Source organism: Uloborus diversus, chromosome 6, assembly GCF_026930045.1.
Source record: "Uloborus diversus isolate 005 chromosome 6, Udiv.v.3.1, whole genome shotgun sequence".
Lineage (NCBI taxonomy): Eukaryota > Metazoa > Arthropoda > Arachnida > Araneae > Uloboridae > Uloborus > Uloborus diversus.
Window position 1 is genome coordinate 63,670,625 of NC_072736.1, and position 144,179 is coordinate 63,814,803.

Genomic DNA, 144,179 nt, shown 5'->3' on the forward strand with positions numbered 1-144,179 from the left:
CAACGAAAAAAAATCAATTTAAATTGAATGAGTTTATTTACATTTCATAGAAAAATGTCAATGCTGTTTCCTAACTTATCTACTTTGAAAAATTATAAAGATGTTTTTAAACTTACATCTTATCAACTAATAATAAAAAAGAAAACAAAATACACCTTTAAAAATATTACTTCATAAAACTTTTTACAAAACTTAAAAAAACAAAAGATATCTTGAATTTTGAAGCAATGTTTGGCAGATTTACGTGCTGACAATTTCGATTTTTGAACAGGTCGTATTGAAATGCACCGCGCCGAATAGTCCAATTCCGTTCAAAAACTTTTTATAAATGAAGGAGTATTGGAGGAGATTTGAAGGAGCGTACGAACCCTGTGTTCGGTCGCCATGTACCATTCAGTTGCTTTCAAAGGCGCCCATATGCAAAATTTTAAGGGGGGGGGGGGATCAGATATTTTCCTTATAGAAATTGAATTCAGTACAGATTAGAGTTGTTACAATTTTATTTTTTTAATAACTTATACATTAATGGCTGGAGAATAAATGTCTTTGCAAAGAAAAAAGTACTAAAAGCAATAAAATTCTAATTTATGAGGGGGGGGCTTGAGCCCCCTATATGGGCGCCCTTGGTTGCTTTGCATCGAAGAGTTTCAAGGGAGTTTTAGAATATTGCTAATTGTTTTTGGTGAGAAATATTGTTCAAATTGGCTGTTACAAAGTTAAAAAAAAAAAAATGGTGGGGCACCATATGACTATGTCGGTCTTTAATATTTTAAAACTCATTTTTGAATATAGTGAGGGTGGATTTAGCTTCTGGTTTATGAGGGAGTCATAAGATCTATAACCCTAAGTATTACAAGATAAACCAGTGGTGATAATATTCAGTCAAAAATAGTGAGTACGGGGAACAGGAGCGGATTTGCCTGCTGGCTCATCGGCTCGGTCATGCGACCTTCCACTTGTACTCTCTTGTCCCCTCGAACCTGTGTGTGTGTTTTTTTTTTTTTTTGCGTTCTTAAACTTGTGCTCCATTTTTTTTCTTCCCGCCTCAAACCTGCACGACTTCGTTTTTTTTTTTTTTTTTTTTTTTGCGCCCTCTAACTCAATTTTAGGAGTTAAGGTTGACTCCCTCAATCCACCCCTACTCCGGGGGTCAATTTTTTCAAGATTGTAGTTTAAGAAAGCGAAGTTTTAGCGATCTTTGGTTCTTTATCCCCGGGAAATATTTCGAAATTGAATATCCCCATTAAAAGTTGCCCCCGATTGTGGACTTTCGACGATCGGCAATTCAGAGTTGGTGCAGTTTTTTTTCTGGGTTTTGGGCACAGGCAAGCTCAATTTGGCAAAACAATGACTTTCGGAGGGATGGTACGAAAATTCCAATTTGGCGCAGTTGCGCACGGGGCCACCAAACGCATTAATAGGACTTGAAATCAAGATTGACTACTATTTTTGAAAGGGATTCACATACGAAGGCAGTCAGGAAAGTATCCATCCTTTAGCTAGAAAAAAACTGCAAACATGGAGCACACACACACACACACATTGGAAAACTAATCACCCTCAAAGTCGTCTCTTTAGGACTCCCCACACTTCTTCCAGCAGTGTCTCCATTGTTAGAAGCATTCACAGATGGAATATTTCAGAATATCATAGATCAGCTGTCAGTGCAGATGTCATTCTTTGCCTGAAATATTGCACCATTCAATTGCCTCTTCAGCTTGGGGGACAGCTAGAATTCGCAAAGGGCCATACTAGGGGAGTATAAGGAGTACAGTGAACCACGAGTCTGGGTTTTCGCCAAAAACTTTGAAATCAAGAGCAGGAAATGTGCTGGATCTTCACCTAAAGCCCTACGCACACACTAACTCAAACTCTGCTTATCAGCTACTGACAATATTAACATAGCAAAAGAACAAGGTTGGCTCATATGCATCAGGCTTTCACAAAAAAAAGAGAGGTTGGATACTTTCAAACAGCTCGTATATTTACTTCCATTGTTTTCGTGAATGGTCTTATATAATAGCTGAATTACAATTTTTATTTGGATACATTACTATTTAGAGGAACCAGTGACAAAACCAGAAAATAGTTTTAGGGGGGGTTACTTAGAAAATCCATTTCTCAGTGATAGGGAGGTTCAACACGGGGAAATTTTTAAAAATTGTAGCATTAAAAACACTGTGATGAACTTTGATGGTATTAAGGGGAAGAAAGGTTCGGGGACCTTCCACAGCAACTTAAATCTCATAATCACCAATATAGGCCATAATTGTAGATTTTCGGGTAAAGGCTGGAAATTGTCCCGTTTTTTTTTTTTTTTTTTTAAGATCAAAATATATCTCTCTCCCTTTAAATTTTTAAAAGTTCCAAAATCACAATTGCCAACATATTTCGATGATGTTACAAAAAGGAGGGGGTCCTGGGACTCTCCCCAGGAAATCTTTTCACTGAGCTGCACCGTTTGCGTATGAGTTTCGAACGCTGAAAATACAAGCGCTTATGTTTATTTTTATAATTGCATTTCATACTTATTATTATATATTCAGTTAAGTTCTGCCTATGTTCCAAAGCAAAGCAAATTATTTTTAACTTTGTAATTCAAGTAAAAAAAATAATATCAATGTTTTTCCCTTTTGGTTTGCAAAATTGAAAACACAGATGTGAATTCTAGGAGAAAGAGTTTCTAGAAATTAAAAAAAAAAGAGGGGGAAAACTACCCCCTCCCCTTTTCTTACCCCCACTTCGTGGACGGCCCCCAAACTCTCAGGGGGGTTCAAATTGGCTCGCCATGCAGCCAATATGAACACCCTGAGCTCTATGCAGTTCATATTGGCTCACCTCCCGTCTCTCAAAAGGCCTGATTGCACCAATTAGGGCAGCTGTCCCACCCCTGAACGAGTAATATATCATTGGAAAATGGACAGAATCTTGAAAGCAGCCAAATATGCCGCAAATTCACGAAAATAGCCTTACTGGCACAGCATAGTGCAACATGCAAGAAGCACCAGAAACATAACAAACCAAATTTCAATGAAGACATTTAAATTTTGAACAATTGCTGAAATGAATGAGCAAAAACATGATTTTTGAGAAATAAATATTTATTTCCTTCTTAAATACTAAGGTAGTTAAAATTCAACAACATAAAAAGGAAAATTTCGACATGATCAGTTTTTTAAAATGTTCCAAGTTCTGCTTTCAAACATTGCTCGGCAATATATCCAATTTGTAAATCACTTGATACGGTACAGCATTTTTCTTTGTAAACGATGTTGAAGCTCACCTCTTCTTATCATAGAATATATAACTTTATAAATTGTTCTTTCAGGATATTTCTAAGGGGAGAAAATGTTTAGAGATTAGAATAACACAAATACCAAGATCAAACAAAAAGATATTTTGATACCTCAATGCAAAGTTCCCAGTTTTTTGCCAAAATGTTTCCAGTGATTTATCAAACATTTTCAAGGACTAATAATATCTGTATCTCAGAGCCAGACTAACATAAGTCACATAACCAATGAGTTTTAGATTAGGGCGGAAAAATGGTTGCTTGGAGCATACAACTGGTTGGACTCTCACTCTATTAACAATGTTAAAATTATTACAAAGAAATTTTTTTTGTTTACAATTGCATTCATATGGTTCTACGCAAAATATAATTCTACATATAATGCACTAAAAAATGGAAAATCTTAATTTTTGGAATTACATTAGTCTGGCCCTGAGGTACAGATATTAGAAATGCACATTTCAATTGAAAACACAATGCAAAAAAGTATCTACATAATGTCTGCCCACAGTTGCTATGGAATTAGTAAAAGACCGGTTAAGATGAGTCTACCTGAATGAGGGAAAATGAAAAATTTGACGCACCTGTTTTGCTCATTTTATTGTGACTCAGCTTAATTTACAGACTACACGTCTGCAAAGGCTGGCATCCCTACAAACTAATAGAAATGAGTCAATTTCCACCACTAAACTATAGGTTTGCCTTTTCCTCTCACAGGGGATCAGACAGTACCTGAAAATTATTTAAATTGAAAACCAAGGTTTTCTTGTGAGATTTAAGTCTTGTTGTTGTTATGCCCCACTGGTGCCTTACAGGGAGTGTGAACGTCTAATAAGACAACACGCAGTATAATTTTTTATTCACATACAGTACAACACAAGATTTTCATTACAAGAGAGAAGAAATAACACCCACGGCAAAGATGGAAATCAAACCCATGATTTCCGGCACATGAAGTGTTTTCCCTGCTTTGCATCAGTTTAATTCTTGCCCATTAATGATGCAAAACATTACTTAAGTCCAATTATTGACGTAAAAATATTAAATTCATAATTTTGTTATAGTGTATAATTATGAATTATTTAACTATTTTCGTTCATACATTGCTTCGACTATGATGACACTTTGTAAACAGCTCCAAAGATGAAGTGATCATGAGGTTCGTCTTTAATATAAATATCTTCTGAATTTGTAGGCATGGTCAATCGATGTTGTTTGAACAATCTGGAAGGACCAAGGATTATAAGTGATAAATAGCTACATTATTGTTGTCCATCATAAAAGCTTTAATTTTTAAATTATCTTCTCTATATATCCTTTAGTATCTTAAACCTCACCAACCCCACCCTATTTTAGGTTTATAACTTATATATCTATATTTTATATCCAATAAATGTGCTACTTTAAATTAACTCATCTATAAATCATGATTTACAATATAAGTTAAAACTTTTTTTTGTCTGTCTGAACAAAGCCTAAAACTTTTCTTTCCTTAGAAAACAACTACATTGAACACAATAACAAAAAGTTAAAGATTATTATGGATACATCCAACAAAAGTAGCTTTGAAAAATATAAGACAAAAGTATAAAAAATAAACTGTGGCAATTACCTGTTTTAAAAAGTCTTGCACAATGCTAAATTCAGAGACTTGAGAGCCAATAGCAAACCTTTTCTTCAACTGCTTTTCAATTCTTAACAAGGTATGATGTTCTTCTTCAGTTGTGAAACCTTCTGCCCCAGCAAGATCTCCTGAATGTGCAGCATCAAGAGTAGACACTTGAAACAAACGCATAGCTTCATCAACATGTCTTTCAGTTGCAAATGGCTGAAGTTCCATCTTAGCAAGGGCTTCTGAAATCCTGCAAATGGCTTCTAATTGCCTAGATATAGAGAAACAAATGTTATTAGAAAATGAGTCCAAAGGAAGTTTGTAATTTATGAACTTCCCTCAATTTACTTATAAAATTTAAAAAAAAAACTTTTTTTTTTGAAACTTTACAACACAGATGGAACAAATAATTGAACACCTCATTAACAAATAAAATCTCCATTAAGAATATTAGACCTTATTTTTAAATTATGTATACACTGAACAAGTATTTTTTATTAGTAATAGAATAGCTTTTATAAATTAGAATAATAATGTAACCTAACTTAGTGTAACTTGACAAAATTCAACCAATATCTGTTTCAAATCTTTATTTTCTGAAGAGAGTGAAGTAGATACAGTAAAATTCTCAATATTACAAAATAAATAAACTTGTTTAATGCATTAAATAATCAATCATCTTATGTGTTCAATGGCATTAATGCATGCTGATCCAAGGGCCTAAATTATTAACTATACCTCAAACATACTGTGAATAATTTTAGTTCTCTTTGCCACCTTAAAAAATACCAATGTTCATTTTAATTTAAGGGGAAAAAAATAAAAAATATCAGTTAAAAAATTTCAAAAAAAAAAAAAAAAAAGGTTTACCGCCCTTTACAGAAAATTTTCTACTTTTATATTTAGATAGACAACGAAAATATTTCTTGTATTTTAGGTTTACTGTAATTAGTTATTCTTTTATGTAGAATTATTGGAAAAGAAAAAAGTAAGCTTTCCCTGAATAAAAGAAAATGCCATTAAATCAAATTCCTTCTATTTGATAAAACGGACATTGATTCTCCTATCAAAGCTCCTAAAAGTACAAAAAAAGTATATGTTATTACTACTGAAATGACACTATGTTAATGAAAGTAAACACACATTATTTATACATACATCATTACATGATTTAAACCCAATGTTTAGAATAGGCAGTTTTAATAAATACAAAAATTTAAATGACTTAGATTATAGTATACTTAACCCAGAAAATTTACTGTTTCTAATAAAACTTTGAATTGGAGTAACTATTAAGCACCAACATAACCAGTAAGTTATGCAGCACCATATGTTGTCAAAATACTGCAAAAAAAGCCAATTACCTTACAGTGATTGGAATAGTTGATTTTTTATCACTTTGATTTTCTCTGTTACCCCTCATGTAAAAGTAATAGTTTTTCAACTTTTCTGAGGCTTCATGTGAAAGGCGAGGACCACATCTCCTATGCATAGAGAAATAAGTCATTAAACTTGATGCTTAACGTTAGAACATAACCATAGAACATTTTCAAATGTAATGTTATTTTTGAAATAATAAATTAATACAAAGTGAACAAGATAGGTTCATTATCTACCTACTTTTAAGCCATATATAACAAGCATGGGTGCAAGTTTGGTGATGTGTTCAAGACGGTAAATATTTTGACGGAAAGGTGGAAGAAGGGTATGGACAATTAATGCATTATGAAACAAAAATTGTTCAAGAATGATACAGAAGAACTCTTAAAACAAAGACAAAGGGACAAACTAAAAATCTAATGATAACATATATGGTTTGTAATAGAAATAATACCACAACGCAAGTTGGTTTGATCAACATAAACATCCAATTTTTATCAGCAAACCACAAATTTTGCGCCTCTAAGAAAAGGAATATTCTTACCTTAGGTTTCATAAAATTGCTTTTTATTTACAATTATGTTTTCATGTACACAAAAAAATTAGTTTGGCAAGTTACAATTTAACAATTGCACTTTAGAGTTAAAAAAAAACTTTATATATTTTATTTAATTTATTATAAGTACACAGCAATACAGCATACAATACATAATACAGCATAGAAGCAACTTGAAGTAAGTTCTTTCCAAATGCATTACTAGTACATGTATGAATTTTGGAGACATTCTTTTGGGGATCTTTTTGAGTAATGTCATAATTTCAAAATTTCTTTTAGAAACTATTTCCAGTTTGGATTTTGAGTTTCTGGTATGTAATTATTTCATTCAAAATCAAATTACTTATAAAATTATATCTCAAGTTAAAAAAAAAAATCAGCTATGGTTAGAGATTTTCCAAAGCTTCAAATGTTTTTATGAAAGTAGGTAGCAAATTGTTAAAGTTACATTTTTTATAGGTAGGAGGAGGAGGGGGGGGATAACGTTTTTGGCACTAATTTGAGCTGAACATAAAAATGTTGCGAAGATGAAATTGCATAATAACTGCTAGACATAAGTCCAAACTTCCAACACTTTCTTCGTATCTAGTATACATAATTTTACTAAACATTTTAAATTATGCTGTAACTGGGAATCTTGCGAGATTGTCTACAAAACAATATATTGCAATGGGAGCGTAAGAGTGCAGACTCTGCAAAATTTTAATTTTTTCTTTTTGCATTTGTGTCATCTATTGCACTTTAGCTTTATTATAGAAGCTTGCTTATTTTGTTTCCGCTGAAAATCAAGCAAGAAAAAAACGTCAAAATCCAACGTTTCCCTATTGTTAGCATGTAATTCAAAAATCATTTAATGTCGCAAAAACTCATTTCTGCTGTTACTGCGATTTATCTTCCCCGGTAGCAGTATAGTTTTTGGTTTAATCTAAAAATGGAGGTATGCAAGTTATTTCTGGAAGATAAATTTTACGGTAGTTTGATGATTGCATAAAAAAATTAGTTAACAAAAAAGAATGATTTATTATTTAAGGTTCCAATACTAATGAAAAGCTATGATAAACTTGAGAGCAGGGGCAGCAAGAGGGGCTGGTCGCACCCCCAAAATTTTTTGAGCAGAAAGATAAAAAAATAGGTAAATTCAATTTTTGTAAATGGCAAATCAACGTTCATTAAAAAAAAAAAAAAACTTTTTCATTCTCAGTAATAGTTGATGAAACTCGACACATTTCCAGGCACAAGCAAGTGTTCTCTGTTGAATTCCTGGAGCACTTTCTGGCTTTTTCAGCAGAGAAAAAACTGATGTAGAACCATAGTGAGCTTTAACTAAAGAAGTAATTTTCCTGTATATAGGGTGAACTCTTCATTTTGTGTGTCCAGTGTAATGATCAGGCCCAGATTTATAAATTTTGGGCCCCCTGCCACAAAATCTGAAAGGCCCCTTCCCAAAAGCCAGCAGTGTATATTTGCAATGTTAAGCCTTAGTGCAAGTTTTTTTTCTTTTTCTCAATTTCTTGGACCATTGAGCCCCTTAAGGACGTTCCCCACCCCCTCACAACGGGGGAATGCAGATCCGAGCCTGGATCTAGAACGATGGTATATACAGTATGAAAGTCCTGTGCAAGCAAAGTGATGTGCATGATTTTCAAAAATTCCTTGGGACTTCACATGGATTGTTACGCTCATATTCCAAGTGTATGTTTATATATTGAGTGTGTATTGCTTTCTTCAAGTAGAAACATAACTCGTATTTTATTATAATTATATATATTTAAAACAAAGCATTTCTCAATAATTTCAAAGCAGTGATTTGATGCCTGGCAGAATTATTGCAAAACGATTCTTTCAATGGTTAGAAAGCTTGTGCCCTCTAACATGAATGGCTTCGTTTAAATTATTTAATTTGTTTATATTGTGGAAAGTGTTTGAACAATTCTTTACCCTATCAAAACATGCTAAATCTTGATGGATTGGTGCATGGTTTCCTGTTCTTCTGAATTCCGAAAAGCATGCATTAAAAATTCACTAAAATGTAAAAATTGTAGTATCAAGGTGTTTTATATAAAACAAATTAAAATTTTGTCATAAATTTTAATTCATTTTATAAGTTATGTTTTTAAACATTTTTTTTTATTAATATTAAACCTAATTTATGACCAACTGTTGTTAGTCAGTATATGATTTGAACAGGGGTAGAAGTGGCCAACTTGTCACATATAGGACATTTTCCACAAAAAATATAGGACAAATATAGGACACATTATATGAATAATTTTGCTATGAAAAAAGAAATAATACATATCATATATTATTTAGTTAGTCTTATCAATGTTTTTGTTTCAAAAAAAAAAAAAACCTCAAACAAAAAATATAACTTACATTTCAAATGACTTTCCTGTAGTTGAAAGAATAATTTTTGAAAAAAAAAAGTGTACTTTATAGACTAAATAACTATAAAGTACATAAAAATTTGAATAAAGGTGATTTTTATTTTTCTTCCTCACTCATGACTCAAGTACAAATTCCACTATTATTTGATTTTATATCTAAACTGAACCTTTTACCACTTCTATTAAGAACAAACAGAGCTTGAGGAGGATCCTCCTGACGTTTTTCAGAGTTTTCTTTACACTTGAATGTTTTAGCATGCTGCCTCAAATGGTTGCAAAATGACAAACAGTTGCAAAAATGGCAAAAAGCGGTAAATCCATCTTTTCCTTTAGTGTACGTGCACCAAAAGTTGTACAATTAATGTCCTCCTCGTTCAACCGCTCCACACGAAATTTTGTTAAGCAATGCGATTTCGCCATCATAATTCCACTTAATACAACAAACTACGTTTTAACGTCATAAGGAACTAACATTTGATGATCCCAAAATTTTACAAAAAGAATATTAGAAAATGCACTGAACACAAAAATATACCAACGATTTGATTTGATTTGATTTATGGTAACACACATTGGGGTATATAGCTATTCTCAGCGGAGAAGATTTTACCTCTAATAATCCACAACCTTTTTCCATATTTTATTTCCAGGACAATACACATGAGAGATGTACATTACATAGGAATAAAAGAACACTCATGGCTACAGACGGGAATCGAACCTGCGCCTCTCTGCTTACAAAGCAAGTTGGCGAAACCACATGGCCACCAAGGCCCCTATACCAACAAAAACGAAAATCACCCATGGAAAACAAAACAAACGGCTGTTGCCCCCCCAAACGCAAAATTCTAAAACCAACTTCAGACTTAGTTCTCGAAACTCCACCAACTATAGAGTGATGTCACATTGCTGTAGCCAATGAGAGAAGATGCCTGTTGCAGGATTTAGTCAGTTGCGTTTTTTAATTTGAAATTCGTTTGGGCACGTACTTTCAGCGAAAAATCCGATGTCAGAAGTTTATTTACTGTTCTTTTTAAAAGATATATAGGGTTAAAAAAAAGGGAATATTGAAAATATAGGACATTTTTGAAAAATATAGGAAATATAGGATATATAGGACTACTTCGACCCCTGTTTGAACCATAGTGAGGTAACTCATATTTAAGAAACTGGACTCCCCAAATGAAATGCTGAAATTCCGCCCCTGCTTGAGAGAGCTTTAATTTTTTTATAAATATTTTGCATTTATAAGAAAAAAAAGATTAATTATTATTGCTGTCAGTGGCATATTTATCATATTGCAAATGTCGCTATTGTGACAGATCCCCACGACCATAGGAGCTCTGAAATAGCCTCCGCATAAAAGAATGGGTGTTTTAACACATTTTATTCTGAAATTAATTGGCAACCTTCTCAACTTTGTAATTTAATCAGTATTGTTGCACATCGTTCATCACACAATTTAATTTTTGACTTAAATTACACTTCTTTATACAATCAGGGATCCTTATTAAGGATTGAAGGAAACAAGTTGTTCTGCATCAGAATTTCAGAACAAACTAAATTAAATTTCATTGAGATGAAAAAATGCATTTAAAAATAACTTACGATCGGCAGAAGGCAATATACTTCTTTAATGTTGCAAGGCTGAGTTCTCCTTCCACTTCTTCAGTACTTTGCAAAGCATTCATGTGAAGACCCATCACATGTTTCGCAAGTCTCTGACAATATGAAATGAATCAATAAGATAAACATTTGTATATTAAGATAGAGAGAGAAAGAGAGAAGAAATATGATTTTAACAATGTCTCTAAACATCAAAGTTTCCGCTATGGTCGCGTTTTCGCAATTTGGGAAAATTAAGCAGTGCATTTTTGTTTTTTTGCTCAAAGAAAAATAAATTAATTTAAAAAAAAAGAAAGAAAAAATGTATGATCCTAGAAAGGAAGCGTGCATGGCAATTATCAACTTAATATCTTTTGAATTTTAGCTAAGATGTTTTTAAACTACTATTAAGTTCAATTAACACTTAGTTTTATCTGGCAAATCAATCATTTGTTTCCTTTTTTTATTTTAAGTTAAAAAAAATAGCTGCTGCACTTATTTCTTCAAAGATATTACAAACTAAAAAAGGTAATTTATCTTCAACAAGAGAAGAAACACACTGAGGCATATATAAATGTATGAGAAATTTTTACCTCAATTTTAATGCTAAGGAACTTTTGAACCCAGTGTAAAACCTGCCACACCATATGGTAATGGCACCAATAACAGACATGCTTAAGACATTGCTCTCAAATTAACTCAATTTTCTAAAGCTTTGAAAATATTTAAATTTTTTAAACTATTTTTGTCTAATGCAAGTATATCTCATCTAACATTTGGCTGCTTCTGGATCCTTAGTGGATCAGCATCTGATCCTGTCTTTTCAAGAACAAGGTGCAAATGCTTGAAATAAAATCTTTGCAAAACATTTTGCCATGTTAATGACATGCGAAACTAAGATTAAAATTAGTTAAAAAATCAGGTAAGTCATAAAAATTATACATGTATGTAAGGTAAAAAAAATAAGGCTCACACTATCTTTACGTTCATCATGCTCATCTTTGACAATAAAAATCATATCGAATCTAGATAAAATAGTTGGCATAAAATCAATGTTTTCCTCAGCTCTGGTCTCATCCCATCTGCCAAAAACACTGTTAGCAGCAGCAAATACAGCACATCGAGAATTTAGAGTGGTTGTGATACCCGCCTGGAATTAGAAATATGGTTTGATAAGGACAAATTTTTTAATGTAAATATCAGTAATTTTAAATCAAACTTGAAATACTTCTTACTTTTGCAATAGAGATTGTTTGCTGTTCCATAGCTTCATGAATAGCGACTCTATCATCTTCCCGCATTTTATCAAACTCATCAATACATACCACACCACCATCAGCAAGAACCATAGCACCGCCTTCCATGATAAAATTTCTCTATACAAGAAAAAAAGTCAGTATCTTTTAGAATGCTTCAAAATTACATGCCTAAAACTCATAATATAATAAGACAGCTCATGGCAAATTAACCATTTTCAATAACAGATTAAAAAAACACAGACTGTGCAATAGTTAAACTTCACAAATAAGCAGAACTAATTGGTTTATGGCCTTTAACAATCCAGTACTATTCTGCTGCAAGAACTTAATAGAGCAATCTTATGCACAATAAAATGAATGGGTATGAAGATATACAATTATGCACAATTTAAGAAAGGCTTACAAAATAGAAAACTGGAATAACAAGAACAATTACAAAGCAAAATCTGCAGTAGGGGCTAGTCAGTAATGAAGAAAAAAACTCAAATCACATGTTTATATTTTTCAAAAACAGAAAATGATCTATTGATTCATATATCTTTAAAGCTAAATATATTCATTACTTTAATTATATAAGCATATTAAGCACTAAGAAATGAATAACATATAAGGACATACATATTCTTCACACAATAAAACAATCTAAAAATGCAAGCACTTATTTACTTTTCAAGTAAAGTTGCCTAACAACTTAAATTTTAAGTTGTATCATTATTTTCAAATTAGAAATAGGATTTCTGATTTAACACGAGTACTACAAGACTTTAAAAAAGAAAAAAAATGAATAAATAAATAAAATAAAAAATATTGTTAATAATAAATACTTGAATGTTGACATTTACATGTTTTGTAGTGTCTTAAATAGAAAATTCAGTTTGATATGCTTAAAGTTTTAAACAAGTTAAATAAAATTATGTAGCTAACGTAAGCAAATGACAAAGGAAATACTCACAGATACTGGATCTCTAATGACAGAGGCTGTTAAGCCAGCAGCACTGCTACCTTTTCCAGAAGTATAGACCTAGAATAACACCACTATTATAGTAACAGAAGAGTATATATTTAGAAAGCAAGGATGCAATTGCTCCAGATTCACTTCAGATCAGTTTGGGAACTGGTAAATTTACATTTTGGGGGAATTAAACGAAGGTTTTGATAAATAAAATTTGAAATCATGATTTGATCTAATGACTTTTATAGCTAAGAAATAAATAGTTTCTGAGCAAAATTTAAAAAAGGGGGGGTTGGGGGATAGCTGTTTAACAATGATTAAAAAAAAAGTTAGTTACAGGAACATACAAATTTGCCTCAACAAGGGACATATTGGCCTCATCAGGACATATTGTCCTGAATGACTTCACTTGATGTTAATATTAATCAGGCCTCAGTGGCACTGCGAAGGGGAGTTTTGGGGATGAAAACGCCTTCCAGATTCATTGGTTTTAACATAAATGTAAATTCTAATACAGTAGTTTATGCATATGAAAGGGCTGTTTTGATCAAAAAACAAAGCCCCTTCAGAAGGTATTTTTGATCAAAAAACCCCTTCAGAAGGTATTTTTCAACAAAAACCCCCTCCAGAAGATATTTCTGGCTGAGCTAGTGTAAGGACTTAATTCCTACTAAAAGAAGTATGGGAGCCCTATTGTTCCCCAAACTGATTTTTACATAAATAGCAAGATTTTTGTCTAGAACATTAAAATTTGAATAAAATCAAAAAGCATAGGAGATTAGCTTCCTTGAGCTCCCATGAAAATTAAGTCCTGCTGTTAATGCCTCAGTAATACAGACCTTTTGGCAAATCTTGTATATTATTTTGCACTAAGATTTGTTGCTTTAAGTAGCTTTATAGCTAATAAGCTTCATAGTATTAAAATGACTTGATTCATACAAGATCAAACTGCCTGCTACAAGTCAAGATTCTGATTCATCTTTATGTGTACGGCAAAAGCTTATATATCAAACAATGAAAATCCTAAATGGAAACATCTATAATACTTACTCCAACAGGGGCTACTTTTTCTACAAATTTCAACAACTGACTTTTAGCAGTTCCAGGATCTCCAAGCAAAAGAATATTTATGTCCCCTCTTCTTGTTAAGCCATCGGGTAATCTTGAAGAAAATAATTAAAAACTTTAACCAATAGATTTTACTCAAATTTGGATTGTAAAGAAACTCAAACTTATCAAATTATTAGCATGCACATGCATGAGTATAAACACACATACACACACACACAAAAGAAAATTAAACAGAAGGGTACAATTAAAAGAAAGACATTTGTTTTCACAATCAAAATTGAAATTTGAGTGATACAGCGATTACTTAAAATGTAATTCATAACAATTTTTGGCAAAAATGTTTTGGTACTGGTATTAAATTACTGGTATAAGTGGCCCTCAAGGGAGGGGCGATTGCCTCCCCCTTGTATCTGCCCCATATCTACAATAAGGTTAATTTGAAATTTGAACATTATTGTTCTACAATTTTCAATCATTAGGGTTTTTAATACTTGGCTCTGCTGCATGCCTCCTTGAAAATATTTAACACAGCTTATGTTAAGTTTCTGACCTGACCCTATTTCTACCCCATTTATTTTATGAAAAATATGGTTTCAACTTTGAACTCCTCAATTTCCACAAAAATCTAATTCATACATTTTATTTAGTGGGCTACAAAAGTATTAACATTTTGCAATCTTTGTATTAATTTTATACTTTAAAAAATAACTTATAATGCAACCCTGTATTATATGCACTAAAAATCATTAAATCATGCACTAAAACTTATAGAGTGATATGTAAAACAGGGGGTGGCGACAGGAATTGTGAAAAAATTCCCCGACTTTTGGTTTTCTTTCTTTGCTCTACTTGAAATCCATTGTATGTTTGTATAAAATGCAGTATTTTAAACGTTTTAAGTTGTGTAAAGTTGTTGAACTAAAGATATATTTTAAAAAGATGCTACTTTTTTAATAAAATGGTTAAAAAAACATATCAAGTCAATTTTTTTGGGAAAAACCCCTACAAAACAGTATATTAAGTTTTTCTATATGGAAAGATTAGAGAAGATTAAAAAAAAAAAAAAAAAACTTTACTTTCAGAAACCACTTAGCATAAGAATTTTAAGAAACTTTAAATTACTCTTAAAAACACCTCTGTATTTATGATAGAACTAAAAAGTAATTGAAATTATTTTGAACTAAGTTTTCAAACAGTATAATAATTGTTGCAAGAATAACAAGTAATAGTGAAAGAATAGAAATAATGTAGTTATTCTTATATACCTAATTGACATATTTATGCAAAACAGATGAAACCATTTGACATCCATTCATAGGGAGCTTTTCTCTAATCAAGAACATAGGTTTTAATGAATGAATACAGCATTTTAACAATAAAAAAATAAAGATATTTACTTAAGTACACAAGTTAACTCTATTTCAAATGATTTCAGGATGTAACGGAAAAAAAAAATCTTAAGATTGCTTTTGTAACAAACAACTTTGAAATGAAGGGGAAAAAAAAGAAAAAAAAAGCAATTAGTTAATTTCAAAATATATAAAAGAAGAATACAACTCGGTTATAAAATTAAAGAATCACTTAAGTCTGAAGAAAAGAAAACCTTTATAATCTGCGGTGACAACAAATAGTATAACGGCAAAAAAAAAGTTTTTTTTTAATTGTAAGTTCAATTTTAGCGATTAAATTAAAAACACGAAGAAGTAATAACTTTTAAGCTTTTATAGTATTAATTCCAAAACCAAAGATTTCTTCTTGAAATCATGATTACAGTACGCTAATTACTTCGAGAGAATGGAATAAAGGCAAAGGAGCTCAGGCATTAATGAAGGCTTCCTCTTTGCCTGTATGGTTGTTTATTTTACGTAGCATTGAAAGCGTAAATGGAAATTTCAAGCTAGGTAAAATAAACAACCTAACAGACACAGAAGCAATCTTAGGAAGTTCATCTTGTGGTTAATAAGTAAGATTCAATACTTTGACATTGAGGACTAAAGATGCACAAATATGCGGCAGTGTATAATCGCTCCTCATTAATTTTACTTTTTTTTTTTTTGAACAGATAATTGGCGGAAAATGCGCAGGGAATTAGAGTACTTAATTTTGTAAAGCAAAAAAAAAATTTTTTTTCCTTCATAAAATTAATTTTCCCTGATTTTTTGTAATTTTTTCAAAATTCCCTGATATTTCCCTCGTTAATAAAGTTCCCTGACTTTTCCCTGATCTGTCGCCACCCTGTAAAATAGTGTTTAGTGTTCCCGCTAGGCCGTTTTTGAAGGGCGCAGCACCCTGCCCTTTTCCATATCAGCAGAATGCGCCCTGCCCTTCTTTTAGATCGTGAAATGCGCCCCGCCCTTTTCAAAAATAAGAAATTGCACCCTGTGTTTTTAAAAACATGCCTCAACCATCGTTTCGACCTGCCGCGATATCGGACAATTTTATTTGTCCAGCGATCGTCTGCAAAAACGCAAATGTCTTATCCTAGTTCCCAGAATTTCACCCTGAAAACGGCCCCATAAACAAAAGGGGAAGCAAATACCTAGGCTAAGAGAGGATGAGATTCTCAGAATTCAAACAGGTTTATCAGTAGGAAACAAAGGCATGTTCTTTCTTCCCTTCTACTGAGGGTGGGTTTTTGAAAGGTTTTGGGAAGGAGTAGGGTCTTCTGGGAAGGGAGTGATCTTTGTTTCATTCCTTCCCATCCTTGATCTTCTGAGAATCAACAATGAGAGAGGGAATAGTACATTTCCTAACATTTTAGCCCTTTGTGTCCGTTTTTCGTCTGCACGTGGAAATTAGGCTTAGCTCATTTTAGCGCATTGCTAGTGATTGTGTAGTAATCTTTTCACATCTGTTTCTGGAAAGTTAACTTTCTGATTGTTTCCTAAGAAGAACATAGTACAAAGCTTACTAGGCTAAAATGCAAGAGTATTTTTTTAATATCTTGGATTTTTAATCCCCCCCCCCCCCAAAAAAAAACCGTTTGAAATGGAAACATCGCATTGAGAGAGCTTTCATCAATTCTTTCCTTTTTGCTAAATATTTTTATTATCTTTGTATATGTGTGTGATTCATATAGCAGATTATTTAAAACACTTATTGACATAATAAAAAGCATACTTTTGACATACTTGTGCTTTTTTCTAATTAAAATAATCTTGCACTGTTTCTTTTTCTTTTATAAATATTATACAATTGATTAAAAAAAAAATCACAAAATTAAAATGGCAAAATATTAAATTTTCACAAAAATTGTCTGAGATAAAAATCTTAGCTTGGCCCAAGCTGCTTATGCATTGCATTTAGGAGCGCATATATCTGCCAACACATTTGTGTTATGAATTTGAACTCCAAGACTAAGAAATAGAGCTCAAATAAAGTATTTTTAGTTTTGCAACTTACTACCACTGCATTCTTGAAGCACTGCACACAGCATTTTTAGTTAATTATTCTATTTGAAGTGTAATATATTTAAAGAAGGAGAATTTACACGCATCACAATTTTGATGTCTACTAAAATACTTAATGGCACAATGCACATTACTAAGCAGTTTCTTTGGTAGGAAGGGGAGATCAGTAATTAAATATTGTTCTTAAATTGAAATTCAAAGGGTTTTGAAATGCCTGAATTTTTTTTTTTTACTCTTATGGGTAGTTAAAATTATGGCTTGAAAAGTGTTGAAAAACACACAAAACCAAGTTTCAGCATTAACTAAATGTTCCTATGGAGTGTGGAAAACGTGCTTAGCTTAGTTGGCATTTGTGTGTGTGGGGGGGGGGGAGGGGGGGGGAGTTAACTCTATTCTGAAGACAAGTGCGTTTTCTGGATGAAATCATTTTTAATACTAAAGTTAGTGGTGATGGCGATCAAGGGGGGGGGTCATGGTGCAGACTAGACTGTTTGAATTTTTGCAAGTTGTTTTAGGTGTTATGTCTCCTCTTAATTTTTTTTTTGGGGGGGGGGAGGGGTGCTCAGTACTTTTTGAGTGGTGCATCATTGGCCTTGGGGGGGGGGGGGGGGGGGGGCTGACACCGCGTTAAAATAGTGCCCTTTTTTTAAAAAGTGCCCCTTTCAAAGGCTAGCACCCTGCCCTTTTTTTTCTAGAGTGAACACTAATAGTGTTAAATAAACTACAACATTCTGCAGGATATAGCTTTGTGTTAACATAACCACAACTTCAAAAAAAAAAAAAAAAAATCACACTATGAAAAGAAACAATTACTGCCAATAACCTTTTTCTTGATCCACCAAATAACATGCAGGCTATAGCTTTTTTAATATCAAGAGATCCATAGATTGATGGAGCAATGCTTTTTGTTATTCTTTCAAAAATGTTAGGGCTGCTAGCTAAGAAACGGAATGTTTCTTCTTCTTCTGGAGTAAACGAGATGCCTGTTGATCGGCCTGCTCCCTCGGTTACAACAGATAAACCAATAACTCGAACATAGGGATTACGTATACCTATGTTTGCTTTCTCAGATGGACCTCTCTGAAAAGAAAAATATATTTCAATGTCATGAAATGAGATTTCAAAGTCAGAACATAACCATTCATGAGTCGAAGTTTACCTTTGCTCTGGTAAATTTCTTAATACAATAAATTCCAAGAACAGTAACTCGATTGCCTGGTACTACTCTTTCACATAAATTTCTGAAAATACAAAATAAGAAAAATTGCATAAAAGATATACTAGATGACACATTTGTGTCACAGGTTATTCAACTTCATTTTAATTCACATAAAATATATCATCAAAAAGCTTTGGTTTCAAATTCACTATCTTTGTTGAATTTACACATTTTCAGACCTCTTAAAACACAAAATTAAAAGTTGTAAAGGAAGCAAATTTTTTTAACTTATAACATCATTCAAATTAAAATACTTTTTACACATTTTCTAAAGAAGTGACAATTGGTCAGCTAATTATTTTCAAAAAAAAAAAAAAAGAGAAAAACCCTCTTTCATGTTGAAGTAATCAATAGAATCACACAAGAAAATTACATGATTACAAAAAACATCTTGTCTTTTGCTGAGTAATGTAAAAATATTTTATCTTATGTTTTAATTGCTATTACTAATTTTCAAATAGCAGCCACCAATAGATCTACTGGATGCTCGCCATTATTTGAAATCTTCAAAATTTGACAATCAATAAAAACATGCAGTAACGAAAGATCACTTCTCTGCACAAATTTTAGCAATTACCCGAAATTAATTCAATTAGCAACAAATATCCTAAATTATAAGAAAGAAAACAGTAATAAGAAAGATATTAAAACATGTTTTTAATACTTGACATCCTTCTTTTAAAATAAACAGATATAAGAAAAGATTAGTATTGATAAATTTTAAAAAGATTAGTATTGATAAATTCTATGCAACAAGAAGCCTGTCAACATTTCTTTATTGCAAGAAAATAAATTACAATAATAAAGATGAACTTACCTGTCACAGTATAGTTGTATATGGCGAGGCATTTCTCCATGTGGAACATGATCTGGCAATTCTTGCATTTTCAAAACTTGAAAATCAACACATTCAGATTTATCTGGTATGATAAAATATGGGTCAACAGGACAACGAGGTTGACCAGTTGTTTGGTCACTAAACAAGTAAAGAGACACAATATGTTCAATCAACAACTTAGTAGATTGATGTCTCTTAAAAACGATCACTAACACAAAAAGCATTTTATAATAAGGAACACATTTGACAAACAAATATTTAAAAGATGAAAATGAGTTTTTAGATAGAAACTTAAATAATAACAGGGTCATTTCAAGGTATTTTTGACATTTGTGTAGAGTCCATAACATGACCTTTTTTTTGCTATAATTTTTTTATTTACATTATTATTACATTTGCAAATTATTTTAATATGACTTGTTGTATTGGTAGGAAAAGCTCAAAATAAAATAATTATTCTAATCAAACAGTAAATTAAAAAGTTATGGCAAAAAATGGTTATGTTACAGACTCTACAGAAATGTGAAAAACACCATGAAATGACCCAATAAATAAATAATGAATAAGTAAGCCAAAAAATAAATAAAATTATTTGTGCAAAAACTAAAACATACAGAAATGGAAGCATTTATTTGCATCTCCTTATGAAGTCAAGCATTTCTAGTGGGTATTGTACTATTAGATCATTTAGCTAGTGCAAAAACTTCTAATCATTAAATAAGTTTATAGATGACAGCTTGCTTACTTATTTTAACTTGAATGTAATTCATCTTATTCAAAATAAAATATTCACAGAATAACTTGAATTTTTCACGAAGTTTGTCCAGAACAAAGAAAATTGATTTTCATATATACTATGCATTTCAACATCCGATAAATATATCTCTCAGTTAACATGACAACAAACATTGTACTTGAAATATATTTACCTATTGCATCTTCTAGGCAAATTTAAACCATCAAAACCAGGATTAATTTTAATCTTGGGAACAATTTCCTTACAGGAACGGCACTGGATACTAATTGTTGTAGATTTAGCCTGGACACTTGAGGCAGCAGTAATTATACCAGGAATTTTCACAAGTTTTGAAATGTGATCTGACTGGTGAGAAAAGAAATCAAACAAAATATCAGTAAGTTACCCTGAAAACAGTTTGTGATAAAAAAAATAATGTTACTCAGCTAATGTTTTTGAAATTTACAATTATCTATCCCTTCATTAAGTTATGAAAATGGTACATTATGTACAACATGAAATGGAAGATTTACCATATTGCAAATTGGGAAAGAAATTGAACGGGATCCAAAAAGGCATGTGAAAAATATCTTTCTAATTGCGCTCATTTCTAAGGGCGCTTCCAAAAATGCATTGTGACATTTGCCATTGAATATGAGCAGAACAGGCTAAATACCTATCAATGCAAAAAATTATAATTTTAACAAGATTTTCCTTGGAGGGTGAATGCACCTTTCACTTCATATAGGTCTGCACAGGGCCGTAGAGAGCCAAGGCGGGCCCCTTGTCAGTTATGTCATTGGGCCCCTCCTGCCCCCCCCCCCTAAAAAAAGAAAAAAGGGGGGGAAAGAAATGAGGAAGAAAAAGTGGGGGTGGGGAGAAAAAACTCAAAACTGCTTACTAGAAAAAAAGTTAACTATTTTAAGTGCCATAAGAAGAGAATCTTACTTAAACGTAAGATCTTACTTGATCTTTATGTTTACTTAATCTTACGTCGGAGCCCCCCCCCACTTTTTCCCTTTCTTTTTTTTGCGTCAATGTCGCTGCCCCCCCCCCCCCAAGGGCTGGGCTCCTAGTTTCCGACTAGACTGACATGGCCTCTCGTCGGGCCTGGGTCTGCAACACAACCAGATACAGCTTTTGCAAGGATCAATTCGAATATGTAATGGCAGTTAGCTTTTCCATTGAGAATTTCCTGCAATGTACTTTTGCATTGATCGGAAAAATGCTTTAATAAACTGTTACAGGGAATCTCTCTTAAGAGCAGCTTATTGCAACATTGGCAACTGAAAAGGTTAGATGACATTCATCACTTGAAATTAGCCAAAAGAAGCCAACCTGTGTGATGGCTGCACCATTTTCCTTAAACTGCAACCAAACCTGAACATTTATAACATTTTTCCATATTATTCTATGCAAGATTTATCATGTCACTTAATAATATTAATAATGTTCAAATTTTTATTTCCAACTTCTTGAGTCAATGAAGTTTAAAATATTTGATATTATTCATGTGTATCATTTATGCTGCCCTATTTATCTTAAAACTTAAGTCATATGTTGTGAGAACAAGCTGCAAAACATATCTGGATTACAAGAACTTTTGTTTCTGAATAGAGGTAAATGTTTCCTTCTTACATCATATTCTATCTAATAGGTTATCCAACTCAATATTAAAGAGGACTAGGACTTGCCAATAAATTTATTTTATTAGTATTTCAAATAAATATTAAGCTGCTTGCAAAAAAAATTTTTTTTTTCTCTTTAATCTTAATATTTTTTCTATTAAATTTAAGTAAAAATACATGCATGATTTAAAATTACATAAAGTCGGATCCCGACTTACGCGAGGGATGCGTTCGAAGAATCTTCGCGTAAGTCGAAATTTCGTGTTGTGGAAAAGTGTTGTGTATATGATTTTTTTATTAACATGCCCAACCATTTTAGACATTTTAAAACTATTTTAAACCATTTTTTAACTATACATTAACGTTTCTTACGTAAGGAGCTGAATTTTTACCATATTTTTAAAAAACTGTATTTGACATAAAATACTGTTACGATGCACAAAATCAATGATCAGTGGGAGAGAGAGAGAGAGAGACATAAAAATAAAACTTTATGGTACATACAGTATGTAGTAATAACAAAGCTCTCCACTGTAAAAGTACTATACAGTAGATACAATAAGTTACATTTATAACTTAAAAATTGAAGATGATATTTTATGCGGCGCAATCTGATTGTCATACTGATATATTTTTTTAATACAGTAGCTTCGCATTTACTTTTATAACATCTACATCTATGATAACACCCTTCTTTCAGGGTCTCTATAACCTACAATATAAGAGCTGATTCCAGCGTCATTCTGTTTGCATTTTGCTTAAACACTACTCAGCGAGCTTCATAGTAAAAATAAGGTCTGTATGAAAGATTCCCTCATACCTGTTGTTCTACTTTGACCCTTGAAGCGTACCAAGAATCTTTACCTTTTCTTAAATTGTCAAACTTTCATTTTTTATTTCCATCTTCAAACTTTAGATGAAACAGCTTGCCTAGGGGCCACAATATTTCCTCACCTTTCATATTTAGAACAAATAAATGAAAAAATGAGGAGCGGTGACATATACATACTAACAAAGCTACGTTTATAGTGCGGTGTGTGGGGGACTTGCGCACTCAGTGATGTTAAAAGGATGAAAGCACATTCACGAAGTCAATGTTTAGTAGTCAATAACAAAACCGAAACCTGTCATCACAATTTCTTTCCAAATATTTTCGTGTTGAGAGCAAGAAATTCGCTTTAGCTCTAAAATTCGCTGCTCTTGAAAACCTCGCGTTATAGCCATTTCGCGTAAGTTGAATCGCGTTGTAGTGGGAGTTGACTGTAACCCAAAAAAAAGTAACAGTCCATAAGCAGTAGTTTGATAAAATAGAGATTCAGCTTAAAATGATTCTTGAAAAAACCCGAAAAAGCCCGGGTTTTTCATCAAACACTCAACAAAACTCGGGTATTTGATCAAAAAGTCGTGTGGGCTAGTCCCTTTTTAAGGAAAACTCAGTTTTTTTTCAAACCTTAGTTTGCTCCAACTATGGGTTTATGAAAGACATAGGCTCCCATATGGGGGAAGGGGGCAAGTGGGGGGGGGGGGCTCAAGCCCTCCCCCTTCCCTTAGAAATTAGAACTTCTTTGCTTTTAGTACTTTTTTCTTTGCAAAAATATAAAATCAATTCTTCACCAGCCAGTAATGAATAAGTGATTAAAAATGTCGAAAATAACTCTAATCTGTACTGAAATCTGTTCCAGTGCCGCAAATATCCTGCTAAACCTTGGGGAAAATATCTGACCCCCTCCCCCCTTAAAATTTTGCTTATGGGTGCCCATGACAGAGTTTCCTTATTCAGCTTTGCAAGAGTGCAAAGTACATAATAGCATCCTCAAACAATGTGGAATGTCATAATTCTTACTTAGGGCATTTAAGGCAGCTTGACTATCAAAGCATATGTGAAAATGAATTTTTGACATATTACCTTCAGATCTCTCATTAAACATGGATTGGCATTTGATCGCATCATAATTTGAATATCATGGATATTTTCTTCTCCTTCAGGACGAGGTTTTGTAATTTCATCGGCAACTTCTCGGGCAGCTTCTTCAAACTACAAACAACACATTATCATTAATAAAATATTACTTCTTAGAGCAGAGGACATTTAAAAATTAAGGTTTGAAATTATTTGCAAGCAGAAACAGCATATAAATTTCTTTTCAGCATAAACAGCAATCTTAAATGTATCAATTCTCATATTATATCATTTACAAAAATAGGGTTAGATTAACAATAGTACTAAAACTAACATACTCTGGCAGGGCAGGGTGCTGCAGCCGGCAGCCCCTTTGTGTTCTTTTTGAGCCAAAGCGGGGAAATTCAACATTGCCATATGTGCATATATTTTCCACAGGGTATTTGATTTTCAGTACCCGATTAAGTGGGGACAGCTGTACTTTAAAATTAAAAACCTTTTAAAGTACAAATTTGGAATTTTTTCAAAACCAATGGCTAACTAAAGCATTAACTTGAATTGAAATAAGTTACTTTTATAAATGATATAATCAACATCATTAAGCATAATACAAGAGTACATGGTCAAAAAAAAAAAAAAAGATTTTTTACTAACCAATGGTAGATATTCAGTTGGCTGTTTGTTTAGTTTCTCTCCAAGCAACTCATCAAAACTAGTCAAATCTTCTAGGGATACTTCAAGCCAATATTGCTGCAAATTATAGTGTTGCTTCAATTGATCCCTAAAATATACAGAAAAAATGTCTTAAGTGAATGTCAAGAAAAAAAATATTGCCAATAATAAATATAAACAAAACTATAAACTAGTGTGGAACTTAAAAAAAATCATTTTAATACATAAAAAAAGGGTTAACCTTTGTGCGGCATTAGCTAAAAAATAACAATAAAATTGTGTAAAGTAATAAAATTAGCAGATTATCTTTTTCATTTTTTGCTTTGAAAAGCAAATTCTTTGTAATGTCAAAACAAGTGTCTGGTTTGCAGGTTATTTTATACATAAAGAAAAGGAAAAAATCACATAGTACAGAGTACAGTTAAATTGAACAAAATTGAATCAGAAGCTTAATTTTAACAGTGCCAGAAAAATATATGATATCATTTTTTCAATCCAAGACCTGCGAAACTTTAGTCCATTTTAGAAACCATAAAAACAAAAAATTTTAGAAGAATTAGGAAAGGAGTCTACTAGTTATAGCAGCAGTGAAGTTGATAAAGAAACATATAGCACTGATCCTTGAGAAAATGTAAATGGCTCTGGCATAAATAGCACTAAAGCAGAAACTGATGTATTTAACATTTCATTTAATTTAATACGTTACACTGATTATTAAACTGTTTTTTTTTTCACTCTGAACGCAAAAGAGAATAAATTAGTTACAACATTAGATAATATTTATCACAATATAATAGTAACATAAGTTGATTTCGATGGTCAACTTCATAACGTTTTGTTAAAAAATCAATCAAAAAAGCTAATAAATTGAACATTTTCAAAAAATTTGCGATGATCAGAAATTTTACTTATAATAAAGCTAAAAGTCCTTCTGGATCTCTGTGACGCGCATAGCGCCTAGACCATTCGGCCGATTTTCATGAAATTTGGCAGAGTTGGTTTATAGCATGGGGGTACGCACATCAAAACGATTTTTCGAAAATTAGATTTTGTTCTTTTTCTATTCCAATTTTAACATGGGAAAGCATAGCAAATTGGCGAGAATTCATCATCCATTATTCGTAAATATACAGGCGAACCAAATGACCTTTTAATTTTCTACTACGGGCAAAGCCGAGCAGGTGCCACTAGTATTTAACCCATTTTCGGCCAAAAGTGCGTATATGCACTATTTCAGTAAATAATTTTTAATTAAAGCTGTTTCGTATATGTTTTACAAATTTAATTTTTATGCTATTTTAAAAGGTTTTGAAGGCATCTATAAAATAATAGTAATTCATTTGGAACAAGCACTTTCTTTGGAGAAAAGTTCAAAATATGCTTGTTTTTTACCTTGAAACGTCGACTGTCAAATTTGACTTTTTGAAATTGTATAATTAATCCACTTGAGATTAATCACACGTTCTTATAATGGGTTAAAGTTGTAAATTCTATAGATAAAATAAAAATGATGTCATAAAAAATCTTATAAATCGTTATTCAAAATTAATGGTGCGTAAATGCACCATTGGGCCGAATGCATTAACAATAAGTAAAAATTGAAAACCTAGTTTTTATGCAAGGAATCTTACGTTTTTTTTCTTTTTTTTTTTTTGCAGATTGTTGTTATTTCATTTAAATTTGTCTAATAGATGTGTCCTAATAGATTTCTCTATTTTTTTTTCAAAAAAATATGCTAATGCAAATAATAGTCACGCTTTCTAATTTTCCGCACCCGACTTGAAAACATTTTTAGGCATACTAATTCTTCCTGGATACCATTCTTGTGATGTATTTATTCTTTGAGATGGAGTGGGCATGTGTGTATTTACACATAGCAGAGGCGAGGTATAATTTAATACGGCACAATACTTTTATTACACATTTATTCACATCACGAACACACAATTATATACATCTCGAACAGAACCAGAACTGAAACTTCACGCACAAAGATAACAGTTACGGTTACCGCTAACTGGTTACATATCGATATATGACAATTCTCTTCCCCAAGTAGATATGTACTGGTCTTTAGATGAGGATAAAGGACTGCCAATAACTCGGAAAAGCACGAGTTGAATCAGATTTAAAAACATAAAACAAAATATCCATTTATCCGATAACTCTTGCCTTGATAAAACAGACAAGTTTACGAATTTACGCCTATTTTTTCCTGTATATAAAAAAAGGCAGTGGTTTCTGCACCGACCATCGGAGCGGGATTCGGCATCCGACCTAGAAACTTGCGCATGCGCAAATCTGACACTTTCAACGGATTGACTCCTTCTCTTTGTGCGGCGGTTCCAACCACTTCCGACCATTGTGCGTGCTTGGTTCTTGTAAAAATGGCTACCGTCATGGAACGCGGTGCGAGTTTCAAATCGTACATTGAATTCGAAAACTGTTTAAAGGAGTTCAAAATGAAAAGTTATTTAGATTTTTTCATCGCTGATTGCAGAACTTTGGAAGCAGCTAGAAAGCGCTATCCAAATCGTGTTGCTAATGCTTGTCCCGACCTAAAATACTACTTTGTCCTAAAATTCGCTATTACACTTCCGACCTCCCTAGAATTTTGCGCTCGAGGGCATGAGTCAGAGTTCGGAAAAGAATTCCTGCCGTATTATACGACCGGCAGGACATTGGTTAGTCGCCGTAAATCTACCTAAATTCTTATTAAATTATCGCTAAATATAGTATTTCACTGGAAATTCATATTAACTCTCATATTATACATCCTACCTCAATAGAATTTCATAAGGTCTATTTAAATCATGTCCAACCCAAAGCAGCGGCACCCGAGGGCATGGGTTGCAGATGGTCGATTTATTGGTATGATTAAAACATAATTACAGATCATGTATGCCGTTTTAATATCTATATTATTTCCAGAACTATCATTTCGCTCGGCGTATACATACCTGCCAACTCTACTGGTTTTTCTGGGAGATTCCTGGGTTTTGATCATTTCTCTTGATTGTGTATAAGATGTAAAGAACATTTGGTTGTACTAAGAAGGATAATAAAAAAATTTTCTATTTCCTAACTAAGAAAGAAAAATCCGTCGTAAACATTTACTGTATTTTTTAATGATCTACTGGATTTTTCCCCAGTAGATGTTGGCAGATATGCGTATACATCTTAATTTGCGTAGTCGGCCATATATTACCCGTGCGACCGCTTAGAATGTCATTGGGAAAGTCTTAACTTGTGTGGTCGGCCATACATAATTCGTCCGAACGCTTAGCATGATCATTGGTCGGCTATTGAAATTAGATCCCGCCCATCGTAACGCCCCCTTGATCGGGTTCATAAAACAGTAATTTCTACTCCGCGCATGCGCAGAAGGTGGTCGGTGCTTCATTACATTTCCGGCGGTCGGTGCAGCAGCCACTGCCTAAAAAAAAAGTATCTACAATTTGAAATCTTTCCTCAAAATTTGTCAATTGACGAAGAGATGGTGCCTTATTTTGGAAGGCATTCATCAAAAATGTTCATAAAGGGAAAGCCAGTAAGGTTTGGATTCAAACTTTGGTATTTGTGCTTATCAGACGGATCATTTGGTGAAAAAAGGTACAAATAACACATCTAAACAAGGGTCGTCCATCATCCACAGCTCTACCGAAAGAAATACGAACTAATAGAATCCCATATACCATAAATGTACACGAAAAAAGCCCGCAGACGATGTAAAGTGAGCAAAAACCACACGATTTATTTGTGTCTCAAATGCACAGTCCATTTACATCCAAAATGCTTCGAAATTTTTCATTTAAAAATGTAACAATTTGCCTAAGAATTATATTGTTCCACTGAAATATTTGTTCATTGATTTGGCCAATGGTGCGTTCACGCACCATTTTATTTTTTTAATTAAATATTATTTTTTATGCAAGAAACTTTTTTTGTGTCTTAATGGATGCATTTTAAACCCAATTTTAAGAAAATATTATCAAATTTTATAAAATTTCCATGCTCGGCCTGAAATGGGTTAACAGGGGTCTGTCCAGGATTTTTCACAGGGTCCGTTTTTTGTGAAAAATCAAATAATTTTGTGAAAAATCAAATACTTTTGTGAAAAATCAAATAATTTTGCAAAAAAAAAAATTTTTTTTTGCAAAAACGAAAGTTTAGACTCTTGAGATGGTGGAAACTGCATCATTGACACTTAAAGTTGAGTGTTTTCCCTCTTTTCTGTTGAGAATATCATTCTTTAGTGCTTTTCTAGTATTTGGGGGGGGGGGGGAGAGGCATCGCTCACTGGGAGATGGGCACCCCTCAAGTATCAATATTTATCTACCATTCTACATCATGTTAAATTATACTAGAAATGTTATTTGTATAGTATTTAAAACAACTGTAAGAAAAAAAAATTCAGTCGGGGGGGTTCAGCATTTAAATTTTTAACCCAAGACACTGTTTAAGAGCACAGAATTTCGTTTAAAACTTACAAATTCAGTGATTTTTAGAAAAAAAAAATATTTTATTTGTTTACTTCTTAACTAAGCGTACTAAACATCGAAAATGCGAAAAATCAGATTCCCATAGCAGATGCAAAGAAATTGCAATCCTCAAAGTGAAGGCATCAAAAGTATAAAAACGGCTTGTAGAATAAATATTTTGGATAAAATTATTTTAGAATTGCATTTTAGAGCCCTATGATAAACATATCATTAATATCTGGACACAGTTGAAGCAAAAATAATAATAATAATAAATAAATAAAATAAAAAATAAACGATCGATTCAGCATTTTAATTATTGACTCATAAAAGAAAATGGAATTCCGCTTTAAAAACCTGAAATAAGCTTTCTTACAAAAATAAAGAATCCTTTTCCTTTATTTGCATCCTAATAAAGCGAAGTTAGCTTGAAAAAAGAGTGAAATATGATTCTCATATCGGAACTAAAAAGATTTCGTTTTTCAAAATGTAGGCATCTATAGAAAAAAAACGGTAAATAAAAGAGTTTATTTTAAGTTAATTATCCTTTTTAGTATCGAAAAATCAAACCCATATAACTTTCTCCCAAACATCGCACCGCCAGAGGCTAAGTGGCGATAAACAGTTAAACATCGCACCGCTTTGAATTTGGTAACCCTATCTGAAGCGATCACATCCCCCCCCCCCTACTACCCTTTGCAGTTCTAAGTTCATTTTGCTGTATATTATTGATTATTAAATCATGAGTGGGGAGAAAAGTGCTTACTACGCCTATTCAGAGAATGTTGACGCTTTTTCAAAGAAGTTTACAACACCGCTGCATAAAACAAACAAGCAAAATTATAAACCAAACTGACTTTCAGCTGTTAATTTCTTTCAAAGAAACCAACAACAGGCATTATATTTATTTGGCCGTAGTAATTATTTATGGTTTGCCCCCAAGGAGCATCACAAGAGTGCCGATTTTTTTTTTCTTTTGCGAAATTAGCTGATTTTGTATAAGTTGATTCCTCTAATTTAACTTTAAAAAAGTTTCCAACCATTATCGTTTTTATACAGGAAATATGCTGTATTATTTTAATCTGAGATTTGCTCTTTCAATAAACAATTTTTGAAAGATCCGTTTTTGTTTATCAGAATTTTGTGAAGGGTCCGTTTTGGTTGATCGGGATTTTGTGAAAGGTCCGTTTTGGTTGATTGGATTTTTGTGAAAGGTCCGTTTTGGTTGATCGGATTTTTGTGAAGGGTCCGTTAACGGACCCAAATTTGCTCTGGTCAGACCCCTGGTTAATAAAACACATGGTAGAAAAATCAAACTGCTTATTTAATTTTTTGACGCAATAAAAACTGTAGTAGAAAAGCGGACCAAACAAGGACACATTTTGTTGCAAATAAAGGAACTGATCACATTACGAAAAAAAAAAAAAAAACAATTAAATCACTCAACACCATTTTAAAACACGAAAGAGAAAAACTATTTTTTTTTTTGTGTCGATTAAAGATATCGAAAAAGCATCAAGCTGAACAGACCAAAAGGATTCACCTGTAGTAATAAACAAAATTTCCTTCATGAAACTGACGAATAAATTCTTTTAACCGTCGTTTAGCAGCTTGAAAGTCCGTTCGTTGAGAATCTGTTTCTGACTGATCACCAAATGCAAAGTTGTCACTATAAAACACACCTAAATCATCAAATCCCGACATAATTAAAATTTAATCCTCAGGAAAACTCGAAGCAAAATGAACTACACGAGCGCGAAACTGTATTGCGCGGGAAAAATGACAATGACAATGAGTTAACTTTGGTTGCAGTTTAGGTTTACCTTTAAAAATATTTTAAAAAATTGCTTAAGAATCAGCATCATCAATACTTATCTGAGTAAACTTTATTTCTAATTATCACTCTAATTCGATCTTCATTTCAATCCAAATAATATTATGAATTTATTTTCCCTTTTCTGTTTTTTTTGCTATTAGTAGAACCATCAATGGTTGCGTTCGACGAACCTCACCGGGTGACCGTGGCGACCGGTAAGTAACCAGTTTGGGTAATTGGAGCACGTGATCACTAGTTGTCACGCGATTAACTAACCGGTCACTCTCGGTCGTGCTCGTCGAATGCAACCAATGAGTGACTCAGGGTTTGTCGATATAAGAGCTAATTGAATATGCCGGTTGACCTATTATTAGTGTATGGGTTGACCGGTTACTCCATTTGAAGATACCTTTAATAAAATATTTTTTGTAGATCTGGCAACAGTTACTTTATTCTGTCTGCTGCTTTGTAAACATTTGAGTAAATTCATTTGTCATTCTTCACTGATTTTCAATAAAATTTAACACCATGGTCAGTATAATTGTTTAATGTTTTATTCAAACAATCAAAATTATTGTATATTCTTTCATAGCTCAGAATCATTTCATATTTAGGTTTTTTTTTTTTTTTTTTTAAATCAGTGTTCGTTGTATAACTATCCCAATTCTTTTCTCTTGCAGTTTACATTTAATGCATTTCACGAACCTTTGAGGCCGTTCAACACTCAGTATCGCTGCTATTCTGTGTCGATGCTGCCCGGGAATGAACGTCGTGATGTTGAAAAAGGTGGAAAAAGTAAGTATTTGTTTTTAGTTTCTGTTAGTGCATTTGCAAATTTGAAAGTGTTCTGAAAGTTATTGTGACTTTAACTTTTTCTCATCATATATTTCAGTCATTATGCCACCTTCTGCTCTGGATCATTTAAGTAAGTTTTATTATTTCTTTTTTATAGATTTATTCTTATTCTATATTATTTAGTCTTTACACAAAGATTGAAGGAGGATGCTTTGATAATTTTTAGTTTGGCGAGATCCTCACATATTTAACTTGAATAATTTCACTTTTAGCTATCATCTCTTCATCGATTTTCAAGCTGCATATGACAGCATTTTGAGAGACAAACTACTCGAAGCCATGGGAGAATTATTATACCAAAAAAACTAATAAACCTTGCTACTAGAATGACTCTTAAAAGAGTAAAATGTAGAATTAAAATTATGTCATATCTCTCGAAACCTTTCTACACTGTGAGGGGTTTACGACAAGGTGATGCTCTCTTGTGCCTCCTGTTCAACTTGGCTCCATAAAAAGGAGTTTGAGACACTGAATTAAGTTCTAGCGGAACCATCCTACTAAGAACAGTCGAACTGTTTGCTTTTGCGGATAACATTGATATTATTGGGCGAACTAAGCAAGCTGTTGTTGAAGCTTTTATCTCGCTTCAGAATGCAACAAGTAAGATGAGTCGAACCATCAATGAAAATAAAACTAAATTTTTGATTGCATCAAGCAGAAATGTAGATACAGCCCCTTTGAAAGTAAACAACTGTACATTTGAGAATGTCAAGCAGTTTAAATACCTGGTCACAATGATCTCAAGCTGCAATGACCTATATACTGAGATTAAAAACAGGCTATCCTTGGCTAATAGGTGCTTCTATGGCCTTAAAAACCAATTAAATTCAAATTACATTAGCATTAAAACTAAAATAATTCTATATATAACATTGATAAGACCTGTTGTCCTGTATGGGAGTGAATGTTGGGCTCTCAACAGGACAGAAGAAGAGCTTTTATTGGTTTTTGAGAGAAATTTTAAGAAAGATTTTTGGATCAATAAAACAAGATAACTGTTGGAGAAGAGCTTATAACCATGAAATTTACAAAAAGTATGGTGAACCTAACATCTTAGGTTATAAAGGCAACTCGCATTAACTGGCTGGGCCACATATTTCGATATTCAGATGCATTCCCCACAAAAAGAGTCACCTTCTCCAACATTGAAGGAAAACGCCGAAGAGGGAGACCCCCTGTCAGATGGCTGGATGGGTTAAAAAAGGACTTAAAGGTAGTAGGAGTGAACCGATGGAGGGGTCATTGCAATGGATAGGATTAGGTGGGAAAGACTTTAAGAGACGGACTTGGCCTGCAACAGGCTGTAGCACCAGAAAAGAAGAATTTCACTTTGGTAATCCTGTTGCCTTATGGAGACCCTATGCAAATGGATATTCCTCCTGTTCTTTGTTTGTGTACGGAAGAAAAAAAATGTTCCTACCATTGACATTTATTTTGCCTATGGATAAAGATCATAAAACTCCCAATTATTGAAACACACTCCAGAGTTCAGATATCAATGGTTTCACTATTTTTATACATAGACAGGGATTGTTGCTGAATGAAAATAGCCCAATTATAACTATGCTTTATTTGGTGGTCATCATTTTTGTGCATATTAATGGGGAATATTTCTATACATAATGCTCTTGGTAAATTTTTTAGTTGTTGCCAAATTTTTTCACACCAAAGATTAGGTGCTAATGTTTTTCAGGGAAAATGATATGGTTACTGTTTAAAAATTTCTCAACTATGCCCAATTTTGAATTATTGAAATATTTCCTAGAAACGACCTGGTCACAGACTCATGTAATTTTTCTTCTCAGCACCAAATAATTTTATCTCTGGAACTTTAGCTCTTTCCTGAAATAACTAAATTTCAAATTCTAAATAACTGATTCAGTTGTCTTTAGTATAAATTCACAATAGTACTTTTAAGTTTCTACCAAATCAATGACTTCATAAAAATTTTTTTTGCTAAATGAAGTGGAGAAAATGATCCATTGGCACATGTAGAGATTTTTTGCTTTTGGCAGCTAGAGACTTGTGTGCAGGGCTTGATTACTGCTAAGGCAAATGTCCATGGCCTTCTAGAATGGAAGTAGTGTGGTTTCTTTTATGCTGTTTAAACTAGAGACATACCAAGTAGCACTTTGGCCGAGTACCAAGTTCCAATTATGTTTTAAGGAGAACCACCGACACACACGTGATGAATTTCGAACTTATTAGAATAGTAGTATAGACATTCATGCCCATATAATAAGTTTTAAAACAAAATTCCAGCCGAAATTTTAATTATGCATTATGTAAAAGATTTTTTTGTGTCAAGAATTTTATGAAAAGGTAATTTTCAAAATTAAAAATAAACAAATAAATAATAATTATGATTAAGTTGGAATTAAAACAAATTATATCAATCTGTTTTAGTTCTAGTCTGGGGTGTGCAGAGAAATTTTGGGGCCCGTCACAAATGAAGGGGCACCCTCCATATTGTTTACCTCTATATTTCAAGCTTAGTTTAAAAAAAAAAAAAATTGGGCCGCCTACAGGTGTCCCTTTTCCCCACCCTTCCTGTTTACACCCCTGGTTCTAGTCGGCCAAACATAATAATATAAAAATTTCATCTGCTCCATTTTTAATAAATAAGTTTTATTAACTCTACAGACATTGAAAAGATTTACTCCATTTAAGCACAACAAACTTCATTATTCTTTAAATTTGAATTGTAAATGATTGCAATATATTATATGGTTGCACTCCTTTATTAATTCTAAAATCTGCCTTAACAATATTCCATTTTTTACAACTACTCCATATTGGCCGAGTATCTGATCATAATTTGGTGGAGTACAGGGTACTCAGCAAATTGGCCGAGTACCGAGAGTTAACAAGTACTTGGTACGTCTCTAGTTTAAACTATTGAAAATGGCACAGCAAGCTTGTGGAATTGTAATTTTTTATATGTTTCATGCTTGTTATGAAAAATGCAGGACATTTGGGTAATTTTCCATTCATGGTATGCAGGTCCAGATCTATACATTTTGCCTCCCCCCCCCCCCCCCCCCCCCCCCCTCTCGCAGAGGACGATATTGTAATTTGCAACGTTAAAATAAGTCCTAGTGCTGGTTTTTTTGTTTTTTTTTTTTTCAATTTCTTGGGCCATTGGGATCTATGCACTGTGGGGGTCCATAGGCCTGATGGTGCATCACTTGACTTGGTGACTTTTTTATATTCTCCACCTTAGATCAAGTAGAAAATGATAGGTCCTCTCCATGTTTGCTCCTCTTTTTCTGATTTCATTCTCTTGGGACTTTTAGTGTAAATTAATAATTCATGACTCCATGTATAAATAAAGTGATTGAATTATTAAATTGAATTATTATTTAAAATTATGCTTTTTTAGTAACCAGATTTTAATTGAACTTTTAAAGTTATGAAATGCATCATTGGTTCCTTAGTGACTTATTTTATTTTGCTGGGTTTCTGTAGTTAATTAGTAGAATTTTTTTTATTTTAATAAAACTTTTAGTCTTGTTTAAAGGCTTGTTTTGTTTGAAAGTCCATTAAAAAGATAAAATGACACATCCATTAAAAGGGCAAAATAACAAGTAGTTTCGAAGTAACTTTGTTCAAACGTGGCAGCAACAGTCAAAATGAAAAATGATCACCGAAATTTAAAATGAGTCGAGCGAGAAATGTATAGTGGGAAAATATTGAAATTTGTTCATTGTATGGAAGAATCGTACAAGTTGGCAGTTTTGAAAAGACATCACATTTCTTTGAACTTGAAATAATTTTAATTTTATCCATTCGTTCTATAAATTGTATACTTTTTTAAAGATGGCGAAACTTTCTAAGAATTCATTAACAAATGAAGAAGCAAATAACAAATGAAGGAGAATGAATACTTGTCTTACCAATTTGAACAGAAGATCCATCCTTCTATTCATGGACTCAAACCTAAAGACCAGAAGGGTTGTGACTCAAAACCCTAGTTTAATCAATGCTGCAGATTTGGAAGGAAAATGTCCGACTTCAGGAATTTTAGACTCCAACTCCTTTACTCTAAATTCAGACCAACACCAACTCTGCAGCCCTGATTTTAAAAAGAAAAGCAATCCCTGTTTTCCCCCCCCCCCCCCCTCCCCTGTTCAGGTAGTTATTCTGGCAGTCTATCTGGTATGGAAAAGTTTTAGAACACTGATTATACTCTCATCTGAGAATATTTATTTAATTTTAGAATAATAAATGTTTTTCTTTCAGAAGTTCTTCTCAATAACCAAAAAAATAAAAATAAATTTTTACTAACTGGATTTTCTTTTTTAGCCCGATTGAGTATTGTTTATCCCATGCTGTTCAAGTTAACAAATAAAAAAACAAATCGAGTTACACATTGTGGAGTTTTGGAATTCGTTGCTGATGAAGGCAAAGTTTACTTACCATATTGGGTAATGTATTTGAAAATATAACTACAGTAGACCCTCGTTCTACATGGGGGTTACTTTCCACGGAAATGCTGCGTAAATTGAAACCAAATAGTAGTGTTAAAATAGGGGTTTAGTTCCATAGATAACAAAATACTTCATTCTAGTGACTTATATTGACTTTTATACACAACATGCATAAAGAAAACATAAACTAATTTTGTGCTCTGTTTATTAAGAAGAGCTGGCTGTGATAGTCTTTTGGCAGTCATTAAGAATTTTTCTCTGTAATTCTTTGCTGAGCATTAACACATCCATGATCACTTGCATCATTTCCATGATAGCATCTTCCTTCACTAACGAATCAGAAAGATCATTTCTATTGCCTAGGAATGGCTCAAATCTTTCAATGTTAACATTTTTGGTTGTGTGTCGTTGATGTCGGTATCCTCGTTGGTTTTGGCCTCCTTTGTCCCTCCTAAAAGCTCTTCTTCCAGTGAGTTCTGAACTGTGTGAGTTTAATAACTCTACATCTGGAAAGAGCTCTGGAACCAATCGCATAAAATGTCTCCAGTAGCCCAAAATCGATTATTAGCCCGCCCAACTGCAGTTTATTATGTGTAATCTGCAATCTTTAAGAGTTTGGATTTTGAAAGACGAGATAATTTTATCTGTTTGCATTGTCCCATCCACGTTAATACCGAAACTCATCCGCGTAAAATAAAATAAAGATGTCAGATCTTAAACTGCATATAATCAAAACCGCGTAAAATAAACCCACATAAAACGAGGGCCTATTGTAACCCATTTGGAAAATTGTAAGTTATGTTAATAAGTTAGAAAGTAGTATATCTATAGCTATAAAGAGGTACTTTGATTTTCTATACGTTAAAGAGAATTTTCAGGTGAAAATTATATTCTGTTGTTAAGTTGACATGAAAATTCAAATATTTACTTATTAGATCATGGTCTATTTTAGTAATGGCATTTTTATTATTAGTTGCCATTTAATACAGGCCTTTTATCTGACTTCATTATTATATGTTTATAAATTTTAGTAACATTAATTCTCTAGTATTCTTGCCTGTATCCTTTTCCCTTTAATTTTTTTTTTTTTTTAATTCTTTTATTTTTATTAGAATTTTGACATATTGCAAATCTTACTTTTTTTTTTTGCATCAAAATGATATGCACACTTGCATGTAAAAAGTATTGCTGAAGTCATATCCTACAAATCTCTTGTTATTTTGTTCTTATGATAATTTTTGTTTATTCGAATTGATCTAAAAATGTTAGTACCTATTATTTATATCTGCTAGCTGAAATCTTCTATTGAGTGTTGAGCGACCGCACCTAACTGGGATTGTATTATGACGTTCAGGGAGAAATAAATGAGGGGCCTTGCCTCCTATTAGTATACACATCTAACAACAGAGTTTTTGCATTTTTGAGCTTGTGCTCTAAATGATGACATTATTGGTTTTAAAGAGCTTCTTATATATTTATGTTGTTAATTTAAAAGCCTTTTCCCTTGGAAATAATAAACTTATGAACTTTCGAACCCTAAACAAAAAAAAAAAATTTTCTAAAGATCCTTTTTTTTAAAAAAATTATAGTTATATTTGTGTGCAAGTTGCTTTTATTCTTTAAATGTTACTAGTTACTTAGCTAAATATTAGTACAGGGTTGGGCAAAAGGTATAAGTCAGTTTTGAACGGCCAGGGCTCGGCCTGTGGTGGGAAGAGGAAAGGGGTCTTGTAGTGGTAGTGGAAGAATCTTTTTTTATTTGCAACCATGGTTTGGGTTAGAAGGCATTGTGGGTTTGCTGTTAGAATTTTTTGCGACAATGGCCGTTCTATTATCACCATGGCCTTCCAACAGATTTCCCAAGAAAGTAGCGCGGCTGACATCTTATTCATGTGAATTTTAAAACTTTATGTAAAAAAATAGATTGTCTACTATATCGGATAATAGTAGACCCTCGTTTTACACGGGGGTTACATTCCACAAAAATGCCGCGTAAATGGGAACTAATAGTAGTGTTAAAATAGGGGTAGGTTCGTAGATAAAAAAATACTTCATTCTAGTGATGACTAACTGTATAATAAGTTTAATGTGTACTTATATGGATTTTTATGCACAACATGTATAAAGAAAACATGAACTAGTTTTGTGTTCTGTTTATAAAGAAGAGCTGACTATGATAGTCTTTTGGCAGTCATTAAGAATTTTTCTCTTTAATTCTTTGCAGAGCATTAACGCATCCATGATCACTTGCGTCATTTCCATGATAGAATCTTTCTTCACTAATAAAATCAGAAAGATCATTTTTATTGTCTGAAAATGGCTCAAAGTTTTCAATGTGAACGGTTTTGGTTGTGTGTCACCAAAGTCGGTAACCTGGTTGGTTTTGGCCTCCTTTGTCACTTTTAAAAGCTCTTCTTCCGGTGAGTTCTGAACTGTGTGAGTTTAATAACTTTATTTCTGGAAAGAGCTCTGGAACCAATCGTATAAACTGTCTCCAGTGGCCCAAGTTCGGTTATTAGCTCGCCAAAATGCAGTTTATTACGTGTAATTTGCAATCTTTAGCAGTTTACCTTTTGAAAGAGAGGAAAATGTGATCTGTTGGAATTGCTGCATCCGCATAAAACCGAAACTCATTCGCGTAAAATAAAAGTGCTGAATCTTAAACCGCATAAAAATAACGGCGTAAAATGAGGGTCTACTGTATAAACATAATTTCTGTAAGTAGAATTGTTTTTGTTTTGCTTCCCTTTACAATTGATTCATATGTTTTTCCCCACTCTGTATTGCTTTGATTTTCTTTTCCAATTTCATGATTTGCATTTTAGATGATGAGGAATTTGCTTCTTGAAGAAGGTGGAATTTTACATGTTGAAAATGCAACTCTCCCTGTTGCTTCGTTTTCGAAATTCCAACCACAGAGTGAAGACTTCTTAGACATCACCAACCCAAAAGCAGTGTATCCTTTATTTTTATGGAAAGAAAGCGTATATGTTCCAAATTTATATATCTTATTTACAGTAAAACTTCTATAAGCAATCATCTTCATAGATGATGAATTCTCTCACAATATTTTTTAAACTTCAGTTGCAATTTTTATAGATTACAAAGGAAGTATTTTATAATATTTCTTTTGTAAACTTCATGTTCATACCTTGAATGGGAGTTGATTGGGTGAAATGGAAGGAGATGTGAGCATTTTTGAAATATAGTAACCCTCTCCATGAGCGTCGCAGCGGGGGGGGGGGGGGGAGTCCGGACCCCCCTCAATAATTGAGAGTTGACCCTCATAAATGTTGGAATTTGTTAAGATAAAATCCATTATTTTGGGGGAACTTGTTACTGTTTTAACTACAAAAAAAAAACAATAATGCAGCAGTTACACAACACATAATTTATTATGTGAAATGTTTAATTATTATTTAGTCAAATAAAAATGAACTTCGTTGGTACAATAGTAAAGAAACTGTCTGCAATGAAAGCTTAGAAGCAAAGAATTCTACTAATGTAATCAGAAGTCCAAACTACCTGACTACCTCACAAACCTCATTTTGAATTTTTGTGGAGGAGAGTAGGGGGCAAAGGGTAATATGTACTTAATGTAAATTATACCCAAAACAAATAGAAGAACCACACCCACTCCCATGTAAATACATTATTTTCTAAAAATTTGGGGGCCCTTAATGATGGGCCTGCTCGCACGACAAGGACAAGGATTAGCTGGCCACAAAGACATAGCAATGGTGAAGAAAACCTCATGCAGCTACTGAGGGTTTGCTGTGAAGGAATGAACATAACACAATCATTATGAACGTAAAGGCTACTTTGAAACTTCTGCATTAGAACAACCCTAAAACAGGAGTTTCAAAGATAGAGAAAATGTACTCAACCGGATAATTCAAAATGAGAGTGTATAAATGCTAAGGTTATATCTTATTGAGAAGATCATAGAAATCACTTTTTATTTTCTCGGTGATTTGCGATGGAAGAACAGAAATTTCAGGGTTATACATTATGTCAACGTTAGAAGACACTCAGATCTCTAAGGACCTTTTCTGAGTTTCTACAAAACTCCTGCAAAAGCAAGCCGCCTCTTATAACTGATATGTTGCCCACTCCCCCTTTTTTTCAAAAGTTGGGCCTCCACTTTCATTTTAATGATAAAAATAAAAGAAAAACCTGCAGCCTTAAAAATGAACAAGTAGATGTGATAAACGGACAAATACAATAAAAGTGAAACAAAAAAAGTATTTTTTTTAATTTTTATAAATGCAATCTTAAAATATGATAGGAACATTGTGATTCTGTATTATTCAGTTACCTTACCTGGGTGACCAAAATGCGTCTTAAATAAAAAAAGAAGTTGAATTACAGCGAACCGTTTGAATTTTTATTTAAGGACCCGAAAACGGCATCTTAATATAATATGAGGGCGATAAAATGCTTGCAAAAATTAGAACAAAAATAGAAACCCTCTGATTTTTCTGCATCCGATAAAATTTTTTCCAATGTTCCAAGAAAATTTGAGCGTGAATTATAACTCTTTCTAATTTCATGCTAAACTGTAGGAAAGCCCTCAATTAGAAATCCATTGTTGAACAATGCTTTTATTTAAATTTGTAGCATGAAGAAAACCATTGAGAAGAAAGATCTGTTGCCTTTTTTTTTCTGGCTTATGAACAAATAAAATTCTGGCTTTTGTTTTAAGGGTTTTCCTGTACTCGGGGCATTTAAAATTTCTCCTTTTTCGTTACTTTTTTGCAATCTGTCAGGAAATTTTAGATTTTTTGGTTCAAGCCAGATTGTTGACCATGCGTCACTTGACATAACTTTTATTTGCAAGGTATATCGTGCCAAACCAAGCAACGCTGCTAGTATTTAAAATAAATTGAAAAAATAGACGTAAAGTATCAGTGTAAAGTATTGCACTAGTCGAAAATATTAAAAGTGTTTTTACTGAAGCCGCAGACTTATTTCAAACAAATGAACTATCTGACTGAAAATTGAAAATTTCTGTATAGAAAACCAAAGCAGTCAAATGGTTTTACAGAAAGAAAAAGACTCTCCTCAAGCCTTATCCTTCCAGTTGACTTCTTCGGAGGTAGCCTTAAAATTGTGTTTCTGAATCTTAGATTTTGGAAGCAAGGGAGAACATCCAAATCCCATTCCTTCCCCAAACGTCAGCAACGATAGCCTTTAATTATGTATTTAGAAATTTAATGTCGAAAAACTTCCAGGAGAGCGCCCTCACCGTAATCCCAGAGAAACACCAACTCCCCGTTATCAAAAATCATCTTAACTTTCGTTTTTAGGGCTTCCACTGTGAAAATGATCCAGAGATCCCCTGAACCTTCCCTCCCACCCACTAATAGCACCAAAGGGGGCCTAAAACTTTGTATTTATACCTCCACTTTGGAAAAAAAATTGGGAATGAAGCCTTTAATTTCCTTTTCCCAACACCATCGACAGTCATCTAAGCTCAACTTTTTCGGAGCTTCAATTTCAAAAAATTGTTTGTTCCCAAACGTGGCCTAGAATTGTGTTTTTAAAACTTCGATTTTGAAAAAATTCCAGAAAGGGCCCTTGAATCTCTTCTCCCAACATTACCAAAAACTGCATGAAGCTGCGTTTATAGTGCAATAATTTCGAAAAATCTTTAGGGGAGAAAAGTTGGTCCCCCCCCCCCCAATACATTTCATCTGACGACGCCAATAACTCTCTCTATAATTATTTAGTGCTATTCGTTTGATAAACCTTTACTGAACTTTTGTATTTGTATCAACTATTACTTTTTTTGGGTCAATTATGTATTGCATTTTATAAGTAATTATTTTATATTGCAAGTATGTGTAAAAATTTGGATAATTTAGTGCATAGTCAAAATATATTTTGACTATGCACTAAATTATCCAAATAGTTCCTAATTTAAAATTCAAACTTTAGTCTTTTAAGTTTATATTTTTCTTCTTTTTGCCTTAATTTGTTGTTAGCTTGGAAAATGCCTTAAGAAACTTTGCTTGTCTCACAACTGGAGATATGATTGCCATTGAATATAATGATAAAGTAAAGTTATTTTTTGTTTTCCCGCACTGATTTTTAAAATTTTAAATTTCATATTTTCCTAACTTGGAAGTTGAAACTTTTTTTGTGAATGACATGTCTGTGAATTGCTGCACTGTGCATTTTTTGAATTAACTATGCCTTTGATATTTTGTTTGAAAGGAAGCCGCAATAAACATTTTGTACAATAAAAGTTATTAAAAGTTAAATTAGGAATTTATTAAGATAAATAAATACCTTTGTGCTGAATAGTAAAGTCAGACCAAACAACGTAAGTAGAAGCACAAATTTGTAAATTACAGCAGACACGTGTTTCGGCGTTACAGGGAACGCCTTTTTCAATGCAAAAATAATGAGCTTATGGATGAAATTTTATATTAAATTATTATTATTTTATATTAATATTTTGTCGGATGTCTTTTCATCCGTAAGCTCATTATTTTTGCATTGAAAAAGGCGTTCCCTGTAACGCCGAAACACGTGTCTGCTGTAATTTACAAATTTGTGCTTCTACTTACGTTGTTTGGTCTGACTTTACTAGGAATTTATTATTAAAATAAATTGCTTTCTGGAGTAAAACAGTGCTGTGGAGTTGGGGGAAAATGATCGACTTCAACTCCGCAGCCCCGTTAAAACATTTGTTTGATGTGTCCAGTTTTTTTTTTTTAATTTTTTTCAATTTTAAGACTCATTTTTTTCTCACTTTAATGTTTCAGATTTATGAATTCTGTGTTCTGGAAACAAGACCATATAAAGCTGTGTCAATTATTGAATGTGACATGAATGTAAGTTAATATTAATTTCTGCATGAAATATTGCCAGCAATTTATAAACATACACCAGTACTTCACAGTCAATGATCAGAAGCAAGATTCTTCCTTTGGATAGAAATAAATAAAATACTAATCTTGCACCTAAAAACTTTTCTTTCTATCCATTAAATACATATTTAATGTATTGTTAAAAAAGATTGTGTAGTTTAAAAAATACTGAAGATATAAAAATATTTGGATCTTGTTATATCAAAAGACTGAAGAAAAGACTTTATTGGCTAAGGCTAGATGGGTTAATAAAAATGAAAGATTTATAAGAAAACATTCAAATCACTCCATTTCAAGGGAAAAAAAGCTTTTTCCATTTGAAATTTCTCAAAAGATGCTTGAAAAAATTTTGTTTCATTGCCACATTCCATAATTTTGTACAAAAATTGTATTATTTATGAAAAAGTATTGTGAACAAATATAAAATGAAGGAACAATTGTCATAAGAAAAAATAGCAAAAAACATAGTGCATCTTTTGAATTGTCTGGAACTCATTTTAGTGCTCAACTTTCCTGCAGTTGAAAATATTCTTTCTGAATTCATGCAGGTCGATTGCACTGTTAACTGTGCGTGATATATCTAGAAGTCCATCTTCAAGTAATTTGGTCTCTTGCGTGCTAGTTTTAGATAAACCCTTTTTTGTGTATGTGTTTCTTTTGTATTGTGTGTATTATTATTATTTTTTTTAATATATAGCTAGTTGTAATTTCTTACAGAGAGACGATACTAAATATACTAAATGTTCCTTAATTAACATCATTTTCTCTTGAGCAGTAACTTTTATTAGCTCTTGTTTGCTTTATATTAGCTCTTTAGTTTGAAATCTATAGTTAACTTGACTAAATCTGATCTTGTTAGTTTCTCATATTCATGTTCCCATTCTTTTCAAAACTCTTTGCATTTATATTTATGTAAATATCTGAAAATATGTTTCAATTGATTATGCTTACCTCTATGCAAATTTTCAAGGCACTGTATAATTTCTAAATATCATATTGCTAAGTATAAAGCCAAATAGTGAGACAAGACAACAAACCAATGCTGGTGACAATGGACAATAAATTACTATTTGTTATGCTAATAAGAAAAAGTTATTCTCAAAATTTAGTACAGTTGAGACAAATAATTAAAAAAGAAATTATAAAGTGTCACTACAGTTGATGGTTTGAATAAATTGCTCATAAGACATTGAACAAATGCATTCAAAATTACACTGGAAATAAACTTTAGCAATAGGGAAAGTGAGTGATCAGGGAAATATAAAAAATAAAGACATGGTGTACAAAAGAGCACGAAAATGCAATTCATCTTACCATCTAGTAATGTCAGTATTGATTAGTTCTTGCTTTTGAAGCCAAATTTTTACATCATTAGATTGGGTTTGGATTGTAACATGGAAAAAGAAATGTACATTAAAAAATATAAGTAGATATTTCATGTTCCAGCTAATATCGGTATTCAGTATCCCGGTATACCATTATTGCAATCCCTAACTGTGATGAAATTTAACATGATCAGTGCAAAAAAGTTTGAAAACTTTATCCATATTTCAGTTTTAGGGGGGGGGGGTGACCTACTTACCTCAACATACCCTATAAAAAATTCTTTTTAAGTTTTATTCATACATTTCTAGGTTGATTTTGCTCCTCCTGTTGGATATAAAGAACCAGAACCAAAAGCTCCAGTTGAAGATGAACCAGCTGTAAGTAAATAAAAATTCTAGTATTAACTGCAGTTTTTTAACCTCGATTTAACAATACCAGATTGAAAAATTTCCTCAATTTAATGATACATTTCCCCGGGCCCGATCTGTCTACATTGAGTATCAATGTCCCTTGATTTAATGACAACTTTTTCCAGTCCCTGGACAATCCTTAAATCGGGGTTATACTGTATATAAAATCTCTTTCTTTTAAAAACCTTTCTTAAAAGGAATGCTTGTAAATTTAAAGCATATTTTTAAAACAAATTTGTGCATTTTTTAAAATAGACTAAAATAATTGTGTAATTTACACCTTTGAATAATATACTATTTTTTTAATCAATTTTATTTATTTATTTATTTTTCTTTCTTTTTTTTTCTTTTTTAAAGAGATGCACTGTCGCCTCAGATCTTAATAAAGTTAGTAGTGGCTCTGTTCTTGAGCTTCCTCATTATCCAGATTCTAGTATGAATCATCCAGATGAAAATTTTATCTAATGGTTTACATCTCTAAAGCCTTTTTGAATTAATGAAAGCAGTTCCTAGTGATCCTGAAACATATGGTCCAGTCTATTTCTCAAGTTTGTACATTGTAATGTTATTTTTCAACCATTCAATTTCCATGCATTCCCATTTCATTCTATTAATTATGCTACTTCTACTTTTATTTTGAGTTAATCCCTGTCTCAACCAATTTAAAAGCATTTTTTTAAATTATATTAATCAAACCCCGAAGAGTTCCTATTTTTCCTACTTTTTCCTACCTTTTAAAGCTCTCTAATTATTTTCCTACTTTTTCCTTTTTTTCCCTACTTTTTCTTTCTTTAGTATAGCACTTCTAATTGTGCATTGATTCTTATTTTTACAATGCCGCACCGATAATTTTCTGCATGTTTCAATTTAAAAAAGAAAAGCAAAAGAAACAAGTGGATCCTGAGCTTTTCATTGACTGGCTACAGTAATTTCTGAAAGGAACACCGCAGCGTTTGCGTGTTTAAAAGTTAAATTTTCATAAGTGACTTTTTTGCTGTTGCGGCGTTTATGATCGACTTTCCTTTTTATCGCCCCGACTTCAGTCCTACTGTTTTAACGAATCAATAAAGAAATAGAATCTGGAACATTCTGATGCAATTATATATTATTTACTCGTCAATTAGAAGCTTTAATTAAAGTAAAAGGCCGACTGTTCAAAAAAGTGCTAGAAAAGCCGAATTTCCGATTCGCCAATTTTTTGTATAGGTGATTACAAGTGAAATGGAGCTCTATTTAAACAGAAATGCAATGTAAAACTTTAAAAGGAACGTAAGGAAGCGAAAAATGAAAAACTTGTACACTGTACATATTTTATTGATGTTAGTACAAAAGAAAAAAAAACAGCAGATAACACAAATTCCCCAAAACAGACCACTTCAAAAATAATCGCAGAAACTGACTTTTTTCATCCATAAATACGATTATTGTTCATTCTAAATTGTAAACATGAATATAAAATTTATAAAATTTTATTTTCTTTCCTTACAAAGAGTGTATTTGCAAAAAAAAACATTAGATGGGCAAACGTTCCCGATTTTTGGAGAAAAATTGGAAATCAATTTAAATGCGAGATCTTGTTTTTATTTCTTCACATTTTTAAAAGTTGTTGGATAGAGCCTCAAGCAAATGTGTACTGTATTTTTTTTTCTCTTTTTATAATGGGTATTTTCTACTCTGATACATCATCATCATCAATATCAAAGAGTTCCTCATCATTTTTATGTGCTGCGTTAATGGCAGTGTGACATTTCTGAACATTTAAACTTTTTTGACCCACTCTTTCTCTTTTCGGGGTGCGGCAATTATACCGATGTGGTGTATCTACTGTAAGTTATTGTACTCAGGGCACCTAATCAAAGGGAGGGGAGAGAAAGAGATGTATGCAGGCATTTGATGCCAGGTGCTCCCCCCTCACTCTCAATTTCAGAATGAATATTTTTGTTGTCTGGTGAGTATTGAGAGAAACTACATGCCTTTCCTTTTATGCACAGAGAAACATAAGTAACTGATCTTTGTCTTTGATAAAAATGTTATGTTTACTATGCATGGATTTTTCCTTTTTTTTTCCCTGTGACAAAAATTTTGGAACAGGAAGGAGATAAAAAATCCTCAAACCAGTGAAACAATATTCATTTTTATTTCTCGATTAAAATTAAAACTGGCCCTTCGTTTTGATTTCCCCCCAAGGGTGGCTAGCAAAGGATGTAGACTGAATGCAACAAAAACCGCACAAACTTGTATAGTTAAGCATTAATTCTCCAAAGCCAGGGAGGGGAGAAATTGACCCCACTGGCTCCCATAAATGATGTGCCTGAAACAAAAATTTATTTTGAATGCTAAAAATACATAACATAATACAAACCCTTTAGTTTACTTATTTTGTTATTTATTTAATTTAATTATTTTATTATAAATTTTATGTCCTATATTTAAGAACAAATTTATTTTAGTTCTGCATTTTCAATCTTTTTCCTTTTTTTTTTTTTTTTTTCAAATTTAAGCATCTGCCTCTGTTTATGCAAGAAAGCATGTCAGCTGCTGATTATTTTTAACTAAAACTAATTTAATGTTTGCTTTGCTTTTTGTATCGTAGTTTATGACAAGAGGAACTCCCTCGTAGAGTTTCTGAAAGTGTAAGCATTTTCAAATGATAAATGAATGCTTTGGAAGGAATGTTTTCGTTTTTGACAGCAATAAAAATCTTTAATAAAAATGCTTTTATTGCTCTAAAATATGAGTTTTATTATTATTATTTTTTTTTTTTTTTGGCGATCGCTATACAGTGAAACCCCTCTATTACGGACACTAACGGGACAAACTTTTTTGTCCGTAAGAGAGGGGTGTCCGCTTTACAGAGGTTTTTTTTAATTTAATTAACTTTAGTTATTTGTTAATGTTTTTTGAAATCTTAAATGAAATATGTGTGAATTCTACTCTTTCATATGCATAGATTTTTTTTAATTTACTAGTTTTTACCAACATATACATAACAAACAATTATTTTATCAGGTTAAATTCAAATATTACAGTTTTGCATACTCAAAGAGATTTAAATAACAGGTTCGCATAAAAATTACATACCTAATTTGTACTTTTAAAAAATTGTTCGATTGATGTCTGTTGATATGTTTTGATCGATGAAAGTCTTTCATTTTCGAAATGTATCTTAAGTTCTTGTACCAAGTCTAGTCCTTTAGGATCGTTGTGTTTAATTGAAAATTCCCTGAGTCCATCTAATACGCTTAAAGCTTCGTTAACATTTTTAATTGTTTTAACGTCTTCTTTTACGGACAGTTCATCTTCATCGTCATCCTCAACTGTATGATCTTCGTTAATTTCGCGCACTATGCTTGCAATTTCTGTTTCGCTTTCTTCAGTGAAAACTTGGTCGTCGACGGGAGCATAGTCTTCAGCGGTCACATTTGTGAGCCCTGCTTGTTGCATTAACGACTGCAAATCGGATCCATCATTGTCACAATCAACTTCGTTGTCAATTTCCTCTGTGGCAGATCCTTTTTTGAATCCAACGCGATTAAAGCAACTTACTATTGTTTCTTTTTTAACTTCCTTCCATGCGTGCTTAACCCAGCTGATTGCATCTAACACATCAATTGTTTAGGACAATTCGCTACTTGTTTTAGTTTCTTCCATTTTATTGATTAAATGCTTCATAACTAGTTGTCTGTATTGAATTTTAAATGCTTGAATTATCCCAGCATCCATAGGTTGGCATTTCGATGTTGTGTTTGCTGGCAAGAAGACTATTTCTATATTTTTCAAGTGAAAGTCTTTGGGATGGGAGGGCGCGTTGTCCATAAAAATAACAATATGCCTTTTTTCTCTCCCCAACTTCTTATCAAAAGTTACAAGCCAATCAAATATGACACTGGTTGTCATCCACGCTCTTCTATTTGAATACCAGTCTACAGGTAATTTTTTTATATCCAGTCCTTTAAAACACCGAGGTCTGGCTGCTTTTCCGATGACAACTGGTTTTAATTTTGTACCATCCATGCTGGCACCCAACAAAACTGTTAAGCGTTCTTTGGAGATTTTGCCACCAGAGCAGTTTTCTTTCCGTAAAGTTAAGGTTTTATCTGGCAGAGCTCTATAAAACAAACCGGTCTCATTAATGTTATAAATGTCACATGGCTCGTAATTTTCAATCAAACTAGGCACTTTCTCAAACCATTTCTCGCAAACGTCAGCATCCACATCCATGGATTCACCACATATTTTTTTAAAAACGATATCATGTCTCGTTCGAAAACGATCTAACCATCCATTGGAAGCTTTGAAATTTTCTATACCCATTTCAGTAGCTGCTTCTTTCGCCTTTTCTTGTAAAATAGGGCCAGAAATCGGAATATTTTTGCTTCTTGCGGACACAAACCATTTAAACACAATTTCATCCACTGCAAGGGCATTACTTTTAGGAAAATCTTTTTTCTTCTCTTGGTTTCCATTTATGAACCATTCTCTCTTAAACTTCTCTTTTCCTTCTAATATACAGCAAATTTGTGTGCGTCTCACACCAAACTTTTCAGCAATGTTCCGTATTCCAATTTTATTTTTTTCTGCGAAATCTATAACTTCAATTTTTTCTTTAAGAGAAAGAGTACGACGCTGACGATGAGTATTCAGAGCCATTTCAATGAGAACGATGAAACAACTGAATGCTTTTACCCTTAAGTTTACTTTATGATATTGCATTGGCTTTACTTTTACTCTCTATAAAATATTTTTGTTAGATGGCGCGTCAACTCGGCTCCACTTAGACACAACACGCCTGCTTGTTAGTCATCTGAAAAGGAACAAGGCAACGGGGGAGGGTGGGGGTATACAGACAGAAACTTGCAGAATAATCATTTTCTCTTTTCTTTTCTTTTATTTTTGACGATTTGATGATGTTTTTTGGAATGAAAAATGCATTTCGGTGTCAAGCCGAAAATTTTTTGCTACGCAGTAGATGCAAAGTAAAATTGCAAAGAAATATTTTTTTTATCTCCGTATAAGCTGGTCGACTTTGCATTAAATGAAGCCTTTCAATGGAGTAGCTATTTAATTCTCAAGTTTTAAATACTGTCAACAAAAAAGGATATATCAATGTAAATGACTTCGAAAAGGGTGTCCGTGTCCGTATTTGAGGGTGTCCGTACGAGAGAGGTTCCTTATACATTAGGTTTAATGTCTCTCTGCCGGGGAATTAAAAACTGTCCGCATAAGAGGGGTGTCCGCATTAAAGGGGTGTCCGTTAGGAGGGGTTTCACTGTATTGCATTTTATTCTTTTACACTTAAAATTTTTATTACTGTATTTTTGAAAGGTGTTTCTTTGTTTAGATTTTGTTTTCATATTTTTGTAATTAATATCTTTGTTTCCACAACTGTTCATTTTTCATACTGATGATTGTCAGCTTGTTTCTTTCGTTTTGTTTTTGCAATTTGATCTTTCATTAAATCCCTTTAATGCTTCAAAAATACTGTTAATTTTTGGGACAGTTTTCAATCAAAAATACTGTTAGTTTATTTTACATTAGAAATAAAAATTACGCTAAATGTGTTTCATCTTGACATGTGTGTAGTCCTATCTCTTCCTGTTTTTTCCTACTTTTTAAGTGGTTTTTTTTCCTACTTTTTTAATTTTTGATTCCTTATTTCCTACTTTCCCCCCCAAAAAAACCACTTTGGGGTCTGATTAATTGTTATAAATCTCATTTTTATTTGCTATAAATATGTACTAGGGGGCTACCACTCCCCAGCTCTTGGAACTGCTTACATAGCTCTAAATTGGGTTATTTAAAAAAGTTTTTTTTTTCTGAAAGAGCATGGTTAAAAGCATAACCATTTTTTAAATATTGTGACAAGTTATTTAGTATTTTTAAATAATCATTTTAATCAGTGCGCATAATTTTTTTTTTTTTTTTTGCATGGTGCACAAGTGATGAAATGCCATTCACTGATGCCATCAGCGCAGTGTTCAATATTTTGGCATTAGATAAAAATAAAAATATTATAACATAATAATATTAATGAATTACATGTTCGCTTCAGAAAAGCCTTCATTCAAAATTCTCATTGTGATTACTATTAATGCTACTGTTTAATGGCAACCTTTTTTTTCAACATTGCCTAAACATTCACCATGCCAAAGTACATCACTTATGACCTCATTAAAACCACGCCTTGTTTCCAAATTCAGACATTAAAAAAAATAACTATTGCGGAAATAAAAGCTTTTTCCGTCTTTTTTTTTTTGCTTATTTTATCAATTTCAGTGACTAAATGTAGTATCGTTGACTGGAAGAAACAACTCCATTGCAAATTAAATGTCTATGTATTTCATATCAATTGACATGAAATTCTTTTAAAGGAGTAGAGGGCACTTTCTCTTCTAACGGATGGCCAAGATATGTTTATTTTCAAATCGAAATCGCTGACTTCTCTTAAGCTTATTTCCTATTAATTGGAAGCTGGCACTGATACAAGAAAAGGGTTATTGGGACATGACCCCTAAACCACCGTCAATATTATCCGTTCACATTGTGTTCTATTATTTTATGAATAAAATGTAAACAGTGTGCTTTTCAATTCATTAATTATTTTTTAAAGTAAGTACTTAAAATGCAACCTTCATGGCAAAATTTTATTTCTAACTTTTTTTGTATACATATCCTACAATTTGAGCAACATTCCGCAAAATTAGATAAAAAACGATTGCAAAAATTCCACAAGTTGCTTAACTTTCCTTAGCTTTCAGTAGATAAAACCATGTGACCTGCAGGGGTAGGAGTCATCCTGAAATTTCAAATTTTGTCCTAAAATTTCGAGTTTTGTCCTAAAATTCCTAAAATGTTCACTATTTATTCCTTATTTATGCAGAAAAATAAAATTCAACCTAAAAAGAAAACTTTTCATGATAATCTTAATATATAAAAAACATTTGTGCGAATGTTTGTCTCCATAAGGCTTTTAAACGGCTAGACCAATTTTGATCAAATTTTTTGTGCCTTATTAAGTTGTGGCAAGCATGATTTTGAAGTGCGATGGATCGAATCGGAAACGTTTTTGCAAATTAATTAATTAATTTAAACATTGGATGGTTATGTCTCCCAAATGATTAATATTTATTTTAATCTATTGTTGAGCAAGAACTGAAATAAATATTTAATACGTTGCCAAAGGACAATAAGAAAGCCAGCTCTGCTTTTTGTAATGAAATTTCTTACTGTGATATGTCAATTGAGAATAGATAAAACGTAGAGAGAGAGAGAGAGAGTGAAGCCTTCATTTCTTAAAAGCAACGATTTTAGTTCCCGTGATATATTTTAAAGTAATGTACTGTGGAAGGTTCACGAAAAACATGTGTTCTGTCATTATAGTTGAACCATATGACCCAATCAGTGCTTTAGGTTTTCCTAACCAAATGATCTGAAATTACCGTACCTAGCAACATTTGTTTCTCAGCTGAAATCCATCTGAGTTTTGGCATCAATGTCAAGAATACTTTAAGGATTATCTAACTAATCAGTACATTATTAAAAGAAAAGCTGATGGGATTTAAAGACGAAACAAATTTTATTTTCATCCAGATAAATTACAACAGGGTAGTTCTGTACACAAAAGATCAGTGCAGTGGAAGATCTTTATCTTTGGTGGAACGAACAAATTAGACAATGTATGAAGTTAAAAAAGTTTTCGTTCAAAAAGATCGGACCACTCATCGGTCGTTGTTGGCTTCGCTCACTGATCGGCTGGATTACAGTAACTTGGTGGCTTGGCGACTTTTGCTATAAACAATAGAGTTGCATGATCATTTGTTTACATTATAAAGCTACTGTTAATGTAATTTATTGAATTTTTGTTTATTTGGCAAAATATTTCAAATTGCAAGGAATGATTTTTCATTTTTAAAGAGTTTTTAGTCATTTTAGTTGAAGAATGTGTTTATTTTACATCAAGAGGGGGGAGGGATAGGGATGAGTGATTTTCACTTATTCAGAGACCTGTTTTCACCTTTATCATTTTTCTAAACGATATCCTTTCGATTGCTTAATTCTTTTTCATATGGGGGATGTTGCAGCGGGATTTCCCGTTTGTTCTAGATGGGTAGTTAGATTTTTGCATTTAATATCTGAGGATGCTTTTTATCCTTTGAGTATGGCTGAAGGAACAAAGCATCAAGTACGGGAGAAAAAATAATCAACAAAACAACTGCTCAGTGGGCATTAGATAAATCAAGTTGTAATAAATATGCGCATTCTGACACTATAGCAGCTTAAACCTTTTTTTTTTACTTATTTTTTTCAACAGAACGGTTCAAACACTTGATAGTTTATTGAAATTTTTTAACATTTCAATTTACAAAGTTAGAACAGAACAACGTCTGTCGGGTCTTCTAGTATGCCTACATTTTGCTATAAAATAAACTTTGTAGATCCGAAGAAATTTTCTCTAAAATTGTAGTTTTCAAGATTGAGTTTGAAACATTTTATCAACCACTATGAAAATCACGATCATGAATTACTTTTAAGATTTTTATAAAAAAACTTGATTTTTGTTGTCCTAAAAGTGTCTTAAAATTTTATCGAAATTGTGTTTTAAAATTTTTGAAATCCCCACTCCGACTCCTGGACCTATGACTTTTATAAGACATCTTAATTTCATTGGCTGCTGTGACACTATTGTTTGGTTTTTATATTATAGTAAGATATAGATGACATGTGTAATAATTTGTTTCTAATTAACAGAATCCAGTTCCTGCAGAAAGTGAACTTCTTCCATCTAATGGTTCCTTCATTGTAAGTATTATAATAATTTATGTTCCGTGTTTCTTCAAATTTTGCTGGTTTAGGGTGCGCAGTATTTTATATAATAAGTGTGTTTTGAATTATACTTATTTCTTTATTGCATTGTACCGTTCATTTACTTCATTTGGTTACTTAATCAATTTTAAGTTCTAGTTCACTTATATAAAAAAAGATGGACAAACTATTTTAAGCAATAGTTTCATTCTCTTGATGCAATGTTTTGGATATTTCTCCTACACTAAGCTGAACTCGTTAGCAATGCAGTTTTCTGTTTTAATCACTTCAGAAGCCCTTTTGTGTTTTAGGAGTTATTTTATGTTCAGTTACATCCATACTTTTTACAGCATTTACTATCCTTCTTTTAGTGCATAAAAACTATGCTAACCTTTATTCCTTCTGTGCTTAGTATACAATTTCATTAATAGGAATTATCTCTAAATTCCCCACCGCATAACAAAACTCTTTAAAGCAACTCCTGATCTTTTTTTTTTCTTTTCGTGCCCTTGAAGATAGGAATTATCTCTAAATGCTCCACTGCATAACAAGTACTCTTTGAAGCAACTCCTGATCTTTTTTTTTTCCCTTGCCCTTTAAGAATTGTTCACCCTTTTACATACCTTATGTTCTTCCCTCGTTAAAATTGTAAATAACATCAAGCAGATTGCTTTACAGTTACTCTTTGGGAAACTCACATTCCATGTAAGCAGTAACTCTCCTTTTCACATTCACTAAGTGTACTTGGCAGTGCCAGATATACAATTCTCCTGGGCTGAACCGGGGCAAAAACTCGAAACTGCCACTTTCACACATTTTCCTTCAAGTTTTTAAATCTATTATTTCAATGAAATAAACACAGAAATAAGGTAAATTTGTCACCCAGGGCAAGGCCGCCGGCTTCCCCTATATCCGGCACTAGTACTTCACCTAAGAATAATCACATCAAATGATTACAAAGGAGATTGAAACTTTGCTTTTAAATACAATTTGATGAACATATTTGAAACAGATTTGGTAGCAGTTACACCATATACACCTTCCTGTTTAGCATGTCATTATTGACATTTATATTGAAGTTTTATGCTAGCTAGTCTTCATAAGTCATCAGCTGTTTTCCTTTGTCTGAAAATGAAGTAGTCACTCTAGCATGAAGCATATTGTATTGAAATTGTAACCCTAACTCCAGTTGATTAACCCTTAACTCCAGTAGGTAGCATTCATTGTTGATCATTTTTTCATTTCTTCATTCCTCTGAAATGAGTCTTACCAGTAAACAGTTAAGTTACCGGATAGAGTTGAGCCCTGTCACAATAAAGCCCTTCCCTGCATGTTAAAAATTACCAAAACATATTGTCAAATTATCATGTCGTGGCACGAGTTTCATTGTTGAAGCCAGGGCTCGAAAATTATATTGCCCAGCATGCTCGGGGCATGTAAAAATTCCGATGGGCATAAATCTTTTACCCTTACATGCCCAGCTGGGTATGTAATTATTACAATTTTTAAATTAAGTATTTTTGATTTTAATGACTTATTATGTACTATTTATTTAAACTTTTTTTATGTTGTATATTGAAATAATTCTTGATTCAGATATAAAGCTGTGAAATTAATTTTTTGCGTGATTAATGCTAGACAACAAACTCAAATATTTTTATTATTATACTATTTCAAAAAAAAACCTGGGCATGTAAAAGTTTATTCAGGAATGTACCTTTTAGACAAACATGCCAGGTAGGACATGTAAAGTTTTTAAGATTTTTCTAGTCCTGGTTGAAGCATGCGGGTTACTCGATCATCCGCTATTATTTATATGAGGAAAAAGAAAATCTCCCATCAAGGTATGACAAGTGAAAATTGCTTCTACATTTGAATGAAGCCATTGCCTGTTTGTTGATATTTTCATAGTTGAAATTGTAACCCTAACTCCAGTGGATGAACCGTAAACTCCAGTAGATAGTCTTCATTGCTAAGCATATTTTTCGTTTCACCAGTAAAACAGTTCAGTTAACCAATCCAGTTCAGCCTTGTCACAATAAAACCTTTCCCTGCAAATTACACATTACCAACGCACATTATCAAATTATCATGCCGTGGCGCAGGTTTCATTCTTGAAACACGCGGGTTACTCGATCATCGGCTATTATTTATATGAGGATGTACAGTCGGACCCCTATTTAACGAATTCACCGGGACCGAAACTTTTATACGTTAAATCGGGGTTATTCAAAATTTTGGGGTGTGATTTTTTTTTTTTTTTAATGCATTTACCTTGCCTAAAACCCCTGATAAGCAACCGTGCAAAAATATCCTTGATTAGAAAGTGCACACTTTTTTATTTAGCATTCCACGACTGATTACACGCTAGTTAATTTAAAAATTCTAAACTACTGAGTAATAGATATTTGACAATTTCCTTGATACTAGACTCGAAATAGTTCTCTTTCGACTTTATGGAGTGAAGAAAATACTGTACCTTTTGCAGCCTGCTGCATGAGATATGTTTTTGGTTTCCAACCCATGTAAAGCATTTGAAAAAGTAAGTTTTAGTAGGAGTTTCGCTATTGCTTTCTGCATCAGAATCACTCTATTCATTGGTTCCCCTCGCCCTCGCCCGTCAAAAATTGATGATTTCAAGGAAAGTCTTTTTTCTGGTTCGGACAATATGGATCTAACATTTAGAAAACAATCCAGTATTTCCTAACTCAAATTAACAACAAAAAAAAAAAATAATAATAATAATAGGCTGTTAAAATAACTCGTTATTTCGGGCTTTATTATTCTGAAAATAGGGGCTTTTGCCTTCATTTTTGTTGGGGAAAAAGAAAAATCCGCTAAATCCGTTAAATAGAGGTTCGTTAAATCGATGTCTGACTGTATTATAATTATCATTTTGAAATAGTTCATAAAACTCCTTTATTTCAAAGGTGTAGTTCTTTGGCACACCAATATTGCATTGAGAAAGGAAAAAATTAAGCTACATTTAAAACTTAAGGTTTATTTATATATGTCACTAAGGTACATTTATATGGAAAAATCTTGAACTAATATTAATTTCTCATTATTTAGGCATTTCGTGGCAAGGGTAATAGACTTGACGGTAAAACAAAAGGAATTGAAGCATCTGGAAAAGTTTTGAATACCCTTCCATCAAGAAGGTATTTATAAGTGTAGAGCTATACTGCCGTGAGAAGGTAAAGAGCAGTATCAGCAGAAATTAGTTCTTGAGATATATGAAGAAACACCCTTTGGATTTCAAACTAACAATAGTTAAATGTTGGAATTTGACGGGTGTTTTTATGCTTTACCTTCAATGGAAACCAAATAAAGGAAGCATGTACAAAAAAAAGAAAAATAAAGATTGCAAATACTGTCTTTTATCTTCTCACGGCAGTATAACCACAGCTTGGATTTGCTTGACTCTATAGCAGATCCTAAGAAAAGTTTAACAAAAAAGTATATGAGAAATGTTAAATGTGTTAATGGTGTCTTGATGTTCAATATGTGAATTAAATAAATCATTTTTCACTACAGCAGACATTTAAGTAAAAAAATATGCTGTTCAAATATGAGACAGTGAGAAGCAAAGGGATGTAAGTAGACATTTTAAAGTTTTGAGTAAAACACGTTTAGAGATAAGGTCCTAGGTAGGCTTTCATTGAAAAGTTTTTCCAAATCATACTGTACAGTAGCACCTACCAGGGCGACTAGTACTACAGGGTTCGTACTCAATTTCAGAAATAAAATGAAGGATTTTTGGAGGAGTTTTGAAGGAGTAAAATGAGATTTTGAAGGAGTACTAATGGGCTGTCCTTAAACGGTGTTGCACTTTTATTCATCGTATTTGACCCCCTTCCCCTTTGTCACAAAATGTCACACTTCACCTTAAAACTCCTCATCACATGTCATAACATAGTGTTGTAACAACTGTGTGATGTCACTTTTTATCACTCTTTCTCTTACCCTTGTCACAATTTCATGAACCCGGCTCCCCCTCAAGTTATGACATCAAACATGGATGACCCTTTTTACATTGTCCGAACTGCGATTTACTAAACACTTGCTTTCTTTAACACAATTGCTTAATCTACTTATATATTTTTAAATAATAATTAGACAAACTGACTTTTGCTGCTGAGAGTGTGGTGGAGGGAAAAGCAATAGATATAAAACTTGAAAAAATAGCTAAGCACCATTTAAGCATGTTTTACTTCACCTATAAAATGTCTTAGTCATCTAATAATATTTTCACCTTCAACTTTTATGACTCCTATGCTCAATTTGTAAATCACATCTATGAAAAAAATAAATATACGAAATTACTATATCAAAATTGTAAATATACCTTTGCCCTAGTGACGATGTTAAGTTGTCGATTGAAGTATTTTAAGTCAGAAAAATTATGTAGTTATGTAAAGAGAAAAATTATGTAGTCTTGAACTAAAAAAGAAGGATTTTTGAAGGAATTAAAACCAAAATGAAGGAGTTTGAAGGGCCCTTCAGGAAAATTTCCTGAAAGAAGGAGTTTTGGAGGAGCGTACGAACTCTGTACTATCTCTTGCCCCAAGACAGAAGAGAGGTTCACCTACCCTTAGTACTGGTTCTCTAAATTCTTAATTTTGCCACTTACATCACTTGTGTTTTATCTGATTTTGTGCATTGCACTTAGTTTTTCTGAAGTTAATAAGCTAGACATTTTAAAAATTATTTTATATTACAAATTTTTTAAAAAAGAAAAAACTTTATTAATGTGGTCCAGGGTTTTCGCTACAGTGTATTTTTTGCAAAATGCAAAAACACTGTCTCAATTGCGAGAATAATGCAAAGCATTTCGGTTTTTTGCTTTAACAAAAAATAAAATAATTTTTTAAAAAAAGAAAATAATATGATCCAAGACAAGAAGCAGCATGGTATAGTCAACTTAATCTTTTCTAATCTTAAGCCAAGATTTCAAAATTACTATTGAAGTTCAACAATACTTAGTCTTCCAGCATTATGTCCTCCTCAATAACTGTATTGTTAGGGGGGGGGGACAGAGTGCAACGTTCTAAAAACCAAACATGAGGTTTCTTTTTATTTTATGTTTAAAAAAATAGCAGCTGTACGTATTTCTTTAAAGATGTCATAGATGAAATAAGAATTTTGTTTTAAACTGGAGATGAAACAAACCAAGACATTTAGAAAGTCATTCATAAAATTTTAGCATTTTGCTAAAAAAATTTCCCACAATTTTGAACCCAGCTTAAACCCTGATGTGGTCAAGCAGTATAAGTTATGCTAAACTGTCGGATCAATAGCACATTTTTCATCTATAGTAGAATATTCAAAAGATTTTCTTGATATTCACTCAATAAAAATGACTAGAAAATATGCATGGTTAGACTCTTACTATTAAACAATTTATTCTGTAGGGGGATACCAGACTATGATTATGAAATTGGAACATTAAGGTTCATTAGAACAACTAAAGCAGAGCTAATAAATAATGTAAGTATATTTATCTGCTATATACATATAAGGCAAAGAAGCAACATTTGGTATCATTCCATTTAAATTAATATCTTTTTTTAATTTGTCCTTTTCTATAGGGGAAGGAAGTTGAGGATCTCTTTGAAGCTTTTTCTGGAAAAGGGTGGACTTTAAGACAAAATGTCTCTAGTTAATTTGGTTGTTTTTTCAAACTTAAAATATCTTGTACATAGAAAATGGTTGAAATATGTGGTACAATGACATTTTAACATGTGCTGTATCAAGTTCCATTGAAGAAATTAAAAAATTGTTTTAATAAAAGTTTTGTAACACTCATGTGAGTTTATTTAATCTCATTTTAAATGTTCAAAATCATAACAGTTTTCATGCTTTTTATTTACTTATTTTCCTTGAAAATTAATAGAAGATAGTTGTAATTTTCTGCAATTTCTGTCAATATTAAATACAGTAAAGCATTGTTCAAGGGGCTGGAATGAAACGTCTTAATGACTACTACGTATAATGCAAATGTTACTTTTATTTTTACTCACCTAATTTAAGATTTTTTTAACAAAATAGTTACAAAAGTGAAATAAATCATACTGTTATTGTTTGTCCTGAATACTTATTTTTCCTATGTGTATTTCCGATATTGAGGTTATTATATTGTGCGGTTATATCGTTGGCCCCATGCTAAACTAATGAATGTGAAAATTGCACTTTCAGGACAGCCAAAACATTTTTTTTCCCACCTGACGCGTTTAGTTACTTTCAATGTTTTGATCTTCATAGATAACTTGAAGTGTAAAGCTACCGTTTGAAGTAGTTATAACCAGTAAGTAGCACTTTTTGAGTATAGAGCAAACCATCAAATTTGAAAAACTTGATTTTAATAAAATAGATAAGAGTTAATATAAGTTCATAGAAAAGTACATAATTATCCCATACTTAATTATACACTGTTCTGATCAAATTTAAAAAATATATATATCAAAGTTAGCACTTAAAAAAAAGTTCAAGAAAAGGAGGGGGGGGGGGGTAAACTGTCTTGGCTTCTGTAAGACTCTTATGATAATGTAGGATTATATTGACAAAAAGTTTTTTAATTTACCTATCTATATACAGTGAAACCTGTGTAAGATGACCACTTGCGGTGCACTACTTTAGTAGTCAACTTAAACAGGTGGTCAACTTATAGAGGTTGAATTATATAAGATCTAATTATGTGCCTGAAAATAGCGGTCAACATAGACAGGTGGTCAACTTACAAGGGTAGTCAACTTTACAGGTTTTACTGTATGTATTTTTTCTATTTATAATTAACAGGGGTGCCCAACGGGGGGGGGGGGGGGGGCATGGCTGATACTTAGTTATTGAACTTTTTAAGGAGCTGTGTTTAGGTATTTCTCTTTGCTGTTTTAGGGGGTCTTGTTGGTGAGGCGACATCTCTCTTGGAATCGACAGGCCTTAATTACTACATTCATAAATATTTTTTTTAATTGAGGGCCCCTACAAAAAATTGCATTACCTGTGAGAACTAGGGCCACTACTGATATTTAGTGTGAATAAAAAAAATCTGAAAAGATAAGTTCCAAATTTATACAAACTACAACTTTTGGAAATGGGACATAAAATCAAAAATGAAAAAGAATTTTAATTTGAGGGGCATGTTCTAGCCACTTCAAACATAACATTTTGACAGCAAAACAAACTTATTCGTAAGAAAGGTTTTCAGCAGTAAGAATTGTGGTAGAATATACACAGTTATGTACAGTGGCGGATTGGTTGAAAAAATCGGCCCTGGCATTAGGAGGTGTAGCGGCCCCATAGCTCTAATAGATATTAAATTTTATCTAACGATTGGGATATCACTTAAATATGAGGAAATTTTTCTTAACAACTAAATATGTTTTATTTAAACAAAATTTAACAGATATGAACACTTCTGCGCTTTATTGGTGAACAAATTGATACAACCTTATTTTGGGGGGAAATTGTGATTGTAATTGTCCATTTTTAAGTATTTTTATAATGCCCGGAACTTGACTGAATATTTCCTTAATGATAACTCTGCTTGGCTAGTATGTCCTTTTTTGCAGTCATAACAAGTAACTTAATTGCCCTGTTATATGAAACTGATCTAGCGATGTTCATGGGTGAAAGACTAGGGCCGTCTTAGAACGTGATGGGTCCCTCGACACAAACATACATTACTGGGCCCTCTCATGAACATTCCCTTTTTTATACTGCCATGTCCTGACGACCCCCAGACTCGATGCGAGGGCAAAAACCTAGTGGGAGGGGTCGGGTACGAGTTTGGCAGCCCCTTAATATTTTTTCAAACGCATGTATCAATACAAAGAGAGAGAGAGAGAGAGAGTGGACTTAGCTTTCTGGCTTCTAGAAGTCATTAAAGTATTAGCAATATAAGCTTAATGGAAAGATTAATGTTGAGACTGAAATAGGGGGGGGGGGGATTTTCGAAAATGTAGTCTTAAAAACTCAATTTTAGACAATATTTGGTGATGTTAGGGGAGCATAGGTTCAGGGCTTCTCCTGCTGCAATTTTTCAGAAGTGGAAATCCAAAAACAGAATTTTAAATTATCTTCGAGTATATGGTATAAAGAGCGGTTCCGGGGGCTGTCCTCTGAAATTTTTAAAAATATATTAGTTCTGAAAACGCAGTTTTAGAAGATCTTTGGTGATTTTAAGTCGAAATAGATTCCAAGGTCATCCACCAGAAAATTTTCAAATTGAAGTCTTAAAAGCCTTTTTTGGTAAAGACTATGACACCGGCAGTTACTCGAAAATTAAGTTCCAAAAATGAAATTTTTGCTGACATTCGGTGATGTTAGCAAAAGGAGTTTTCAGGAGGCTCACCCCGGAAAAATTTCGAAATTGAAGCAGTAAAAACGAGATGAAAAACCTTCTTCGTTGATGATGTCGACAGAGAGGAGGAGACAGGGCACTTTCTCAGAAAATTTTTGATACTGTTAATTTAAAAACAGTTTTAGACCATCTTTGGGAATGTTTAAAAAAAAAAATGGGAGAGGTTCGAGTACTTTCATGCAGTAAATTTTCGAAACTGGATGCTCCTCAATGGTATTTTAAGATTGCATATTTTTAAATAATTTTACGTAAAAAGATATTTTGTCACTTTTATTCCATTTGTCATAAACAGGGTCGCCGAGAGCAAAAGCGGATCCGGGGAAAAAATGACAAAGGTCAATTCTTTCACAAGCCTTATTCTACACCTTTCACCATTAGGATATTTTACTCTCTGCACGAGTTCAATTCCGAGCCAGGCCCCTATTCTTCACCTCGGCCCTTGTTGTAAGCTGCATTTTATAGCAATTGTGAATTGTCATTTATAAATAAAAGCGTCAAAAAGACCAAAAGTATTTTAACTTTTTATGACCGCTAACATTTCCCTGTTTTTTTTAATTTATTCATTAATTTTTTATTATAACACTAAAAATGTATTGGCAGCCGCAATACCTGACTAACTAAAAGTGAGGGCCTAGGTTCACATTAATTTGGAGGCCCCTAGAAGACTATGCAGTGTTTCATTTACATTTTAAAAGCATGAATGCACTTTTGGAGGCCTCTTTGTCTAATCACAAAATTATGTATAAATCACTTATGTGCATTTATGAATCCCCTTTGGGCCCCCTCATAATCGTGACCGAGTAAATTCGTTACTGGCAGAATGATTAAAAATTCCCCTATAAAAAGTTTTTTTTTTCAATTAATAACTCAATTTTTTATTTTTTTAAAAATACATGTATTTTTCATATCGATGCAATGCTATGCATAATTCATTAAAAAATGTGGGGCCCCTTAGGAACATGGGGCCCCAGACCTAGGTCTAGTCAGCCTGTGGGGTAATCAGGCCCTGGGCAGCTCCATTTGAGAAATTCCCCCTCCCCCTCCTCTTCTGGTGACGGCCCTACTCCCTCCACCCTCAAACTTTAGCCCATGCGTAAAGAGGAGCTGAGATAGTGTTTTGCGAATTTGCGTTATTCTAAACACATGCGCGCAAAATTAACATTTTACTGTTAGTAGACAGGCCCGAAAGACTTTGCTGTTGGTTGGTCGGCCCCAAGCATGACTGGCCCACCGGGCAAATGCCCGGTTGCCCGCCGGCTGTATCCGCCACTGGTTATGTAATAAAAGAAAGCATTTTATTTACGAGGGGCTGGAAGGGGGAGATGAATAAACAAGATAGATAAATTTATATGCAATCATTTATTATGAAAAAAAGATTTAAGAGCATTAAAATACATAAGTATATATACATTCAATTTTATACACAGCTTTACAAATACAAAAACTTTAAAAAAGTGACCTTCAGATTAAAAGGTAATATAAAAGGAATATAAATTAAAGCAACTCAATAAATAAAATGCATAAAATCAAGTAGTCTTGACAGATCTATCATCACATGAACTGTTGTTTCTTTGATTTCTTCAAAGCTCGATCTCTTTCATCAGCATCAAAATACCATACAGTGATAGCAAATCTGGAAGAAATGAATGTCAAAAAACATGGTAATAATCCAATGATTTGGAAAACATAAATTATATTTATTTTATCAAACGTAAATATATATATATATATTTTAAACCAGAAGATTTATTTTCATGCTGTTATGTCAGTCAAAAATGAGAGAGTAGGCAGATAGGAAATAAGTGTTAAAAATATTGAACTTTTTTTTAAACTAAGAAATAAGTACTTAAATTTTTAAAAAACTGATTAGCGCAATCAGACTTAAGACTGGAATTTGAAGCCAAACTTTTTAAAATGTACTGTGAAAGCATCAAACTAATCTTAGCCATTATTTTATTTATTTATTAGAACACTTATGTTTTGTAGCAATATTGCCAGATTTTTATTTTATGATGTTGTCATTAATAAAATTATGGATAGGTTTATTTTTCCATTCTGCAATGAACTCAAATTGTGTTCTTCAGTCAGCTATCAAAAATTTGAAGCAGATTGTTAAAAAAATCAATATTAAGAGCATTTCAAAAATCCTTAATATAAACTTTCAAAGTGGGACAAATTTTTAACTTGTCCCATGCCATTCTCCATACATTCTTCTTTTATCTGAACACATTAGCCTACCTGCCAACATCTACTGGGGAAAAATCCAGTAGATGATTAAAAAATCTAGTAGATAACTACGTCTGATTTTTCATTCTTATTTAGGGAAGAGTAGGGATCTTTTGTTATCCTTCTAGGCACAACCAAATGTTTTTTACATTATATAAGTAGTTAAAAGAAATTATTAAAAATTCAGAAATCTCCCGGAAAAACTAGTGTAGTTGGCAGATATGCATTAGGTGAAACTTAATCATAGGATTCAATCTGTTTTGAAATCCTCAAATGTAAATATTACACTCCCTTACTTTGGAATCAGACCTAGTTGGGGTCTAAGCCATAAAAGCATTTTGGAACCTTCTGGGTTGCATTTTAAAACTAAGAGTATTATATTTCCTTCATGTTTAGTTAAGATTAAATTTTGAACAGATTGAAATTTTTGTTCAAGAATTACTTTTGGCAATTTTTTCATGAGACTTGATTTCCTGAATTTTAAATTGCTTCATTTATATGCAAATACCACAATAATTATTTCAATGAATGAGTATAAAGTTCCTGAAGTGCTCATTAGTGAAATTGTTTGATAAGCGCCTGCCATGTTGAAATTTTTAGTAGCAGTCAGAAATTTGGCAGATTTTGAAATTTAGAACGCTGTCGAGCTCATTCCCAGATTTAGGCTCCAAAATTTTAATTTTTTCTAATTGTGGAAAAAAAGTTAGAGCTAATTTTCAAATTAAGAAATAGAATTGATGAATCTAAAATTTTGGCAAAAAATATGCAAGTCAGAGACAATAACGTTAAAGAAATGCATTGGCAAATGAAAACCTTTGATGACTTAATACTACAGCATTAAATGAACTCCCTTAAGGAAAACATTAAATGTTTTTAAAGTGTAAACCAGTAAGTATGTAAATAAGAATAAAATTATCTACACACTCATTTTTTATCTACATTTTACAATTATGGACTCTTACTCATGATAGTGAATCAACCTGATGGTGACTCCGACTTAAGTAGGCAGTCATTTAAGGGGAGGGGGGTATGAACTGCTTCCGGTATCATGGTTTAAGGTGCAATTGGATTTCACTGTTGCACCCCTTTAGTGTGCATTTGCTGGTACACTGAACAGTCAGCGCGACATCTCCGAGATGTTTGAGCCAATGGTCCTCCAATACATTTTGCGCTACCCATTTTCCTACAGGTAATTGAATGACCATCAGTGGCGCCAATGCTCAAGAGTTCTTTTTTACCCAGTAGATTGAATTACTTACTTGGCCTGCTTGTTTTCCTAATCTATCGCCAAACAAAAACATGTCCATGCTTGCATAATGTCTGGCCTATGATACACCACCCACTGCTATACCGGATTAACTTTGGCAGTAAGTGGAAGCCTTACTAATTCCTTACCCCAAGGGTACATACAAAGCCTCTGATTCTATGCCGAGGCATGTGGCAGTGGCTATAGCAAACAATGTGGGGTATACTAACAAGTGATTTTGTCATCCACACGTCATAAGAGGCTGTAATTTTAATGGTTTGATCTTTGTACAACATGTTATCTGCCAAATAATTGATATTTTCTGTAGCCAGCAGAGTAGAAATGCAACAGTGTTTGAAAATTTCAAGTCAATCCATTGATTACTTTGAGTTTTGGGGGCAAAAACATGTAGGAGATGCATTTACACTGGGTGAGCTAAATCGCCAAATTTCTTATTGTTTTTTGGCAACTAGTCAAATATTAACTTCAGTTATCGCTCAACAATGAACTAAAATAAAAATACATACCAGTCATTTATTTAATGCAATTTTTTTTTTTAAATTAAACCTTACAAAACTTTTAGAATTTTGAAGATAATAAGTATAAAAGGGCAATCTTCTCTAGAAAAGGATATAGGATAAAAATTTCAAGTAAATCCATAGATTACTTCCAGTTTTGCAGTAACATGCTACATACACATAAAAGTTAAAAAAAGAGAAATACCTAGTAGAATATGATGGAAGAACCTCATGTGGATTTCTTTTATCAGACCAGAAGAACAGCATCCGATCGAAAATTGGCTCAATGTCGGCTGTTACCGAACTATGGGCAGGAGGAAACATTCTTAATAATCCTCCATGCTCCTACAAGAAAAGAATCTGTTAGAATACAAATTTAAAAAGTTAACTTTATTTTCATACTGCCATATTTAGTTCAAAATAAATAAGCATACTTTGAATGCAAATAAAGAATGAATCTGACAATTTATTACAAAAACTAGTTTTGGGATTTTAAAGGAAAAAATCAGATTTTGGATATTCAGTCATCCATGACTTTCAGTAATAAAAAAGTTCACGGTAAATAAAATGTTAATCTAAAGTTCTTGATTTTTAGCCTTAGTAAACTCAGTTGTATGTAAAATAACAAATTTTTGAAAAAATATTTTAAAAAATTTCTATGTTAGACCTAATCTTCCACCTAGACAGTAAAAAAACATTCTTGACATAATTTTGGAAAGTTTATCTTAAGTTCTCCAATTACAGTAAAAGACCCAACAACACAAAAATATGAAAAATGCCAAAAGCTGCAGGGTTCGTACGCTCCTTCAAAACTCCTTCATTTGGGAAATTTTTTTGAAGGGCCCTTCAAACTCCTTTTTTTAGTTGAAGACTACATAGTCTTCCTCTATGACAGTAACTTAAAATACTTACTTTGATCGACAACTTAACTTTGTCACAACTGCGAAGGTATAATGGTGATGAAGGGGTGAAAATATTATTAGATGACTAAGATATTTCATAATTGAAGTAAAACATGCTTAAATGGGGGCTTGACTATTTTTCAAGTTTTATGATTATTGCATTTCCTTCCACCACACTTTCAGCTGCAAAAGTCGGTTTCTCTAATTATTACTTAAAGATACATAAGCAGATGTACTATATTAAGTGATTGTGTTAAAAATATAATTGTTTTGCAAATGTCAGTTACAATATTGTAAAATGGGTCATCCACAAGTGACGTCATGCCTTGAGGGGGGAGACTGGTTCACGAAATTATGACGAGAAGAGAGAGAATGACGAGAAGCAACATCAGTTATTATAACGATATTTTTGTAAAAATGACATGTGACAAGAGAAGGAGAAAGATGAAGTGTGACACTTTGTCACAAAGGGGGTAGAGGTCAAAGATGTTGAAAAAAATGCGACAACATTCAAGGACAGCCTATTAGTCTGTACTCCTACAAATCCTTATTTTACTCCTTCAAAACTCCTTCATTTAATTTCTGAAATTGAGTACGAACCCTGAGCTGGATTTGTGAATTTAATCTAAGACATTCCCAGCACGAAAAGTACAGATTTCATTTCACCAAGATAAAATTAAAAGAAACTTATAAATCTTCAGAAAGACAACTTTCATCCTACAATTTGCTATCTTATTTCAAGAACTTGTGTCAACATTTAATGCAATTAATTAAGAGGTATAACAGGGGTCTGATCTGAAGATATCTGGGTCTGTTAATGGACCCTTCACAGAAATAGATTCTATAAAAAATAACAAAAATGAATTAAAAAATTCCAATCAATAAAGTCTTTTTGTTGCAAAGAAAAATTTAATATGTTTCAATGTTAGGTAAGGGATTGAGGAACGTTTCTGGGTGTCAGTCACAAACAGAAGGAAATTTATTAATCACCACACGTTTTGGTAAACCAAAAAAGTGAATTGCAACAAAAAAATAAAAGTAAATTAAACTAATTAATGATATTATCAATTGTACAATCAAGTAGACAAACTGGGTATTTCATTTTTTGAAGGAAAATTTTTGGACAGTTTAAAATTATTAACAGCACGGGGAGGGAGAGGGGGTTCTAGACCAATGGACCAGTTAATTTCAAGCCTTCCTTTACAAAAATGCGATCAGCCAAAATGGACCTTTAACAAACCTCGGACTGACCAAATTAAACTTTTTCAGAATTAATTATAAAAAGATCTAAAATCAAAGTGCAGTACAGAGCCTTTTTCTGGCATTGAGAAAACTAGAAAAATGTTGGCGATTTTCTTGCCATTTTATTATGTTTTTATACAAATGTTTGAAAAAGCTCTCATAAAGTATCAAAAATTATACATATTTCTGTTATGTGTACCTCAATACCGTGTATAATTTGAACAATTAAAAAAAAAAAAAAACACAAGGCTCTAAATTCAAGGGTCAACTTACTCATTGGCTAGGTAAGGATTGAAACGTGAAAACCTGATAATTTTTCTATTTTATTCCAACAAAGTAGTTCCAATGGCGAATTTGTATAGATAGATTATTGCATGTTTAAATTTTTTCACTTTAAATTATTTAATTTTTTTATACAAAAATATTACTTTTCACTTAATGTTTTTTTTTTTTTAATTTCGCTAAAAAGGGACCCTGTGAAAAATCCTGAAAAGACCTTTGAATCACTTAATGATATAGAAAACATATTTTTGAAAAGTATGAAATAGTACCTTGGTATTCCAATTTTTATTGAGGTAATAAATACAAGTTATACACCTTCCGTCTTCATGAGGATTGTCTATATGCTTTTTATAGTAGGTTCCATCACCTGGGTAGCATGCAACCATTGCCTGTCGAAATAGATATCTTTAAAAATAGAACACAGATTTATGCTTAATTTATACACAGTTTAAGAAGTTTGCGACCAAATATTTGAATATCATTAAGTATATATATATATACTATATTGTCCCAAAGTTGTATGGAGAAAGAAAATTTTTGGTATTTCAACTTGCATACCATGAATAATTGTGGCATTTGATGTAAATAACTGTTGTGCAAAATTTTAAACCATTTGAATAGTATTAAGTGACAGCTCAACACCTTTAAAAGTTATAAAAACCTAATTTATTGAGAAATATTTTTGTTTTTCTAAGTTTTAAAAAATTTACACAACAAAAAACATTTTTCCGTTTATTTCTCTTCTAATAATGAGCAATAACTAAAATCTTAAATCTTCTTTTACTGAAATTACTTTTTAAAAATTTTAACGGAAATTACACCAATTTTCAGTTTGATTTCCGCCATTTAGAAAATTGGTTCATCATTAGTAAGTTGCAACATTAATTCTCATGCTAATTGAACTGCTTTCTCAGCACAATCATTTACTACCTTCAATGCCAACACTACTTCCTTAATTTGGGTGTAATCATTTCTTTTAGCTCAGGTATGAACATCAGCTTGTAAAAAATTAGTATAAAATTTCATTACAGTAAACAGAGTGTTTTGTAACAATATCCAACAGAAATTCACTCCAAAAAGATTTAACATTTTTGACTTCTAGTCTTCTAAAACCTTTTCCAGATTTCGGTCGTTGTAAAGCCTTAACCATGGCAGCTTTTTCCTTTAGAAGCACAAGATCTGAGAAAAAAACCTAATCCAACTAAATCCACACTTAGATACCAAAAGTTGTCCTTTAATTTTTTTAAGTGCTGCTTCATTATTAGTTTCTTTATAGTTCTGGTTTTTGAAGAAGATGTAAGTCATTATGCGACTCATTGCAACTACTGGGGCATTGAGCCAAATTTTTACGCAGATTGTTGTCATGAGCAGACATTCTTTGTATTGCTTGGATCTTGTATGATGCTAGCTTGAATTCCTTGCGAAAGCACAAAATCTTCAAATAGAGACGTACCGAGTACTCGGTAACTACTCGGTACTCTGCCAATTTGCCGAGTACTTGGTACTCGGCCAAATTCTGATCAGATACTCGGCAATACCGAGTAGTTGCAAAAAAAATTGAATATTGTCCAAGACAGATACTAAAATTTATTTTAAAAAAAAAAAGAGCAAGCATTATATTCTGCTATCATTTACAATTAAAATTTGAGTCAAATTTGAATTTTGAGAATAATTAAGTTTTTTAATGCTTCAATGGAATAAATCTTGATTTTAATGTCCCCAAAAATAATAAAACTTATTTATTAAAAATTATGCAAAAAAGGTAAGTATAGAAAATATGGAATTTTTATATTAAAAATGGACTTTTGCTACAAACAAAAATTAGTTATAAAAAATGTAAAAATACCTTTGCTTAAAAAATAAGAAATAAAAACGTTAAAAGCACAATGCAGGAACACTGCAGACACGTGTTTTGGCATTACAACTAATTCCTTTTTCAATGCACAAAATGGGAGCTCTTAGATTTAAAGGCATCCGACAAAAGTCGGATTTTTTTGTCGAATGTCTTTACGTTCTTTAGCTCACATGTTATGCACTGAAAAAGACATTCCTTGTAACGGGAGGGGGGGGGGGGGGGGGTGCAAAAACATGTGTCTGCAGTGTTCCTGCACATTTATTTTAACTGCTTTTAAAAAATTATTTATGTTTGGCAGACTAGAACTATAATTGATTTTGGTATACAGTGAAACCCCTCCTAACGGACACCCCTCAAAGGTGGACACCGCTCTTATGCGCAAAATTTTTAATTCCCCAGTTCCAGTGCAAATAACATTATTAAACCTCTGTCCTGCGGACACCTCTATATTGCAGACAAAAAAATTTGCCCCGTTATGGCCTGCATTAATAGAGAGATTTTACTGTAATTTGTTTTAATTCCAACTTGATTAATCATACCTTTTATTTATTTATTTTTAATTAAAAATATTTTTTTGTAAAATTTTCGACACAAACAAAATTGTATATATAATGCGTAATTAAATTTCAGCAGGAATTTAGTTTTTAAAACTATTATATGGACAAGGAGGTCTATACTACTATTCCAATAAGTTCAAAATTCATCACATGTTTGTCGGTGGTTCTTCTTAAAGCATAATTGGTACTTGGTAACTTGGCCGAGTACTCGGTAACTCGGTACTCGGCCGAGTAGTGAAAGGCCGAGTACTCTGTACTCGGCCAAAGTGCTACTTGGTATGTCTCTATCTTCAAACGATAACTATCTTTTGCCATCCATCTTTCCCAGTGATAAGCACCAGGTGAACTAAACCTACTACAAAGAATGTGATGAGCCACCAGTGGCTAAAAGTTTTGTAGCTGTCTGCGACAAGCTTTTAGAACTTCATAATCTGTCTGCAAAATTTCAATCATGGTTTCACGATAACGAGTCTATAAATAAACGAGTTGTTCTTTAACTAATTATTTTTGAAATAAGGCAGGAGGTGCCCCCATGCAGCACTCCCCTCTCAAGAGCGAGACACCACCCCCCTTCCTAAACTGAGCTTTTTTTTTAAGTTTCAAACAAAATATGCGTTTTATCTTTTGACTTTCAAAGATATGTAATGCATATCAGACTTGTGATTCATTTGTAGGTACTGCAAAATACTTTTTATGCTTAAGAATATGGAATAGCACATGGTTTTACTTATTTACTATAGAAAGCTATAAATATGAGGAAACTAATTTACATGATTTCATTCCAAGTTATTTATAATTTACCATGTCTTAACTCTCAGAGTAAATTATGTCTTTCATTATTTATTTTACATCAAGGGCCAGTTACATGTAGTATTCTTTTAGAAGTTGTAGATTTTCAAACAGTGTTTCCCCTATAAAAATTTCTACTTTTAAGGAAATAAAATACAAGATTTTATTTTTTCTTAATTTATCATCAAGAAATTAGGTAGAAATGTGAGTATTAAACATTCATTAACAATAAATTCATAAAATCTTTATGACTTTCAAAAAATAAAATCATTCTTACAAAGAGTGTTTAAACCCAAAAAAAAACCTGGTTTAAACAGAAAAAAACAAGTTATTTGGATTTTTAAATTTTTTTTTCTGCAAGAAGTACCGTTTTTTTTTACCAACCCAGATTTTGCAGAGTTACTAAAATTTTTTCAAAGATCCCTAGCATGTGGTACGACAATATCGCAAAACTACCGATACTATATCGTAACGTTATAGATTATGATGTTTTGCAATGTCTAATCCAGCACAGGGTGCAATATTGCGATGATATCAATGACATTGTGATGATGCGGTAAAACAATATTTTCATTGATTTGCCAATATCTTCCTACATCCTTTATGCCGCATTGTGAAAATATCGTAGCCTACAGTTCAGGTATCTCCGAACATCATCTCTCTTTGTTTCCCCAATGACCTGACCAATCTATGGCGTCTTTGAAATTTGGCTTTTAATTCGCTTTGACAACCTAAAAGCCGCTGAAATAAAAGAAAAAATACAAAAAGTTGAACATCACGGATCCGCTGAAATTTTTCATCCTTGAAAATATGTAACAGCTTTTTATTTACAATTTTAAAAAATTCAAAGTGACACATTTTATCTTCTACGTTGTTCCTTATCAAGCTGTGATCATGAATAGGACGTTCCCAATTATTGTGACATCCCCAGTAGCAGAAACTTTGTAGTCAGTCTGCGACACTATTTTCTGTAGTTAAAAATAATCTGCAGCATTATTATTAGTTTTATTTTAAGTTTTCATAAAATACACAAGTCCTATGTGAAGGCCAAGACTTGGACAATTTTCCAACTGGGCAGTGGCCACTAGACCCGAAAAACTTAGTGGCCACCACTGTTGCTGAGTTTTAAAGCAATAAGGGGGGGGGGCAGCAGCTTTCACTACTTTCATAAAAATAAATAGAACTCTACACACTATGAAAACCAATTATTCAAGATATATTAATTTTAATATGGAAAATTTGCGTTGAAATAGGTTTTTGAATTTTTTAAATTAGTAAATGAGAAGTTTGCAGGAAACTGCATTTTAGATGAAATATTTAGCTTATAGCAAAGCCTTCGAATCAATGAGGATCAAACACAACTGTGCAGATAATAATTCGCATTCTTCAAAAAAAAAAAAAAATTATATATAAAAAAAACATGATTTATTGAACACTTTATGTTATCTTCAATAGTTTGTGTTGAGGTAAACATCCAATTCTGTTTTTGGAAACTTAGGTAAGTAATAGTATCGTTTATTTCCATCTTGCGAATGACCAAACATGGCGTCTACGCGAAAAATTCATGGTTAAAAATAGATATTTGAATTTGTTACATAAAAGTAGTAATAAATTCAAAATCCTTAAAAAACTACAATTTAGATGAAATAGTTTTTAGCACATTAGCCTCTAAAGCAACGAAGAAAAGATAATATTCTGAAGATAAAATTTTGCAATTTTAAAAACAATAATTAAAAATTACCAAAAAAAAGAGGCACATTTTGCATAATTTTCAACAGTTTGCATTGCAATAAACATCCAATTCCGTTTTGAAAACGTAGGCACTTCATGAGTCTTGCGTACCAACATCTTGGGAATGACCAAACATGGCGACTACGCTAAAAATCAAGATATAAATTTCTGAATTTGTTGCAAAAAAATATTTTCAAAATAAAAATCCTCATGAGACTAAACTTAAGTTGAAGCTTTAGCGCTTTTGCGTCCAAAGCAATGAGGATAAGGTGTAATTTTCACATAAAACTTTCATTCCTCAAGAAAATTATTTTAAAAAATAAAAATAAAAAAACGATTTGCTGTACACTTTAAGAAGTTATTTTCATTTCTTGGCAGAAAAATAAAACATCCAATTCATCTTTGTTTTTGAAAACTTTTGCACTTTTCTACTTCGATTTTTTGAATGACCAAATATGGCGACTATGTTTCTAGCTGAAATGCTGAACCATCCATCGCTCAAAAAGCGATCTCCATACGATCTTTTCCCAAGCTGCATTTCTTTTTTTTTCTTTTATTTATTTATCTATTTTTTTCTTTCTTTCTTTTTGTTCTTCGGTAAAATTATCTGCAGGTCGCCAGAAAATCTGCGACGCACGTCTCGCGTCTCGCAATTTCTGCTACCGGGGTGACATCATGCATGGATTTCAATTTGCTTTTTTTTGGCTATTTCTAACAGTTGCACTTGTTTTTTGCGAAACTTTTTTTTTATTTAGAAGTCTTTCCTTTTTCCATCAGATTTGAAAACGGGCGGAGAGGTTAAAATAAATAGAGAGAAAAAATTAGAGATTGTATAGGTAGATAGTCGATGAAGGCTGTAATTGTGGCGGAAAAAGGTTGACACAAAAGGAACTGGAAATAGGTATAGAAAATATGAAAAAATAGATACAGATTAATTACTGCCAAACTTATTTAAACAACTGCCGTAGGCGGCGAACCTGGCATAAAAACAGGGGGCTACTTTTTGCACAAAACGGGGAAAAAAAAGAGTTTTTTTTTCTGAGTTATTTAATTAAAAGAATATAGTAGTTTTTTGAAAACTACGGATATAGATTGTTTAATACCGCTGCCAAATTTATTTAAGCAGCCGCCAAAAGCGTCAACCTTGGTGTAAAAAGGTGAACCAGCTGGTCTTCGCAGGCGGCTAGTCAAAAATAGAATTTGTAACCAGCACCAATATGCAGCAAAATGTATAGTTAACTAAAGGTCAAAAATAATCAAAGGTCACTTATATTAAGCACTTATAATTTCAAATGCAAATTGACAAACAATACATAACTGAACAAAAAAGTATACCTTTGTCCTTCTATGAAGTTTATACCTAGACAAAATTCCATTCTTTTCCATCTTGTTACAAGTTGTTACTACTACATCCAACTTTCTTATCAAATTCCCAATAGCTCTACATCCTGGTTCCGTACCATTAACCCAAGTTGTGACATCATTTCGTACACTTTCTTTTGAAGTGTACGGATACGGATTGACTATCTCTCCTTTTTGAAATATTCCTCGCATGTACAAATTTTTAACTTCCTCCAAAATCATGCTACCGCTTTTATTACCAATAAATTTGTCCAAAACACAAATTCCGTACTTATTTAAGTCATGAACAATATTTGTGCAAATATCGTTCAATGGCACACATTGCATTGAATACTCAATTTTCCCAGAGTCTGATGGATTGTTTTGAATTTGGGAACAGGATTGCGTTGCTTGAGAATTTGAACCTGGTAGTTTATCAATAGTTTCATCCTTTTCTAGATACAAGTGACTGTCAAATAGGCTCTGGGCATTACAAGTGTTTATTACGTCCCAAAAATTGTTGTCTGAACTTAAAAACTCACTATTTAGAGATGAAAATATTTCATCTTCATTAGGCATTGAATATTCAATGGGCTTCTCTTGACTAACAGAAGAGCTCGGTAAACTGAATTCATTAGGTGGGGTTGTTACGCTCCTCAAATTTTGGATTCTCTCTCGTGAAGTGTTATTTTGGCACCAATTCCCATATTGTTGATAGTTATCGATCATTGCTTCAGAACTACAAGGTGGGTTAGATACCGTAGGAACTTGAGACACATTCGTAGAAAGAGTCTTACAATTTTTCTTATGAATTGGCCAATGCAAAAGTTGATGTTGTCTACTACAATAACAAACAGAATGACAGCGTCCACACCTGCTTGTTCCGATATTGGAGCAGAACTCGCAAAAGTTTTTCTGCGGCAACGAATTTTTATTTGAGAGATCCATTTCAAAATAAAAGAACAAATTGAATTAACTTCCACACGTCCTTCGAAATTCACGAAAATTTAAGAGATAGTAAAATTTTATCATGCTTTATAAACATTCACCACTGTGTCACTTTCACGTGCATTAAACCAAAGGCGCGGTTACAATGACACGAATGCAAATTTTAACTGGAATAGGCAGTTTTAGAGGACGTAACTTGTGGAGTGAGAAAGAAACTCGCAAAACTGCTCAGTATGTTTTCGCTTTAATAAGATTTGATTGGTCGCACTTGCTGATGTATGTAAATTTTGACGGACATACGAATTTATTTATTTAACACACAGGAAAGGAACACAAAAGAAGGAAGCAAACACCCAGGGCACCGGCGGAAATCGAACTCACGACCTCCTGCTTAGAAAACGAAGCTTCTACCACAGAACTAGAGTCCCTATATGAAAACGTACGTTTTCATATAGGGACTCTACACAGAACCACGAAGGCCCCATATACAAATTAATTTCAAGGCGGTTCTGAGTAGCCTTTACTATGCTGCAATGCTGCCAAGAATATGGCTTTGTTTTCCAGAATTATAAAATTCGCACAAAATCATCCAGTTACGAGAGTTATAACTAAAATGAAGGGGCCGTGGTAACCCGATCGGTAGAGTGTCGGATTCGGGGCCGGAGGGTTCTGGGTTCGAACTCGATGGTCGATGACCCACCGTCGTCATTAAAGGGAACTGGGCGGCGTTAAATATGCTCGTGGTCTCAATGTCCTCCAAGTGAAACGATACCTCTGGGGGTGCTAGTACTAGGTAGCTATTAGCTCCTGGACTAGTTCTAAATTCTCATTAACTGTTCGATCCGGTGATGGTGCAGCCATCTATCGGTAGATAAAATAATGGAGGCAAGGTACTTAGGATGCAGTCCTCGACATAATTACAGTTGTAGTCAGTTGTGACTCTGAACAGGAATAGGAATAGGAACTAAAATGAATTCTCAAAGAATTAATTATACACAGGGGGTTCGTACGGGAGGGAGGGGCAACTCCCCCTCACTTTCTAAAATATAGGGGCCTTGCCCCCTCACTCTCCAGAGTTAAAAATTAATGATCGGTTGAAAAATCACTTTTTATAGGATGTCTGGGTTGATTTATTTCTCAAAAGTAAAAACTAAAAACTCCAAATAAATAAACTTCTCTCATCTTATTTCACAAGAATGGAACTTTAAAATGGAAGGGTAAAGCCTACGGTGGCCATTCGTCAATGTTTGATGCCATATATTCCACATTTTTAGAAATTTTTAAATTAGTAACATTAAAAACCAGAAATAAACCCTTTTTTTACAAAAAAGAAAAAAAAAATCAGCTTCACCTGCCACGCCCCCTTTTTTCTGCATTTTTTTGACACCCCCCCCCCCCTTTTATTATCTGAAAATGTTTTACATTTTAATATAATCTTACTTCAACAGGAAATACTGTTGATCGAAAAATTCCAATAAATATTTTTCATTATGAGAGATAATATTTTCCCTAAATAAAAACATTTAAAACATGATCTAAAACTGTATACAGGTAGTATTTTTTCAACCTTTTATTGAAAAGAAGAAAAAAAAAGGCTATGAGTTACCTGACTGACGCCTGCACACTCCAGATTACAGTGGTGCATGGCTCGATCAAGTTGGAATGATGCCGACTGGGGACGTATAGTCTTTAGCGTCGAATCCCGCTTTCAACTGTACCCTGACGATAATCGAAGACGTGTTTGGAGACACCCAGGACAGAGGGGGGGGGGGATCCTGCTTTCACTATTGCACTCGTCCACACCGGCCCTCAACAAGGCATTATGGTCTGGGGCATTTCTTTTGATTGCCGGGTCACTTTGATCGCAATTAGAGGTATACTTACTGCACAGCGGTAAGGACGACATCCTACGACCTGTTTTGCTACCATTCCTTTTGCAGCACCCTCGGCTGGTTTTTCAGCAGGACAATACGAGACCACATACGGCACGTGTTGCTATGAACTGTCTGCAAGCTTGTCAAATACTTCCTTGGCCTTCCAGATCGCCAGATCTCTCTGCCATCGAGCATGACTGGGATATGATGGGAATGCGATTACATCTGGCGCGGAATGTTGATGACCTCATTCGACAATTGGAGCGAATTTGGCAGGAAATGCCACAGGACACCATCTGTTAGCTTTATTGGTCTATGCCACGCCGTGCTTCAGCTTGTATCCAGACTAGAGGCGGGTCAACACCATATTTAATTTGTTACTGTAACTCTGACATAAATTATTCAATTGTTCTGAGATTTCAATCATTTATTATTCTGTACATTGTCTTCCTATCTACGAATTTTCGTGTCAATCGGACAACTCCTTCCTGGTGCGTCGATTTTTTTGTTATAGAGTGTACTTCATACAAGTGTTGTTCACATAAAATGCTTATTTGAATGATCTTTGAAACAGAAAAGCTCCAAAATGTAAGCTAACAATGTTTAAACTATGGGTAGATACAGAAATAATTTTTGTTTAAAGTTTGTCTCATGCAAAAAACATCTGTAGAAATGAAACACAATATTTTAGTGTTTCATTTTATATGCAGCACTACTCGAATACACTATACATTAAAGTTTAGAGGTTTTAAAAATCATTTTAAAATGTTTTTACTAATATGTTATTAAGGAAATGATTTGTGAAACAAGTTTAATTTCTTATTTTGAAACAGCATTACATAAAAATAAGTGAACAAACTGCAATCGTGCATTGTAACTGAGAAAGCAACTGTAAAGCCGAGTATCCGAATTCGGCAAATGAAGAGGCGCAGGTTATCCGGTATCCGGAAAAATCACTATCTGATGCATCCCTACTTCAAAGATAGCCTAAATGCGATTTTTAGGCTTCAATGTCAAAAAGTTTCCAGAGAGAACCCGTGATTTTTCCTTGAAGTCATCACTAAGTTAATGCCTAAAAGTCATCATGAATCGTCAAAAACTGCGTCAAAAATTGAACTTTCTAAAAAGTTCAGTTCAGAAATTTTCCGTGAGGAGCAACGAGCCACTATGTCACTCGAAATAGCCTAAATGTAATTTAAATTTTGAAAATAATTCGGAACGGAACATTTTCTCTCAAAAGTTATCGAAAGTTGCATAATATTTGACGTCAATTTTGAAAATATCGCCTGAGTTCGCGAACCAACGGTTGGGAACCAACGAAATACAGTGAGGGAGGGGGGCAAAATAAACCTTTATCAAAAGACAGATTCAGGTATGTATGTATCAGCACTAAATAAAAATGGTGAGTAAAACTAAGTTTTCAGATTTTGAGCAGTATTAAGTGCTTTCCCCGAATTGGAAAAATTGAAAATGCGACACTGATTTAAATTAGGGGAGAGTGTTGTACCTTGGGACACTTTTCATATTTTAATTTTTAACGTCATATATTTGAATCAAATTTAAAACCTAAAAGTCACATTAAAATACCCCAACATACTTCTATGCAATATATTTTTTAAAATTCAAACAGTTTGAGAATAAAATTTTGCTAGCTATTTAAAGTAAAAGTTCCAAGCTGTCCCAAGGTACAACATCCTATTGTACCTTGGGACACATCCTCTTGTATTATGGGAAAGTCTTCATGATTGAAGAAACAGCCATATACTTAAACCAGTTTTGCACAAGAAACAAATAATAATAATAATAATAATAATAATTAATTTGAATTTTGACCTCTTGAATTCAAATTATGTTTCTCGCAATCACGAGTGTGTATGTAGGCGTGTGTGTTTATGTGTGTGTGTGTGGGGGGTATGTGTATGTGTGTGCAGGCATGTGTGGGGGTATGTTTGTGTGTAGGGGGTAGGTGTATGTGTGTGTAGGCATGTGTGTTTGTGTCTGTGTGCAGGTATGAGTGTGTGGGTAGTTGTGTGTATGAGTGTTTGGGTGTGGGGGAAATGTGTATGTGTGTGTAGGCATATGTGTTAGTGTCTGTGTTCAGGCATGAGTGTGCGGGTAGTTGTGTGTAGGTGTGTGTATGTGTAGGTGTCTATGTATGAATGTGTGTGTATGTGTGAGTATGTGTATGTGTTTGTGTGTGTGTATGTGTTTGTGTGTGTATGTTTTTGTGTGTGTGTATGTGTTTGTGTATGTGTGTGTATGTGTTTGAGTGTGTGTATGTGTTTGAGTGTGTGTATGTGTTTGTGTGTGTGTATGTGTTTGTGTGTGTGTGTGTGTATGTGTGTGTTTGTGTGTGTGTAGATGTATGTATGTGTGTATGTGTTTGTGTATGTGTGTGTAGATGTATGTATGTGTGTATGTGTTTGTGTGTGTACGTGTGTGTATGTATGCGTGTAAGTGTAGGATATGGACAGGGGCGGCATTTCAGCATTTCGTTTGGGGGGTCGAGTTTTTTGAACATGAATTTCCTCAGTACGGTATAAAATACATATTGGTTAACAGGAAGTGATAATAAAATGGTTTTAATGTTAAGAACAATAAAGCAATATTGAAGTTGAGACACAAAAGTTATCTACTATAAAATGACTGACCTGAGTGAAATAGTCAAAAAACAATGAAACAAGAAAGTTATATTAAAAACACATTTCTTTCAAATTCCGCTCTTTAAAGTAACCAAGAAAACTTTTTAAATTGGGCTAGTATTCATTTAGCGTCATTAAAAAGTATAGTCGCAGTTCACAAAACAATTCCTCTTCCTTCGTGCTATACATTTTATTTATAAGTGTAATATTTTCTTTTTCGCTTTATATAACCGATCTACACAATATTGGACAGATCAATGATAAATATATCTCATCAAATCCTGTCTCAATTTCTTGAGAAACTGAATTGATCATTTTATTCAAAATAGTGATTTAATATTTTGACTAAAACTTCATGTGATTTTGTTACCTCTTCTACATTGGCATACAGTAAAAACTGTTATGGAAAGTTCTGTCACAAAGTTTTACACTTTGTTCAAGGGCTCAAGCATGCATTAGTGTGAAATTAATTATCAATCCAAGAATTAAGGTTAGCGGATTGAAATTTTTATGATAGAGTGTGGCATTGTTCAAAAAACGCTCCGCAGTATAAATAAAGTAAACAAAAATTCAAACAAAGTCATACATATTAAAATGACATCAGATTTTCTATCATTGAAAAGGTCACTTTCCAGTAATTCTTCCACGGGGCTTTTATAGATTTAATTTTTGAATACCATCGTGTGTCACTCAGAGATTGTCAAGTAAAGAGCCTCATGATATATTTGTTGATGTGAAAGTATTTTTTGATGTGGGGTGTTTTTCATAAAGAGCATATCTTTACAAAGAGTTTCTAAGAAAGCATATAATGTTGCTAAATCGAGTGGCTAAAATATGTTTTCTAGTACAAGGAATCAATGAACACTTATTAGCTTAACATTAAGTCATAATATGAGCATAAAATTTTATGTAAAATGACATGGAGTTTACGCGTAACAATTGCGCAGTCTAAACACTGTACGGGCATCTCATAGAAGAATCACCATCATAGCACAGAGTACACAATTTTGAAATATTTAACCCATATGAAGAGATTACTTCTTTAGTTAAGGCTAACAATTATTCTCCATCTGTTTTTTCTGGTCTTAAAATACAAGCAAATAATTTTCTAAGTTATCTAAATTGAATTTAGCCATTTTTTTTATTATTCTTAGTGAAAAATTTGGGGGTGCAGCCGCCCCCTCTCGCTCCCCCTATTTGCCGCCCCTGGATATGGACGCAACCTCGAGGCGGTTTTCGCTACAGGAGCAGCATCGTGAGGAGCCGGTCGACGGTGATGATGCAGAGGGTGCTGGCAGGAAAATGATAGCACATTAAAACAGTCAAATGAAAGCAATAAGCAATCGTGATTGCTCAAAAAATACATTTTTTCCATAGCAGTGAATTAAAATATTAAATCATGAATATTTAATAATGAAAATGAATTATCATCTAACACACATTAAACGTGTTTAAAAGACTACATAAGATTAGAGCATTGTTCCATGTTCCTGAACATATCTAAACTATTAAGGACCATACATATGCTGCACCTTGAACGTGTAATAACCTAAGGTACAAAATGTTTGGCTGTCCCAAGGTACAATCACCACGTGGTTTAAGCAAAATCGAAATGATGGTCAATCTATCTGCCCTATCATTATTTTCTCATAAGTAAATTATTTAAAGACTTCGCTTTTATAACAAAATAAAATTCAGTTGATTAAATTTACAAATACAAAGACAGAAAATGCAATTAAAAGGAAGAAAATATGCACTTTTGAGCCACGAAATTTTCTTTCTGTCACAAAATCGTCAATTTTACTTATTTGATGCTGATTTTTACTATGGCACCATTTAATGGTGTAGGTTACCATTAGAGATAACAAAAACATGGCTGCTAAAAATAAATTCTTAGAAATTAGCAGTATCCCAAAGGTACAACACTTTCCCCTATTGTTTTGTGTGCCAACACTAAAAAATATGTAGTTCTGAGCTGTTGCATTTTTACTACTCTTCCATTATTTTAATAATTACATCAACATTTTTTAGAATAGCTATGAACTCCCACATTATTTATTTTACTAACTTTTAACAGTTTCTAATCGAATTAAAATATGTTTCTTTTAAAAATGTATTGGTTTGTATGTTAACACCATAGTGCATTTCTCAACATGACATACCTCCTAATAACGAAGCGTAAAACAAGTAAATGATAAAAACTTGAAATTCTATTTGTAGGGTAGCATTCTTTTTAGTTTCCCAAGAAGAAACAAAATGATAAAACTTTCTCTAGTTTGGACAGATTTTTAAAAACTTCCTTGTGTAACTTCTCAAAGGGAGAAGAGGGGAGGGGATACTACTCGTTGAATAAGGGATGAAAAAAATAGAAGAGTTAAAAAATGTGGAGGGGAGCCACGAAAAAGTCAAAAAGTCATTTGTGACGGGTGCCAAAATTTCTGTGCAAGCATAAGCGACTTGTATGGGGGGGGGGAGGAGCAATTGCCCCCTCACTTCCAAAAGTAAAGGGGCCTTGTCCCCTCACTTTTCAGACTTAAAAAATAATAAAAGATTGAAAAAAGTTTCTGCACCAAATTGATTTTTTCCACCAAGTAAGAACTAAAAATTCCAAATAAATTCACTCTTCTCATCTTATTTCATAAAAATGGAACTTTGAAATGGAAAGTCTTCGGTGGCCATTCGTCTCGATTTTTGCGGCCATATTCCACATTTTTTGGAGGTCACGTCATAAAGTCATAAATGTTGTTGTTGTCTTGTGCCAGATAGGCTGGCAATTTGGGGTGCGCTGCTTCAGTTTTCCAACTGTACCGAAATTTGGTGGGAAGTCCGACTTCCACAGTACATACATGCCAAGGGACCCGTTTATAGGGTAGGCAACCATTCACAGCACATTCACACAAAGGAAGGGCAAGAGAGATAAAGTACATTCATGCACAAGCCGGGATTCGAACACGGGACCACCTCATCGCAGTCAGACTCCTCTGACCACTAGACAAGGCGGGCAGCTCATAAGTAATTTAATACAACCAAGAAAAAAAAAAAAACTTCATGCGGGCCATGCCCCTAACCCCTCCCCCCACTTTTTTGGTGCACCAGCCGCCTGTGTGTGCACGCAACTGGCGACAAGGTCAAGCACGACATTTATTTTTTGCTGCAGTTTTTCTCAATTTTTCAGATATCTTCAAGTTAGCTAAAACTGAAGTTCTTGGAAGTAACGCTTATTCCGCTCTGAATTCGAAATTTTCTCACGAAAAAAAAAAAAAAAAGATGCTCAAACAAAATTGCTAATACCTCAACTTTTGACAACACCATATCCTTGAACTGGTAGTGATTTCGTATAAGTATCACACAATTTTTTCGAGCGAAACTATATCGAGTTTTGCGCGGAATAAACGTTATGCTTCAACTTTAGAATTTGTGCTAATTCAAAGAAATCAACAGAAATTGTGCAGAACTACTGCAAATGTACGTCTTTAATATAAATATATCTGCAGAAATTCTGCAGAACTTCTGCAAAAAATTATGCCGTTAAGCCACCTTTATGTCTTTATAGCGATTGCAAATATAGCGATTGCAAATATAGCGATTGCAAATATTTGTCTCATCAATCTGTACACTAAGTGATTTTAAGTTTTCGTTTAATCTGTTCTGTGCAAAACGTTTCTTTTTTTTCAATTATATTTTTCACAAAACCTTTTCACAATTCTTAATTTTTCATGTTTTTTCCATTTTGCATGCAAAAAAAAAAACTATTCCGAGCAGGCTTTATTTTGAATTTCTTCAGGGGGGGGAGGCGGGAGGTATATGTTTACGAGGCAAATTTTCCAAAAACGCAAATCAATTTCTTAAACTCAGGGGGGGGGGTTGAAAATGTATGACCCCCTTAAAGACGGGTTTGATTCATGACCGCAAGGAGAAAGAAAAATTGCAACGAGAAAGAAAACCAAAAGGTGATGCAATTAAAAATAATATGGAAAAGACGTCAAAGTTGACAAACATTCACTTCTGTAACTTCTTGTTGATAGAGTGAAGATCAGAAAAAATGATAGTAATAAGTAACTAAATAAAAGATGTGTGTGTGTGTGGGCGTATGCTCTGTTGGGGGGGGGAGGAGAGGGGGATTGATTGGCGCCAGAGATACAAAACATTTCCTCCAATAGTATTGGATGTCTGCCACATCCAGACGAGAGAGAGCGAAATGCCGACTCAATTTGGTTTCAGTTAGTGCTGCTATAATTTGATTTATATCGCCTTGAGCAATGATTATTTTTTCAGCAGAAAAAACTGTCGCTGTTTTATATTCCAAACCCGTGGTTGGGAAACTACATTTTTTTGTAGCAAACTACAACTACTATATTAAAAATGTAGTGAACTACGACTACTTTTTTTTTAATGTAGCGACTACAAACTATATCAAATTTTAAAAAATGCATTTTAAGCAGGAGGCCCCCCTAAGAGCAAGGGCGCACCCCTCCTAAATATCGCGAAGATCCCCCCCTCAAAAAAAACAAGAGCCCCCCCCAGAAAAGGAGAAAATATCCCTAAAAATAACCCCCCTAAAAATTTCAAAGGCGCAATCTGCGACACGACGCCCCCTGCCCCTAAAGTAGGGACCCCTGTTTTAAGTCTTCACCGATCGCAACTTTTCCACGCTATAGATACTCGAAAGTAAAAAAAAAATTTTTTTCTTTCGCTCCACCCCACAATTTTATTTTGAACAGATTCTTTCTGGAACACATGATATCAAAGAACTAAACACAAATAGATTTGAAGTAATCTAGGATCTTGGGGAGTCTGCTATGTTACAGTCACCAGTCATTTTCACAACATCAATAGGAGGCTTACACTCTTTGCTCTTGACAAGTTTTTGAATCTTAGGTTTTAACTTGTGAAAAAGGTTTAAATGTCCATCCTTGCTCGATATTTTGACTTTATGCTAGCTAATGCTGCAAATACAGCTTTACAGGGATATGTAAATAAAAAACGGCGATAATGTCGAAAATATTTGAATGTGACTTGTGGACTTGAAAATTGAGTATCTTTTCGTTTGTTTTACTTTATTTTTAGAACGCATTCACGCTCCTCTTGAAACTCTTCAAAACCCTCTCTCAAGGGGGGGGGGGCACACCTTAGGTTGAGAACTTTTGGTTTATGGGATGTTCCTCCAATTTCTTATTACTCTGTAATGAAAAGCATCATTATTATTTCGTATTTCATAAAAAAGATGAAAAATGAAACATCATTTGCGTAAAAAGATTTTTTTTTTACAACAAAACTAGCATCACAGTTTTTAGAATAATGAACTTTCAATACTTTAAAATATTTCGGAATGAACATTATTGAGCAAGTTGGAGAGAAAAATGGATATGAACACTGGTTCTCACCAGTAAAAATGTGTCCTCACTAAAAATAATCTGAAGATTTGTTTGGAAAATTCCCCTTTTCTGCAAAAAATCTACAAAGTTCTCAAAATAGTTCGTAGATTTAGTTTTGACATTAAAATATCTCTAGAATTTTTCAAGATATTTTTGGGACGTTTTGAATAAGCTGACTTTGTCTTCAAATATTCATTGTCTTGCCTCCTTCTCTTCTAAAGAAGTAGGGAAAAAAGCAATTTTATGGTGGTCCGTATACTTTTAGAAGTTTCCGATTGGATAAAATTTGATTACATTTGCTACACGAATTAGGAATTAAAAACAAAATTAAATAGGGGATAGGTAAAGTAAGAAACAATAACGTCAAAAAGCAAAAATTGCAAGTTACTGCAGACACGTGTTTCGGCGTTACAGGGAACGCCTTTTTCAATGCAAAAAGGAATGAACTTATGGATGAAAAGACTTTGTCTTTACTCTATGGCATTGACTGATAAAAATGTAACAGATACAATGACCGGAGATTATGCCTGGTGGGGTTCATTTTATGCGATGGGAAGTAGAGAGAGAGCATCACAGACAACCAGCAGAAATCCAGTTTATACACTAAATAACAACAGCCGTAGCTTCATCTGCTGGAATAGAAAGACAGTTTTCAACTTTTGGTTTTGTTCATTCTAGCCTTCGTAACAATTTAGGAGTGGACACAGGTCCACGCCAAGCCTGATCGCTGCCGTCGTGCAAATGTCTTTTGAGCGTCTTTATGCAGTGCCATTCGAGGAAAATATAGTTAAAACCTGGAGTGAGGTTTTGCAGAAATATAATCTGGGAAAAAATACGCTTGGCATCAATTCTTTAAAAAATGTGTAAAACTTTAATTTTAGATTACAGTGTACGTTTTTACTTCATATCTCGAATAGATTTCGAGCTCAGAAGCTCGTATGAAATACTAATGCGATTTTAGAAAAAGAAAATATTTTAAATATCAAAGTTAACGCAGCTCTAAACATTTTAAATTAGTTTTTTAGGTTGTTAAATCATTACAACAGGGTACTGAAAATGTTTCAAAATTGATGTATAGAAGATATTCCGCTTTAAAATCTGAAATTGAAATCCTTTCAAATAAAACCAATAACTTTAAAATAACGAATCGATAAAAAGGCATTGAATTAAATATCTCAAACAAATATTGTTCAAAGTTCGTTGTTTTAGTTCAATACACAAATAGTTTCAAAATGGGGGGGGGGGGGGGAGAATCGAATAATTATGGTCAAGTCGTTATTTTTCATAATTAAAAAGTTAACTTAAATTGTCTACACTATATAAATATTACGCACAAGTAATAATATGCAAATGAGCTTACCGTATTTGTTTTAAGTATGATAACATGAAGCAGTCGAGTTACCATGCACAATAGTTGAAAATCACGAAAGGACATAATGCACAAAAATATTATACAACATATTCACCGCAAGAGCCATAATAGGGAATAGCAAATTTCTTGCATTTCATATGTTCAAGCAATAATTAGCATCACTTGATTTCAGTGTTAAAGATAGCGTTTTTATATAGTATATTTAGACACAACAAGGCAATAAGTTTTCCTTATAGATAGGCAGCGAGACAGATTGCTTTTTTCAATCAGCAGAAAATTTAACCGCCACCATTAGATATAATGAAAACTTCAATTTAATATTTCTAGTTAGAGAAATTTCCCCTACTTGGAGTATTTTTGATTAGTGGAGTTTGGCACCTTTTTGATTCTGGCGCCGACGTGCGCCGCACGACCTTGCACATAGGGACGGCGCGGTCCCGAATGAACAAAGCATCAAAACTAACGTTTTTATACAAACAATTAAATCATCAGAATTCATTTTCTTGAAAAATGTTGCATGAATTATGATTTTTTCCTTTTAATAAATTCACATTAAATATTTAATTTGTTCACTAAAATTTCCTTTTATTTAGTTTGAATTATCCAATAACAAAAAAGAAAATAGAATGCCTTTAGGTTAAAACTAGCAAAAATACCCGGTATTGCCTGGGTCAGTAATAATTGTGAGAAACAATCGCTACTTTCATTCGTTTCCTGTTTTCACTGAAAGAACTCAAAACACAACGCTTTGACGTGATTAAAAATCGAGTTTCTTTCTTACCCATAAAAGTAAAATAGCAATAAGTATAAAGAACGAAATAGTATTCAGTTAGAAATGAAAGCATGACATTTAAGCATATAAAAATGTGAAGAATTTCCAAAATATGAACAAACAGAAACAAAGATCACTAAATAGCAGAATTTTTTTTTAAATACCAAGCAATTTTCATAATGCACTCAAAAGTTTACTTTATCACTCGACGTTAAATCCCGGTTATCACAAATTTGCCATTTCAACTGCGCTTGCGCGCGGACTTAGCTGATTTCAAAACTTTTGCTCAAACTAATTTAAAACATTTTAAATTTGTTAATAAATATGAGATAACAACAGATAAAAATTGGAAATTACAAAGCTTTCTTTGATTTAGTTTTTACGCCTCGGTAAAGATTGAGTTTTGAGTCTTAATTATTAATGGGTTCGGAGTCTGATTTTTCTATCAAACAAAGGCCCTTTTCAGAGACAAATTTTTAACGTCAGAAGAGCGTACTCGAATTGCGGCATCACTTCTAATACGAAGCCGAACCCTCAACCTAAATACAAATGAAGAAAACTGAGCTGTTTACGCCTAACGTAAAATATCCGCAAAAGACGGATATCTGTACTCATATTCCAATTATTTTTGAAGTACAAATCGTGTTTTACGTTTACGTTAAATAAATATTTCCAAACCAATAAATATTGAAGTGTCATTTTTCACTTTTCTTTATAAAGAGTATCAGTTATTCATATCCGTAGTTTCATATAATGTATCCCGAAATCGCTGTGAAAATATTCTAATTGCATTCATTAATTTGTTGGGACTCTAGCTCAGTCGAAATATAAACAAGCAACACGAAATCTCAAAACAGAAAGCCCAAAAAGCTAAGTCCGTGCGCAAGCGCAGTTGAAATGGCAAATTTGTGATAACCGGGATTTAACGTCTAGTATAAAGTAACCCTTGCTTTTAACAATGAAACTCGCGCCACGGCATGGTAATTTGACACTATGTTTTGGTAATGTTTAACATGCAGGGAAATGCTTTATTTTGACAAGGCTGAACTAGATCTGGTAACTTGACTGTTTTACTGGTAACTTAACTGCTTTTACTGTGTCATTTTAAGGGAATGAAGAAACGTAAAAATGTTCAACAATAAACGCAATCTGCTGGAGTTTAGGGTTCATCTACTGGAGTTAGGGTTAAAATTTCAACTATTATAGTATTACTAACATAGGCAATTGCTTCGTTCAAATGTAGAAGAAATTTTTACCCGTCATACCTTGACGGGTGATGTTCGAGAATAGATATAGAAACAAATATTTAAATAGAATATTTTGTGTAGTTTCTATTTATTAGAAGAATATTCCATATATTAAAGTTTGTTTCTTATAGCAAACTGTTCCACGCATTTTCCAAAAAAATATGCTAATATAATGGAAAAAATTCAAATAAATATGATTTAAATAAAAAATCTGAATTAAATCAAAAATATCCGTTTTTTTTTTTTTTTGATAAAAAAATCATATTTTTTTCCAACCCTGTTTGTGGCACTTAAAATAGAGCTTATTGTTTTCTAGTAAGCAGTTTTGAATTTTTGAATTTTTTTTTCTTCTCTTCTCTCACCCCCTTTTTTTCTTTTCTTCTTCCCCCTTTTTTCTCCATCTCCCCCATTTCTTGTTTCTTTTTTTTTTTTGGGGGGGGGGGGGGAGCGGCGACATGACTGACAAGTGGCCCGCCTTGGCTCTCTTCTAAGCCAGAGGCTGTGGGTTCGATTCCTACCTCGCCTTTTCATTTATTGTAAATCTTTCATGCGTATAGCACTACGAATAAAATTTTGAATAACATTGTGGATTGTTGTAGGAGTAAGCTTATCCACTGTCAATAGCAGAAGACCTCAATTTTTGTTATCAAATTTAGAGTATTACCCATGAATTAGTTCTGAAGAATTTCGGACTGCTTTTCATTTTTTTTTAAAAATAAATTAAGCCTTGAAACAATATAAAGCAAAGAAAAAAGAAAATAATAATAAAGAGAAATGGATTCACACAGAGAAGTGTATTGAAAACGTTGGCGAATTCGTGAGAGACGAATTTTTAATTTGGCGAATTCATATTAACGCCAAAGAAATTCAAGTGCAGTAACCTTCATGGAGAATCTCACGTGATCATAATGTTGCGCAGTCATACATAAAAGAAGCATGCTCCAATTTTGACGTCATACTCCCGCTGTCTGCTGTTGTGAAAGGGGAGATCACTGAGCTCTTACCGAATTTGCCTGGAAACGTTCTATCTTCCAATTTCTTCCTCTCTGACTGCACCAGAAACTTAATTGTGACTTGGAAAATGGCTTTCATGATGCCAGTTATGAAAAATGACTACAATATCTACGCCAGTAGATCTCGCACGAGCAGCGCGAATTCGACGAATTCCAGCCGACGGCACACGCAGAGCGAGTCTGCGCCTGTTAGTCTATCGTGTTCGCCGGGATCTGATGTGGAAGAACGGTTAGCAGCCATCTCCCTGGGATGTTCCCCTAGAAGGGGGAGCCGCATGTGCGATATTCCAGCATCCAAATCCGCCTCCCAAAACTCCCTCCACAAATTTCACAACAAAGTTGTGGAAAAACTAAGGAGGAAATTGCGTTCTAAGGACGACGATGTGTCTTCATCGAGCAAAAGCCAGGTCGCTCACGCATCCTGATGTTAGGGAAGCTTTTACAGCGATTCGTTTTAGTTAAAACAATGAACTTAAACGACTGGTGGAGTACGGAATAATTCCTATGTACATAATCATCATCGCTCATATATAGTTTTCACATTTATCTGACTCGCTGGAAGAACTATATTGACTGTTCGAGAAATTTCCGTTCTAGTGAAATGGCTCTGAACTTTAAGTTATTGTGTTTTAAATTCGTGAAACATTGCTAAGGATATTTATTTATCATCGTTATTTAAGTCTTGCTGAAGCTAATGTAAGTCACAAATTCATTTTTATCCGAATTACACTGTTATCCTGCTATGATATGTGAACTGCATGCTGAAATTTGTCAATAATCCATGTTTCATTTCGTATAAAAACTTGTCGCTCTGTGAGTATTTCAGGATGAATAATGAACTTTTCACAAAAATTGATATTATTGTCTGCCATGAATATAAATTTTCTTATGTTAATCCAACAGCTATACCATGTAGATTTCAGGAAAGATGAATTTATTAACTTTTGTTTGAAATCGATATAATCGCTTGCCATGAATATAAATTTTCTTATGCTAACTCAATAGCTACTCATTAGTATATCATGCAGATTTCAGGAAAGATGAATTAATCAACTTTTCATTGAAATCGATATAATTGCTTGCCATGGATGTAAATTTTCTTATGTTAACTTATATGGAATTTTCCAGTTTGACTTGATGAAGTTGAACATATTTTACATTGTAAAATCATATTTATATTCTTTATGTTAAAGAATCGATCAAAATCAGAGTGCTGACACGTGCCATTTGGTATGCATTACTCTAGATCCGTTTTGTATAGTATGAAATCTATAACTTGTATGACAGTATGAAATTTAGATATGTTCATAAACATTCGTAGTGTTCATTTTATATCCAAGTATAAATATATATTTTTGTATTAAACATTTCAGTTGTTTATTGAAGATAGTCTAAGAAAAAGATCTGATTTTTAACGATGTTAATGCCAAATGGTTGTAATTGATGGATAATTAAAGAATTTAAAAATTTAATGTAATGAAAATAATTATTAATTTGCTTATGAAAATTGTAAAGTGAATATTTACAATCGACAATAGTGTTTACTAGCTCAATTTTAGGTTAAAATTTCCAAATGGATACTTTATAAATATTGTATGTTTTTGAAATTCAGTTCTAAATTTGCTTTTCATGTATAAAACTGATAATAAAAATTGTTTATTTTAATTATGTTTACTTTTCATTGTGCATGATTATGAATCATTTTTAGTTAATCAGTTAAAATGTGCAATGCAATAATTACATTTAGATTGAAATGCTTTCGAAAATTCAAATGACTTTAACAGTTAATGGTTCTTACTCAGATGGCTAAACTCGTGTAAATGCCGGTGTACTTGTGGGAGTTAACAGTTAAAATTTCAGATGTAAAAGAAAAAACATTGGGAGGGGAAAGGGATATAGAGTTAAAGGAATTTCAATGAAAGATCCATCTGTATACAACAACTTAAAAAATCTGTTAAAACATAATTCTATGCATTTGACTTTCTGCCTCCGTTCTTCCCAAAACTTATCCTAGTTCATACATTTTAATATTTCTAGGAAAAGATTTTCATTGTTGAGCATAATCAAAGCATGAAAAAATGCTGTGATTTTCGTTAAAACAAATTTAAATGCATTATTGGATACAACACGTTAGTTTGAAAAAGGGAAAAATTTAAACGACAATTGAAATTAATTTTTGAACTGAATATTATGTGGAATAATATTTTTATAAGTTTTTTTTACTAGATATTGGAAAAAGAACTGATATTTTCAAAAAAAAAAAAAAAATACTAAGGGTTCGGACATTACGGTAAAAACCATTGTGTCCGAAAGTATACAAAAGTTTGTATTGAAAACGTAATATAAAATATTATATTAATATTTAAAAAATTAATTCAAAAATTAACTTATTAAATGTGAAGAACATTCAGATATGTATTTTTAAAATACATAAAACGTACAGCTGGTTCTAATGTGCTTCCCAATATATATGTATGCAAATTAGGGTTTTCAAAATTTTGTGCAATAATTGGCTTGATTACAATAAATGATTTTTAAAAATATACTTAAACCTGTTTTTGTGCGGTGAATAAGGGACCGCGTAAAAAATCGTTCGTTTTACAAATAATTTCGTCAATTGAGTCCCAATCTGATTGTAATTTTCATATCCCGCATAAAAACAGGTTTAAGTGTATATATGAGACTTTTTCCAGGGCTTTGGTGTACTTTTTCTGCTCTTGACTATATAGCGATTGACTAAAGGGCCATTTCATAATCGGACACTAAATTACCAACAATCCACTTCGGGGAAAAGGCTGATAATTAAAAAAAAAAAAAAAAAATAAGCATTTTCCTAGGAAATTATCTAGTTAGTCTCATTTTTTTGTTTATTGTTACAGAATACATTATATTAAACAATATGAAAAAAAAAAAAAAAAAAAACTGTGCTAGTTTCAAAATATAAGTTCCTACATTAAATCGCTAATTTCTTCACCTTCGATCCAGGATTTTAAATTTTTTAATTGGTTTTTAATTCGAAACTCCAGCGTTCGAATACGCTACCTTGCGGTGATTTACAAAATTAAAGAAAAAGGAAAAACATTGCGTTCCACGTGTGTCTGTTGGTAAACATAGCCAGTTTGTTTATACTATGAGTATTTATTAAAACTAGGCATGCCAGATTTCTGAAGTATTCGACCGGAACACCGAAATACCCCCCGCCGCCACGAGTATTCAAAAGGGAACCAGGGATGATAGTGAACTCAAGTACATTTTTGAAAACAATGAAATTTTCAAAAAGTATGAGAAACTAAGCGCCCCCCCCCTCCTTAAACAAATTAGACATATGCAAACAAAAGTTATTGAAAAGAAAAAATTTTAAAGTTTTTTTTCAGACATTTTTTTTAGCTTTAAAATGCGTTGTCAGCTCAAAATGTTTCGATATTTCGGATCACAAACACCCCTGAAGGGAACACACCCCTGGCTGATTTTTAGCATGTTTAAGGGTAGTTCATTCTCAATGTTACGAATAAATATTAATTATGAGTTGAAAAAGTTGTGCTTTTTAGGAAGGATAGCTTTTGTTACTTGAATTAGTAGTTTTTTTTTTAATTCCGTACATTAATTGAAGAGCACTACAAAGTCAAACTCCGTTCAGTAATTATTATTTGGTACGCAAAAGTGTGCCTTAAAAATAGGCTTTCCATATTTCTGAAATGTTTAACCGGGACACCGCAATGCTTCCCCCCCCCCCCCCACTTCCAGCGTCGCTAGTATTCAAAAGGGTACACACCATAGACATGGAAAACGGTTCGCTCGCGAGAGCGAACCGGTTCCCATGTCTATGGTACACACCTATGACTGATTTTTGGAATGTTTTATAGGGCAGTTTCTTCTCAATGCTATGAATAAATGGTTTCTAATTACGAACCTAAAACAGGGGTAATAAAAATGAAACAAGTAGATAAAATTTTAGATGAAAAAAAAATAGTTAGAACACTTTGAATGATAAATAAAAAAGTGAACAATATTTAAATATACTTTTCATTTTAAAGGACTTTTTTTTTAAGGGGGGGGGGAGGGAATTAATCTTGTAGTAAAAATTCTCACAAGTTAATCCGGTATTACTTTTACACGTTAATGTTACAAATGATGAAGTTATTATCCAAAATAATCCTTCACAGTTTATTATTTTAAGACCATTTTGGTCATTTGTAATCAAATTTATCTTTTTCCGGGACATGAAGTAAACCAGCCGGGACACCGGGATTTCGTCTGTAAACCGGGACGTCTGGCAAGCCTACCTATACGTGTTCATAAGAAATATTCTGTGTGGTATAATTTCTAAGTGATATTTTTAAAAAAGCTGAATTGGTTTTTTATTTTTTATTTTTAAACCTTGTTTCCTCCAAAATTCGACCAATAAAAAAAAATGCGTAGCACCATTTTTCGGAGTGCTTCTGATATAAGCCTTGCTTAAGAAGACCGCAGTGATCGATAGAGGGTTTGTAAATGTAATATTGGGGGACATAAATAAGGGTTCTGGGGCTCTCCACGTGAAATTTCTTAATTTAAACTCCTATAAACGCAGACTTGGTTGCTTTACTGGGAGGTCATGATTATTGACCTTGAATAAACGCATTGAACTTGAACGAAGATATTTCTAAAATTTGAATTCATACCCGAATGAGTAGGGGAATGTCGGGCAAAGTGAAATAGTTAAGATAACTTCCTTTTTTTTTTTCAAAATGAACAAATTGGGAATTTGTTCTGAAAATTAAGTACACAGAGACAGAACAATATATTTTGTGGTAAAACTTGCATTGAACCATTATTTTTATTTCTGGCAGTAAACTTGTCAGTGGCGTCACTACGGGGGGGGGGGGGTTCGCCCCGGGTGTCAAACGTCTGGGTGTGACACCCAAAGTGGAATTGCAAGTTTCTGAAAAAATATGAAGCTAAAATGCATATTTAATTAAATTTGAAAATTTCCGGAAGCGATTGGGGAGGGGGGGGGAACCCCTGACCCCCCGTTTTTATTTGTTTTTTGTACGTTAGCCCCTTTAAATTTCGTTACAACACAAATGTAGTTGTTTCGGAAAGTTGTATGAATGTCATGTTTTCAAGTTAACATTTTTTTCTTTTACGTTTTTAGGGGGAGGGGGGGGGATGGTGCACCAAATAACCGCCCCGAGTGTCACCCATGCTAGGTACGCCACTCAATTCGTACCAACAAAAAAAAGGTTTAAAATGTTCATTTCTTTTTCTGATGGGGCACAGTGAAAAATAAAATAGTTTTCTAATGAAATGCTTACTATTCAGTTTTCAAAGATATTTTTGATCAAATAAATAATTAAACAAAAGAATGTATGAATAAATGAAAAGGAAATGAAAGAAGACACGAATAAAAAAAATAAATGAGAAAAATAAATTAGTCAATAAAATAGTGAACGAATTAAAAAAAAAAAGCGAATGAAAGAATAGATACGGGAATTATGTAATGAAGGAATGTAAGTGAAAGAGTTTATGAATGAATAATAATAATGAAATAAGTGATTTGAGATAAAAGCTTTAGTGAGTAAATGAAATGAACTATTTCACTCCGCCCCTCATGCACTTGACTTACTGTACGAAGCATTTAAAATACAGCAAATAAATACTGCACTAAAAACAACTAATTTTAAAATTTTCTATGATTTTTTTTTGAAAACTAATTTTAAAACTAGAATAATTAAAAATAAAAATTCATAATGAAAAAAAAAATCATTTGAACCAGTTTCTCATACCAAAAATATTGCTAGTCGTTAATTAAAAAAAAAAAAGAATTTCAATTTTTCTCCCGTTACCAAGAGAGAGAGTACGACAAAATAAAAATACTCTAAAAAAAAGGTGTGTATTTTTAGTTCAAAAGTTAATTTGATAAAATATGCCTCAAATTCCGTCCAAGGCGCTAATGAGATTTTTTTTTCCTTGTTCAAAACATATTGTACAAAAATAATTAGACTAAACTGTGACATATACCGTCGAGGAAACTTGGTGACTGTTTGTTCTTTTTAAAATAATGAGAAAAAGCTGCTTTACTTTTCTACGAATAAAAGTAAATACTACTTTAAAATATTTTTCTTTTCTGGTAATTCCTTCAATGACTCATGGTACGACATCTTGCTCCAACTCGTTTCAGTTTCTAAATAGTAATATATTTATTTATTTATTTATTTATTTATTTATTTATTTTTTGTTAATTTTATTTTACACTTCAGGGAATGGCTTGGAAAAACCTCATTTTTAGTATTTAAGTGAAATTAAATGACAATTAGAGATCTTTTTGGGAGAAAAATAGTCAGCATACTTCCTTATACATTTGAAAAACAATATTCTGAATTTAGTAGTGTACATAGTTTATTATTGGGATTTTTTTTTTTTTTTTGGTAACCTATCCCAAATGACGGTTTTGTGGGGGCAAAGCCAAAGAAGGAGTGAGGTAAATAAAACCCGGCACCATACAAATAATTGGAAACTTAGCTAGTTCAAAACATTTGAACTCAAGTTGGAAAAAAATAAAAACGACACAAAATATTATTGCTTTCATGTTGATACAAGAAAGAGTTATAGTTACACTATACTACATGCAAGCAAAAGTCCTAAATTTTCACTTTTCTTCTTTCATTTTCCCATTCTCTTTCTTTTTGCTTCAATTCCCTTTTTCTTTACAATAATGCTTTATAAATATACATATGATAACTTAAAATAATGTAGGTTATATTTATAAATAAATTTGAACCTTTTGTTTTGAATTTGAAACGCTATTATTTTCTTTTCAGTTGATTCTTATACATTTACACTGGCCTCAAATTTTAAGGTACAACCGGTTTTATGCGTCTAATTTGCAAATGAATGAATGTAGAAACAAAAAATTTGGAGGCTATGTGCATTAAGTGCTCTTTTATTGAATGCGTCATAGAAATTTGTTTAAATGTATTGCAAAAACGATTTATAACAAAAAAAAAAAAAAAGCAATCTTCGGGGAAAAGTCCATTATTGAAGAAAACAAATCATCACAGTATTATGTAGTAAAATGTCATAGAAAGAATACAAAAATGGGTTCTAATAAGGAATGTGTCCCTCCTAAATTGAATTCATTTGCGGCATCGGTTTTCCATGATGTTTATTAAGTTGTCGGACACCGGAATTGGAAGCGAAGGCCAGACACAAAGTAAGCCTTGTTCCAGCTCATGTAACGACCTTAGAGGAGGATTTAAAGCATCAACCTGTCTGCCAAGATAGTCCCAAAGATGTTTTATCGGATTCAGGTCTGGCGATCGAACTGCCCATTCCATTCGTCCCAAACCGTGATCCTCAAGGTACTCCTAAATAATCCAAGTTCGGTGAGGTCGTGCATTAAAATCCACCAGAATGAAATCATTACCAATAGCACCAGCGTATGAGTGGACATGTGGATCTAGGATCTCATCCCGACATCTCAGACCAGTCAGAGTTCCTCCATGGAACACATGCAGGTCAGTATGACCACCGAGCGAGATCCAAGCCCAAACCTTGATTCCACCAAGGACAGGGGGCGACAGATCAGGGAGATCAGGGAAAAGTCAAGGAACTTTATTAATCAGGGAAAAGTCAGGGAAATTTGAAAAAATAACAAAAAATCAGGGAAAATTGATTTTTTGAAGAAATTTTTTTTTTTTTTTTTTTGCTTTACAAAATTAAGTACTCTTAAATCCCTACGCATTTTCCGCCAATTTTATCTGTCCAAATTTATCTGTTCAAAAAAAAAGTAAAATTAATGAGGTGAGATTATACACTGCCGCATATTTGTGCATCTTTTTTCCTCAAGGTCAAAGTATTGAATCTTACTTATTAACTACAGGATGAACTTCCTAAGATTGCTTTTGTGTCTGTTAGTTACAACAGCTCACTTATTTTACCTAGCTTGAAATTTCCTTTTACGCTTTCAATGCTACGTAAAATAAACAACCATACAGGCAAAAAGGAAGCCTTCAATTATGCCATCGCTCCTTTACCTTTATTCCATTGTCTCGAAGTAATTAGCGTACTATAATCACAATTTCAAGAAGAAATTTTTGGTTTAATTGAACTTTCAATTTAAAAAACTTTGTTTTTTGCCGTTATACTATTTGTTGTCACTGCAGGTTATAAAGGTTTTCTTTTCTTCAGACTTTAGTGATTCTTTAATTTTATAACCAAGTTGTATTCTTTTATATATTTTAAAATTAACCAATTGCTTTTTTTTTCTTTTTTTCCCCTTGCATTTCCAAGTTGTTTGTTACAAAAGCAATCTAAAAAATTTTTTCTAGTTACATACGGAAATCATCTGAAATAGAGTTAACTTGTGTACTTAAGAGCCATCGTCTGTAAGAATCAGGCAGTTTAGGGCATTTGTGATTGTTCACAATTTTGATTGTCTTTATTTTCACATATGTTGTTCCTTATCATGAATGTAATGTAAATCCACAATATGAGCTTTGTCTGACTTACCGTTTTTGAGAAATTAAATTTTTAAATTTAGGGGGCGTGGCACATTTTTGTGCATTTTTCGAATTTGCAGATTTTAAAATTCTTGTTGCTTTAAGTGCCCTTACAATGACATGGATTTTTAAATTCCATATTATTATATGGTCTTCTTAGATACTACTACAGCTGTCAAATCGGTGTCACTACGAGGGCGACGCCCACAAAGTCCGTTTAAAAATGACCGAAAATTGAATTTTTACTATATTCAAGGCCAATTTTCTCAAAGCGCCTTCATGATGACACCAACGTTTTTACATCAGTTTCTAGCTACACTTGCACACATCAAAAATATGTAATAAAATTGATGTCACTATAAGAACGCCAGAAGATATTGGAACTTTTATTTGATAAATTTCACAAAAACGCAAATGTTTAAAATCTAACTACCACTCTCACCCTTGTAACAGAGATCTGAAACTAATTAAGTTTGATAACCAATATGTTTGTCTAACATTTCAATTAAAAAAATCGGTGTCACTCCTATTACTTTCGGAAATATAATCGTTTGAAATTAGTATGTTATGGTGTTATTTAAAGAAAGACTTTTCAAATTCGAATGGCTGTTTGCACTGTTTGTTTTAAACTTCATTATAAAATTACAGTAGTGACGCCTAAAATAATGCTTTCTAATGTTTTTTTATAAAAAAAACTTCATAAAAAGCATTAGAAACACAGTAAATCGATATAGGTACAGATGGACGCATTGTGTAATGGGCATTATAGACTAAAATAGTCATACTAATGTTCATATTCTTACAACTATACTAATTTGTTTGTCTGTTATTTATATTTAGAATGCAACGATTCATTTTTACCTAAATTAAATAAACATAAAGTCTTATATCGTTATGAACATAATGTATTATATAGCGAGCATTCAGAATCTGAAACATAATTTGAGGATGACGTAGAATGAAACAAAGAAAATGGAAAGCATCAAATCAACCAGTTTCAGAAAGACGGTCCTCTCTTATTGAAATCTGGTAATTTTGTAGCACTAAAGGATGGGAAAACATGGTATCCCGGAGAAATAGTAGAAGTTGACCATTTGCACTTAAAGGTCAAATGCATGGCAAGAAGGGTTGGAATAAATAAATTCGTTTTTCCGGAAAACAAGGCGAGTATTGGTATGATAATCTAGCTATATTATGCACAATAGACCTGTTCCTATATCAAAGCGAGCATTTTCTGTTCAAGATAAAGATGCCCTTACTGCTCATAGCTGTTTAAGTTAAAAGTTACACGTCTTTAACAAAACAAAAACTATCTGGATGTAAAAAGATTAAAAAATTAAAAACATAATAATAAATTAAACAAATAAAATAAATTTAAAAAAAAAATAAATAAATAAATAGAAAAAAAATCGCCACCACATACTAATTTCGAATGATTATATTTCCAAAAGTAGCAGGAGTGACACCAATTTTATTAGGCCTAATGTTAGACAAACATGTTGGTCATCAAACTTAATTAGTTTCAGATCTCTGCTATGAGGTGGCTAGTTGTAGTTAGATTGGTAAATGGTCAACTTCTACTTTTTCTCCGGGATACCATGTTTTCCCAACCTTTAGTGCTACAAAATTACAAGATTTCAATAAGAGATGACGGTCTTTCAAAGCTGAGTCAATTTTGTTTCAGATTCTGAATATTCGCTATGTAATGCATTATGTTCATAGCTATGCAATTCATTATGTTTATTTAGTTTGGGTAAAAATGAATAGTTGCATTTTTAATATAAATAACAGATAAAAATTAGTGTGATTAAAAAAATATGAATATTACTATGACTTATTTTAGCCTAAAATGCACATTACACAATACGTCCATGTGTACCTATATCGATTTACTGTGTTTCTAATGCTTTTAAAAAAGCTTTTTTACAAAAAATATTAGAAACACATTATTTTAGGTGTCACTACTGTAATTTTATAATAAAGTTTAAAACAAACGGTGCAAAAGGCCATTCGAATTTGAAAAGCCTTTCTTTAAATAACGCCGTAACATACTAATTTCGAATGATTATATTTTCAAAAGTAATAGGAGTGACACCGATTTTTTTAGTTGAAATGTTAGAAAAACATGTTAGTTATCAAACTTAATTAGCTTCAGACCTCTGCTATGCGGGCGAGAGTGGTAGTTAGATTTTAAACATTTGCGTTTTTGTGAAATTTATCAACTAAAAGTTCCAATATCTTCTGGCGTTCTTATAGTGACACCAATTTTATTACATATTTTTGATGTATGCAAGTGTAGCTAGAAATAGATGTAAAAACGTTGGTGTCATCATGAATGCGCTTTCAGAAAATTGGCCTTGAATACAGTAAAAATTTAATTTTCGGTCATTTTTAAACGGACTTTGTGGGCATCGCCCTCGTATTGACACGGATTTGACAGCTGTAATAGTATCTAACATGACCACATAATAGTATGTAATTTAAAAATCCATGTCATAATAAGGGCGCTTGAAGCAACAAGAACTTAAAAATCTGTAAATTTGAAAAACACGCAAAAATGTGCCACGCCCCCTAAATTTAAAAATTTAATTTCCCCAAAACAGTAAGTCATACAAAGCTCAGATTTTGGATTTACATTATATTCATGATAAGGAACAACATATGCAAAATTAAAGAAAATTAAAAATGTCAACAATCACAACCTGCCTGATCCTTACAGACAAATGGCTCTTAAGAAAATATCTTTTATTTTTATTGTTAAAATGCTGTATTCATTCATTAAAACCTATGTTCTTGATTAGAGAAAAGCTCCCTATGAATGGTTGTCAAATGGTTTCATCTGTTTTGCATAAATATGTCAATTAGTTAAGAATAACTATATTACTTCTATTATTTCACTATTACTTGTTATTCTTGCAGCAATTATTATACTGTTTGAAAACTTAGAACTAAAAAGTAATTGAAATTATTTTGAACTATTATAAATACACATGTTTTTAAAAGTAATTTTAATAGTTTCTTAAATTCATATGCTAAGTGGTTTCTGGAAGTAAAGTTTTTTTTTTTAATTTTCTATAATCTTTCCATTGTATAAAAATTTAATATACTGTTATGTAGGTCATTCGTCCCCCCCCCCCCCCCAAAAAAAAATTGTCTTGTGTTTTTTTAACCATTTTATTAAAAAAAAGTAGCATCTTTTTAAAATATATATTTAGTTCAACAACTTTACATAACTTAAAACGTTTAAAATACTGCATTTTATACAAACATACAATGGATTTCAAGTAAAGCAAAGAAAGGAAACCATTATCATTGGTAACGTAAATCAGGGAAATTTGGTGAACTTAATCAGGGAAATCAGGAAAAAGTCAGGGAACTTTTTTTTCACAATTCCTGTCGCCACCCTGAAGGAGGATAGAAGAATCTTCTCGTCTGTGAACAGCACAGAAGCACATTGCTGCTGGGTCCAGGAAAGATGTTCTATTGCCCAGCATAAGTGGATCCCCTCGCTGTGGTCCGTTGAGGGGAACAAACACAACTGATCGTCTTGCGTAAAGACCTGCATTGTGAAAACGATTTCGCACCGTAGTAGCAGAGACTCTTCCTGATGCTACAAGTCAGTGGCGTAGCTGCACTTTCCGCCGCCCGGGGCTGTTCCTCAGTTTGCTGCCCTTTATGATGGTAAATAGTTGACACATTAAAGAGTTAAAAGTTTTTTAATAAGATTTTAATAAACAAGAAAAGAAACTTATTTTTTTCCTTCTTATTTTTCTTGCAGAAGAAAAATGAGGAATTCAGAGTCCCACCGAAGCATTCCAAAAGTTAAGTCAAAATTCGGAATTTTAAGCAATTTTTAGTAACCTTTGTGGAAAAGATGCTTTTAGCTCCCTCCAGATTTTTTTTCTTTTTTTTTTTTTTTTGAATTAAACTTAGTTTTATCATTCTTTGATGACGTTAGGGGTTCAGAACTTTTCAAGAAAAATTTCCAAAACTTAAGTGTTAAAAAAGCAATTTTAGGCTATCTTTGAATACCTGAAGATATTGGGGATGGTTCGGATGCGCTGTCCGGAAAGCTTTTCAACAAAACTGAAAAGCACGTAAATGTAGGCTGTATCTAGTGGTGTAAAGGTCTCCCCTAACTCCAACAAAGACTGGATTTCCCTGCAGAAATAGTTTCAAATTAGAGATCAATTTTAGTCCATCTTTGATGACGTTAAAGAGAATAGGAAGCGTTCAGGAGCTTTCTGAAATATTTCGACGACGAAGTTTCAAAAACGAAATTGTAGGCTATCTTTGACGCCATAAGTTTCCAAATGTTTCCAAAAATGTTAGGAAGTCAAATGGTTTTTCCGTCTCCCCTTGAAACTTTTTGAAAATGACTTCCTAAAAACGCGACTTCAGTCATTGTTTGACGGATAACGTTATGAGAGTTCAAAGGGGGGTTTCCCACCCGAAATCTTTTTCGAAACTGTTGCTCATTTTAAGCTCTTCACAACTGAGGAAAAAAAAAGGGGGGGGGGTCTTCCCTCAGAAATTTCTAAAAACGAAATCTGGAGCCATCTGTGATGACGTTAAGTGATTTCGTGCACACCTGGGGTCCCTACCTTAGAATTTTTCTGAAACTTAAATTTCAAAAACCCAACTTTAAGCTATTTTGGGAGACATTGGGATTTTAAAGTTCGAAGTTGATGTCCTAAATACACACTTTAAACTATCTTTAATCATTATACAGAAAGGGTCAGAGCTTGACCGCCCTCATGAATTTGTTGGTATTGAAGTTATAAAAACTGAATAATCAATATTATGCTAAAAGATGAGATGTGAAGGGATGGGGCTGTTTGTTGACGTTAAAGGCTAGGAATATTCGGTTGCTCTTTCCGAAAAATGTGACATTTATTGAGAGCTTAACAACACAGTTTTAAGCTGTCTTCGGTTGATCGAAATTCTCCGGCCTCAAAACACATTATAAAGCTATATTTGGCACACTTTAGACAACGAAAAGGGGGGAGTGAAAATGGAGCCCCCCAAATAGCTGTTTTAGGCTATATTTGGATAAATTAAGGGAGGCAGGGATGGTGAGTGGCTCTCCTCCGGAATTTTTTCAAAGTTAAAGTCCTGAAAATGCATTTTTAACTTTCCCTTAGTAGGAAGAAACGAGGGAAATTTTCCTAATTTAAAGGTTTAGAAACGCAAATTTAGGGTCAATTTGTTTCTCAAAGGGAGTTATAACTCCCTTTTGGATCCGTGCTTGAGCGATTCACCTAAAGTTGACAAACTCAGAAGTTGCCATCCAGGGTACGAGCAAGTCTCATCCATCTCCTTCCTTAGATCTGGTAGCAAATTTGGATTATTACCAAATTTGGATGATTCTCTTTTTCATTAATAGAAGTCGAAATGTTCTAAGGTTTTGCCTAGAGATCATTTTACTAATTAAAAATCTTTCTTTAAAATACATGACTAAATGTGAAACTCATTGTATAAAGGAATTAGTTGATATAATACAGTAGTAAAAGCAATTATTATTTGAGTTGTGAATATATTTTTTTTTTAATAAAATGAACATAAAATTCATTGTCTTAGTGAAAATTTTGTAGTCAATGACTAATCAAACCAATTGTTGTAACAGATACTGCAATCCTGAAAATGAGCAAGAAATCGCCCACCATTTGAAACCTCTCTCCCTTTACTCTTGTTGTCACTTTCCTATTAAAAAAAAAGTGTTTTCTTTTTCTTTTTTAAATACGGTGGTTTCCTGTAGGAACTTACTTAAAATCAAGTAGTAGCTTCATCATAGAACGAAAAGTAATGAAATTTATTGTTTCCTCCTTAATAGTTAACCTTAACAGCAAAAAGGAAAGAAAAAAAACATGGTTCCTTGACTTTACACTAACACCTCCCTCAGTCTGTAGCTTCAGACGAAAGAAGAGAAAAAACAAGCAATAGTGCTGAGATGTCCACAATCAAAACACGTGTTTTGTATTAGAGTAATTTTATTATCGTAGTTGTACTAAAACCTTACAATTCGAAGACTTTTCTTTCTTTTTTTGCCTCCAGTAATAGATCAAAAGCATGATTTCCTTATTCGGAAAACGCCTTAAATTTTCCCGCATCAAAGGTGTGAATTTGCCGCCCCCCAAAAAGTGCCGCCCGGGGCGGACCGCCCCCTCCACCCCTCCCTAGCTACGCCACTGCTACAAATTGGTCTGCAACGAGCTGTAGCACAGTAGTGGTTCTTTCTCCTTCGGGGCGAAATATACTCAGGAACATTGAAAATATCGCCCCAAGAAGAAAGCATTAGATTGAAGTGAAATTTAATGTACAGAATAATACAGATGAGAAATACACTTGATCCAAAATCTAGACAATTAAACAAATACGGGCAAAGAAATGAGATAAATACAGAGCTACTTCAATAGCACGTTGGACCTCTTTTTGCTGCAATACATGCCGCAATTCGGTCCGATATTGAGCTAATTAAACGTCTGATGTTGTTCTGAGGCCGATGGACCCCCAACTTTTGAACAGCCACTTCTAAATCTTGCACGGAGTAGCACGGCGACATCTAGCGTTTCAGCTGATCCCATAAATACTCTATAGGGGACAAGTCGGAAAGCGGGCTGGCCATGGACGAGTCTCAAACGGACGTAAGAAGTCTTGAGCAACTCAGGCTGTATGCGGGCGAGCATTATCTTGCTGGAAAATTGTTCTTGGGAGGCCATTTAGGAGTGGTCCTAGATGCATTTTCAGAATGTCATTAACATAAAGCTGGCATATTAAGGCTCCACGTACTACAACTAGAGTGGGCCAGCTATCATAGGCTATAGCCTCCCAGACCAATATGCCCGTTGTGCGGGCAGTGTGTCGTGTGATCGAATGGGTGGTGTGGTACCTTTCTTCAGGGTGCCTCCTCATCCGTGCGCGGATATCCTCTGACCCCAAAACAAATCGGGATTCATCACTGAGCACCACCTTTTGCCTATCAGTGACATCCCACATCTCTCTGGCTTCACACCATTGCAGACAGAGTTGCCATTTTTTGGTGTTAAAGGGAGTACCTGAAAAGGACGCTTAGATTGCAGATTTATTTCCGCAAGACGTTTAGAAATGGTTCGGGGACCAAGTACTACTCCTGCATCTGCTTGTATGGTGAAACGAGTCACTGTGGGATCCACGAGCGTTTGCCGCACGATCCTTCCATCCTCTCTCCTCGTGGTCTTCCTGGTCACTCCAGACCCGGTTTTTTGCACCTGGGGACCATCTTGTGTCCACTGCCTCCAACAGTTTCTAACGAAACACTCCGAACGAGTCACCTGGGCAGCAACACGTCTCGTCGACCATCCTGCAGTTTTTTGGCCGATGATCACACCTCTCTGAAACTCGCTTAACTGTGAGAAACGCTTTCTAATTGGTCTACTTGGCATCCTTCACTCATTAAGGTTCTCCGACTATCCGAATGTAATCGTAGCATTATAAATCTTATATTATGCACTGGTTTGGCTTAGCACCTTTTTTCCGATTTCACCGCTGCTGTAGGGTAAACGGTCATGCGCACTGACACCAAACATAGATCATTTGCATATCAGATGTCACTCTTCTTATATGCAAAAGTTCGCCATTGTACCTTTCTTCTTTCTTAGGGCGCTATTTTCAATGTTCCTGAGTGTAACAAGAAAACGGTTTTTTGCAGGTGTTGTAGGTCGTGGTCTGCCTGGAACCAGTCTTCTGGACACAGAATCTTCGCATTGGTATCGATCCTAAAGTCGCTGAACAACACTACGAGACACATTGAGACGTCTTGCAGCATCAGCCTGCGACAATCCCATTTCCACCCATCGAACAGCCCTCCACCTCAACGAATCGTGTAAACGACGTCTCTGAGACATTTTCTAAACTATATTGACTATTGTCACCGAAACTGCCACAACAGTTGAAAATCGACACAACTTACACACAAAACTACGAAAGCTTGATATTTGCATATTTTTTTCTCACTCGTAAAAATATGTTCTTTTCTATAAAATAAAAGTGGTGGCAACCTTTTTTTTTTATAAATGATTTTAAAGTTCGTTATTACCATTCATGCAAACGATGCATTTTATTGTTACTCTGCCTTTTTTTTATGGTGAGCTTCGAAAAACATGTTGTACCTTAACTTTTTGAGGCTAGTGTATTTATAACTTTAAAATCATCAAAAATAAAAAAAAAAAAAATTGATATCATCGAAATTGGTTTCGTTTTGATTGCAAATATTTTGATGTATGTGCAAATTCAAGCTCATTCTTTTTCTACATAGATTTTTTCTAAATGGTGGGGCAAAACCTGCCAGAATGCTGTTTCGATCTACTAGGAAGTGGGTGCTTTTTCCCCACTAGCAAGGGTAGGGTAGGGTGTGATTTTGCTTCTCAGTATTTTGCGAAACAAATTTGGTTATTTTAGGACTGTAATACAAAATATGGCATTTCATGTAATTAAGCTAAAACAAACTACCAAATACAGTGGGCGCAGTTTAATTGAATCAGTGGTTAGTTGAATGAACCGCTTTATTGAATCAAATTGTCAAAAACAGAACGAAATTTAGCTTTATTGAATTAGCCGTTTTATTGTATCAGCCGCCAAATGGAATCAAACTGTTTAGAACAAATGTGATTCAAATAAGCCGCGACCACTGTACTGTGAATTCATATACTATTTACGTACTTCATACAAGAGTATTAGCTTTTCAGATATGAAATAAGATTTTTATCTCCTTGAAATCAGACAAAATGTAAATGAAAATTTTCAAAACTTTTTCACACCTTAAACACGGGACTGACAGGCACAAAATACAATGGGATCGTTTCCAAAATTTTAAAAGTATTTTTTTCTGAAAGAGAGCATGCTTAAAAACATAGGATCTGACCATTTTTTGAATAATGTGACAAAGTTTAATATATAAAAAATATTTTAATCGGTGCGCTTTTATTGTTTACGCTTCGGCCGATGACATCACAAATGATGAAATGCTATTCATTGATGCAATTCGCAGACTGGCAACGATATGGTTGCTCCCTCCTCCCATTTTTCCTTCTTTTTCCCATTTTCTTTTCTCCCTCCTTTTTCTTCTTTCCCCCCTTTTTCTTCTTTCTTCCTTTTCCTTTCTCCCCCATTTTTTCTTCTTCCCCCCTTATCTTTTATTTTTTTTTCTTTTTTAGGAGGGCGGAAGGGTCCCTGCGGCCCTGTTTGCCGCATGATGATAATTTTGCCGAATCGTCAGACAAAATTTGCGAATAAGGATTTTCAGGAGAATTACACAGTGACCTCCAATGACGTGACCTATCATCGGACACCCCTGTTTGAAATAAGATGAAACCTAAATTCAGCAATCTCCCTCTACTTGAATGCGTGTTATATAAATGGAGTACGAACTCCAGACGGTTTTTTGGAAAAGCGGCGGGAGGGAGAAATATGGAACTATGGATCGATAGAACGTGGGCAGAATGCCAAAAAGGCGCCCTTTGCGCGAAACGCACACTGACACACCTCCGAACTTTGGCAAGCTGCCAGCCCGCCCCTTTCGCTTGCGAGCGTGTGACATTCCATTCATGGAGGGTACTTTTGTTGATTCTAAGTTCAAGGCAATGTGTAATCTGTAATTGGAAGCGGTAAAAATCTTTAATTTTGTAGTATGTTTCATTGGATTGAAACATTGTTTTGTGATTCAATCTTCGCTGAAAGAAAAACCAAAACAAGCAAACAGTTGCAAACAAATTGTTTCGCTAGTTTTTTGGTGTAAGCTGATTATTTCGACCAGACACGAACTAATTTTTTCTCTGATACTTTTTATTTACCAAACATTGAAACCTATTTTTTTGAATTAAAAAATTCAATAATGAAAATATTGGACGTAAAAAATTTAACCATTGTGAGTCAAATAATAATAACAAAAATCGACCTAATAAAAACAAAAATCTCAATTTTTACCGTTACTACATGCTTTTTTTAAAATTATTGCTACGAAGTTTTCATCTGTTTTTAAGAAACCATTTAGCCGTCAGAGCCGCTAGATTAGTCGCTTTCAGCGGTTAAACATGTTAAACATTACCAAAATATATTATCAAATTATCATGCCGTGGCGCAAGTTTCATTGTTGAAATACGCGGGTTACTCGATCATCGGATATAATTTATATGAGGATATACCATGACTTATTGTTTATGTAAACAATACAATCATTTACTATTTCAATTCTCTCCCCTAAGATTAAACTAATCAATCTGTAATTGATTTTTGATGTTGATGGTTTTTTTTTTTTTTTTTTTTTTTATATATATATAAAGAGGTTTATGAATTTCTCTTGCCAAACATTAAAACTCACATTTTTAGCTTTAAAAAAAAAAAAAAAAAAAGAAAAAAAAAAACGGAAAGCATTGGAAATTTAAACTTAACCTTTGTGCGTTAAAATAATTATGGTAAAAACTGACCGCATAAAACAAAATTTTCAAAACTAATGCAATATTCAAACTACAGTCGAGTCCCGACTTACGAGAGGGATGCGTTCCAAGACACCTCGCGTTAGTCGGAATTTCGCGTTGTGGAACAAGGTATGTTTAGTAATTACGTATTTATAAGCATTTGTTTTACCCCAATTGTTTCAGACGTTTGTAAATACCTCTTATATTGTTTCAAACCATTTATTAACTACATATTGCAGTATCTTTTACAAAGAACGGACTTTTTCTGTATTTTATAAAAAGCATTATTATTTGACACAAAATTATGTATCTATGTTATGGGGAGAGAAACTTAAAATAAAGCAGTATGGTACTTACAGTATGTACATACATTGCAGCATTATTATAGCACTTAACAGTATATATATAGTAAATATATTTATAATTTAAAAAATGAAGAAGTTTTATGCTGCGCGATCAGAATGTTATCAGAATGTATTTCATCAACGTTCATATGTAAAATAAAGGAAAGCGTTGTTTAGACTAATACAGTGGGTGAACTTCCGATTTCAGGGATGCTAAAGGGATGAAAGTCCATTCACAAAACCAATATTTAGTGTCAATGAAACCCATTCTAACTCTCCACCGCTCTTTTCCGAAAAATTTCATGTTGCATGCGAGTAATTTGTGTCCGCATTAAAAAATTCATTACTCATGAAAAATTCCCGTTATAGCCACTTCGCGTAGGTCGGATCGCGTTGTAGTGGGATCCGACTGTATTGCACACATTGATTTTGGAATTTTTTCCTCAGCTGGGGATCCTTCTCCCCCTCCTCCAAAGGAATAGAATCCTTTCCAGCTTGGCAGAAAATCTTCATCGACGTAGGGTTTAATATCGGAAGTAAAACTCGAGTTTCATAGTCTTCAAAACTTACTTTGATGCATTAATAGATTGAATCTCTACATAGGATAAAATGAAGTTTCGAGAGAGGGTCTGTGTGTTTGAACTCGCAAAATTCGAGAACTACCCTGCCGATTTTGCTGAAATTTTCACAGTTCTGAGAAGGTTTGCAGACCTGTTCGAAAAAAAAAAAAAAAATCGATGAAAAGTTTTTTTTTTTTTTTTTTTTTCAATTTAGGCCCAATTTTCATGTAAATTCTCGGATATGGGGGTGAAAAATTGCTTGCACATATTAATGTTGCATATCGTTATATCGTTAGAAAGGGTAGAATTTTCCGCTTTCTATACGCATTTTGTTCTAATGCTCTAACTTTATAGCGGGAGTTATTGGCGTTTTTAGCTCGATTTTTTTTAGGCTTAGCTGAAATTTAAGCACTACTTTCTTCAATAAATCTCCCAATAAAAAGTGAAGGAATGATCCCACATTTTTCATTTTGCCACCATTGGAAAGAGCGACAGTTTTTACTCCAGAACCATCTCGACCTTCGGTCGAAAACTAAGTTTCTATCTCCAAAGGAAAAAAAGTTACAAGCCTTTTTCATCAAATTCAAAAAATCGCATTTCCATTCAAATTGTTGACCATTTTCTTTCTCATTTTAATTTTTTTCATTACACTTATTTTATTTTGTGTTTCCATGGTTACGCTTTTTAAATCCATCTTTCTCGATTTCATTTCTTTAAAATATTTTATTATCTGTCGTCATTGTTTTGGAAGGGAAATTTTGCATGATGATTTTTAAATTTATTTAAGCCTGATTGTGGAATATACGTCACTTGACACAATTTGTATTTTCAAGGTGGACCGGGAAAAGCCGGGCAACGCAACTAGTATCATCTAATGCGTAAAACTTCACATAAATTTGAAAATAAATACAGGAGATCAGTCTGAGCTCCCAGCTACCTTGCAAATCAAGCACTGCTTTTACTTCAGAACACGATAGGTGTGAATGAAAATAAATATTACCCGATTTACGTGAGTTTTAAAAGGTTCTACTATAACAGCAACACAATTTGTTCTTATGTATTGGTTTATTTACTTGTGCTAGTAACATAAAAGAAATCAAACACCACAAGACCATATTCAATTGAAAGAGGTTATCTCAGTTTACGCGATGTTTGGATGATGCTTGATGCCGTATGTTGACTAATGTTACACAAAAAATGGTAACTTTATTTGATCTTTTCTAAGCTAAGAGGTACTTCTTATCAAATTACTAGTATTACGTCAAAATTTCGTCGGTTTTCGAGGGAACTGCGTAATACGTGACGTAAGTACTTCTTGCTACTAAGTAATGAAATATGGCGCCATTATTCGCTTTTAGCCTACTTTCCCGAAAAAGTAAAAGAAAAAAAAAGGAAAATGCTCAATAGCTTAGTTTATCTTAATAATGTGGACAAAAAAAGTCAAAAATAATTTAGTATTGAAAACTTAAAAAGTGGAAAGTAGTGTTTTGATATAGGTGATATAGGGAAACTGTATGTTTGTCTGTTTGTCGATGTGTCTGCACCCCTCCCCCCTTCCCAATAATTTTTGGATGAATAGTTCAAATCGAACATTTTTTCTTTTTTGTTCGAAAGATCTCTGTGAGCGCACCTTACTCCCTCAATTCATTTTTTTTTAATTTGAACAATTTTTCGTTTTCTTTTGAACAGTTCAAAAAATTTTAGCAGCGCCTGCGGGGAAATTTTATGCAAATACAGATACTTAACTTTAAGGCGGATTTGCTTCAAACAAATTTTGTTGGAAAAATTTGTATGCCGAAGAACATGGTTAAAATTGAACAATAAAAAAAATCTAACATTAGCGCTTGTGGGGGCGTTTTATGAGCTAAATTGTGTAATATAGCAGACCCTTGGCAATGCGCGTGCGCTTCCGTATGAGCAAGGTAACAAGAGCTACTGCTGAAATTTTTGAAAATGACATTCAAACTTTTGGTCATTGAAATCAAAGAAAATAATCAACTCCAACTTCGACTCATGGAGTTCTGAACCCTTGGTCAGTCCAACTCAGACTGTAAAGCGTTGGCTGAGCTGCAGACTTGGAGGGGAAATGACCAACTCCGACGAAAAAATGTCAACAAAGCAGGATTGGCAAGATCTTGGACACGACGGTAAAAATCCCGGTTTTTACCGTCCTTTTTACCGTCCTGTCCAAAACTGTCTGAAAGTGTCTAAAACTAAATTTTTAGAAAAATTGTATTTTGCGAGAAAACATCAAAAACAGAATAAAATGCATCAAAGTAATGAACATTTATTCAATGTGAACATTCAACTTGTTTATGCAACTGATTTTAATCTAGTTGCATAGAAGTTAAATTCTTGATTAAAATTTCAATTTGTGTGCATGAGTTTATTTATTTATTTATTTATTTTGATAATGGGGTCGTTTCCAAAATTTTTAAAGTATTTTTTTTTTCTGAAAGGGCATGCTTAAAAACATTGGATCTTATCATTTTTAAATAATTTGACTAAGTTTAATATTTTTTAAAAATTACTTTAATCGGTGCGCTTTCATTGTTTAACGCTTCCACCGATGACATCACAAATGATGAAATGCCATTCACTGTTGCCATTCAGAAGATCACAATATTTAATTCCCATCTTTACTCACGTGTACTGGCAACGATAAGGTTGATAGCAAGCGTAGAGGCAATTTTTAATTCGCTTATTATTATAACGTGGAAACGCAGTGAAAAATGCGCCAAAGGTCATCATTTGTGACGTCATACAGACCACGCCTTGTTTGAAAAATTGGGCGTTTTAAAAAATTAATTAAAAATAACTGTTGGGAAAATGAAAGTATTTTCTGGGTCCATGTTATTTTTTTTGCTTATTCTATCAATTTCTGTGACTAAAAGTAGTATTTTTGACCGAAGGAAACAACCGCATTATAACCAAATTTCCCCATGTTTATGCATGTGGACGAATGAAAGCAGGGTTGGCAAGGTTTTTACCATCCTGTTCAAAACCCTTGTGTCCAAAACAGTCCGAAAGTGTTCAAAGCTACTTTTTGAGAAACTATATTTTGCGAGAAAATATCAAAAACAGAAAAAAATGTGTCAAAATTATGGTTTTTGTTTTTGACTATTTAATATATTTATTCAAAGTGAAAATTCAAGTATATATTTATATGTAACTTATCTATACAGCTGATTTTAATCTAGTTACGTAGAAATTAAGTTCTTTATTAAAAATTTCAATTGGTATGCATAAGTTTTTTTTTCCCATAAATCAAATCTTTCGACATTTATGCATGTGTGCAAAAGATAGTATTCAAAATATAGTGCAATAATTGACTTAAATGCAATTAATTTCATTTTATTTAGTTACAGAATGTACCTGCATTATATTAAAAATATGAACTAAAGAAAGAGTAGCACAAGTCTTAAAATAAAAGTGTTTAATCATCAATTTCTTGTATGTCTTGTATGTTAATCTTATGTTAATCTATAATTTGAAAAATAACATCATATAAAACTTGTGTGCAAAAAAATATTTAAAAAAAGGCTTTTTTTTTGCATCTAAATATTTCACATTTAATAACATTCCTCATTCCTTAGAGCAGCGTTTTTTAAATTGAGTTCCGCGGAACTCCAGGGTTCCACTGCTTTTTTTTTTTTTTTTTTTACAAAACGGTCAAATTAGTCACTTAAAAATTAGACTTGAGTTAAGTGTCTAATGAGTGTTTTCCACAAAGAAAATATCAATCGTATATTAAAAAGTCAATTTATTCTCAATGTATGACCATCAATTGTGTCAGCTCTATAAAACAACTTTTTTATTGAAATGCCAAATGATCCTTCCTTGCAAAAGAAATTAAAAATAATACTATCCAGTGAAATTCTGGTGCAATTTAAAAAATGAATGTAATCACTTGTCGCGAAATTTCTTGTTGGCATTTTTACTACTTGCAACTAAATTTATGTTTTCAACTTATCTGGCCGCAAAAACTAATATAAATATCACCACATGGTACTTAAACAGATCTGAGAATGCAACTTTTTTCCTAAAAGCCTGATACTAAGGATGTATCTGCCATAGTAAAAATAGGAACTACTCATATCATTTAAATGAAAACTTCAGAATTTTCTTTGAAACGAGTTGTAGATAGCATTCAGAGAAACTTGAGTTAATTTTTGAATTAGTGTTTTAAGTCGAAAAATATTTTAAAAAAAACGCCTTTCTTGAAAATAAACCATTTCTAGAATGTGGCATGCAAACTATAATAAAAAGGATAACACAAGGGTTCCACGAAGAAAGTGGACATTCGAAAGGATTCCACTTTTCAAACAAATTAAGAAACACTGCCTTAGAGTAATAAATAGAAGTTGAAGAGGATTTTCGCCCCTTCTTCTTTGTCACATTTTCCATGTATCAACTTTTGGAGAGGGAGAGAATTGAAGAGACTATGTTCATTCACAACACACACAAACTAATTTATTTTCTACACACGAAAACAGTATACATGATGGGTAGCCAATTTGCCCTTTTTCCCGAATAGCGGTCAAGAGATGTGCCATAAATTTATCCGCTAGTCGGTCAGGAGATTTTTTTACAGTCATGCCTTCATAACTGCCTATAGCCATATGACCCAGACGCTCTCATGCATCTGAGCAGTAGGCATTCGCGTAAAGCCCCATTGCGCAATTATGGAGATCCCGAGTTATTAATCTTGGGATCCCTGTCAAGTTTTACGCAATGTAACCACGTAGAGCATATAATTTCTTACACAGAAGTGAAATTAGTTGTCTTGGTAATGTTGTGAATTTCCTTTCATAACTCTGCCAACTGTTACACAAGAAAGTTTTTGTCTAATGGAAGTTTTTATGTGATAGAGTTATTGGTAATTTTTTTAAAGTAAAATATTTTTTAAATGAACACTTTACAGAAAAATATTATCAAATGCACATTAATTAAACCTCATTAATATCTATATTTATTCATTAAGAATTTTTCAGTAAATACAAGTTGATTAGATTACACCTTCTTTGCTTAAGCATACTTTTGGACAGTTTAAGACAAATTCGGACACTTCTGGACAGTTTAGACAGTTTTGGATGGTAAAAACCACCTGTTTTGTCCTAAAACAGTTTCGGACACTCCAAAGCACAACCCTGCAATAAAGTGTTTAACATACAAATATGATACATTTGAACACATGTATGATAATAATTTATATTAAAAAATAAAAACCGATATCTTTCTTTCTTTTTTATAATGCTCTTAATTTTGAATTGGACCTATTTTAATGAAAAAGTTCTCTTTTTCTTTTACTATTTTTATGCATACATTCTTTTAAATAGAAACTTTATTAATAATGAAGCTGAAAGTCTGGATCTCTGTGCCACGTATAGCGGCTACACCGAATTGAATTCATGAAATTTGGTCCAAAATTAGTTTGTAGCATCGGAATATGCACCTCGAAACTATTTTTCGAAAATTCGATTTTTTTAAAATTCCAATTTTAGCTCGTTTTTCACATACATTTGATAATATGGTGGTTAATATTTCATTCTTATTTTTAAATTTTAGATCATTCGAAAGCTTGGAATCTTAAGCATAAGACGAAGTTTGTTCGAAATTTTTACGAGAATTAAAAGAGCTTTAAGAACAGTTTTAAGAAAACCAGAATCCAAGGCAAACCTTAAGAAAGTCAAACGATTCTAAATGATTCAAGTTATGGAAAATGAATTAAATTCAAAAATTTTGACTGTTTGGAAAAAGTCATCAGCTTTTATTTTCTCAGTTTTTACAGAATTATACTCAGTAAATTATTAAAATATTGTATAATAGGCGATATTACAACGTTTTTTTTCAAGTGTTCATTTTCGGAAAAATGTTTAACCGTTACGATATCGGTTTCTTACTACTGATTCTGATTCAAAGTGTTAACATTTGTTTTTAGATAATAAAAGGGCATTTCATATTAAATCGCCGAATTCCATGTGCCGTCATGTTTCTGATTTTGTATATTATTTTTCTACGAATAGATATATATGAGATAATCCCAAATTATTTTTTGTAGATTTTTTGAATAAAAATTATGCTTCGGAGATTTTTTTCAAAAATTCGATTTTTGATCATTTTTCGAAGACACCGTACTGGCATGAATTTAGAAAAAATCTCTCTAATCTCTTTATTTTTCAACCAATTAAGCTGAATTTGGTATCAATTTCAAGCTAATAGTTTTCTCTTTCAGTGTAAATAACAGAAGGTATTCTGTGAATAGTTGGATGTTGCCACTCCTTACAGTCTAAGATCCCACTAGGCTCGACCTCATCAAGTTTCCAGACAGTGGCGTAGCTAGACCCGACTTTCGGGGGGGGGGGGTTACTTCTTTTATATATATATATATATATATATATATATATAATCGCTTGGAATTTTTTCCTTTTCTTCTTTTTTTTTCTTTCTCATCTCTCTTCTTTTTCTCTTTTTTTTTGAGACTAACGTTTCGGGGGGGGTTTTGTCCCCAACCCCCCCCCCCCCTTAGCTACGCCCCTGTTTCCAGAAATTATTACCACAGATGAAGAGTAAAAGTTGTAAATAAAACGTGAAAGTAAGAATTTAACCTCTTTCACGTGAAATGATCAGGGTTGACAGGGGTTAAAAGGTGCCTAAAAATAAGTAATTTACCCTCATCGAGTTTCCGAAAATCATTATCATAAATCAGCGGTCCCCAACCGGTAGTTAGCGAGAGGTTTTCAGGGAGTTCGCGAAAAAAATATTGTAATGGCGGAGTTTTATTAACATGCCTGTATCTGATGAAGTTTCATGCTCAAGCGGTTTCAAGCAAATTTTTCTCCTTTTTTATTTATTTGTCTGTCGCACATCCGATACTCTTATCATTAAAATATTTGCGTACTTCCTGGCACATTTTATATTTAAATAATTTAGTCTGTAATTGCAAAACGCCAGTTTTAGCGCTTCCATTGAGAATGATAGCCCTGAAGCCATGCTGAAAAAGCTTACAATGTCTTCAGATGAAATAATTTGAAAGCGTTCGTTTTCTCAGAAGCTTTTGATCGGAAAGATTGATTAAACTTGGTAAAAACATTACACAGCATGTGCGAGCGTCTCAAATATTTTGATGTTTAGATTCTTTACCAATAATTTGAATCCGAGGAAGAGCTATCGATCTGCTCTTGTGTTGAGTCAAAAATGCATGGAAGTGGGATCACGCTGTAGTTCGTTGCTATAATTTTCACACTACATATTCTATAATTTACTTCGAGCTTTATTGTCGAAAAAGGGAAAGAATAGCTAGGAACCCAAAAACACCACAGGAAGTATCAAAAATTAACTTCTATAAAAAGTTTTCGTGGATGAAAGTTTTGCAGTGTGAAGTAGTTTACGCAGGAAAAAAAAATCAGCAGAAGAAAAATCATGCAACTTAAATTTGCGCTCTATGTAAGTAAGGAATTTTGAAATTTGTGAAAAAAAAGTCTTTTGTGGTAAATGAGCAAAAAAGTAGTATTTGTTTTGTTAAAAATTACCTTTTTTGTGTAAAAATTAGAATAAATGCGTATTTTGAACATAGACGCTTCTATTATTTTTCAATATACGTATTTCACTCCGCACTTATAGCATAATTACAAGAAAATTCTTGAGCAATCAAACGATTAATGCACGCAATATATCTTTATCAAACGGCTAGGCTCGTAATCCTTTTCAAGAAGACTTAAACCACAGATCTTTCTCTTTTACTGCAAGGAAAAGGTTCATTTACTTAATCTGAGACAGTTCCCTAAAAGGTATTTTAAAGATCATTCTCTATTTGACTTCTGATTAAGTGATAATAGAGATAAATGTACCCATGCGTCAGAAAAACTTCAGCCAAACTTTGGCCTCTTTGTTCCACAAATATATGTGCCATTTTCAAATTTTTTTAAAAAAAGTTGATTGAAGATAACTGTGTTTATTTTTTGATGAATTTCTTTTGCATTCATTTTTTAGCGATCATTTTAGTTCGTAACAATATTTGCAATTATGTTTTCGTTCTTTTTATAAACTATGGAGCAGCGCATCAAACTAAAAAAAAATCTCCCAAATTTTATTGCCAATGTGTGTGTGTGTGTGTGTGTGTGTGTGCGCGCGCGCGCGCTCGTTTTTTTTTTTTTTTTGCTTATTACTTATTACTTAGGACCCAATGGGTTTGCCAACTTCTTTCACAGTTTGGAAGGGTTTCGTATTGGGGAAAAGGTTGAGAACCGCTGTCATAAATGAAGAGTAAAAGATGGAAATAAAACACTTTAGTAAGGTTGCCTACCTTTTTCGTCTCCCTAATCAGGGTTGCCAGGGGATAAAAGGTTTTCAATGAGGGAGATAACTTACTTCTCATCGAGTTTCCGGAAATTGTTGTCATAAATAAAGAGTAAAAGCTGTAAGTAAAACGCTAAAGTAAGGTTGACTACCTTTTTCTGGTCCCTTAGCAAGGTTGCCAGAGGCTAAAAAGTGTCCAAAAATGAGTAATTTACCCTCATCGAGTTTCCAAAAAATGTTGTCATAAATGAAAAGTAAAAGCTGTAAAGAAAACGTTAAAATAAGGTTGCTTACCTGTTGCGTGTGAACTAATCAGGGTTGTCAGGGGCTAAAAGGTGCCCAAAAATGAGTATATATACCCTCATCGAATTTCCAAAAACTGTTGTCTCAAAGGAAGAGTAAAAGCTGTAAAGAAAACGTTATAGTCTGGTTGCCTGTATTTTCTCCGGTCCCTAACCAGGGTTGTCAGGGGCTAAAAGCTGCCCAAAAATGAGTAATTTACCTTCACCGAGTTTCCACATAAGTTATATTAAAAACTGTAGGTAAAAATATTATAAAACCAATGGCATAGGGTTTCCTAAGCAAAAGTGGTACTATCATAGGGTTGCCGCTGTTCGAAGTTTCGATATTGAAGCTTTTTCAAAATGAACAAATTGAAATGTTGTTTTGAGAATTGCAGTGCCCAAAGAAAGAACAATCTACTTTATAATAAAACTTGCATTGAAACGTTATTTTTAAATTTTTGACAGCAAATTTGTGCTTTAAAAAAAAGTGGAAAATGTTTTTTTTTCCATGGGGAAAAGTTAAAAAGGAAATATCTTTCCAATAATATCTCTTTGATTCGATTGCAAAATTATTTTTGATCAAATGAATGAGTATATAAAGGAATGAATAAATAAATGAAAAGATACTAAAACAATAATCTAATTAACTAATTAATATATGTGAGAAAATTAAATGAGTGAATTAAATAGGGAATGAATAAGAAAATAAGGGAATGAATAAATAAATAAGGAAATCATTAAATGTAAAGAGGAAGGAATGGTAATTTTATAAAATAGGTAATAGGTAAATTTATAAATGTATACGTAAGTAATGTAAATGATTGAATAAGTAAACGAAATAAGCTTAATAGTAACAAAATTAATACTGTACAATTATTAGTAGGTCTGAATTAATAATCAAAATGTTAACAACAAGAATTTTATCATTTTATAATAACAAAAATAATTTTTGACTTACAAAAAAATATTACAATATACGTATCAATTTTTGAAAATTGTTTGTATTATCATATTCTTTGATTTTTCAGAGGATTTTTTTTCCTGATAGAATAGTCTACATGTGTTACTACATAGTTAAAATATTGCCAGATAGGTGGCGCTAAAAGCAGAGTAAATATTTCGCCATTTCACTTTGCCCCACAATTTTACTTTGCCCTACATTCACTTACTAGCGATAAAAACAAAAAATAATAACCAAAAGCACTTGAAGGAAATGAGTTTAAATTCAAAACTGAGTCTGTCTTTCTTATTGCAATACACATGTCCACGCATTCAAAAAAAAAAAAAAAAAAAAAAAAAAATAGTGAAAGCATCCTTTGAATTCCAGACGATACTGGAATAACTTTCCTATCGATCCCGAACTATTCATGGACTGACAACATAACATGAAGGATTTCAAGTACAGGTATCTGTGTAGTTGTACAGTGTGCGGCCGACTGTGAAGCCACGCGTATATTCACTCTGACGTCACGAACGGATTCCCCCGAGTTTCAGGTGCGGTTGCACTTGATTATAATCAGAGCTTCCGTTTTGGAATGTAATCAGGGTCGCAGAGAGCCAAGGCGGGTACCTTGTCACCCCTCCCCCCAAAAAAAGAAAAGATAAGGAGGGAAGGAAGAATAAAAGGGGGGGGGGAGAAAAAAGAAGAATACAAAAAGGTGGGGGGTATCAAAATTGCTTACTCGAAAACAAGTAATTCTATTTTAAATGCCACAACAATGAATACCAAAAGAGTAAATTTTACTTAATCTTTACGTTTTCTCTTATTCGGAGCCCCCCCCCCCCACTTTTTTTTTCTTTCTTCCTTTCTTATTTTTTCTTCCCTTCTTTTGTTGCGTCAGTGTCGCCTCCCCCCCCCCCTCCAAGGCCCGGGTCCCTAGTTTCCGACTAGGCTGACATGGCCTGTCGTCGGGCCTGCGTTTTAACTTATTATTATTTTTTTTTTTAAATTTTCTTTGTTGGTGCAAGACAATATATACCCTGTGGACTCGGTGCAATATCATTAAATACAGATCGCACTCTATTCAATTCTAATTGATTGAAAATTCGACAATGACTTGAGTTTTTACATAGAAAAGTGGTAGAATATCTGGCGTAAAATATGCTTATGGAATAAAAATTATTTTCAAAAGCATGTTTCGAAAATTCTATCACTTTAAAGCCGCAATAGTTCGTTAAATCGTTCAAGTTATGTAAATGGCATTCGAGAGAATTTCGTGGAGATGAAAAAATTGAACCGTAATTTCCTAGTAATCAGAAAATGCTGTGTAAAGAGGTTTTTTTTTTCCTTTTTGAGCTAAAAATAAATAAAATCTCGTTAATCATATTATAAATCTGAAGCATCATTGAGCTATCCGTTGAGCCTATGATTTTGCACAACTTTAAATGCTATTTCGTATGAAATTTGCATAAAAAATCAGTAGAAAGTATATGGTGATGAAATTCGGTTTCAAAAAGGAAACAAGTAAATTGGATTCTCAAAAGTGTAGGATTCGAAAAATATAAAATAACTAAATATATAAATTTTAAAAGAAGTTCCCAACCATTAAAAAAAAGTAACAAACGGGAAAAAATGTTCGTTTTTTTTTTTCTCTCTCTCTCGTGAAATTGCGCTCTGGTACTCTAGTATGAGAAGAAATTCGAGTTCTTAACATTCTGTTTTTCAATAATTTTAGTTGTCAACAAGACAGATAAAGCTAACAAGCGAATACTGAAAGAAAAGAAAGTCTAACTATTTTAAATTTCTGTGTTAAATAATGTGTTAATCTGCACTTTATAGAGTTTTAATGTGATAACTCACCTAGAAGTATTCTCAGGCTTCCTAGGTCTAAATTTTTATTTGCAGCATCTTCACGATCACTATTTTCATTAAGGTAGTAACAGGTTGCTCTCGGATTATATGGAAAAACGTCCAGTTAAGTCGAGTTTATCTGAAAAAGGGGGAAAAGTAAAAACTGGATGATCGTTTTCAGCTCATTTGAATGTGACTCTGCTTAATTTAGAGGTTAACATACATTTGGAAAAGCTGGCATCCCTGAAAAGTAATAGGTGCGTCCATTTCCACCTTTAAACCGGAAGTTTGACATCTAATCAGTGGTCAGACCGATTAATTGTTGCTAGTTAATTCCAACGTAGGATGTGAGCTCAAAAATTATGAAAATGTGAAAAAAGGCAAGAAATTCTTTTATAGAAATAGAATATATAGGAATTCTTTTCCATTGGAAACCGTCAAGCTTTCAAGAATTCATACGTCTTTCAAGTTACCTGTTATACCACATTTTAAGAATTTAGAATGCGTGCTTCCAATTAAAATTTTGAAAAATATAATAATAAATACTGCTAATTGAAAGTTCTTAATAATTATTAGAAACTTTCGCCTAGTCAAGATGCACGTGCATTGACGGGCATTGATGATATTTCGAAAGGGTTTCCACAAGTTTACCCAAAAAATCGTATTTGAAACAATTTATCAAGGTCTAGTAGTGGCTTCAGCATATTGCAGCTCGGTCATTTCAAAATTTATCGATACTTTTTCTTCTCGGTACATTTCTATGGATTTTCAGAAAATGAATACAACCGTTTCCTTGGAAACATGGAAAGGAGCCCGGTATCGAAACTTATATCCCCTCTTCGATTTTCATACATATTGATACTATTTACTGCATAACGTTATTTCTTTGGAAAAGTTTGCAATTAAACCCATACATAAACTAATTTTGCATGCACCTAAGTTCAGGAGACTTCACTGCATGATAAGTTATTTAGAAAAGAAAACATATGTACAGGGGAAGGGGGGAATGCGGTCCTTTTTTTTTTTTTTTTTTGATGTTACTCGCACTTCAGATTTAGAAAAATTTCTTATTCTTTTTAGTCCATTTCAAAAACATGGGAAATTATTGATTTTTAAAATTTCATTAATTATCCTGGCTGAATGTGAACAGTCAGAAAGAAAAATGAGATAATCGGAGACGGTGAGGTTGAAGTGTTAAATGCCAAATGAACCTTCCCCTTTTAGTCATGTAACAACATTTCCGACACATATAATAAAATAAGGTGTTTGTGTGCGTGTGTGACGCTTTTCACAGGAAAGAATTAACACCTAGAAACATAAAGTTTAGTATGCAGGGGTAGGGTAGACCGACCAGTGAGTGAACACCACCCAGTGAATGAACAGTGCGTCATTTTTAAAACAAAAATAAGCTTCCAAAAAAATTTTTCTGAATATATTCACTACAAAACCATTCTTTATTGATATTCTAAGCTATCTGACACCTGATTGGTTACTTTGGAAACGTATTTTTTTCCTGGAAAAAATTTCTAATTTTTACTGCCGTGAATCGTTCTTTCTCTCTTTCAAAATAATAAGGCTGGTTTCGTGCTAGCAATTATTTTCATAAATATTATTTTTATTAATAAATTTTATTTTTCAAATCTACGAAAGAAAAATTAAGTATACATGTTTAGGCTATGGATTTAAATTGTTTCAGTCAATGCAGAATGCGTAGATTTTCAGGTAGAGGGGTGTTCAGTCACTGGATACGAAAAAGTGCGAAAACCCAGTGAATGAACAATGGCAAAATTTCTTTTGATTTAAAAAGAAATTTGAAGTTTCTTTGAGATATTTCCATTTTCGTACTTTTTTGTAATGCAGATAGTTTTATATGCTTATTTATTTATGTATTTAATTATATATTTTATAATTAATTTATTTTTGTTTTTGCAAACAATTGACTTTTTACCGAGTTTTATCTTTTATCTATCTATATCTCTATCTGTATATTAACCTACCTACCTACATCTATCTTGCAATATCTTTATCTCCCTTGATAGATAGACAGGTAGATAGAGAGATCGAGAAATAGAAATAAATATACAAAGAGAAAGAATAGATAGGTAAATATGTATGTATGTATGTTTGCATATAGATAGATATATAGATAGATAAATATAGAGATAGAATAGGTAGGTAGATAGATTGATCGATAGATTTATTGATAGATAAATAGATAGGTAGTGGTTAATAGATAGATATATAGATAGATAAATATAGAGATAGAATAGGTAGGTAGATAGATAGATCGATAGATTTATTGATAGATAAATAGATAGGTAGTGGTTAATAGATAGATAGGTAGATAGAGAGACTAATATAGAGTAGATAGCTAGGTAGAGAGACTGATATAGAGATAGATAGTAGATATATAGACAGATAGATAGACCGATAGATATATATAGGTGAATAGATATAGATAGGTAGATATATTGATAAGGAGATAGTTAGATAGATAGGGAGAGATAAGGAGATAAGTATATAAATAAGTAGATAGATAGATATATAGATAGATAGATAGATAAGTAGATAAATATATAGATAAGTACATATATAGATAGATAAATAAATAAGTAGATAAGTAGATAGATAGATCGATAGATAAATAGGTAAATAGACATAGAGATAGACCGTTAGATGTGTAGATAGAAAAATAGATAGAAAGGTATATTGATAGATGGATAGAGATACGAAAAGATAGATATAGATAGATAGATATAGATAGTTATATAAATAGTTAGATAGATAAATAAATATAAATCTATACATATAATAAAATAAGATGTTTGTGTGTGTGTGTGTGGCGCGCATCCCGGGAAGGCCTAGAAAGATGAAATTTGGTATACAGGTGTAGTTTTTGCTGAAGTTGTGCCTCGGGCTTCGATTTTTGATATTTTAATTAGAAAAAAAGTTATTTAATGTTTTATGTGATTTTTAGCACTTTTTAGTACTTTTAACCTCACAGACCCCGAACCAATCGCGCCAGACAAATATTTTTGGTACTATAGTGTCGGAAATTTAATTTTAAATATGATGAACAAAAAAATTTTGAAGATAGAGCAATTTTTGTATTTTTTATGAATTTTTGAAAAAACCTTTAATTTGCATGTTTTCCTGGGTTTTATTTTTTTCTAATATCATCCTGCGAGAAGTATCAAAGCCTCATTTCTGAAATTTAAGTTGGTAATAGTAAAACCATTTCGCCCTCTTCAAAAGAAAAAATTTCTTAAAAATACGCAATAGTTTTTTCTTACAATATTTTTAATGCTGAACACATCATGTCCTTTCACGCATCAGTCGAAAAAAGCGTTCTTCAATCTTTTATGCCTGTGACGTCACTACTTGGGTTTCGATTCGATACTTACGATGGAATCTTAATCGCAAGCAATGTTAATCTTTTTTTTTTACTATATAGCTTACTTCATTGTCTGACGTGATGACCACGTGTTTTTTCGGCAGCGCTTGCTTTTTTTTTCTTTCCTTTTTTTTTTTGTTTTATTTAGTGATTGCATTTATTTCTTTTTCCATCCCCCCCCCCCCAAGCTGGACCTTTCGCTGTATCTATATTACGTTACATTTCATAGTTGTGCGCATTAATTCAATAAAAACAGCGAGATTTTTTTTTATCTTTGTCAAACGCTACTTTTTGCACACTACGCGGAATTTGAGCTTTTTTTTTTTGCTCTACTTAAATGAAAAAAGCGGTTTTTTGAGTGTTCTTTGTTTTTATTAGGAAATGGGTGAGGAGGTCAAAATAAATAGAGATGGATAAGAAAATGTAGAGATAGATTGTAAAGGTAGATAGCCGCCGAAGGCGGCAATCTTGGCGTAAAAATGTGAATGGCACAAAAAAAAAGATAGAGATGGATTGAATAATACTGCTGCCAAATTTATTTAAACAACCGCCGAAGGCGGCAAACTTGAAGTAAAAAGGTAAATGACAAGTTAGCCAAACAGCCGCCGTAGGTGGCTGCTTGCACATTGGGTGTCAATGCCCCCCTTCCTCCCCCACATACACCATGACTTTAAAAAAACAATACTTTCACATAAAAGTGGAAGTGGTTTTTGTTTATTATTCGGCAAAATTTGCATCAAGAGTACGTCGTTTGTGTCTCCCCTCCCCCTCCTTTAAAAATATTCCAAACGACGAAACTGGAGACAGATCTAGAAAATATTTTATTCAAATTATTAATGATATAGATAGATATAGATTGATTGACACCGCCACGAAAATAATTTAAGCAGCCACCAATGGCGGCAACATTGGCGTACAAAAACGAATGATAATACTGATTTATAGAGAAAAACATTGATTAATGTCGTCGCTAAATTGTTTAAGCAGCCGCCGAAGGCGGCATCCCTGGCGTAAAAAGGCGGACCAGCTGGTCGCCGCAGGCGGCTAGTAGTTATATAAATAGATAGATAGATAAATAGATATAGACAGTTATATAGATAGATAGATAGATCTCAAAGAAACTTAGTTTCTTTTTGAATCAAAATTTATCATGTTCATTCACTGGACCAATTTGTGTTCATTTACTGGTTCGAGGTGTTCATTCACTGGGTCGTTGTGCCATTTTTTCTTTAAACACCTAAAAAAGTCGGAAGTGGTACCGTTTAAGTTCCCGCGATTTTTTAGAGATATTTACATAGATCAATTAAAATGTTTTAACTATCACGATCTGTATAGTATTATAGAATTTAAAATTACTAGGATTTTAAAAAAATGAAATTGTGCTTAACTGTTCATTCACTGATCGGTCTACCCTATTTTTTGCCGACATTGTGCGCCTTGCCTCCCTATTTTCAATAAATTGATTATATCTTTTTTTTTATTGTTTTGTGTTTTTCCTTTGAAGCCTACGAGTGTTTAACGTTTTTACATGAGTAGGCTACCGGCCCATGTATAACCCCCAACCTGGAGGACCACCCACGACAATGATGTCCAAAACAAACTACATAGGTTTCAACACTTATGTGGAACCCTTTTACAAGAACCCTAAAGGGAAAATTTTACGAGAAAGGAAACACAACTGAAGTTCCCTAATATAAGGTTATGGCGGTGCCAACCTTACTATACGGCTCTGAAACATGAACTTTGAACAGACAAGAAACTAGTAGAATTCAAGCAGCAGAGATGAAGTATTTGCGATCACTGAAGAACTGCACTATCCTAGACAAAATAAGGAATGAATCTATTCGAAGGGAATTACGGATATTCAGCCTCAATGAAAAAATTACGGAATATCGTAACGATTGGAAAAACCATGTTCGACGTAGGGCACGAGGGAAACTTCCAAGAGCTGCCTTTTATTACAGACCAAGGGGCAAACGAGACCGTGATAGGTCCAGGAAGCGGTGGGGCGACCAAGAAGCCGGAACAGGCTATATGCCTAATCCTTGAGGAAGAAGAAGATGATGATGATGATTGTTTTGTGTGATTTTTGCACTTTTTTTACTTATACACCCCGAACTAATTGCGGATTTATTGCAAGAATTTTTTTTTTACCCGGGCACTCAAGGCTATTTATAGCCTTATGCCTCTGTAAATGAGGTGTTTTTCTATAATTTCATTTTTCTATTGAGCAAATCTTCGACGCAGGAAAAGAGCATATGAGGCAGTGAGAAGCAAAGGGATGTAAGTGGACACTTTCAAGTTTCGAGTAAAAGGCGTTTAAAGATAAGGTCATAGATAGGCTTTCATTGAAAAGGTTTTCTAAATCATGCTATATAACTGCACCTATTAGGGTACTACTACTATCTCTTGCCCCAAGGCAGAGGAGGGATTCCCCTACCATTTGTACTGGCTATCACCAAATTTTTAATTTTGCAAACTTACATCCCTTTGCTTCTCATTGCCTCATATAAACTTAACAATTAGCAGTGTAATATTTTCAAGTAATTTTCTGCAAGTGCGCGATACAGACTTAGCTGCAACCGCGTTCGGCAGCCGAGGTTTGAATAGCAAGAGAATTGCAATATGCTTCAGTATTCATATCATCTGAATTTATTCATGTGTCTTTAGTAATGCGTTGTTAATCTATTAATTGAAGTATGGCATATTGGTGCAGGGCACGTGTCTATTATTATTGTACCGCTAAGCTCGTCATTTAAATAAAACGTATGTTAACTAGCACTACACTACACTTTAGGGTTTCCGTACTTATCACTATACGTGGTTTAATTGGTTGGATGGGGCCCTGAAGACAGTTCTGTTTTTTGATCCAGATCAGGAGCTGAGCAGGCCATGATCCAGCACTGCCACAAGTATCGATTGAGAACTTTGTGACCACGACGTAATCAACTAGCTCCAGTCACCATTAGCGAACACGAAGGATTTTCGATCGGCTGGCATCGAACCTGGCGATGACGTCACCAGGGCCAAAGAACACGACACTTTTCACTCCAGGGTCCCCCGCACCTACCATTATTTGTGTCTTAACAAGTTGGATGGGAACCTGAAGACGGCTCTGATTTTTTGATCCGGACCAGAAACCGAGCAATCCCTGGTCCAGCACCCCAGAGGTATCATATCACTTGGAGGACTTTGTGACCACGAGCATATTTAACGTATCCCAGTCACCATTATTGAAGACAGTGGATTTTTGATCTGGCCAGGATCGAATCCGGGACCCTTCGGTCACTAGTCCGACGCCTTAACCGATCAGGCCACCACGACCGGATGGAAACTATATCACCCCCTGTTCCTGTAAGAGATTGTTAATTCACAGTAAATTTGATTTCGATTAGAATATTTATAATTGCCATCTTGTTAGCATTTTGTTTCGAGTCAAGTGCTTCAGGGTTCAGGACATCTATTTCAGCGTTGGTGTCTCCCCCCCCCCCTGAACGAACTATTTAGAACTGTACTGACCATTGCAAATTGCATAGTGAATCTACTCACTGTGTCGTGTCTTTCACTCTAAAGCATCACGTATCATATATAAGAAGCATTTCAAAACTCGCTCGCGCTGGTACGAGCACAAGACCGAAACTCAACCAGTTCCATAATAAAGCATGAGTGGAGCGTTACAAGCATTCCTACCTACTTTTAGAAAGAGAACGGCGCCAGACGGCTCTGCGGAAGTGAGTGGAGTTGAGATATCGCCTTGCTAAACTTGAACTGCTTCGGGTAGCGGAATTTAAAAATAGTGAAACCGGCGCGAACGAGTTGACGAACAGGTGGATAGTGCCAAAAAAGACGTGGTGACTCGACACTTGTCGGCTGATCGTGGATATTGTGATACAAGGGAAGTGAACGCGAAACTTTGAATTGTTGTGCGATGCAAACTGCGTAAGCTCATTTCACTATACTGCTATAGATAGTTACTAATGTAGCATGCTCCTGCTCAAAATCTATTGTAATTATGCCCAGCAAGTGTACCCACCCCCCTAAGAGCAAGAGCGCACCCCTCAATATCGCGAAGTTCCCCCAAAAGATGAGAAAAATACCCCTCAAAACACCCCCTTAAAATTTTTAATGGCGCAGTCTGTTCCATGTCCCCTTCCCCCCCCTAGGTGGGCACACCTGATGCCCAGGATTCGATAAATTCCGGGCACCAGTTCGCCAAGCCCGTCATTTCGACGTTTTCCCCGGTGGTACGGGTGAAAGGGTGTATACTCAATGCAAATTTTACCGAAAAACAACCGAAACCACGCCCACTTATATGTGAATATATTGGTTTTTCCAAGCCACGAGGGGGGGGGAGGGGGGATGAAAGGGTGTTCACTCCATGCAAGTTGTACCGAAAAACAACCAAAACTACTCCCACTTGTATGTGAATACATATATTGATTTCTCAAGCCAGGGGGAGGGCAATTGTCCCCTCTTGCCCTCCGTAAATGACGGGCCTGTAGCTCGCACATTGGGAGGAAAGGGTGATACTAAAAAAATACTTTATAGCTATTTGTTCTTTCAGAACAAGAAACTTTTAGAAACTATGTTGCACTGAATTTTCCAATAAACTCTGAAAAATAACAAGTCTGGTGCCTAATTGTTTTTCCTGGCTTTTCCCTAAGATTTTACAAATTTTATCGGTCTGTTAACAGCCAAGAGGATGTGGGTATAACTTCTCTTTGTTGATCCTCCAGATCATTGGTTCTCAGCCTGGGGGACGAGGAAGAATTTCAGGAGAGACGTTAGTGTATGAAACGTAAAACCTTATATCTTTAAACGAGCAATTCTTGTAGGTATGTATATTTATATTTCTTATCTCGGAAACGGTTCTAACGATTTGGGTGAAATTTTGGATTTAATTGTAGTTTAGCATTCTAAGTTCATCTACATCAGTGTTTTTTCTGTAAAAACGCGATTTTTTACAGAAAACAGTTTTTTAATATAAAGTCTAATTAAGTTAAGCCTTGAAGTAAACTGTGAATTGACGCATCAGGCAGACGATTCGCCACCATAACAACGAAAATTTGTCTCTTCTCTCTTTAAAATTTTGAACTTGCTTAGGGTTGTCAGGCTTGGCTGATATTAGCCACTTTGGCTCATTACTTGGCTAAAATATACACTTGGCTAAAAACAAATTCAAAAGCACTATGTAAGTCTATGTAAGGCTTTTTTTTTTTTTTTTTTTAAAGCTAAACTATTGCTTGACCGTCTTATTTTATTTTATTTGCTTATATTCTTTTTTACACTTCAAATAGTTTTATATGTTTTATTAAATCACGTATCTAAATTTTATTTCGAAAAAACATATGTCTAGAGACTTTATATTTTGTTGGAGTGGCTTGTGGATCATCAGTTTTTATGGATAGCATGCTGTATGTAGCACTTTCTGGCGTAAAGTGACCAACTACACTAAAAGTACTTATTCCAAATGAAAATCTCGATTGGAATAAAATCGTGAATCGCAACATAGTATGGAAGGAAGTTTTGGGTTAAAAACCTATTTACCCACAGTAAAATTGGCTCCAAGTTCAAAGTCTTTTAATTAATAACAGGAAAATTGTACACTGGAAACAAAATGTAAGGGAGGCCGGGGTAATAAGAAACAGGGGTAATAAGAGACGCAATCAAAAATCACAAAAAAAAAAAATAAATAATAATAATAATAATTTGAATTATGACATCTTGAATTCAAATTATGTTTTTTGCAATCACGAGTGTGTGTATGTAGGCATGTGTGTTTGTGTGTGGGGGTTATGTGTGTTTGTGTGTAGGGGGTATGTGTATTTGTGTGTAGGCATATGTGTTTGTGTCTGTGTGCTGGCATAAGTGTGTGGGTAGTTGTGTGTATGAATGTGTGTGGGGGGGGGGTATGTGTATTTGTGTGTAGGCATATGTGTTTGTGTCTGTGTGCAGGCATGAATGTGTGGATAGTTGTGTGTAGGTGTCTGTATGTATGCGTGTGTGTATGTCTTTGTGCGTGTGTGTATGTGTTTGTGTGTGTGTTATGTATGTGTTTGTGTATGTGTGTGTAGGTGTATGTGTTTGTGTGTGTGTGTATGTGTGCGTGTGTAGTTGTGTATGTATGCTCGTGTGTGTAGGACATGGATGCAACCTGGAGACGGCTATCGCTATAGGAGCAGCATCGTGAGGAGCCGGTCGACGGTGATGGTGCGGAGGGTGGCGGTGGGAAAATAAAATGATAGGACGCCAAAAACAGTCAAGTAAGAACAATAAGCAATCGTGATTGCTCAAAAAAATGTTCTTAAACAACTTTAAGAATATGTAATATAAAGAACCATATGTATACTTTACTACAATACACTTATTTAAAAGTTTATAAGATGTTTTGATTTTTTTTTCATGCAATGAAAAAAACCTTCACGTTGATTTTACCTTAAAAGTTCGCGATATTTTGTAGGTGAAGTGTTTGGGAGTTATTAATGTGTAAACTTTTCTGACCAGTACTATTTTTTGAAATCTTGAAAGTCTCCTTTATTTACAGGTTGTGTGCCAATCTCTTATAACCCCATTTTTATTTTTTGAAGGGCTAGTAAGAGACAGGTGTTTCTTATTACCCCATACTAACAAATTTGTTTGTTTTGGAAAAAATACGATGAGTTTGATGGTTAGTCTTAAGTTTCGCAAGTTCATAGAATAGTTTTTTTTCAACATAGCCTAAATCTAAAATCAGCTATACTCATCAGAGTAGACCATATTTAGATGTTATAAATGTATGATTTTATGCGTAGAGTGTCTGTAAGTTACTAATAAATCACTACTACTTCATTAGATAATAAATAGCCCAAGTTCATTTATACTTAGGGACTAGAAAAAACCTCTAATAACACATACTTTAAAGACACGTTTTTTACATATTTTCGACTATACTTTAGAGAAGTTTTAAAATATTTTCTGGTCACTTAAAATTAGATTGATGTTTTTGACCGATCCCTAAGGTTATGTTCATTAATTGAGACTATCATTAAGTCTAATATTATGTTATTTAGGACCTAGAACTATAAGAAAGGAATTTCACAAACACATTTGTAAACATTAATTTTTGAGAAAATTTTTTTTTTTTTGACGGATGAAAATATCAAAAATTTAAAAATATTGGCGGATTCAGAATTACTTGCAGATATCTCTCATTACTCCACAGGATTTTACTTTGCTATATTTGAAGAGTGGCAGCCTTAGTCTCTTATTACCCCATATGGGGTTATTAGAGACAAGAATTATTGAAAGTTTTGAACATTTTTTAAACCAAAATGCTTAAGTTAAATAATCGCCTAAAAAACCAAGAGGAGTTCATTTAATGCAGTTAATATGAGATAGTTGTTTCAAGTTTTTTGGAATGTTAGTATGCATTTTATTTTATTTTATTTTACTTTATTTTTGTCTCTTACTACCCCTTTTGTTTCTTATTACCCCAGCCTCCTTTAACAGATAGTTTAAAGCAAAATGTTGATTTAATTGCATTCAGAATCTTCTTTGTTTTGTACTTTAGTGTTATAAGAAGGTAGCGGCGCGTTTTCAATCATCTTTTTTTCATATTTATTGTCGCCATGTTTGGTCTTAGAAACTACTTTTTTGGCAATACAGTGCGTTAAATATTTATACGCAACCAGCTCAGAGCTTCCCTAGGTGGATGACTGTGGGGGAGAGGAGGTCAATATTATAGGCCTCTTGTGGCTGAAATGATTATAATGCTGATGAAGTGTTTACATGTATACCTCTCGTTTCTCGGAAGCATCGAGAACCTTAATATTTCATTAATGTGATGTTTTTCAAGTATATTTGAAAAAGTATCGAACCTTAGAAAAATACGAGTTGAGAAAAAATAATTCTTTTAAAGTCGAGCGAGGCTCGGTCATCCAGGTATTAAAAAGTTGAACAAACAATTTTTTGATGGATGATTATTAAAATACATTGTCATTGGTGTTGTGAAAGAGACTGATGTGCATTCCAACATTACCTCAATCCCAAATTACGTACCTCAAAAAAAAAAAAAAAAAAAAAAAGAAGATGTTTTTGTTTCCTTGCTTTTTGAATTTTATATGTCGAATTTTATATGTTTTACATTTGCACATGAAAGATCATGTGTGAATTTGATCTTTTCTTTATCTATTTGCTTGTAAAAATTATAAAAGACAAAAACTTTCTTTTTCATTCGTAAATTTCCCTCTTACTCTGAAAATAGTTAACCTTTCCATTCATCAAAAACAATCGAAACCTGGTTGCGAAACACATTTTGGCTAATTATTTCTAAAACAATTGCCATGCGGGCGAGAATTCTCCCCGCTTGCCATACGCGGAGGAAGTTCGACAGAAGCTAGGTGGAAGGTGGAAGTGCATGGAATGTTCTGGATTGAAACACACCTTGCATTGCTCTGCTCGACTGATGCGCGCTGGAGGAAATTCTATCTGCCAATGTGGTTCGGTGTTCCGAAAAAATTCGATATGAATGCCGCGTACCTTCCGAATCTCTACTGTTTTTCGTGGAAGCTACCCACTTTTTTAGGCGGACTCCCCCCCCCCCCCGGATTCCCTCTTAAGTATGACTTTCTTCCGCTTTTAAAAATAATTTAGCTAAAATTGTTTTTAAAAACTGCTACAAACCCTCAAGAGATCGAGCATGACCAAAAATAATAAATTTCAAAAATTACCCCAAATCAGATTTTTTTTTCATTTTCCTTTTTTTTTTTAAATTTCCCCCAAAAGTTGTAACGATCGTGTCTGAAGTTAATAATATTGCTCACTAGAGCCAGATTATAATACAATTCTAAAATTATTTATTCAGTAAAAAGTTTTTTTTTACTTTCGTTTTTATACTACGGAAGAAAAATGCAATTTTTGCATTTGTGTTCGGAATTGGATTTTTTTTTTTTTTTTTTTTCATTTTCTATTATTGTTAAGCTTTGTTATGAAGCTCGATTATTATTAAGCTAGTAAATTGAATTTGTTTATTTTCGTTGAAACCTGAATTCATAGATGTTTAAACGAAGTTCAGTGATCCTTTTGAGTGCTAGTTTTCAAATGTCATGAAGTTGAACGCGAAACTAAATGAAGTTAAATTAGAAAAGCTTAGAATTAAAATATTTTCAATGTAAAATCTTAACTTTTTTCTTCTGTTTAATGATATAAAAATCTACTGTTAATATGTACTGTTTGTGTTTCTTTCAAGGACGGCAGGTACGAACTTGAAATTAAGCGGTTTTTGAATACAGTTTGAACTGATTAAAATTTGATTAATATAATGATCAAAAAAATCTGAACAATTTAAACTGCAAGAAAAATCCGCATGATAGGTTGCAAAAATATGACGTGGTCGGGCTCGCATTTGCAGTGAAAATCAGTGGCGCAGAGAAGGGGGGGGGGGGGGTGAAAACAACTTTGGTTTTAACATAAATGCAAATTCTAATACAGTAGTTTATGCATACGAAAGGGCTGTTTTGATCAAAAAATCTCCTTCAGAAGGTATTTTTGATCAAAAAAAAAAAAACCCTCCAGAAGGTATTTCTGGCTGCACTTGTGGCCTGAACTGAAGCTGTGATGGTTTGGGGGGACTGTTTCAAAATGAGACAGTTAACAAGAGGGTAAAAATCAATGCTCAGTGTTTTCAAGGCAAAGTTAGAAAAAGATTTTGCTCTCAAATGTCCAGAATATGTATGGGGTAGAATATTTTGCTGCTTCGAACAAGACAGTACCCCTTCTCATACCGCATGTGTGCTTCAGGGGTGGGGTGGCAAAAAGTAATCTGATTTTTCGCCCAAGAACGGATGCCCTCCCTTACCCTCCCCAACTCTCCCGATCTGAACATTCTTTTTTTTTTATAGTAACTTTAAAACCTCCAATTTCAGAAAATTCTAAAATGTAATTCAAAATATGTACAAAGAAATAACAGTAGAAGCGTACAGTCCGGGTGTGATGAATTTGAAAAGAAGCCTAACCTCGTCAAGAAAGTAAAAAGCTGAACTATTCAAAATCATTTATTATGAAGATACTTAATGGATGATAGATCAACTTAAAGAAACAAATTTTTGTGTTCTTTATTTTGGGTAACTGTAATCTTACCAAAAACATTCTGTAAAAAACTAGCCAAATCTCGATGGAGCTGCTTGTTTATCTTTAAAAAGTAATGAAATCTGGACTAAGTCATGACAAGTCTAAGGTTCCTTACTGCGATTTCTTGATTATTATAGTTAATGTTGTGTGACTTGGCCGTTAAACATTCTTTATACGTTAGTGGGTACAAGTCAATTTTGTTTACACGTTTTCTAAGTGGCAATTTTCCATCGTCAATGGGTAGCGGTTCTGGCGACAGATTCTTGCAATGGTGTCATGGAGGACCTGGTTTTGTACCCTTGTGTACCCCTTAACGTGTGCAACATTTCCCAGTCCCTCGACAATCGTTAAATCGGGGTTACGCTGTATTTCTAAAATAATTGAGACAACAAACATCAAAATTGATTCGATATGTTCCAACCCCAACTAACAGACCAAATAAATAAATAAAAATATACAATTAAGGGTGTAAGGACCTTTAACCTTCAAAATTTTCGACTTTCTAGAAAAAAATATGCAGAATTTAATTCTGAACAATTTTATACCTTTTTTTTTTACTACCATAAGCAAAAAACTTTTCAAGTTCCTTTCCCTGTAGAGATTTATGTTAACAGCAGCTGTTTATGTTTAAGCCTCTTTTTCTCAGGTGTCGGTTTCTTGTTTTGTGTGCGTAATATATATATATATATATATATATATATATATATATATATATATATATATATATATATATATATATATATATATATCAGAAAGTTTCTTATATATTTTTGTAAAACTTTTCATGCATGTTTATCCGGTTTGTCTGGTTATCTGGTTCATAGACCCCATAAAGCGAAATATAACACCAAAGGAAGGGAAAATAATGAATTAAATTTGTATCTGCGAAAAAAGAATAAAGTTTAAAAACTGAAATTTGTTTTTGAAACGTATGTGCTTTTTTTGTGCCAAAGCGAACACATACAAATGAAATGTAGTGAAAAGGAATCGCCAGCTTGTTAAATGTCACTCTTTTGATTTTTTTTCCCCGTCTTGTGTTTGAATATAAGACGCATAAGCTAAAGAAAACTAAAATAGCATTAAAGGGTTTCATTGTCGACTTCTCCACAGATGCTACTATATTTAGTATCACCAGTGCTCTTGACCTTAAGAGATTTCCCGCCTTTACCGGCTAGACGTGGTTCCTATGGCGACGTTGCATCGATTCAATTCTCTCTCTTTCTCTCTGTCTCTTTTTGCGTTGGAATGATGGCAGCATATATCGATTATCCCAATCGATATGTTTTGGAGTAGTAGAATTGGGTTAAAATACGCATGTGTTTCTTGTGTTGTCTTCGTAGTGGGATTTTCAATCGTGGGTGGACTCGCACGGTCCTTGGAAAAAGTCTGTGAATAGTCTTCAGACTAATAAATAAATAAACTTCCTACTGAAAAATGATACGTATTAGAAAAACCAAAATTAAACATTTTATGACATTCTTGACGCTAATTTTCTGATTACTTTTCATAATTTTCTGTGTTTTCTCTAAGATTCAGTTACTAAGGGAAAACTTATCTTTGCATTTAAATTTTATTGCTGGTGAATAATTATTAAAATCTTACAGTTAACATAGGCAATAGTTCTTTTATACCTTATTAAGCATTCCCTTGTAAAAAGAAAAATAAATTAAATAAAAATAAAATAACAATTAAAAAAATATATTTAAAAAAAAAACGCGATCCCCCGCACCATTTTTACGACTTTTTACGGACGACAGGACAAAATAGGTTGAAAACCACTGGCGAGGTAGACGTAACATTTTTTTCAGTTCAGCGTAGGAATGCTTATTTTATTAATGAGTTATATTTCATTCAATTTCTACTCATTTTATTGACTGCTTTACTTGATATCGTGCTGAATTGAGAATGTTATGAATAGTGCTTTTTAATTTTAAGAACTGTTCACTGTGTCAGATAATCGAAGCCCAAACGTCGTGGCATGAAACTACCACATGAATTCAATTCGAATTTGAAAGGAAAGTAAGAAAACTGAACCGATTTTTTTCTTAACCTGATCAATCTAAATTATTTTTATCTGTAAATATTTAGGCAACTGTGTAATGGGTATGAGTTTGAGTATCAATATCAATGCTGCTGTGAACCGTTGAGATCCCTGTAAATGTCGTTCTTTTACGTTGCTGGGTCTGTTGTTGGAAGCCTCCCGTAGAGTATTGGAGGCAAAAGAGTGCTAGAAAACAATATAACTTATTCTGCGTTCAGATTTGTTTCTTTTCTTTTCCTACTCCGCAATATTTAACATCCTCGAAAGCGTTTGATCATTGATTTTTTTCTTTCTTTCTTTTCTTTTTTCAGCTAATAAAATTTATATTAAAAATTTAGAGAAGAATAAATGTGGGCGGAATAGTGAAACCCATTCGTACAAAGCTTCATGCTGCAATTTCTTATTTCAAAATTTTAATTTAAACTTTATTGGCAGCTTTAGAATTAACTTGAATATAAATAAAAATATTAAGTTCAATTTTTGCGTATCGTAGAACATAATTTTATGGGAGGGCGGAAAATCTCATTTTGCCGATTATAACTCCAAATTTTGACTATTGGAGCACCAAATTTTTCCGAATAGTGCACCAAATTTTGCCGAATGGAGCACCGATTTTCACCGAATAATGATAATTCTGCCAAATCGCCAAAGTTTGCCGAAAAGGCAAGTTTTGGGCAGTCACAATGACCTTCCGTGGCCTCCCATCGTCCCCCCCTCCCGTGTATACTGGGCATCGCATCTCGGTATAAGTGACCAACTTTGTAACTAATCATCCCACTATATTACTATAATTGCAAAGCAGTCAATAATCAGGGCTGCAGAGATCTAAGGCGGGCCCCTTGTCAGTTATGTCGCCGGTGTCCCTTCCACCCCCCCCCCAAAAGGAAAAAAAATAAGAAAAAAAGGGGGAAGGGATATCAAAACTGCTTACTAGATTTACTCTATTTTAAGTGCCACAACAGTAAATACCAAAAGAGTAAACTCGACTTAATATTTACGTTTTCTTTTATTTGGAGTCCCCCCCCCTTTTTACTTTTTTTTTCTTGCGTCAGTGTCACCGCCTCCCCCCCCCCCCCAAGGCCCGGGTCCCTAGTTTCCGACTTTACTGACATGGCCTCTCGTCTGACTTGTCAGTAGTCTGCAAGTTGACAGAACTGGAACTTGGAACATACCTCATTTTGGAAGCTCACATTTGCATTTTAATGCAACGTTCTGAATTAAAAACTCAGTATGTAATAGCCGTTAAATACTTCCCATTCAAGCATCTGATACTTCTGAATCTAAGGCAGAGTGGAGTGATGAAGAAATCATTTCTTTCAGAAGGACTGCTTAACTAGGTTACTGTCACACACGTCCTTGCGAGGCAGGCTCACAAGAACGAAAACAAAATGAGGTGTTGTCCAAAGAAAGGTAGTTCAGAGAAAGTAATAACTTGTTAAAAAGCTGGAATTCAAAAGATAAAATTAAAAAAAAGTGTCAACAACAAAAGTATGTAAAAAAAGAGAATGAAAAAGTGCATTGTTTTGATTTCAGGAATTCGCTTTTGAAATTGACATCACCACGCACTGGTTGTCCCAAACGAAAAAAAAAAAAAAAATAATAATGACAGAAAATTTTCTAAGAGGACATGGTGATAAGTTTTCGTTTTCATTCAAATACAATACAAAAGAATTTCGGAGACTGTATCATTAGGAGGATTGGTTGGTTGAATTTGACTAACAAATGTGAAAGACCAAATTTGGTAATCCTCTGATAATAATTAGCAGAGATATCAATTAAAAACTATACATTCGCAACTCCAAAGCTCGAATACGCTACCTTGCGGCGATTAACACTACTACAGAAAAAGATAAAACATTCCGTTCCACGTGTTTCCTTTGGGGTAAATTACAGGCTTTAGACAGTTTATGGTGTAACGTTATTTCAGAAAAATAGAAAAGAAAGGTTCCCACAAACATGATGAAAGATTACTGTCATTATCTAAGCTTCAAAGCAGGTTATAAGTTACGGCATTTGTTTGTTTTACCTTTTTCATCCGCCATTAGACAGTGGCTGCAGCGCCCTTATAGTTTATTGGAGTTGCGAATTAATTATTGATACTTAGATTTCGACATAAAATTCCTATTTTTCGAAGGCTTTCCTCCATTCAGATTATTATTCAGTGTTTCATCTTAACTTTCGGAACAATGCTTTTATTGAAATTTGTATCGTGCGTAGAGTAAAGAAATAAACATAGATGGTAAATAGATCTATGGTAAAAAGGAGATGAAAATGAAGCCGGAATTATGGGATACAGCGGTGCAATGATGGGTGGAGTTACGATAACATGGTCGCTTCGCGAGAATGATTTTCACCGATCTCATATAAAGAGACCAAATAAAGTAGCTGGCAGATTGGTTTGCATTTTAATTCATGTTTTAATTCAATTTCAAAAACGTGCTTGCAACAATATCTAAGTTTAAATTAACTACCAATTGAGATTTAGTATTGGAATGTTTTGAATCAAAATGTGTCTCAAGATATTCAGCAAAGAAGCTAAAAATCTTGTGATACAGCGGTGCAACTTCCGGCGTCAATTTCTTAGTATAGTGGGGCCTCTCTGTGTAATTTCTTTACTCAATGGTATCGTGAAGAAAATCATTGAGACGAAAGACGTTTCTATTTTTTTCTCAAATATGAACAAATAAAATTGTGGCTTTTGTTTTGAGACTTTTCTTGCTATCGGGGGATTTAAAATGTTTCCTTTTTGGTTATTTTTCCGCAATCTGCCGCAAAATTTCACTGATTTTTTTTTCTCGTTCAAGACTGATTTTTGAACGCGCATCACTTGACATAACTTTTATTTTCGAGGTAAACCGTGCAAAGCCGGGCAACGCAGCTAGTACAGCACCAAAATTTGGTTTAGGATCAAAATATTTTTTTTTTTTTTTGAAAATATGTGTGCCCAAATGATCTGCAAGAACGCTCATAATTTAGAATGGAAATAGTCGAAAAAAAAGTGAAACGAAGTTTCAAATTTTGGAACCAATAAATATTTTCTGTTTATAGATGGGGGTGGTAAAAAATTTGGTTTTTGAGAGGAGACAGTATTGCTTCCTCTAAAAGTTAAAAACTTCTGAAAAATATCAGAAAATTGAATTAACAAAAAACACAGGAATTTAATTAAATTGAAACACAATTGAGTGAAATTTAAAACTGAGCTCAAGAAGTTTGCCCCCTCTGAATAAGAAATACTTGATTTTTTTTTGCAAACCTTATTTAGGCGATAAATACATAAAAAACAATTTTTTGCATAAAAAAAGCTATCCACAAAAATTTTTTTTATAACAAAAATCATATAAAAGTGTTCTCCATTTGAGCATTATCCTTTGCTATTTCACAGCATTTCTAGAGATGAAAATATGTTTTCAACTTCTGACTCCTGCAGATGTAATTGGGGAAATATTTGAGGCATTTAAATCCCCCCCCCCCCAATGCTGCTCTTTTCTTTCTATTACATTTCCATTTTTAGTCAAATCTTTACCACATCGGAAATCCAACTCTACCTTAGCATACTTTTACTACTAGTACAAAATTTTGAACAACTGTTCTGAAGCTGTGCATTATAGTTTTGCAACACAAAAAATTCCAATCGCTTAACTCTTTGACCACTAAACGTGTCCTTTGTGAAGAACAAAATATGTTTTTAGTTTTCTAAAAATTAAAAAAAAAAAGTCAAAAAATGAGTAATGCCTTTATTTTTGAAATTTGCCGTTTCATGCATCCATCAAAATGCACTGACGTCAAAAGAAGCTAAAGCATACAGTTGCATTGCATATGCACATAGCATTTGCTTTTTTCGGGCTCTACTTAACAACAAACTAGTATAGAATCAAAAGAAAATAATCAACTCAAAATTGAAAGCGTGTATTCCGACGGGACGAAACAAATCGTTCCACTTCAACTGCCACGCCCCAAAAGCATAATTTTCTGTCGTGATAATTCATGATCACTTCCGAGCATTTAATACTTTCTGCATAACAAAGGTGAAAAAGAGTCGTTGGAAAATCTGTCAGTCGTGCACAATCGAAATTCTTTTTGCCTCCCCCCCCGCTTCCCCCCATTCCTGTTCGGCACGAGGCGGGAAGGTTGCCAGTTCATGTGCCGACACCTCGGCGCCAGCTGTCAATGCCAGAGGCCAACTGTAGAGTTCTTCCGTCAAGTAGTGTTTCATTTTATTTCCTTTGTGTACTGCTTTCACATTTGCTTCTTTCCCCTTCTTGTCAGGCTAATTTTCCATTGTGTCACATATCAGTCGGAAATGCATAAATAAACGCCGCTACGTGGGTTAATTTTGCTTTGGAACAGAACAGTGTTAGAGGTCTGCCAACACTTTTCTGCAAAGAAAGAAAGAAAAAAAAAAACTTATGTTGTGTTAGTCATTGGAAAAAGAAGGTAACAGTTGTGAGTTGTGGTGCAAATGATTTTATAGGAGCTAGTGGTCAGAAGCGCCATGAATTACGGGAGAAACAGAGGGGGGGGGGATTCCAAGTTATCTAATGATAAATTAATACGAAAACATGTGATGAGCCTGAGCCTACACCTGATGAGAACAGACATTAAGAACAATAATAAAATATCACAATGTTGTAATAACAGTCAACTCTCGATAATTTGCAACCCCAAGGGACCGGCTAAAACTTTCGGATTATTGGTACGTATTTCGAATTATGGAAAGTTCCCACAGCCTTCTCAAGTGTTTGGGACTCAACAAAAATTTTGAGACAAAGGAATATTCAAGTTATAAGGCTTCAAGTTGTTGCGAGTTGACTGTATTGTCTCCAAGTTTTCCGAAGTGTCGGTGAAAATTTTCTGAACAAGAACATTTTTTAGGAGTTTATTAGAACCTCATAGTGGAGCACCCCTGCCCCACCAGTGGGATAGTCCTGGAAAAAAGAGATGGAGTGGACGTTTACAGATACGAACTAAAGTTACTAAAACCAAAAAGATGGGGGAACGTTTCTTTTTGAAATTAAAAATGGAGGTACGACCCCATCACCCCCCAGCGTTCTCCTCAGATACAAGACCATTACTCCCCTTCTAGGATGATCGTACATTAAAAACCAATGGTAGTTAGACTTTTGTTTTATTGTAACTCGAGAAACTATTTTCTTACTTTTTGTTAAACCGTCCTGTTTTGTTTTTATGTTTCAAAATCTACAACTTCATTTGGATACTTAGTTTAGAGATGAAACAAGATTTTCGCCGCAGCAACTTTCAAACACAGCCATCATTCTTCGGAAGAAATAAAAGACCATTTACCCCCCTAAGGATAGTGTTATTGCCACAAGAGCTCGATTCCGCAAGTATTGAACTTGATTGAAGTGAGTGAATCTACTCAAGGATACACAAAACCTTACGGACGAAATTCCTGGAAAAGTCTCAAGATTTCTACTTCTCCCATTCAAGTGTTTCAAAAAGAAACGCACTTCCACGCGCGATACATCACGTCGCATAACATGCTGGTTGCGTTTGATCCTTTTCCCACACAAAGCTGGTATTTTACTATCTTATCTACTTGATGAATGTCTTCTTGGACGCTCATCCTCGTGATGTGGAAGACAGGAGGGGGGGAGGGGGTCAAACTGGTCAATGCCTCACGCGTCACGTTGTTTTCAATGCTGGACATTTATCGGAGATGAGAGGCGCAGAGTGATGTCTGGTATTTCAAACATTCTTGAAGAGTCATGCGATGTTGGTCTACAATGAGTGGGAGCATTGTCAGGTCGCTACGTGTTCCGATCTTCTTGCAGAACATGATGAAAGAAATAAATTGTTTAAGTGCTACTTAGTAAGATCCAGTGGCGGCTCGTGCCTTGAAAAAGTGAGGGGGCTAGATCATGGGTGCACTTGCCTCCCCTCCCCCCGGTTTTTGAAAAGAAAAAAACAATTTTTTTTAAAAATATTTTTTTAATATTTAAACTTTCTTTAAAGTATTATTTGTGTTAAATAGATAAAATTAAATTTATTTTAAACTCTAACTTGTCATTATAGTACGCTAATTACTTGAAGACAAACAGTCAAGAAAAGAGCAAACTGTCTAACGAAGGCTTCTTCCTTCACTGTATGTTGTTTATTTTATATAGCCTGAGCATTCAAGCTACGTAAAATAAACAGCATACAGGCAGGGTAACGGTCTCTGTGAATCCTGCTGTAAATATTGAGGTTCAATGCGTTGGTATTGAGGGAGAAAAAGAACAGATAATCCGCGGCAGCGTGTAATCCGTACCTCATTAATTTTACACTTTTTCAACACATAACCCGCGGATTATGCGCAGGAAAAGACTACAATCCATTTTAATTTAAATTTCAAGCAGGTACGCGCAAAAAAGGGAGGAAATAAATAAAAATATAAATTATTGTCTGAAAATAGTGAGTGGGCCCCAGGCACCCTCCAGCTCCTCCCACGAGCCGATAGTGGTAACATCCTATCGGTCAGTTTCTTAGTCTAAGTCAACTTTCGGCTCTTGATCAGCTGAATTAATCCGGTAAATTACGACACATTTTCCCGCATAGAGTCTAAGAAATGCTCTGATTTTTGTAAAAATGCCCCGATTTTACTTTGTCCAAGGGACAGGGTTAAAAAACATAAAATACGGGAAATACCTAGCAGTTAAACTGATGATGGGACCCAACGGCAAACGGAAAATGAGAAAAACGTAGTTTCGGGTAAGGGCCGTAAAATCGGGGTTTTTTCTGTATATCTAGTAGCAAATTATAAACAACTACAAAAAACAAAGGAGAAATGAAGAAAAAGAGGAAGCTGTAACACAGTCGAACATATCTCAAGTTTCCCGGGAGGGGGGGGGGGACAATCTCATGGGAAACGGAGGAGGGCAATGTCACCTCCCTATGTTTGACTGCATTATAAACTTTAAATACCATAAAAATTTCTCAATGAACAGAAAATCCAGCTGCATGTTCGCTAAATGAGCAGTTATAAAATAATTCAGTTTCATTTGATTCATTGTATAATCAATTCATGATTCATTGCATAGCTACAGAGTGCAAAACCGTAGCAGGAGGGCAACGTAGCCGATACTTTCTAAGCATTTCTTAGTTTTTATCACGGCTGTGGAGTCGGTGTCGGACTGATTTTGGTCGGAGCCGGAGTCGACCTTTTCCCCTTCGACTCCGCAGCTTTGGTTTTTATACCATTTTGAGATACACAATGTACGTCATTTTCTCACGGACGTTGAGAGTTAAAGTTTGCCCCACGACGGTTTTGTCGCCTGGCCCCCTTCCATTATGCTGATTTTACTCGCTGCTCTCTACACTACTTCCCTCTCCAAAGGCCGGACCCCTGGTTTTCGCCTAGGCTGACATAACTTCTCGGCGGCCCTGCACTTTCTATATCCATACATCACGTCACACTCCAGGGTCCTTCACACCTACCACTATTGTAGTTTAATCGGTTCGATACAACCCTAAAGATAGCTCTATTCTTTAACTCAGACCAGAAGCTGAGCAATTCTTGGTCCAGCACCTACAGAGGTATTGATTCACTTCGAGGACTTTGTGACCACGACATATTTTACGCGTCCCAGGCTCCATTAACGAACACGGATGCACACAGTGCTG

General features: G+C 33.5%; 4 protein-coding genes across 4 annotated transcripts; 2 read left to right on the top strand and 2 right to left on the bottom strand.

The window, feature by feature from the left end:
• Positions 1 to 3,114: 3,114 nt before the first annotated feature.
• LOC129225172 (DNA replication licensing factor mcm5-A-like) lies at positions 3,115 to 30,746 on the bottom strand. The gene is made up of 15 exons (XM_054859737.1): positions 30,542 to 30,746; positions 24,500 to 24,626; positions 23,852 to 23,980; positions 20,511 to 20,683; positions 19,561 to 19,719; positions 18,684 to 18,765; positions 18,348 to 18,604; positions 14,094 to 14,205; positions 13,044 to 13,112; positions 12,068 to 12,208; positions 11,806 to 11,982; positions 10,836 to 10,948; positions 6,269 to 6,388; positions 4,905 to 5,175; positions 3,115 to 3,335 (listed from the first exon to the last, which is right to left on the bottom strand). Exons 1-15 carry the CDS (start codon positions 30,700 to 30,702, stop codon positions 3,234 to 3,236), a joined length of 2,193 nt encoding a protein of 730 aa, XP_054715712.1. The 5' UTR covers positions 30,703 to 30,746; the 3' UTR covers positions 3,115 to 3,233.
• A 499-nt stretch (positions 30,747 to 31,245) lies between these two features.
• On the top strand, positions 31,246 to 59,323 carry LOC129224187 (ubiquitin recognition factor in ER-associated degradation protein 1-like). Its single transcript, XM_054858605.1, has 12 exons — positions 31,246 to 31,345; positions 31,495 to 31,609; positions 31,707 to 31,739; positions 35,975 to 36,096; positions 38,925 to 39,055; positions 42,087 to 42,159; positions 42,873 to 42,941; positions 44,612 to 44,680; positions 53,462 to 53,512; positions 56,588 to 56,676; positions 58,930 to 59,005; positions 59,107 to 59,323. The coding sequence occupies exons 1-12, from the start codon at positions 31,343 to 31,345 to the stop codon at positions 59,179 to 59,181; spliced, it is 906 nt and encodes a 301-aa protein (XP_054714580.1). The 5' UTR covers positions 31,246 to 31,342; the 3' UTR covers positions 59,182 to 59,323.
• Positions 59,324 to 63,258: 3,935 nt separating this feature from the next.
• LOC129223965 (egl nine homolog 1-like) lies at positions 63,259 to 75,637 on the bottom strand. The gene is made up of 4 exons (XM_054858348.1): positions 74,561 to 75,637; positions 68,563 to 68,682; positions 66,073 to 66,212; positions 63,259 to 63,510 (listed from the first exon to the last, which is right to left on the bottom strand). The coding sequence occupies exons 1-4, from the start codon at positions 75,512 to 75,514 to the stop codon at positions 63,429 to 63,431; spliced, it is 1,296 nt and encodes a 431-aa protein (XP_054714323.1). The 5' UTR covers positions 75,515 to 75,637; the 3' UTR covers positions 63,259 to 63,428.
• A 14,102-nt stretch (positions 75,638 to 89,739) lies between these two features.
• Positions 89,740 to 91,474, top strand: LOC129223966 (uncharacterized). The gene has a single exon (XM_054858349.1). It carries the CDS (start codon positions 89,878 to 89,880, stop codon positions 90,232 to 90,234), a length of 357 nt encoding a protein of 118 aa, XP_054714324.1. The 5' UTR covers positions 89,740 to 89,877; the 3' UTR covers positions 90,235 to 91,474.
• Positions 91,475 to 144,179: the final 52,705 nt, after the last annotated feature.

Coding starts and splice junctions, on each gene's coding strand:
- LOC129225172 (XM_054859737.1), bottom strand. CDS start 30,702: ATGTCGGGATTTGATGATTTAGGTGTGTTTTATAGTGACAACTTTGCA. Junction 23,981..24,499: donor CAACTGAATATCTACCATTG/GTTAGTAAAAAA, acceptor TGTTGTTTGTAG/TTTGAAGAAGCTGCCCGAGA. Junction 19,720..20,510: donor TTGCCTAGAAGATGCAATAG/GTAAATATATTT, acceptor TTACTTGTTTAG/TGACCAAACAACTGGTCAAC.
- LOC129223966 (XM_054858349.1), top strand. CDS start 89,878: ATGGCTTTCATGATGCCAGTTATGAAAAATGACTACAATATCTACGCC.
- LOC129224187 (XM_054858605.1), top strand. Junction 42,942..44,611: donor TTATTGAATGTGACATGAAT/GTAAGTTAATAT, acceptor ATACATTTCTAG/GTTGATTTTGCTCCTCCTGT. Junction 56,677..58,929: donor AATACCCTTCCATCAAGAAG/GTATTTATAAGT, acceptor TTTATTCTGTAG/GGGGATACCAGACTATGATT.
- LOC129223965 (XM_054858348.1), bottom strand. CDS start 75,514: ATGGATCTCTCAAATAAAAATTCGTTGCCGCAGAAAAACTTTTGCGAG. Junction 68,683..74,560: donor AACTTCATAGAAGGACAAAG/GTATACTTTTTT, acceptor CTATTTCGACAG/GCAATGGTTGCATGCTACCC. Junction 66,213..68,562: donor ATAAAAATTGGAATACCAAG/GTACTATTTCAT, acceptor CTTTTCTTGTAG/GAGCATGGAGGATTATTAAG.